Genomic DNA, 142,379 nt, shown 5'->3' on the forward strand with positions numbered 1-142,379 from the left:
ACAACTATATGCCAAATTGTCGAAATGTGAATTTTGGCTGAAGGAGATATCCTTTTTGGGGCACATAGTATTATCAGAGGGTATTAAGGTAGATCCTAGCAAGACTGAAGCTGTCCTTAATTGGAAGCCACCCAGGAATGTCACAGAGATTCGCAGTTTTCTGGGGTTAGCTGGATACTACCGTCGATTTGTGAAGGGATTCTCCATGTTGGCATCTCCATTGACCAAGCTACTTAGAAAGGATGTGAAATTTCAGTGGACGGACAAATGCCAACAAAGTTTTGATGAATTGAAAAGATGTTTGACAGAGGCTCCAGTCCTGACTTTACCCACACCGGGTAAAGAATATACAGTTTACAGCGATGCTTCTCACAACGGGTTAGGTTGTGTGTTGATGCAAGATCGAAATGTCATTGCCTATGCATCACGCTAGCTAAAACCGCATGAGAGGAATTATCCGACACATGATTTGGAGCTTGCAGCTATCGTGTTTGCTCTTAAGATCTGAAGACATTATTTGTATGGGGAGAAGTGTTACATCTACACAGATCATAAGAGTTTGAAGTATTTGGGCACCCAAAAAGAGTTGAATTTGAGACAGAGGAGATGGTTAGAGTTGATAAAAGACTATGATTGTCTGATAGACTATCAGCCAGGGAAAGCTAATGTTGTGGCTGACGCCCTAAGTCGCAAGACTATGGCAAGTCTCTGAGTTACTCCTTTGTCTTTAGTACATGAGTTGAGATCATTACATGCCGATCTAGAGATTAATGATGAGGAGCGATACCGCTGTTGCATGGCATGTACAGCCGGTGTTAATTGATCGGATCGTAATGGTGCTCGTAATGATGAAAAGTATCGGTAAGTTGGAAGAAGTCCGGCAGGGCAAGAAACCAGAGTTATCAATCAGAGATGATGGTTTACTGCTACACCAAGGCAGAATGTGTGTTCCTAATGATGTTGATTTGAGGCAGATCATTTTGAAGGAAGCACATGAGTCTCCTTTTACCATGCACCCTGGTGGTACAAAAATGTATAGGGGGCTAAAGGAGCATTACTGGTGGATGGGTATGAAAAGAGATGTGGCAGAGTTTGTATCCAAATGCCTAACTTGTCAGCAAGTAAAGGCAGAGCATCAAGTACCCACTGGGTTGTTACATCCACTACCGGTCTTAATGGAAATGGGAAAGAATAACAATGGATTTTGTAATGGGACTTCCGCGGACACAGAAGAGTCATGATGCAGTATGGGTCATTGTCGACAGACTGACTAAGTCTGCTCATTTTCTGCCAGTCCGGATGGACTACAGTTTGGACAGATTGGCCAAGTTGTACATTGATGAGATTGTGAGACTGCATGGAGTACCAGTATCCATTGTATCAGACAGAGATCCTAGGTTCACTTCTAGATTCTGGGGTAGTCTTCAGAGAGCCCTAGGATCTAGATTGAACTTCAAGATGCGACATCCCACCCACGCATGACGGATGGCGATCGAGAGGTAATTCAGATCTTGGAGGACATGCTACGGGCTTGTGTGATTGAGTTTGAGGGTAGTTGGGATACACACTTGCCTTTGATTGAGTTTGCTTACAATAACAGCTACCAATCAAGCATTGGGATGCCTCCATATGAAGCTTTGTACGGCAGGAAATGTAGAACCCCGTTGTGTTGGGATGACGTGGGTGAAAGAAAAATGATTGGACCCGAAATAGTTCAACAGACTGAAGAGAAAATCAGGGTGATCAGGGGTCGACTTAAAACTGCATCAGACCGTCAAAAGTCCTATGTTGATTTGAAAAGAAGGGATATTGAGTATGCAGTGGGTGAGAAAGTTTTCCTCAAGGTTTCTCCTTGGAAGAGGATTATGAGATTCGGCAGAAAGGGGAAACTAAGTCCTCGTTTTATCGGGCCATATGAGGTATTGGAAAGAGTGGGTCCTTTGGCATATCGGTTGGCACTACCTCCAGAGTTAGAGAAGATACATAATGTCTTCCATGTATCCATGTTGAGGAGGTATTGATCAGACCCATCTCATGTACTACCAGTAGAAGAAATAGAAGTGAATCCAGACCTCACATATGAAGAAGAACCCATAAAGATTCTGGCTTATGAGGTGAAGCAGCTACGGAATAAGCAGATACCGTTGGTAAAAGTGCTGTGGAACCATCATTCAGGCCAAGAGGCTACTTGGGAACGAGAAGAGGACATGAGGATACAACACCCACAGCTGTTCAGAGATTAATACCAGGTAAAAATTTCGAGACGAAATTTATTTAAGGGGGGGAGAATTGTAACACCCCCGCTGCATAGCCTGGTATATTTCACTATTCCGGTGACCGATGTCGGTCCGGACAATTAAGGGGATTAGGACCACACTTAAGACAACTAGAGAAGCCATAAACACAAATAATTAGTAATGTTTAATTAGTTAACTATAAATAAGAAAAACAGAACATAAGAGGTTAAGCAGTAGAGTCACAGTGATGAGTGACCTCCTCGGGAACGACTGCGAAGTCGTTTTAAACTCAAATTTCGAACCATAAAAAGTGACGCTGCGGTCCTTAGGACCCTTATGAACACAGTGGAAAAGAGAAAATCATGAAAAATAACTGTTAAATCAGTCAAATAATTAGGTCAGGGAGCCGGAAGAAATATGGAATTAATTGCAAATCGGGATGAACCGGCGAGGGGCAATTTGGTCAATTGACCCCGAGAGCTGACTCCTAACCTAACTGTCAAATAAAATTGGAGAAAAGAAAATTTTAGAATCGAGAATTAAATTAAAGAACTAATAGAAAAAAATAAATAGAAAAAAAAAAAGAAAAAAAGAAAGAAGATGGAAAAGTCAAAGTGATGACATCATGTATGATGTCATAAAGGCTTAATTGATTTATTTTATTAATTTGAGGATTTTTGGTCTTCAAAAAGGGGATAAGATTAAAGAAAAGAAAAGAAAAGAAAAATAATACACAAATCTTCTTCTTCTAAAACGTCACTCTCTCTCCCTCACCCTCTCCCTCTCCACAAACTCCATTAAAGCTCAATTTTGAGCTTGAAAATCATAAGATTTCACCATAGAAAAATTAGCCACCATAGTTAAAGCTTGTCTAGGCAACTTGAGAAGAGGATTGAGCAAGAAAGAAAGAAGGAAAATTTGAAGGAAAGGAGAAAGAAAATTTCTACACAAAGGTTAGTATGCTAAACTCTTTATTTATCCATTTAAATGCATATGTGATGGTTGAAAGTGAGCTTAGAACTTGATTAAATGAAACAAACATGTGAGAATGACCATTGCTGAAATTTGGCCTGGTTGAAGGGAGTATGAATTGCATGAATTTAATGGGTTTGAATGAGTTTAGAAACCTTCCTTAGTTGAATGATTAGCATTAAAACCATTAAGTGTGATTAATTGCACAATTTGAGTGAATTAGGGTTTGAATGTTAGGGTTTGTGAACCAAATTTTGGAGAAATACATAAATGGCATGTTTGACCTATTGTGAAGTGAAATAATGGTCAATTATGACCAAATAAGTTGTGTGGGAATGATAGGAAATTAAGTTAAATTCGGAGGTAAATGGTCATGACCAAACCCATTTTGAAGGACCAAAACTCAAATTTTACAAGACTAATTGATATGCCACCAATTTGAGATGAAAATAGACATAAAAAATAGCACAATTTTCATTAAGGAACCATGGCCAAAAACTGACTAAAACTTGGTGAAACAATTGACCAAAGTGAAATGAGAGCAGGCTGCCATCAAGATTAAATCGACCAAATGAACAGTGTTCATTTGGTCATAACTCGAGCTAGACAGGTCAAATTGACCTGAAATTTTACCAGCAATTAGATGATATATAGACCTAAAACTTTAATGAAGAACACCACCCCAAATTATGCCATTAGCCCATTCAAATTATTGAGCAAAGTTAAGTTACCAAACCTACAACTCTGCAGATTTTCAATTGAGCAGTAATGTTTGAAGGGTTATAACTCTCTCTAAAAAACTCGGATTTAAGCGATTCTTGAACCGATGGAAACATAAGACATAGTAGAACATTTCATATGAAGAAAGTTAGACCAAATTATGAACTTAACTTGATCAAATTACTGACCAAAGTTGGATCAAAATTTGCCAGAACCCAAAATACCGGTATGAACAGTGCACGTGAACAGTAAACTTATTTTAGTCATAACTTGAGCTACAAAACTCCGATTGAGGTGATCCAAAAATGAGAACACACTTAAGACAATAAGGAACATTTTCTATGAAGGAAGTTTTGTCAAATTCCAACAGTAGATCGACCAACGGAACAGTGCAACTTTAAAGCACTAAAACCGAAAATTGGCAATTTTGCCAAAATGACCTAAGCTTTGAAAAAGTGACCAAAACCAACAAGTTTAATGACCAAAATGTGGTATGTGGGTGAGGTTGGAGTTCCCATACGTATTAAGCCTTAGAAAGTCAATTATTTGACTTAAATAGTGCAGTAAATAGTAACCCGAAACACAAAACTTTGAGAACGTCGAATTTAACACGTTAGAACTAGGTAAATGCGAGGTTAAAATTTATTTTGGGATTTATGTTAAGTTCTAGTACTGAAACATTGTAAAATTTTGTATTTCAGTTGAAAAGAATATCGGGAAGGAACCCGAGGAAACGAGTCGAGGCTAAAGGACGACTCGTTTGAGGTTTGTGCACAATAAACCCTATTTAAGCATTTTATTCTTGAAAAATTGATTTAGTACGCAATATGAATTTAAGAACTTTGTGTTGACATCTTGTGATTAAATTGTAACTTTGGAAATTGATTTGATCTTTGTATGCAAAATTTGAATAAAGTGTTTGAAATGGATTTTTGATTCACACTTAGCATGACAGTTACTTATTAATCCTCCTCCATTTATGGGGTTGAGATCGATTATTTTCCTCCCTCTGCGATTGAGGTTGTAGGTCAGATGAGTACTCATTAGCTAGCTAGCCACCTCCCTCATTGATTTCGATTAATGGGGTTGAGATTGCTTTGCCGTGGTGTACAACGCGGCATTGATCGGAAATTTTGTGTCATGGCTTAAGTTGTGTATGATTTTGGCAACACTGTGTTTATGAAATTGTTTGACTAAACTGTGTTTAATATATTATTTGACAAAATGTGATTGTGAAGTATTCAAATTATATTTTATCAATAAATGATTTATGTATCGCATTTTAAATTTTTATTGTGCACCACTGAGTATGTTTATACTCAGCGATAGTTTAATTTACTATCGCAGATAAGAGCAAGGAGAAAGCAGCAGAGTGAGCTGCGGGATTGACAAGAACTTCTTGATCCCTTTTGTACGGGTATTGTTTTATACCCTTATGGTTATTTTGATGTAAATACTGTAATGTAATAAGTATCAATGTAAATTGAGCAGTTGTAAATAAATTGTAATAATATTATTTTGGGTTGCTTCTGTAAATTTAATATTTGTAAATATGAATTTTCTGCTTTATGCCTTGTTAATGAAGTATTAAAAATTTTGTGATGACCAAATTTGATTAAATTGTGGAAATTGCTTTAAAGTGATTTGAATTGGGTTGATTTGAGTTTTATTGGAGATTGGGAGTTGTGGAAAACTTTTGGAAGTGCTTTTTACAGGTCTTTGAAGAACTGGTTTCTCAAAATACAGAGGGAACTCTGTCAAAATTTTTATAAAATTTGCTGCAAAATTTAAAATGGACAAAATTTTTTACTAGTATTTAAACTTGAATAAATGGTTTTTAATTCCCACTAAAATGCTCACCACTTTCAAAATGTAAGAAAATTGTTTTAAAATCCCTTGTAGAGTACTTAACGAGTTATCGGTAGGTGAAGTTCAGTAGTTCATTAAGTATTCTACGGGATCATGTTATGCCTTACGGAGGGGTAAGGTGTGACACTATCCTTTTTGTCCTTCAAAGAAGCAAGATACTCTGGGCAGTTTCTTTTCCAGTGCCTATCCTTCTGGTAGTGGAAACACTTTCCTTTGCCTCTATCAGCTTTAGTCTTCCCTTTCTGTTTAGCTATTTTCTTGGAAGGACCAGAAATATGAGGTTTCTTTTTCTTATTTCCCTTCTTCTTATTGGACTTTCCAGCAGAAGAAGATGCAATCAAAGCTATATTTTTTCCTTTATTGCCCGGCATATTCTTTTGGGCAATAACCAGCATGTTGAGTAAACTAGCCAAGGTGCATTCCTGTTTAGTCATATGGAAATTTGTCACAAATTTCCCAAAAGACTGAGGAAGGGATTGAAGGATCAAATCTGTCTGCAGTTGGAAATCTATGTTAAAGTTAAGATGTTCCAGCTGCTCAATCAGCCGAATCATCTTGTGGACATGATCCCCAATATTCTATCCCTCAGACATCCTCATGCGGAATTGTTGTCTAGATATCTCATACCTAGTATTCCTGCTGTGCTCACCATACAACTCTTGTAGGTGAAGGAGGATCTCACTCGTACTCTGCAAGTTCTCATGCTGCTTCTGTAACTCATTACTCATGGAAGCAAGCATGTAACATTTCGCTCTCATATCATGCTCTTTCCACTTGTCCAAAGTTTCATGTTCCTCTTGAGTGGCATCTGGAGGTAAGGGACCAGGAACATTTAAGTCTAGAACATATCCTATATGTTCAAGGTTCAGGACAAGTTTCAAATTTCTTAGCCAATTAGATAAATTAGGTCCTGTCAACCTATTATGATCAAGTATGCTTGTAAGGATATTGGATGGCGGTGGTTGTTTTGTGCTCATTATTATCAGAAAATTAACTGCAGAAAATAACCAGATTAATTAGTAAATGTATCATGTATTTAAACAAAATGATTATGGTCTTTTAATCAAATTGGTCCTCCTACTAACTTAGCAAATCCTACACTTCCAAAGTAGAAAACAGAAATCCTAGTTAGATGGATTTCTAGTGAGTGATTGAATTCTTATAATTCTATTGATCATCCTCAGGTACATCCATTATTGGAATTACAATAAACTATAAGTGAGCAACTCCTTGTCTATCACATCTCATGTGAGGTTCAATCCTTTACCTAGCCCCTAATGCTCAAAATCTCAAGTACATCCATTATTGACTTATCTTGCATTAGTTAAGTTAATCCCATTGAGCCAGTAATTATGTAAATAACTTTAATGTCCTCAGGTACATCTAATATTGGACACCAAACCATTTACATATTTACAACATCTCATGCTTAATAATTATTTTTAAGAAAATCTCTTAAATTAATTGCATCTTATGTAAGTATTTAAAATTTCTTAAAATAATTGCCTTAATGGAGGGCCCATATTATAATTACTTTAATTATAGCATTTCCAACTTAATCATTTGTTTGGAAGATTTTATGGTCATCCTAATTATTATTAAGGTCTCACTTTGCACATTATCCAATTAGCATGCATATATCATATACTTGCATACATTCCTATACATGTCATGCATTCATGGATAAACAGTAAATATGGTATGATCATGGGCTTTCTAAGGGATTCAATTCTGAGCCACCAAGAATTGAATCAGGACATTCCTAGGTGCATTTCATTCATTCATATTACAAGAGTTGCTGAAGGAGTACATAATCAACACTTGATATTGAATTCCTCTCACTGGTCCCACCAATGCTCTTAACCTCCTTGATCTTCTTACAATCCAATATTACTTAGTAATCCTTGGCATACCAAGGTGAATTTACAAGAACTAAATAAATGAAATTATAACCCAAAATTATTACAACCTTAATAATACATGCCCAAAATAAAATAAAATAAAATAATAAAATTACAACCCAAAGAAACATAAAAGAAATAAATCCAATCACATTAGTCTTTTATAGTCCATGATCATCCAGTATGCATATCACTATTTAACAATTAAATAAAACATACATACTTAAATTAAACTGAACATCTCATATTCAACTTAAAAATCCAGATTTGAATATCATTCAAACAAATTTAAAAACTCATATTTGAATCACATTCAAACAACTTTAAAAATTCAGATTTGAATCACATTCAAACAACTTTTAAAATTGAATCACATTCAAACAACTTTTAAAATTCAGATTTGAATCACATTCAAACAACTTTTAAAATTCTGATTTGAATCAAAATTTAATTGTGTGATTAAAACTCTAATTAAATAATTTAATTAGACATAAAATGGACATAATTATGAGCATTAGATCATACAACAATTGCACAAGCATTGCCCAAAACCATGTGCACTATTAGGAATGGACAAACCTTGCGCACACATGGACTCCAATCCAAGCCGCCACCTTTTCTCATTGCAACCAACAATGATCAATCATCTCATGATCAAATCACACAATAAAATCATATAATCAACAATCTAAATGGCAAATATAGTGGCTCTGATACCAATTGAAGGAGCAGAAGCATAAAAAACACAAGTTTATATCATTGAATTCAAAATTTTTACCTAGGGTCACATGCATCATACAAGATTCATTTTTATCTATTTGATTTCAATGATAAACAACATATTAAAACTCTTTTAATATATTTTTGGATCTACATTTGCCATTTAAGATTTTAGAATTAATCAGATTAATTATTAGAACCCTAGATTAGATCAAGAATAAGTACACTAATCTCTTGATGAACTGTAGTGTATTTGACATCTTTGGGATGCGTCTAGGACACCAAATGTTGCCCCTCTAGCTTGTCCACACCAAGATCACTTATGGAAGCCCTTGAACAGCTTCTAAAGCTTTTTCTATGAATTAGAAAATCAAGTTTTGCCTTTTGAGAGATTACAGACGTAAACAGGACACTAGAAACAATTTTTAGTATTTTTAATTCAAGAGATTGTTTGCTAATCTCTTTGATTTATGAGAGATGAAGAAGAAGAGAAGAAGAGTGTTCTTTAGGTGGCGGCACAAAGAGTGAGTGGCTGCTTATTATTTTGTTCTTTCATCCTTACACTTATATAGCTAGGTTACCACTTAAAACCCTTGCCACATGTCACCCTCTGATTAGTTCTAGGTTTAATTGACCCAATCAGAGGGTGATATGTGTCAAACCTATATTTAATCTTAACTTTGATCATCTTACATGATTAAAAGACATTTGGCAAGCTTATGTGTAGTGTCATGTGTCACCATCTTATGATGCCATATGTCACCCTGTGAAATGACCAAAATACCCTTGTTTCTTAATTTTGAGTTCTCACCCCAAAATAATTATTTCTCTTCTTCTAATCAATTTATATCAAATATAAATTAATTAATTAATCTTTATTAATTAATTTCTCGTTAATTAAATTCATATTTAAACACTTTAAATATAAATTTAACTTATACAATACATCCAATAACCTAGATTTGGTTTCAAGCCATGCTAGGGACTTTGCAATCTAAATTGCAAACCAAACCTATATAATTAATTAATTAAACTCTTTAATTAATTAATTAAATCATATTTAATTTGCTGATTATGTCACGACCCAACCTATGGGCCGGACCGGCACTAGGACCTGGGCCAGCTTAAAGCCCCCGAGGCCCGTAGTAAGCCTTAACTATTCATTAACCCAACTCTAAGGCCCATTTGGGCCCAATATCAAGAAAACAAACGGACAGAGTCCGGCCATAAAATGGACTTTCCAACGGGGAGTTTTCGACTCACCCGACCTGTAAACACAATAAACAATCCATTGGGGAGCTAAGCTCACCCTCCACATACTCATCAACATAATAATAAATGGGAGCTCAGCTCCCTCATCCAATCCATCAAAACATACTTAAAATATTAAGTTTACAGGTCCAACATGAATATAATATTACAGACCAAATTCAAATAATTACTGCTAACACATGCGGAAATTCTAGGAGTAAATAAAATTACACAATTATTGATAAACACCTGCGAAGGAGAAAAGCAGGTTAACCCAGAACAAAATATCCTCCTGTGGCCTGTAAAAATTTTTGAACAGGAGTGAGCGTTCGACTCAGAGAGTAAAATATCAATTTTAACCATAATCTCTATAACTATCTGTAACTAATGCACCCTGTGGAGTGAAATGCAACATACACAACATTTTCACATCATAACATCAAAAAGGTAATTTGGAGCACTCACGCACCCTGTAACATCAATCATAATATATGGGAGCTGATCCCCTATACAGCTCTCTTAAATCCAACCTGGTGCCAGCGAAGAACTCAGCTCGGACTTCCACTTAATAACCAAATCGAGGGTCCCAGCGAAGAACTCAAGCCGTGACTACCCCTCGAAGGATCGGGTCCCAGCGAAGAACTCAAGCCGTGACTACCCGTCCTATCCATAGTCCACACCACATCACACGCACGCCAACGCACGCACACTGCTCCAAATTACTGCAACAACATTCATGGCACTTTATGATTATCAATTCAACATAAATCGTTCCTAGATTTTATCTACATAATTATATGCATATAAGTGATGCATGTGCATTATTAACATATAATAATATCTAAATTACAATTAAATTTAATATTTTACTCACTGACTTGACTACAATCATCGTGGCGGGAGGAGGAAGAAGGCATCGGCTCACGACAATTATATTACAATTATTTAATACAAATGACCCAATACAAATCAAGAAAAGACCCAATACGTCCTAAGTCGTGCCGAAAATCCGGCAGAGTCTCCCCTATACCTAAGACTTACCCAATCTGCAAAAGGGCTCAAAACACACTTCTATATCCACAATCCATATATCCACAACTCAATCACATCACACAGCCCCTCCTGGGCCCATCAAATCAATCATTCATCACAATATGTAAAATTTCAATTTAGTCCTCATAATTGATCATTTTTGCAAAAACTGCTCAAATAAGCTCTAAAAATTATAAAACTCTGCCCCGTGGTCCTTAGAAATATTACTAAGCTATTGCAAAAAGAAATCGTAATTTTCTAAGCTACCACGAATATTTTATGAATTTTTAATCCTATTTAAGCACTAGAAAATTATAAAAAAGCAAGGTTCGGGTTTACCTTTGCCGATTCCGACTTCGGGAACGCGCTCGGGATGCCTGACAATGGTGGGGTAGCCAAAACCTCGATCCAATTCGGAGACTTTTCCGGTAGCTGGTCTGTCTGGCCGGAAATTCACAGATCCGGACAACTGTCGAATTTCCGCGAATTGAGGATACCTACACAAAGCCCAATAATAATATATAAAAATCAGGGGTGTTACATTCTTCCCCCCTTACAGAAAATTCGTCCTCGAATTTTACACAAGGCAGAATACAGTACATGATTACACATTGAACAGATAAGGGTACTTGCTACGCATGTCCCGTTCTGACTCCCAGGTGCACTCTTTCACTGACTGGCTCCTCCACAAAACCTTAACCACAGGGATCTGTTTTGATCTTAGCTGTCTCACTTGGTAGTCCACTATGGCTACAGGTTGCTCCTCAAATGTCAAGTTCTCTTTTAGCTCTATTACATCTGGTTGTAGTACATGAGAAGGATCTGGAATGTATTTCCTGAGCATGGAGATGTGAAACACGGGATGAACGTGAGAAAGGTTGGGTGGTAGCTCCAACCGGTAGGCAACTGCTCCAACTCTATCAGTAACCTCAAAAGGTCCGATATACCGAGGTGCCAACTTGCCCTTCTTTCCAAATCTCATGACTCCCTTCATTGGAGAAACCTTCAGGAATACATAGTCGCCCACTGCAAACTCCACATCCCTCCGTTTAGGGTCTGCATAACTCTTCTGCCTACTGAAAGCTGTTTTCAGTCGTTCCCTGATTAAAGGAACTACCTCTGAAGTGTACTGCACTAGGTCTACATCATGCACCTTCGCTTCCCCCATTTCTGTCCAACACAGAGGAGACCTACACTTTCTTCCATATAGTGCCTCATAGGGTGCCATCTCTATGCTGGAGTGATAACTGTTGTTGTAGGCAAACTCCACCAAAGCTAGCTGCTCATCCCATTGACCTCCAAAATCCAAGACACTCATGCGAAGCATGTCTTCCAGTGTTTGGATTGTCCTTTCGGACTGTCCGTCTGTCTGAGGGTGGAAAGCCGTACTGAAGTTCAACTGTGTGCCAAGTGCCTCCTGCAACTTTCTCCAAAACCGAGAAGTGAACTGGGGCCCTCTGTCAGATATTATGGAAGCCGGAACTCCATGCAATCTGACTATTTCTCGAATGTAGAGCCGGGCATACTGCTACGCAGTATGTAGTCTTTCTGGTAAGAAGTGAGCTGATTTGGTCAAGCGGTCTACAATTACCCATATCGAATCATATCCTCGCGTGGTACGAGGCAACCTACCACAAAATCCATAGTGATCATTTCCCACTTCCATTCTGGGATAGGGAGCTCTTGCAGCTTCCCTGACGGTCTCTGGTGTTCAAACTTCACCTTCTGACAAGTCAAGCACTTGGACACAAAGTCTGCTATGTCTCTCTTCATGCCATTCCACCAATAGCTATCTTTCACATCATGGTACATCTTGATGGAACCTGGGTGGACATTGTACAGTGTAAGTGTGCCTCTCGCATGATTTCATCTCTGAGATTGTCCACATCGGGCACACATATCCTAGAACCTTGCACTAGGGCGCCATCATTGGCAAATCCGAACTCACCACCTTCACCTTGTCAGACTCTTTCTATAATCTTCATCAATTGTTGGTCTCTGTCCGGGAAACTCTAACTCTGTCCCTCAAGTCCGGCCTCACCAAAAGTGAGCCAACAATACCCCTTATCTGAAAGATCTAGGATTAAACCTTGATCCATCAACTCATGTACCTCCCGAATCAACGCCTCTTCTCTCACAAATGTGCGCCAAACCGCGGAAGATTTTCTGCTTAAAGCATCTGCTACTACATTGGCCTTCCCAGGGTGGTACTGGATGGGGCAATCATAGTCTTCCAGAAGCTCCATCCATCTCCTCTGTCTCAAGTTTAAATCCCTCTGTTGAAAGATGTACTTCAAACTCTTATGGTCGGTGTATATCTCGCACACTTCACCATACAGGTAGTGTCTCCGCATTTTTAGTGCAAAGACTACAGCCGCCATTTCCAAATCATGGGTGGGATAGTTCTGCTCATGTCTCTTCAGCTGCCTTGAAGCATAAGCCACTACTTTTCCATTCCGCATCAAAACACACCCTAGGCCAACTCTGGAGGCGTCACAGTACACGGTGTATCTTTCACCGCTCATAGGTAGTGTTAACACAGGGGCAGTGGTTAGACACTCCTTATCCTCATCATTATAACTGACTCTATCGAGCTCTCTTCCTGTCCTTTGGATCTCATCCACTTCCCTTTTCCTATTTTTGGTATTGTTGGTATCTTTTCAACCTGCTGTACTTATTTCTTAATTTTAGTTCTATCTCATCCTTACACCTTTTCCTTCAAAGATGTCTATCCCATCATCAACTTTAACTTTCTTTTTATTTCTTAGTCTTATCTTGATTACTAGTTTCATTACTTCGAGAATTCTAACCCTATGATTTACTCCTATCAGCACACTCTTCACCTTATGTAACACTTATAATTACCCATAGAGAAAATTTTTTTTGTACCCCCTTTTTTCCAACTTAACTATCAGAACATTATCATTCCCTACCAGCCTTAGTAGGAAATTGCTTATCCTGGATGAATATGAGCCCCATAAACTATAAGTTCCATCTGAACTAACACTACCAGAGGAAATATGTGTCATGCCTTAATTCCAAACAAGATAATTCACGTGTTCATTCTCCTTAATATAATCATATATACTGCCCATAGCTTTCTAAACTTCAACCTCAAATTACCCATCAGCAACAATTTCATCTATTGAAACTCATCCATAAATAGTACTTCATCTAGCTCATAGTTTAAAACAGTCGCAAGCCTTAGTAGCTAACTCAATTTAACTCCTGTCATTACTCTGATCGTCCTTTCATACTTAACACTAGGTATGCACTTACTGTCATTCTCATATCAGGAAATTGTATATGAATTGGTGCCTATCAAAATCTCAAATAACTAGGTCTCCTTGCCTCAGTCTCTGCTCCTTATATAACGCTCTGGAATCAAAAATACGAGCTAAACTTGAAAAGAAAGAAAAATATCCTCTATATTCAACTACGCCCGATTGTCCATATAATAATGTTTAACCTATGTTTTTTAGTTTTTCTCTTCAAATTTCATCATCTCCTGGCACAATTGTGCTCTACCTATAAGGTATCATCTGCATGAACCCTTTACTATACCATCGCCCTTCCTGACATAATATTTTATAATTTATTAACTTTACTTATACTCGACCTATGATTCATATCTATCATCGTTTATATTGTGCCCTTAACCCTTGTTGAATCCTGAAAGATTTCTCTCGCTAATAGATTCTTCCAACACTAATTCCACCCTTATCTAGGGTCATTAATTTGATCCTTGAACTTTCTAGTGATTTATAACAATCCAGACTTGTCACTTTTCGTTCTACCCCTACTATTGTCCTGTCGTTATTGCTTCACTACAAAGTGATTCTGTTGATCACACTAAAAATGTTTGCCTGACATTCATAACGAACCTCTAACTACCTTCTCACTATCTCAAAAGTCTAACCTAAAACTTATGTGTCATTATCTATAATTCTTTCCACTCATCATACCTATTTGATCCCTTAGACTGACTTTTATTCAACTTACTGCTTACTAACTTCTCTTTCTCTACCTATTTAGGTAGTCCGCAATACCATCGCACACCTTCTAACATTTACTCATTATTATTGTATTCCATACCTCCATCACTTTTCTCACTAATGTGGTCCCATTTTGGGTTTTCCATCCTTGTCATTCTCCTTGCCAAGAATAACACTTAGCCTATCCTATATCTTAACTTTGTTTCTTTTATTATGCGCTCTTTAGGTTGTCCTTTCATTTATTTCCTTTGTCTTACCCAAAATAGAACTTGACTATTCTATCCTGGTTCCATTCTTTTCCTAACATAATAGCTTGTACTTGCTAACTATATCTTTCGAGTCTCTATCGCGTTATCATATGTCCTGTGCTACTCAGATTTGGTCCTTTGACCACTCTAGCTAGTACTTCCACTAGCATTTAGATTATATTGCATCTGCAATCAATTGTCCAAACTTTCATTCGCACTTTCTTTATCCATTAGCCTTCATGATTTATCTTCGCTAATTTATTACTCTTAACACTATTATAATTAGATTATACTATTGTTTTGAATAATTTGAAATTAGAAAGGAACTCAAGAAATTACATCATACTTTTATTGTATGATCTCTATTCTTATCCTTTAGCTTACATAATACCCTTACTACCTCGAGAACCGATTCTCATAGTAATTTTATTTATTATTATTTTTATTATTATTATTATTATTATTATTTTCCATGTTTACTCAATTCCAAAACTTAAGATTTCGGGCACCCAAACCCGTCATCCAATTCAAAGGATTTACATCCATCGTGATCTGATTATATATGATTCCTATAATGGAACTTGTATCCTCTCCGTGATACCCGAGCCAACTACTCTCTACCACACTCTACATCCCATCCGACACTATTCCATAAGTCATCATTATCAGTAATAACCTTCGATCCATTCTGAAAAGATAGGACTATATCCTAACTTGCTGCAACAAAGGTACTACATCTACCACCTTGCCAGAACCATGTCAAGTTAATGACTCTTTTATCATATCATAGCTCTATAAATCATCAATTCATAGTTTCGACCTTCTCTAGGTAGTAGAGTTGTACTTTATTCCATACTGATACACACAAGGTATACTATTCTCACTCTATAAGTGTCACTTTTACTTTGCAACTAGTCCGAAACCTCTGGTCTGATGGCAACTCTTGATGTAACTCTAGCTCATGTCAGTAATCGAGTCACCGACTCTAGTTATCACCCAACCGTGACCTTTCAATATTCTAACTCTAGACTCTTAGCCAGAGTTCCCAACTCCTCTGCAAATATAGAACTCTGCTCGCATAACTGCACAAAACGAAGCCATCACAAACACCCTCATTATGGAGCACCACGGGGATGCACGCAGCTCTACACAATAATCTCATGTCTGCATCAGTAATGCAGCTTACAGAGCGGACATCGAGAACATTGTATAGTTACCACGATACGCCCCGATGCACTAGGTCTCCTAATTTCTTATCTCTCCTGAATCTTCTATTATCACAAACTTATTCTGACTGGGTCATCTATTGATGACTGCCAGTAGTGGTATCCTCATCCTTATCTAGGGCAACTGTACTTTTAAGACTCACTTTTATGTACTCGTGCCTTACACGAAATGGGCACACCATTTAAACCCATACTGACAAAAATATAACATTTCTTGGAGTACGTATCCTCATGATAGACCTCACATGTCTACTAACTCTATTTTACATTTCTATGTACTCCACGAAAATCAAGACACTAACTGAGGTAATCTTATATTTCCCGAGGTATAACGTAGAATCTAGAAACAAAGAATTACAGGAAAAGACGAAACAGAATCCTATACTCCGCATGTGACTCCTAGTAGACTCTTCCCAACACTTTAGACAACATTCCCTAAGAATCTGGAGCCTAAGCTCTGATACCACATTGTAACGACCCAGCCCAGCCCAGTCAGTATTGTCCGCTTTGGCCCGTGGGCCTCACGGATTTGTCCCTTGGGAGGTTTCGCTCCCAAAAGCGCTGACGATTTAGGTGACCCACATATATGGCCCAGATTCCCTTCTCCCATTTCCGATGTGGGACGGGCGGCACTGCAGCGTTACGTGACGCCGTCCCCACACGTTACAACCCACCACTCACTGGGGCGTCCTCGCACCCACTGCATCGAGGAGTCCGGCTCTGATACCACATTTGTCACGACCCAACCTATGGGCCGGACCGGCACTAGGACCTGGGCCAGCTTAAAGCCCCCGAGGCCCGTAGTAAGCCTTAACTATTCATTAACCCAACTCTAAGGCCCATTTGGGCCCAATATCAAGAAAACAAACGGACAGAGTCCGGCCATAAAATGGACTTTCCAACGGGGAGTTTTCGACTCACCCGACCTGTAAACACAATAAACAATCCATTGGGGAGCTAAGCTCACCCTCCACATACTCATCAACATAATAATAAATGGGAGCTCAGCTCCCTCATCCAATCCATCAAAACATACTTAAAATATTAAGTTTACAGGTCCAACATGAATATAATATTACAGACCAAATTCATATAATTTCTGCTAACACAGGCGTAAATTCTAGGAGTAAATAAAATTACACAATTATTGATAAACACCTGCGAAGGAGAAAAGCAGGTTAACCCAGAACAAAATATCCTCCTGTGGCCTGTAAAAATTTTTGAACAGGAGTGAGCGTTCGACTCAGAGAGTAAAATATCAATTTTAACCATAATCTCTATAACTATCTGTAACTAATGCACCCTGTGGAGTGAAATGCAACATACACAACATTTTCACATCATAACATCAAAAAGGTAATTTGGAGCACTCACGCACCCTGTAACATCAATCATAATATATGGGAGCTGATCCCCTATACAGCTCTCTTAAATCCAACTCGTGCCGTGAAGAACTCAAATCGGACTTCCACTTAATAACCAAATCGAGGGTCCCAGAAGAACTCAAGCCGTGACTACCCCTCGAAGGATCGGGTCCCAGAAGAACTCAAGCCGTGACTACCCGCCCTATCCATAGTCCACACCACATCACACGCACGCCAACGCACGACACCGCTGCTCCAAATTACCGCAACAACATTCATGGCACTTTAACAGTTATCAATGCAACATAAATCGTGCCTAGAGTTTAACTACATAATTATATGCATATAAGTGATGCATGGGCATGCTGAACATATAATAATATCGAAATTACAATTAAAATTAATATTTTACTCACAGACTTGACGACAATCACTGTGGCGGGCGGAGGAAGAAGGTCGTCCTCACACGACAATTATATTACAATTATTTAATACAAATGACCCAATACAAATCAAGAAAAGACCCAATACGTCCTAAGTCGTGCCGAAAATCCGGCAGAGTCTCCCCTATACCTAAGACTTACCCAATCTGCAAAAGGGCTCAAAACACACTTCTATATCCACAATCCATATATCCACAACTCAATCACATCACACAGCCCCTCCCGCCCATCAAATCAATCATTCATCACAATATGTAAAATTTCAATTTAGTCCTCATAATTGATCATTTTTGCAAAAACTGCTCAAATAAGCTCTAAAAATTATAAAACTCTGCCCCGTGGTCCTTAGAAATATTACTAAGCTATTGCAAAAAGAAATCGTAATTTTCTAAGCTACCACGAATATTTTATGAATTTTTAATCCTATTTAAGCACTAGAAAATTATAAAAAAGCAAGGTTCGGGTTTACCTTTGCCGATTCCGACTTCGGGAACGCGCTCGGGATGCCTGACAATGGTGGGGTAGCCAAAACCTCGATCCAATTCGGAGACTTTTCCTAGTGGGTCTGTTCGCCGGAATTCACGCATCCCACAACTGTCGAATTTCCGCGAATTGAGGATACCTACACAAAGCCCAATAATAATATATAAAAATCAGGGGTGTTACAGATTACTTGTGTATGTGTGTGACTTACTAGGCTCATCACTAATTGGTAATGAGACATGATATCAACTCTTAATATCATCAGAACTCTTTCTTACCATAAATGATTTCTCTAAATTATTTTATGCACCTCATAGACCATGGTTAACAACTAGCATAGCATGCCATGGCCACCCAATTAGTAATAAGGTTTACCTTAAATGAACCTATAATCATATATTACCATGCACTAGAATCTCTCTGTTACAAAATCCCAATTCGAGCTGGAGCCATGGTTTATGTCAAACCCCATTTGCTATGAATATTATGTTCTCTTTTAATTCCAGTTCTTAATTAAAAATATTTTCTTATCAGAAACTCTTTTCTGAATAAATCTATCTGTCCGGGCCAAGAACTTGAAATATCAAGAACAATTAAATGAACGTAGGATTTTATCCCTATTTACTTAGGGCAACAGATTCCATCTTGATCAACACCTACCTCCATATATAACTAGTAGGAGCCAACACATGTCCATATACCCATACACTGTAATACCCTTATGTTCGGTAATACATTCTACTGTTCCGATGATCAGTGTTGTCCGGACAGCTAGAATGCCTAGAACTATACTTAAATATTGGTGAAGAGACATAAAATAATAAAATACAAGAAAAAAAAAATACAAGAAAAACAAAGGAAAAATAATAGCAATGAAATATAACCAAGTTAAACGAGCTGAGAACCCTAGCGATGGGTGACTGCACTGGGAAGTTGCGGCGTGGACCGTTGACTAGCCCTGGACCGAGGGGAACCCTAGAAAATATTTTAGGACTTAAATAAATATCTATTGAAGTATAAATTTCATTAGAAATATGAAAGAAAAATTAAATAATTACTACAAAGAAAAACGAAAAATCAAGAAACAGACAAAAATCGGTGTTACCGAAACATCGGGAATATAACCCGAAGTGAGGCATTTTGATCATTTGACACCTAGGGTTGTCTTTTGACCTAAATATCCATTAAAAATAAATGATATTATTCTTAGAAATGTCATGAAAAAAACTAAATGGTGATACATTATGTAAATAGTGAAAGAAATGAGCTAAATGTGCAAATTAGGGAAACTTTATATCATTAAACATTAAATTATTGGTTAGTGCTCCACTATCCTTAAGAAAAATGAGATATATCAAAGTGGAAATGGGCAGAAACATCTTCTTCTTTAACCTCACTCTCACTAACCGAATTGAATCCACCATGGAAACACCATGGCCAAAGCTTCCTAACCTCCATGCAAGCATGAAGTGAGCCCCTTTTCCACTTGATTTCTTCACTAAAGTTGTTCTACACAACTTGGGCAGTAGATAGGCAGCAAGAAAGTTAAGTTTTGGTGAGGTTTTGAAGAATTTCAAAAGTGGTAAGTATGTATTTTTAATTCTTGTTTCATTAAACTTTGAATAGGTATTGTGGGTAGTTGATTTGTGGAAGGATTTTTGATGTTTGATGAGTTAATGGTGGTGCACCATTTTGGCAGCCATGGAACCTCAATAGGAATAGCTTATTCTTGCATGTAAATAGTAGTTTGAATGATGATTTAAATGTTTGATTGTATTGTAGTTGAATTCCATGTGTAAGTTTTGATTGGAAGCTTAAAAAATTGTTTAAATGGAAATTGATGGGTATGTGTAAACTTGTGGTAGCCTCATGAAGAAGATTGAAGTGTTTGAGTTCATGAAACATTGTTGAATTATGTTGTCATGGATGGCAGCATGTGTATGTGTTTAATTGTTAGAATTTGGACATGGAAATGAGGTATGTTCATGTGGTTGAATTGTGGTAAATGGGACTTTAATTGTTGTAATTGGACTTAGAAAAATTCTTAGTTATAAGGTGCATGTTGAGAGTGGTTACAAGCTGCCAAAATGACCAAAAATTTGTTACTAAATGTGTTAATATTATGGTACAAACCAGAATTAGCATGGAAGAGTGAACTTGGTAAACATAAGATGTGTAATTGGTAAAGGATGAACAATGTGCAACAGGGCAGTGTATGTTTTGGCTTAGAACCTTAAGTGTGTGGCTCCAATTGGTATAAGACCAATTGGAGGTGAAACTAGGCACAAAATGTGCCAACTTTCATGAAGGAAGCTTACCAAAATTCTGCCTAGAAAGTGACTTGAAAAATGACAGAATCCGGATTAGTGCTTTGCAAACTTGAAAATTGACCATTTGGGCAGCAGTTAGTGTTTTGGCCATAACTCACTCAAAACAGGTCCAATTGACCTGAAATTTTTACCATGAATAGTTGAGACATATATCTACAATTCTTATGAAGACACCAAAGCCCAGAAATGGCCAGAACCAATCCAAATAGCTTACACAAGTTCAGGTTCAAAAACTGGCCGAATCAAAAGTGACCTAAAAATGACTTAAAGTTACCATTTTGGTACATTCTATCAAGCATTGGTAGATTGACCATAACTTGGTCTACACAACTTAGAATGACCTGAAATTTTTCCCCGCATGCAATAAGACATAGACCTACAAGTTTGTAGTTTGGACCGAAACCCGAAAATCGAGGGAACTAGGTCTCCGGCTAGGTCAAATTAGCATACCGAAATCCGACAAATTGCAATAAAATACAATATACTTGAAAATGAATTGGGTAACATGTACCAACACTAAAAGGCTATAAAATGTGACATATTAGTAACATTAAACCTAATTCACCTAGAGTGCATCGAGGGTCAACATTTTAGGTTGACTAAGGAAATAATAGAATTCAATAAATTAATTATTGAACCTTATTGTTAGAGATAGTTTAAATGAGCACTAAAACACTTCAAATTGTGTGTTTCAGTTAGCAAAGACTCAGAGAAGGGGAAGAAAACACTAAGTCAGAGCCAAGAGACATTTATCAGAGGTTTGTGCACAACAGTTACTTTTTTTGAATTTTTAATTGAAATGAATTATGACAAATTGTCTATTATTGTTTAAATTGTGAAAAATTGTCTTAATGATATTTGATGGATACTTATTGCTTGAAAAATATTGTAAATGGTTTGAAACCACAGCTATCATGTATATTGATTGAATTCCTCGCTAGCTTGTCTAGTGGGATGAATTGACTTTAAATTCCCTCTCTGGCTGAAGTGTTGAGGTGTGTGCCTGTTGAGAACGAATAGAATGAGTATTCATATTATTTCTAGCTAGCTATGTTATTCCTCATTAGCCATCGATTCTTGGGATGAATTGGACTTTGGAACATGATTAAGCTGTGTGTGATTTTATTGATATCTATTGTGATATTGTGAAATGAAGTTTAAATTCTTTATGACACTCACTGTCTTTGAATTTAACTATGGTTTTAAGTATCCACTAGTTATATGACTTATGATTTATGATTTAAAGTTGCATTGTGTTAATGTTGTGCACCACTGAGACATTGGCTCAGCGATAGCTTTTCATTGCTGTCGTAGGTAGACAGACTGATAGGGCAGCAGACTAGGCTGCTAGTACTACACTGAGAGATCATTGGATATATTGAGTATACCATATTTTATATTTTGTATTGTAATATATGTTCACTGTATGTATATATTGTTCTTGGTTTTGAGCAGTTGTGAATTAAAATTGTACATTAAAGTTGTAAACTACATTGGTAAATTATTTTGGTTTGTAAATATTATGATATATTCTTTTGTCTCAGCTTTTAAAAACACTGGAAAATTATTATGGATTTGAGTTGACAATTGTTGAGAAACTTATTGTGTTGATTAAATATTGGAGTTTGGGGATTGAACAAAATAATTGAAGTGCTTTTTTATAGGTTTTTGAAGAACTGTTTTATCCAAAATACAGATGGCACTCTGCCAAAATTTTTACAGAAATGATTAATTCTTCAAATGTATTATCTGGTTTCACTTCAGTTAAAATTTTTTTAACACCTGTAAATAGTGCTAACCACTGTAAAAAGAAGTAAGAAAATGTTTAAAATCCCTTGTAGTGTATTTAATGGGTTATTAGTAGACAAAGTTTCATTAGGTATACTACGGGATCATGTTATGCCTTACGGAGGGGTAGGGTGTGACATACACAGTACAAGTATGAAAGCAGTATCAAACTCAAACCACCTATATACAAGATAACTGTGCTATCTCATGTCTAAAGATTATATGCACTGGTATGATTTATGACAATGCATTGACAAGAGTAAACTCCATGTGCTTGTCATAAGTGTCACTGGTTCGGCCTACTTATCATGTATAAGTGTCTATCTTATTTGTTATATGGCATGAGACTCACCATTCCATCTTATTTATATCTCATATAAATAACTTGGGAACAAACATGAATACAATTTTTCTGGATAAGTCATTTCCTTATTGTGAAGTATCCTCGATTGTGAACCTATTTATGATACTTTGTGCTAGAAATGCTGTCACTCATATTCTTAACAACTTAAGAATAGAATTTTTAACAAAATATCAATGGACCTTTTCTATTACACATAAATATATTATGTAAATGAATAAGTGAAAATGTCTTTTATTAATAAAATATATACAAGATACATACTAAATGATATACTCTAGGGCATACTACTAACACTTAACCCAGTAATTATCTGAAACTAAAATTAGGAGAGCCAGGCTTAACCCTGTTACATCATTAACAAACTATTTAAAACTCATAAAAAATTTTCATTTGTTAATACAAAAACTTAAATGCATGCAGTCTCTGACAGGATTAATGCTACTACTAGTACACGCGGAGTTCTAAATTTCAAATTTAGAGAATAATAATACAATTAAATAATTATTGATAACCTGCGAGAAAAGAAGTAAGTTATTCTGAAAAATATCTCCTCCTGTAGCCTAGAAAAATAGGGTGAACAGGAGTGAGCGTTCGACTCAGAGAGTAAAATATCAATTTCAATCATAATCTCTATAGCTATCTAAAGCTAATGCACCCTTTAGAGTGATATGCAACATCCTCATAAATTTTTCATACAATTCATATCACAATCAGCAAAAAGGCAATTTGGAGCACTCACACACCCAACACTGTCAAACAATACACATATGGGAGCTGATCCTCTATACAGCCCTCTTAATCTAACCTTTGCCAGTGAGTGTCTCTCAAGCCGGACTTTCGCTTAATAAACCAAATGCGGAGTCCCAGCGAGTGTCTCTCAAGCTGTGTCTACCCTGAAGGACCCGGTCCCAGTGAGTGTCTCTTAAGCCGTGTCTACCCATCCTGTCCATATCCCACACCACAAACATGCTAAAGCACACACACTGCTTCAAATTACCACAAACAATATCCATGGCACTTTAACAATTATGAATGTAATATAAAACGTGCATAGTATTTAATTACATAGATACATATTTATAAGTGATGCATGGACATGCTTGAATATATAATAATATCGAAATTACAATTAAAATTAATATTTTACTCACAGTACACCGATGACTATTGTGGCTGCTGGATTGAGGAAAATAGTTGACCTCGATCACCTAAATAATTATATTATAAATTTATTAGTACTAAGTCAAAATAAAACTCTAAAAAGACAACAGACAACCTAATTCATGTAGAAAATCCGGCAAAATTTCCCTTATACCTAGGACCTACCCAATCTATACAAAGATTCAAATAACACTTCTAAATTCTCAATTTCCATTATCACATCTCATCAACATCATATGGCCCCTCCTGGGCCCTCTGAATCAGACAATAGTAACAAACTTGAAAAATTACCTTTTAGTCCCTATAATTGACATTTCTTAAAAATTCACTCCGACAAGCTCTAAAAATTCTAAAATTTTTCCCCGCGGTCCTTAGCAATATTACTAAGCTAATGCAAAAGGAAATATAATTTTCTGATCTTCCATGAATATTTTATGAATTTTATTCTAAATCGATATTAGCTGAAAATGAGCAACTTGGAGTTCGGGTTTACCTATGCCAATTCTGATATCTGGAATGCATCCAAAAAGTCTAAAAATGTTAGGACTAACTATAATATCGACCACGTTCTGAGACGGGCTGCCGAATCTGGATGAAAATGCGGTCCCGACACCGGTGAGCTATCTTCGATTCGATTGCACCTAAATTATGCCTAAAAATTGTTAATAACTATCATAAAATTATTTTTAATTTTTAAGAATCGAAAAAGTTTGAAAATCTCAACAAGCGATCTGGACCATCCGATTATCGTCTTTTTCCAATAGTATCCGATCGGAGCGGGGCTGGTCTTATCTCAAAGATCTCATCGTCCTGTGTCTATCCATGGCCTCATATTTCCGATCCAACGGTCGGATCGCCAGAAAAGTGGCCGGAAAGCCACTGCTCAAATTTTTCTCTCTCCTCTTTCTCTCTTTGAAACTCACCGAAAACCTCCATGGAACGGAGCACCGCCGGTTGGGATGGGAAGCCTGTGGTCCCAGGAGTTGAGCGCCACCCCTCCCATGTCGATAGGCAGCCAGAAACTGTCGAAAATGGCCTTGGAAGTCCTCATTGTCGCTCTCTCTCTCTCTTTAATTCTCGTCACCGCTGCCTTCTTCCGTCACCGTTTCCTGTCCACTGGTGGTCTCCCGATCACGCTGAAGCAGCTAGGGTGGTCACTAGCAGCGGATCTCTTACCGGCAAGAAGAAAAACGAGAGGGAGGAGGGGAGAGAGTCAGGGAGAAAGGAGAGTGAGGGAGGGGGGAGGGGGGGGGGGGGCACGGTTGTGCACTGCGTTTTGGGTTTCTTTTTTTTTTTTTAACTTCTAATTACACTATTAGTCCCTCAACTTCTTAGAGGTTTACGATTAGGTCCAAAATTATTTTATTATGTTAAAGTTTAATAAAACTCTAATAATGATAAAAATAAATATAATCTAGGAAATTTTAATTATTTTATTCTCATTTACTAAATTAACTTTAATTAATTTATTTATTATTAATTTATTTATTATTATTATCTTCCTTTATTTTAAAATCAATTCAAATAAATCTTATGATATTAATAACATAATATTTCCTTTTCATTTTATTTATAATTTAAAAATTTTGAGTTGTTACATGAGATATATGGGCTAGCATACTTGGTCAAAATTGTCATGATTTTAACTAATGGTATGTTCTGTCCCTATCTCATGTGCGTATTAATCAGTTCCTATAAAAAAAAAAGGTGTGATTATTATAAGTATGATTTTATAAAAAAATGAGTTCAATATATTTTAAATTAATTATTTACACTTAAATTTATATATTTATTGTTTTAATTATACATTACATGAATTTTAATATAAATATTCAATATATAAATCACTAAATTTACGATTGTGCTTGGTAAAATTTATTGAATATATTTACTTATTATTAATTTTATATTAAAAATTATCAATATATATAAAAATATATAATAGTACACAATATCATATATAAAATATAATTTTATATGCTATTAATGTAAAATTAGTAATAAATAAAATATTTAATAAATATTAATAAGTGTAATATTACATTCATTTAAAAATTGCTTAATTTATTATTATATAAAATCAAAATTATATTATTATATATTATTAAAATGGATTTTCTAATTCATTAAATATATTTATTTATTATTAATTTATATAAATAATATAAAAATTATATTTTTATATTATATTATGTCACAAGGGTTTTGCGATCGTTGGACGATTCTTACCTAAGTGGAGAATGAGGAGTCGAAAATTAAAGAAAATCATTTTTATTTTTGAAAAAGGTTTGACTACTTTTAAGACAGAGATTCTAGGTTTGAGGTCCGTATACGTGTGGGGAAGGTGTTAAGCACTCCATATCGTCCCTAAACAAGGGCAAGTAGATTTAATGATGTGCTCTTTATAACTTAAAGTCGATAACTTTTGGGATTAAAATTACGATGTTAGTTCTCAATGATTATCATAAAAACACTTGATATTTCACCATTTTGGGTATCCCAAGAACATGAATAAATGGGACAACCTAAAGTAAGTTGATATTGTGTTTGTTTAATTTGTTATATATAAATGTATTTTATTAAATTCCTCCATCCTAATAATTAGGACTCTAATTTCGAAAAGGTATTATTTAGTCCCTAGAAATTCACAATGAGTGAGGAGGATTCTTAGCTCACTCATCATTCACCTAGTTATTGGCATCCAAATAATTGAGGGTGCGGTGTGTGTGTAGTGAATTTTTTATATATGAACCAATATGGGTATAGATTTTCATTCCTTTTAATTAAGCCTTAATTCAAAAGGGACGTATTAATTAAAACATGGAAAGTTCTCTTTCTCAATGAGGACTCTCAGTTAATGAAGAAAAGTCCCATCATCAGCATAATTAACCGTAAATCTTTACCCGTATTGTTTCATCTTAAGCTATTCAATAATTTTATGTCTTCGGTATTTTATTTAATAACGGGCCAAGCTAAAGGAAGAACTCTCCCTTAATAATATATTTGGGGCACTCCAAGGAAGGACTCTCCTTTGTATTATGAGGGTGAGGACTCCAAGAAGGACTCTCTAATGGGTGTCGAATCCACCATAAATTAAATTAACTGAAATCACCAAGTATGAAATATTTTCTGCAGTAACTGGTGAATCTAGGTCGAACCCTAGAGACTGAATTATTAAATTACATACGCTTGTGTAATGGAAAAGAAACAAAGGTTTGGGGGGGAGGGGGGGGGTTAATTCACAATCCAAAGAAGAAATAAAAAAAATCAGAAATTAAGAACTAAAATTAAATATGAAACTCTCGAATTAAATAAACTTCAATCCAAGATAATTCTCATTCCAATGCATTGATTTAATCATAGATAAAAGAAATACAATTATATCTTATTGAATACTTAACGTAGATTTACCAAACAGCGAGGTAAACCCCTGACTTCCCTATACTCATCAATTCGAGCTCAGCACTCTTATTGACTCTAATTATTAATTGAGTTGGTATTTAGCAATCCTCATCAAATTAATAATTGCTTTAAGAAAAGGAAGTAGTTAAGCTGAACAACAATTTATGAAGCATAAATTATTTAATCCACCCTATTATTTTCTTAGGTTATTATCGAAAACTTGGATCATAATCAATAAAATCTAATTGCTACTCATGTTCAATCTTACACAACAATTATGGTTTATGAAGATGAACTAGTAATTGATCAAATCAAACAATTAACTAATAAGCCTTTTTAGTAAATCATTCAACAGATAAAAAATAATTAAATCAGAAAACAATAGATATTCAAAAAGACATAAATTAAATTAAGAACCTGGTTTCACAAATCATACATAAGAACTTGAATCCCTTGAACTGAATTAAAAAATTAGCCACTCATGTTCATGGCTTACAGAAAATTAAAGAAGAAATCTAGAATGTAAATGGAGAATGAAAGTCTAAATTGGGATGCTCTTAACTACTGCCCAAAGATGTATTTATACTAAAAAAGCCTAATCCCAAAAATAGGAACCAAACCAAACTAGGAAAGTTTTTGAAATTCAAGATGCAAATTTTCATCCTGTATTCACGTTTTTGGAATCAAGGCAGATTTTCAGCAACTTTCTTTCCGAATCTGCCTCTGTCCTCTTCAAGAAAGTTATAGCCCTATTTCTTAGCTTTCTAACGGGTACTCATGGACCCAAATCCGAGGTCTACAGCCCAAGTTATGGCCCAAAAATCAGGACTGATTCAGTCAGACGGTCTAGCCTATTGTGACGACTTCATTGCCGTTTTTGACAATTAAAATGGCCTCATCTCATGTCCAGCCCTTCATAGAAGTTGTAGAGGTGTCTTAAGGTTCAATTGGGCTTGGCCTTGCTTCATTTGAAAGTCTGAAACTCCAAAAACAAAATAAATACTAAAAGTGGTCATGACGCATTGAGTCTGGGCTTTTGCAATAGATCCATAGCTCATTTTGTCAACCTTGGAGACTGATTTGGGCTTTGGTCCCTCTTTATCATTTGAAGTGCTCTATCTTAGCTTTTCAATGTATTAAACAGCAATCAATTTAGAGACCTACAACTTTAGAAACACCTGAAAAATACAGCAAAGTTCAAATGTTAAAAATTTCTCCATTTAACACAATTATTCCACAACTATGTAAAAATATGCCTAAATGATAAATATATTTTAACCAACTGAATTAAACATAAAAACACACTAAAAACACTAATTGTGATTAGAGTAAAATTAATAAATTATACACTTATCAAATTCCCCCACACTTATTCCATGCTTGTCCTCAAGCATGACTTAAACTCTCAATCAACTCCACTTAGAAGTTCCTTAACTTCATCCTATCACAACATTTTTTAACAAAAGATTAAAAGTTTGAAAGAAGAAGCAAGTAAGGTAATAACCATCATAATAAATTCCATCAACACCATAACAATATATCAACAATTTTCCAACAAAAGGCTTGAAATCAATTAAGCTCACACAATTAAAGTTTCATAAAATTTTAAGTCAATACACACCAAAACACAATGCTAATTTATCAAGGCACAACAATTATAACTCTTTGCAAATCTTAGGGGAGATAGAAATGCCCTTTTTTTTATATTTGAAATTGGTATTTCTCTCTTGTCACAGTTACTTATTTATTTATTTATTTATTTCAACCGTCATCTTCAGAAAAGTACATTGCTCATATCCTTGCTAGCTTTTAGCCTGAGGATCGACATGGGGTTCATGAAAACCCCTGGTTAGTTTGCTTAACTAAAATAGCGGAGTAATTTTCAAGTTCAACCTTTTATTTCTCTCAATTTATGCATTTACTTATTATAAAGTGCTATGATAGATTAAACAAAGTTCTGAAATATGCATGACTCTAGTTTAAAGCACACATAACTAATTATTTCACCATTAAATCAAGCCTAAATGATTTATGCAGAAAAAAATTACTCTATGGTATAGAGAAGAGGAAAAATCCATCATTAAAGCTACTATTACCTTGCCTAAAATCTCAAAAATTTAATCTAAAATAGAAAAGTCATTTCAAGGACAAAGCACTTCTCTTTGAGAGTTAATATAGAATCATAAATCAAGCTTATGAGAACAATATTTATTTTTTTTTTTTATTTTTTTTTTTATTATTTTTTTATTAATTAAAAAAAAATTACAGCAATAAATTTCTCCTCCCTCACACTTAAAACTTATATTGTCCCCAATGTAAAGCCCAAATGCAAAAAAATAAAAAATAAAAAATAAAAATAAAAATAAAAATAAAAATAAAATAAGGGAAAGAAAACAAATCTAATTGTGGCTAACAAGCCACCCATGGGTTGCCTCCCAAGAAGCGCTTTTGTTTATCGTCGTTAGCTCGACATGGCAAAGCTCCTTAGTCCACATAAATTGGGTTACTCAATTTGAGCTCCTCCACTGTATGCTCCTGAAACCCTTCATAAAATGACTTGAGTCTATGACCGTTGATCTTGAACACCTTATTAGTTCCTAAACTTTGAATTTCAACTGCACCATAAGGAAACACATTAGTAACAACAAAGGTCCACTCCAACGAGAACGCAACTTACTAGGCATCAGCTGCAATATGGAATTATACAATAAAACTTTTTGTCCAACCACAAACTACTTCCTTAGAATTAGTTTTTCATGGAATGCTTTGGTATTTTCTTTATAGATCTTAGAGTTCTCATAAGCCTCAAGTCAAATTTCCTCTAATTCCTGCAATTGTAATTTTTTTCCCACACCAGCAGTATCCAAATCTAAATTACATTGTCTAACAGCCCAATAGGCCTTATGTTCTAACTCAACAGGAAGGTGACACAACTTACCAAATACCAATCTGTAGGGGAACAAACTTATGGGTGTCTTATAAGCAGTCTTGTAAGCCCACAAAGCATCATCAAGTTTAAGGCTCCAATCTTTTCTATTTGGCTTCACTGTTTTTTTTTTTCAAAATAGACTTGATCTCTCTGTTAGACACCTCTGCTTGTCCACTTGTTTGAGGGTGATAAACTGTAGATATCCTATGGAAAATACCATATCTCCTCAATAATGCCTCAACAGTTCTATTACAAAAATGTATGTCTCGGTCACTGATTAGAGCTCTAGGAACTCCAAACCTGCTAAAAATGTGTAACTTGATAAAATCTACAACAGCTTTAGAATCATCAGTCCTGGTGGCTTTGGCTTCCACCCATTTCGAGACATAATCAACAGCAAGTAATATATAAACAAAGCCAAAAGAAAAAGGAAATGGACCCATAAAATCAATACCCCACACATCAAAAATCTCACAAACAAGTATTGGATTCAGAATCATCTCATTCCTATGGGTTAAACTTCCTGTTCTTTGACATTGTTCACAATTTTTGTGAATCAAATATGAATCACGAAATATAGTGGGCCAGTAAAAACCACAATCTAATATTTTTTGACCTGTTCTCTTGGGTCCAAAATGACCTCCACATGCATAGGCATGACAAAAAGTAAGAATATATTGAATCTCATTATCAGGAACACATCTCCTAATAATTTGATCTGAATAAATTTTCCACAAATATGGGTCATCCCACACATAATACTTAACCTCAGTTTTCAATTTCTCTTTCATAGCTCTACTCAAATCAAAAGGTACAACCATAGTAACCAAATAATTCACCAAATCAGCATACCAAGGGATCATACCTTGTAATTTAAATAACTACTCATCAGGAAAAAGTTCCTGCAAAGGAAGTGGATCTTCTTGTGTTACTAACTTGCTCAAATGATCTACTTCTAGGTTCTCAACTCCTTTCTTATCTTGATTTGAAGATCAAATTCTTGCAGCAGAAGAATCCATCTAATCAACCTTGGTTTTACTTCCTTCTTTGCCAAGAGATACTTCAACGCTGCATGATCAGAGAAGATAATTATTTTAGAACCAAGCAAATATGACCGAAATTTATCTAAAGTAAAAAACTATAGCCAAAAACTCTTTTTCGATCATAGAATAATTGCGCTGAGCTGAATTGAGTGTTCTGGATGCATAATAAATCACATGAAAGAGCTTCCCAACACGCTGCCCTAAAACTGCTCCCACTGCATAATTACTCGCGTCACACATAATTTCAAATGGTATTGTCCAATCAGGAGCCTGGATAATAAGGGGAGATGTCAATGCAGATTTTAATTTGTCAAATGCTTCCTTGCACTCTTCACTGAACTCAAAAGAAACATATTTTTGCAAGAGTCTAGACAAAGGCAATGCTATCTTAGAGAAATCCTTAATGAACCTGCGATAGAAACCTGCATAATCAAGAAAAGAGCGTACTTTCCTCACAGTTGTGGGGCAAGGTAAGTTCACAATTAAATCAATTTTAGACTTATCCACCTCAATACCCCTATTAGAGACAACATGACCCAAAACAATCCCCTGTTCCACCATAAAATGACTTTTCTCAAAATTTAAAACAAGATTTTTCTCAATGCATCTCTCAAGAACAGAATTTAAATGATGTAAACATACATCAAATGAATCACCATACACAGTAAAATCATCCATGAATGCAACACCCCTATTTGCATAGCCTGGTATATCTTATTGTTCCGGTGACCGGTGTCGGTCCGGACAACTGAGGGAATTAGAATCACACTTAAGACAACTAGATAAGCCCTAAACACAAATAATTAGTAATTGCCAATTAGTTAAATATAAATAAGAAAAACAAAACATAAGAAGTTAAACGAGCCGAGAGTCACAACGATGGGTGACCTTCTTGGGAAGGACTGCGAAGTCTATTTAAACTCAAATTTTGAACCGTAAAATGTGACGCCACGGTCCTTAGGACTATTGTGAACATAGTGGAAAAGAGAAAATCACGAAAAAGAATTATTACGCTGGTCAAATAATTAGGTCAGGGATCCGAAAGAAATATTGAATTATTTGCAAATCGGGTCGAACCATCGAGGGGCAATTTGGTCAATTGACCCCTAGAGCTGACTCTTGACCTGATTGTCAAATAAAATTTGAGAAAAGAAAATTTTTGGGATTAAGAATTTAATTAAAGAACTAATAGAAAAATAAAAGAAAAGAAAAGAAAAGAAAATGGACTTATGACATCATGTGTGTGACATCATGCATGACATCAATTGATTTTTAATTTATTTAATTTTTTTTTTCTTTTTTGACCAAGTCAATTATGTGGAATAAAAACAAAAATTAAAAAGATTTTTTTTTTACTTCTTCTTCTTCTCCTTACCGTGGCACTCCTTCCCTCTCCCTTTCTCTCACAAACCTCCATGGAAGCTTAATTTTAAGCTTCTTAAACCCCAAAATTTCCCATAAATTCCCTAAGATTCTTAATTAATACTTGCTATTACCACTTGACAAGAAGATTGAAGAAGAAAGAAGAGGAGAAAATTTAGAAAAGTAAGAGGTTGGGAAGCTTCATTCAAGGTTAGTAGCTAAACTTGGAATTTATAGTTTAATTATTGTATTTATAGCTTAATGAACTTAGAAATATGCTTAAAATGAAATGAAAATAAGTATTGGAGGCCTAGGTAGGGATTTTGGCCAGCTAGAGTTTGCCATGGTGATGCATGAATTTGATTGAATTAAAAGTGTATAGAAGCTTAATTGAGTTGAGGAATGATGTTGGTAGGCTTTGATTTAGTGAAATGTAACAACTAGGTAGTTACCATTTTGGCACCTAGGGTTTGGAAGCCAAAAAATTTGAGAAATGGTCAAATGGTATGTTTGACCTTGTTTGAGATGGAAAATGGTCATTTGTGACCAATTGATGCATGTTGGAAGTGTTAGAATTAGGTTTAGATTCAGATTGGATGTGAGCAGTATGCAGGCAGCATGACCAAGATTCCTTTCAAGGACCAAAACTGAAAATTTACAAGCCCAATTAGTGTGAAGCCAATGGGGAATAAAATTAGACACAAAATGACACATTTTTCATTTAGGAATCATGACCAAAAAGTGACTAAAACCTAGTGAACAAATTGACCAAATCCGGATTAGGCAATCTGACCTGTACAAAAATGACCAAATGAACAGTGTGCCATAACTTGGGCTAGGCAGGTCTAAATGACCTGAAATTTTACCAATGAAAAGCTGAGATATAGACATAAAACTTTTATGAATAACACAAACTCAAATTATGCCCTTAACTAAGTCATTTGGCCACCCAAAATTGGTGACCTAAAACTGCTCGAACCAGTTTGGTGTCTAGAAATATGGGTTAAGTCCAATCCAGCAGCCATGATTCAAATAGCTATAACTTGAGCTAAAAAACTCCAAATGGAGTGATTCAAAAAGGAGAATAAAGTTAAGACAATAAGGAACAATTTCTATGAACAAAACTTAGTCAAATTCTAACAGCAACATCACCAATAGAACAGTGCAACCTAAGAAACTAAAACTAAAAATTTACAATTTTACTTAAAAGACTTAAGTTTTGAGAAAACAACCAAAACCAACAAAATTGGTGACCAAAATGTGGTATGTGAGTATAGTTGGAGTTCCCATACCTTTTAAGCATAAGAAAGTCAATATTTTAACTTGAATAGTATCATGAATAGTAACCTCAACATGAAAATTTTCAAGAATATAAGTTTAAGCATATTGGGGCTAGAATTGAACATATTAGAATTAGCTATGGGAATTATTATAAAGTAAAGATACTGAGGCACTATAAATTTTGTGTTTCAGCTGAAAAAGACTCGGAAGGTCTGAGAGACTGAGTTAAGGCCTAAAGGCGACTCATGTCAGGTTTATGCACAATAAACCTTATTTGAGCCTTTTATCATTGAAAAATTGATTTAGTATGATTTATGAAAATTTGATGTTAATCATGAATTGTGTTGCCACTTTGTGAATGAAATTATGACTTTGGAAATTTATCGAATTTCTCATGAATTATTTGAATAAAATGTTTGAAATAGATTTTTGATTCACACTTAGCATGACAGTGCCTTATTATTCCTCCTCCATTTATGGGGTGAGATCGATTATTTTTCCTCCATCTCTGGTTTACCCGTTGAGGTTGTAGATCGGATGAGTACTCATTAGCTAGCTAGCCACCTCCCTCATTGATTTCGATTGGTGGGGTTGTAGATTGCTTTGTCATGGTGTAGAACACGACATTGATCGGAAATTTTGTGTCATGGCTTAAGTTGTGTATGAATTGGCAACACTATGTTTATTAAATTGTTTGACCAAAATTGTGCTATAATGAGTTTTGATGATTTGTGTAATATTTAAATGGTGATTTATCAATGAATGTTTTATGTATTGTGTTTCAAATTTTTATTGTGCACCATTGAGTATTTTTATACTCAGCGATAGCTTATTTTACTGTCGCAGATAGGAGCAAGAAAAAGCAGCAGAGTGAGCTGCTGAACTAGAAAAGCTTTCGCTGATTTTATACGGGTATTATTTTATACCCAATGTAATTTAGTTTGATGTAAATAAATATTGTTCATATGTATTAATATAAAGTTGAGCAGTTGTATTTATAAATTATAATAATATTATTTTTGGATTTTATATTTGTAAATTAAACTTGTGAATGTAAATTAGCCTTATTGAATGGAATGTTGATGGAATTATTTTGAAGTAGTTTGATTTGAGAATTTTGAGTTGATTTGGGTTGGGAGTTGTGGAAAATTTTATTGGAAGTATTTTTTCAGGTATTTGAAGAACTGTTTTCTCAAAATACAGACGGCACTCTGCCGAAATTTTTATAAAATTTGCTGAAAAATAAAATGGGACAAAAATTTTAAGTAGTTTTAAAACTTCGAATAAATGATTTTAATTCCTACCAAAATGTTTACCACTTACAAAATGTATACCACTTACAAAATGTAAGAAAATGGTTTTAAAATCTCCTGTAGGATACTTAATGAGGTATCGGTAGGTGAAGTTCGGTAGTTCATTAGGTATTCTATGGGATCATGTCATGCCTTACAGAGGAGTGAGGTGTGACAATGAATACCTCAATGCAAGTATCAATGTAATATGAAAATATGCTCATCATGCATCTCTGAAATGTGCCAGGTGCATTACAAAGCCCGAAGGGCATCCCTCTAAAAGTAAAAGTTCCAAAAGGGCAAGTGAAGGTAGTCTTCTCTTGATCCTCCGGTGCAATCACAATTTGATTATATCCAGAAAAGCCATTAAGAAAGCAAAAATAAGACTTACCTGCTAACCGCTCAAGCATCTGATCAATGAATGGCAATGGGAAGTGCTCCTTCCTTGTTGTTGAATTCAGCTTACGGTAGTCTATGCACATTCGCCATCCACTCTGAATCCTTGTTGGAACAAGTTCATTATCTTGATTTGCTACCATAGTGACTCCTGATTTTTTTGGCACTACTTGGACTAGACTTACCCATTTGCTGTCTGAAATTGGGTAAATAACTCCTGCATCCAATAGCTTTAAAATCTCCTTCTTCACTGAAGGAACGGAAGAGTGAAAAACACAAGATTATACCATTGAATTCAAAAATTTCACCTAGGGTCACATGCACCATGCAAGATTTATTTTTTATCTATTTGATTTCAATGATAAACAACATATTAAAATTCTTTTAATATGTTTTTGGATCTGTATTTTCCATTTAAGATTTTAAAATTAATCAGATTAATTTTAGAACCCTAGATTAAATCAAGAACGATTACACTAACCTCTTGATGCACTGCAGCGTGTCTGCGCCTTTGAGATTCATCTTCAGGACACCAAATATTGTCCCTCTAGCTTGTCCACACCAAGAACACCTATGGCAGCCCTTGAACAGCCTCTAAAGCTCTTTCTATTAATTAGAAATTCAAGTTCTGCCTTTTAAGAGATTAGAGATGTAAACAGGACACTAGAAACAATTTCTAGTGTTCTTAATTCAAGAGATTGATGGCTAATCTCTTTGAATTGATGAGAGATGAAGAGAAATAGCTGGAAAGGCTCAAAGTGGCGTGACAATTGAGAGGAGAGGCTACTGGTTATTTTTTCTTTTCATAACCACACTTAAATAGCTAGGTTAACACATTAAACCCTAGCCACATGTCACCTTTTGATTAGCTCTAGGTTTAAGTGACCCAATCACATTGTGCCAAGTGTCAAACCTATATGTAATCTTGATTTTAATCATCTTACATGATTAAAAAAAACATTTGACAAGCTTATGTGTTGTGCCATGTGCCACCATCTCATGGTGCCACGTGTCACACTGCAAAATGACCAAAATGCCCCTGTGTCTTAATTTTGAGTTCTTAACCCAAAATAATTATTTTCTTCTTCTAATTAATTTATATCAAATATAAATTAATTAATTAATCTCTATTAATTAATTTCTTATCAATTAAATTCATATTTAAACACTTTAAATATAAATTTAATTTATACTACACATCCAATAATCTAGATTTGGTTTCAAGTCATGCTAGGGACTTTGCAATTTAATTGCAAACCAAACCTATTTAATTAATCAATTAAACTCTTTAATTAATTAATTAAATCATATTTAAATAGGTGATAACTTGTGTATGTGTGTGACTTACTAGGCTTATCACTAATTGGCAATGAGACATGATATCAACTCTTAATATCATCAGAACTCTTTCTTACCATAAATGATTTCTCTAAATCATTTTATGAACCTCATAGACCATGGTTAACACCTAGCATAGCATGCCATGGCCACCCAATTAGTAATAAGGTTTACCTTAAATGAACCTATAATCATATGTTACCATGCACTAGAATCTCTCTGTACAAAATCCCAACTCAAGCTGTAGTCATGGTTAATGTCAAACACCATTTGCCATAAATATTATGTTCTCTTTTAATACCAGTTCTTGATTAAAAAGAGTTTTCTCATCAGAAACGATTTTCTGAATAAATCTCTCTATCCGGGCCAGGAACTTGAAACATCAAGAACAATTAAATGAACATAGGATTTTATCTCTATTTACTTAGAGGAACAGATTCCATCTTGATCAACACCTACCTCCATATATAACTAGTAGGAGCCAACACATGCCCATATACCCATACATAGTACAAGTATGAAAGCAGTATCAAACTCAAACTACCTATATACAAGATAACTGTGCTATCTCAGGTCTAAAGATTATATGCACTGATATGATTTATGACAAAACATTGACAAGAGTAAACTCCATGTGCTTGTCATAAGTGTCACTGGTTCGGCCTACTTATCATTTATAAGTGCCTATCATGTTTGTTATATGGCATGAGACTCACCATTCCATCTTATTTATATCTCATATAAATAACTTGGGAACAAACATGAATACAATCTTTCTGGATAAGTCATGTCCTTATTATGAAGTATCCTCGATTGTGAACCTATTTATGATACTTTGTGCTAGAAATATTGTCACTCATATTCTTAACAACTTAAGAATAATATTTCTAACAAAATATCAATGGACCTTTTCTATTACACATAAATATATTATGTAAACGGAAAAGTGAAAATGCCTTTTATTAATAAAATTATGTACAAGATACATACTAAATGATATGCTCTAGGGCATACTACTAACATTCACAACCTCCATCATCTGTGGGTTCAATCTCCTTTGAGCTTTTCTACTTGGTTTAGCCTCATCCTCCAGTAAAATCCTGTGCATGCACACTGATGGACTTATACCTTTGATGTCAGCTATTGTCCATCCAATTGCTTCCTTGTGTAGTCTCAGAACCCTAGTCAATCTGTCTTCTTCAATTTTTGTTAAATTACTTGAGATGATAACTGGAAGTGTCTCATTGTCTCCCAAGTAAACATACTTCAAATGCTCAGGTAAAGGCTTGAGTTCAAGGACTAGTGCCCGCACAATAGAACGTAATAATTTTTTGTGAGATACAGGTAAGTTGATCTTTGGTACTCCATACCTTTTTTGAACAGGAGGTAATGACTGCATTGCCGTTACTGCCTCTTGAACCTCTATACTTAATGGTGGATTGGTACTGATTTCTTGAATTCCTTGACTAATCACCACTTCTAACTCATCCTCCATGCTTAAATCAAAGACATTCTGCACAATTGTATCAACAACATCAATAGAAAAGACAAAATGATAATCAGCAGGATACTTCATGGCATCAAAGATATTAAATTTGACAGTCTCTTCATCAAACTCCATAGTTAAGGTACTATCATCCACATTAATTTTTGTCTTGGCAGTTTTGAGGAAAGGTCTTCCAAACAAAATCAAATTAAAGATGACTTTGATGTGGGAATACTATCCTCCATATCCAGAATGTAAAAATCTGCAGGAAAAATCAATTCTCCAACCTGCACCAACACATCCTCAACTACTCCCAATGGGTAAGCATTAGAATGATCAGCTAACTGAATAATAACACTAGTTTCTTTCAAAGGACCCAAATTTAAAGTTTGAAAAACTGAATTTGACATAACATTAATAGATGCTCCTAAATCTGTCATTGCACGTTCAAATTTAGAATCACTTATTCTGCAGGGAATAGAAAACGAACCTGGATCCTTACCCTTAGGGGGTAATTTTTGTTGAATTAATGTCGACACATTTTTCCCCACACTTATCTTCTCATTATTCCTCAACTTGCGCTTTGTAGTGCATAGTTCCTTAAGGAATTTAGCATACTTGGGAACTTGTTTGATTGCATCAAGTAAAGGTATATTCACCTCTACCTTCCTTAAAGTCTCCAAATTTTCTTTCTCTTGTTCTTCTTTCTTATTTTTAGCCAACCTGCATGGGAATGGAGGAAGAACAGAATTATTAACCTTATTTAGTTTAGGTTCAGTATTTACATCAATTTTAGACTCTTTTTCTCCTTGCTTCTTCTTTTTTGTTGACTCATGTGGAGTCTGATTATCAACTTCTTTCCCACTCCGTAACAGTATCGCACTCACATTTTCTCTAGGGTTCATGACTGTTTGTGATGGAAGCTTTCCAGAACCTTGAGCTTCAAGCTTGCTTACAGAGGAAGCTAACTGACCAATCTGCCTCTCTATGTTTTGAATGCTATTTCTGGTCTCCTGTTGAAACTGTTGGGTATTGTTAGCCAAAGCCTTAACAATTTCATCAAGTGACATACCTTGATTTGAGGGAGGCGGAGGTGGAGGTGGAGGTGGTTGATTCACTTGTGGTATCTGCTGATGGTATCAGTTTTGTACCGATTGATTCCCATAACTCAGATTAGGATGATCTCGCCATCCTGGATTATAAGTATTCGAATAGGGATCATACCTGCGTTGTGGCTGTCCATAATGTCCTACTGCATTAGCATATTGCATTGATTCATCCTCTTATAACGCAGGACACATATTAGTAGCATGACCCAAACCCAAACAAATTCCACATGCCTTAACAGTTTGCATGTTCCCCACAGCCAACTGCCTCACCAAAGAAGTTAAATCAAAAATTTGTTTCTAAAGGTTAGATTTACTTACCTCATTAACCTTCATAGGTGTGTGATCCATTCTCATTCCAAACTGTTGAGAATTTGCTGCCATGTTAGCAATCAGCCTCTTTGCCTCTTCTGGTGTCTTGTCAACCAAAGCTCCTCCACTAGCAGCATCTATCATACTACGGTCCATTGGTAGAAGTCCCTTATAGAAATACTGAATCAAAAGCTGCTCACTTATTTGATAATGGGGACAGCTTGCACACAGCTTCTTAAATCTCTCCCAATACTCATACAAGCTCTCTCCATTATACTGCCGGATGTCACAAATTTCTTTTCTTATGTTAGCAGCATGGGAAGCAGGAAAATACTTCTCCAGAAATATCTGCTTCATCTCATTCCATGAGTTGACAGATCCAGAAGGAAGGTAATACAACCAATCCTTAGCTGTGCCCTCCAGTGAGAAAGGGAAAGCTCGAAGCTTGATTTGATCCTCTGAAACTCCTTGAGGTTTCATGCTGGAACACGCAACATGAAATTCCTTTAGATGCTTATGTGGATCCTCACCTGCAAGACCATGAAATTTAGGCAACAAATGGATTAGTCTAGATTTTAACTCAAAAGCAACATTTAAAGCAGGGTATTGGATACACAATGGCTGTTAGTTTAGATCAGGAGCAGCCAACTCTTTCAAAGTTCTAGCAGTAGCCATGGTCTCATTTTCGAAACTTAACTCTGAATTCGAATCCGAACTTAGCTCCTTTGGAGATTGGACTCCTTCAGATGTACTTGGAATCTGCCTAGCTTGCTTAGCTAATTTTCTCAACCGTTTAGCTATTTTTCTACTTCTAGATCAAACATCAACTCACCAGATTGAGAAAATTTTTGTCATAAACAAAGAGAAATCAAAGTAAAAATAAAAAAATGCCTCAAAACCCTAGAAAACAATGGAATTTGGCCTCAAGAGGGTAGGGCCAAGGATGGATTTATTGGTCTTGATCAGAGTGTCGTTTCCTTCAAAATAGGTATGGGTCGCCCTTCAAATTCAACAAAAATCCTTAATGAGCAGTAACACCATAATTATTATTATTATTATTATTATTATTATTATTATTATTATTATTATTATTATTATTATTATTATTATTATTATTTTCTTTTCCAAAAACCTGAAAATAGCAACAACTCATAAACAAAATTAATAACAGAATATCTAACACCAAAAACAAGAAATCAAATAAACTTCAGTCCCCGACAACGATGCCAAAATTCTTGATGGGTGTCGAATCCACAAGAAATTAAATTAATTGAAATCACCAAGTATGAAATATTTTCTGCAATAAGTGGTGAATCTAGGTCGAACCCTAGAGACTGAATTATTAAATTTTGTGTGCTTGTGTAATGGAAAAGAAACAAAGGTTAAGGGGGGTTAATTCACAATCCAAAGAAGAAATAAAAAAATCAGAAATTAAGAACTAAAATTAAATATGAAACTCTCAAATTAAACAAACTTCAGTCCAAGGTAATTCTCATTCCAATGCATTGATTTGATCATACACAAAAGAAATACAATTATATCTTATTGAATACTTAACGTAGATTTACCAAACAGCGAGGTAAACCCCTGACTTCCCTATACTCATCAATTCGAGCCTAGCACTCTTCTTGACTCTAATTATTAACTAAGTTGGTATTTAGCAATCCTCATCAAATTAATAACTGCTTTAAGAAAAGGAAGTAGTTAAGCTGAACAATAATTTATGAAGCATAAATCATTTAATCCACCCTATTGTTTCCTTAGGTTATTATCGAAAACTTGGATCATAATCAATAAAACCTAGTTGCTACTCATGTTCAATCTTACACAACAACTACAGATTATGAAGATGAACTAGCAATTGATCAAATCAAACAATTAACTAATAGGCCTTTTTAGCAAATCATTCAACAGATCAAAAATAATTAAATCAGAAAACAATAGTTATTTAAAAAGACATAAATTAAATTAAGAACCTGGTCTCACAAATCATACATAAGAACTTGAATTCCTTGAACTGAATTAAAAACTTGGCCACTAATGTTCATGGCTTACAGAAAATTAAAGAAGAAATAAAGAAGAAATCTAGAATGTAAATGGAGAACAAAAGTCTGAATTGGGATGCTCTTAGCTGCTACCCAAAGACGTATTTATACTAAAAAACCTAATCCCAAAGATAGGAACCAAACCAAACTAGGAAAGGTTTTGAAATTCAAGATGCAGATTTTCAGCAATTTTCTTTCTGAATCTGCCTCTACCCTCTTCAGGAAAGTTTTATCCCTATTTCTCCGCTTTCCAACGGGTACTCATGGACCCAAATCCGAGGTTTACAGTCCAAGTTATGGCCCAAAAATCAAGACTGATTCAGTCAGACGGTCTAGCCCATTGTGACAACTTCATTGCCATTTTTAACAATTAAAATGGCCTTATCTCATGTCCAGCCCTTCATAGAAGTTATAGAGGTGGCTCTTAAGGTTCAATTGGGCTTGGCCTTGCTTCATTTGGATGTTTGATACTCCATATACAAAATAAATACTAAAACTGGTAGTGACCCATTGAGTCTGGGCTTTTGCAATAGATCCATAGCTCATTTTATCAACCTTGGAGACTGATTTGGGCTTTGGTCCCTCTTTATCATTTGAAGTGCTCTATCTTAGCTTTTCAATGGATTAAACAGCAATCAATTTGGAGACCCACAATTTTAGAAACACCTGAAAAATACAACAAAAGTCAAATGCTGAAAATTTCTCCATTTAACACAATTATTCCACAACTATCTAAAAATATGCCTAAATAATAAATATATTTGACCAACTAAATTAAACATAAAAACACACTAAAAACTTTAAATGTGATGGGAGTAAAATTAATAAATTATGCACTTATCACTCTCCATTGGGTCCCAATGTAAAAATTTAGGGTTCTTGAAAGGACTCTCCCACAAACTGAATATTAAAATGTATTTGGTAAATTTTGTAAAGATAAAAATTTTATAAAAATATTTTGTAAAAATGAATAAACACCAGGGAATTCAAGGAAATGACTCTCTCCCGATCTCCTATATTTACGAAGAAAATTTTAGTTGATAAAAATTTGCCGACCTTCAAAATAACATTTTGATAAAACAAGAAAAGTTCAAAATAAAATGGCACTTAGAGCAACATTTTTCAAACTCATATTATTCATTGAGCTACGCAAACCAAAAGAATACACTATTCCCTAACTCCCCGCTATATAAAATGCAAATGTGCTGTATTTCTTATCTCTAGCGATATCCGATCTCATTCTGACCTTTATTTCACTATTGCCAATCTCTTATTATTATTGCCAAACTCTCTACTTTTATTATTATACCCGCATTCTAAGTGCAACTCATTATTATCCGAACTTCTAATATTATTCCTATACTACTTTGAAAATGATAAAAAAATGTGTGTTCAACATAAAAATGATAAAATGAAATTACAAGTAATATCTACGGGAAAAGCATATAATGACATTGAACCTACATCCTAAAAAGTTTGGTCTGACCTAATATTTAGGGAGTTTGGATTCTAGTTTGTGATATCTAAATGCAATCTATCTTGCCACCTTGAAAGAAACATGCAAATGGAGGTTTTACCTGTGGGTGAGCTTTAGCAATGATGAGAGTAATGAATGATGTATGAGGATGTAGTTAAGGTACTTCAAGAAAATGATGGGTGAGAGAAGCTTTGGGAGGGTAAGCTAATCAGATTAAAGATTTTTTCGAAAACTAACGCTTCTAAAGTCTCTTTTAACTATTCTATCAGCTCTTTTAGAGAAAAGAATTATTGACTCCTTCAATAGTGAAGATTTCAAGTATTTATAGGGACCGAGGGTTTTGAAATGGAGGGTCAGAATTCAAGAGGGAAAGGATGAAGGATCTGGATTTAAAAGAACAAAATCCAAGGGTCAATAATTAAAGAGACTAAGAATTGAGGGCTGAGATTTAGGTCAGGACTCTTTTGTCATTTTCTATCTAATCCAATGGCTGGGAATTCTACCTTACTGAACAAATTCAAGGGTTGGGAATGAAAGGTGCCGAATCTATTTATTACTCTAATCTAATAGCTCAAGATCTGTCCTTGCCAATGAGATCAATGGTGCATATTAGGGCGTACCAAAATGCTTTAACTGCCTTAGATCCGATGGTTCAGATTTATTCTTACAAAATGGGGTGGATGGTGGAGATTAAATCGTACCCCAAATGATTTAACAAACTTAGATTCGATGGTGGGAGAGTTGATCTTGTAAATCAAGGGTCATGATTCAAAGTAACTTCTGAAGTTCTAATTTTTCCAACCTTCCTATCTTTAGTAGCCCTCTTCTCGATCTACCCAATCTCTTAATCTTGTTCCCCTTTAATTGATTTCTCAATAGTTGCTTATCTGAAAACTTACCCTCCCGATCTCTGTTCCTTCCCCCTTCACCTTTGATCTCTTATTGTCTTTCCAATCTTTTTTCTATCCATTCTCTTCGTCTAGTCTATGTTAGTGTGCAGCGAATATTGAGAAAGCATTAAATTTTCTGTCAATCGATGTGCCGCTTCAAGTTCCACGAGCATTAAATGCTCAGGCCTATATATATACCAGGGAGGAAAGGCTATCATTTTCACATTTCCACTTTCTCTCTCTGGTCAGTCTTCGACGTATTCTTCCTCCATGCCTTATCTTTCCGACGTCGATTTTCATCATGACAACTGCTTTAATCTTTTTCCAATAACTTCCTTTGTCTTTCACTTGAAAATGGATTACACTGACGGTCAAAGAGTTACGAGAACATCATCCGATGAAAGCGAGGAAACTAGACCACACAACCGATCTGGCACTAAAATAACCACCATTTCAATCTCTAGTTAGCCTGCTAGTCCGAGCCAAAAACCGATCTCGAGTAAGGAGACTGCTAATTTCAATCTTGATATCGGTGACCACCTCTTGAAGTTCATTTGGCTTCTAACTATCTCAGGGGCCCTGACTAGAGCTCAGTTCTGGTCGGTGACATCGACAATGATAACGAGCTTTTCATAGTCGTCACTAGAGTTTACGAGAGCTACCCTTCCGATCTTCACATATCTCTTAAACGACATCTTGAGATTAGGAAGTGTCTGAACTGTGGAGGTGTTCGAACTGTGGAAGCAAGAGGGGTAGAATGTAGATAGAGTAGAATGTAGATATATCTGTAATTGATGATCAAGCTGGGAAGTACCTGCCTAATGATGTATTCTACTCTTTTAAAAATGAAATGGACTTCTTTTCAAGCTCAATTCTATTTTATTTATTTTTATTTATTATTTATTTATTACTTTTTATTTTATTTTTACACCGCTTTTATTGTTCTTCTGTTCCCTCTTCTATCCGATCTCTAGTCATACCCTTACAACCAATCTCTTTCGTTCGGTGCCTCTCCATCCAGTTTCTTTTGGTGCACATCGAAAATTGAGATAACATTAAATTTTTCGCTTACGAATGGGCCACCTAAGGTCTTGTGAGCATTTAATGCTCGAGCCTGTATAAATAGGGTAGGGGCTCAATCATTTTTCACTTTTGCTCTCTTCATTCCCCTTAAGCCTCTCAACGATTTCTCTCAACTTTTTTAGCTTTTCCATAGCCGATTTAGACCGAGGTGACAACTTTGATCTTTTTCCTATCACTTCCTATCCTTATTGCCTGAAAATGAGGGGCATCGACAATCAGAGAGTTGCAAGCTCACTTTCCGTTCACGTTTCTTAGACCTCCGAAGAAGGTGAGGAAGCCAGACCAAGTGGTCGATCTGAAGTTGTTGCAGCTATAGTTTTGACCTCTAGCCAGTCTGTCGGGTCGAGCCAACTGCAGGCTCCGATCATGAAGAAGGAGAATCTACTCGTGGATGAACTCCCCTTAGCCCTTGGGATATCCGATCTCTAACAAATAAGCCAAGAGTTCAACCTCCCAACCAATGCATTTGAACTCATTCGATGTCAAGGGGATCTCCGAGTTGATCATTTCTTTGAGGAGGGAGATCTAATCATGGTATAAGTAGAACAGTTGAAGGCCGAGCTTCGGTTTTCTGTCGAGCAATTTTATAAGGATGTCCTGAGGTACTACCGAGTATGCATTGCCCAAGTATATTCGAACTCCTGGCGAACACTGGTAGCTTTCAGAGGGTTATGTCAAGCTAAAGGACTTGAGCCCATGGTGAAGGTCTTTGTTGAACTACATAGGCTCACTCGATAAAAAGATGACAAATTTTGGTTCTTCCAAGCGAAGTCGAATTATGGGCTCTTCACCATCTCCCCTCCTTGCTGAAGAAGTGGAAAGATAGGTTCTTCATCCTCCAAAGTAAAGATCCCCGTGGCTTAAAGGGGGTTCCATGAAATTGGAATTACTTGGGCGCAAGGCCTGAAAAGAAGATCTCCCTAAACAATGTCGAGGACGCCATGGTGATGGAACTGAAAAGCCAGGCAATCACTCGCAGATACTCGTGTTCAAACGTGATCATGGCCGAACTGAAATAATAGTTGATGAATGTGATCCCCCATGAGAACACCCTGCTATAACTCTCTGACCTCAACCCCGAGATGAGTAAAATTTAAATCTTTGGTCTCTTAGTTCCAGCGAACTCACTAACTTATTTTTCTGTGCAAATATGGCGAGAGGCGGCGCTGAGAAGGAAGCTCGAAAGCAAAAGAAGGAGCTCGCTAAGAAGGTATTGGAAATGAAAGAGGTTGCTGCTGCTGCTGAGGCCTAGAAACGAGCTCGGGTGGAAGTGACGAGCTCCCCAACCTGAGCTCAAGAGCAACTAGTTCCAGAATCGTCAATCCCAGCTGCAAAGCCTGCCACTCAACCTGCTGACCCTCCTTCTCAAACTTTGGTCTACTCCACTTCGGAGGGCAGATCCTCAAGGTAGGTGGTCCCATTAGGGCGACCACTCTCCCAAGGTGCCCAAATATTGCTTCAATCACTGGAGAGGAAGAGGTTGGTGCGGGATAACATCGACTTGGAGAAAGTTTTGGGTGCTATGATCTGCTTTGCTGAAGACGTAACTCAAATGGGCCCAGAGAGCATCGAGGATCTCCTCAACCACTCGATGAGCTTGAGCTTGGAAGCTGTGGCAACCCAGCACATGATCAAAGAAAAGGTCCACTTCTTGAGGGAAATGTCAAGGACAGTCCACGAGGCGATGTCCACTAAGAACCAGCTCTCCGCTGCTAATGCCTGAATTTTAGAGTTGGAGCAACAAGTGAGGTCTCATGAATATAGAACGATTCGGCTAGAAAAGGAACTTAAAGATGCTCAAGCCTGTCGAGCTTCCGACCTAGCTAAGTTCTCTAAAGAGATCAAGGTGAAAGAGGATGAAGCATTAGCGAAGGAAGCTAGCGCTTATGTGCACGCCCATAACGATCACCTGGCCGAGCTTTGTCACGCACTATCCTGAAGAGGACTTCACCTGGCTCCAAAAGCTTGAAGCTGAGAGTGAAGACGAACCGAAGGGAGAGGAGGGAGTAAATAATGAGAATGTAACTGGAGATCGGGCTGAGGAAGACCCGCTCGCTAAATGACTTTGTAAAAAGTTAGAAATGAATAATATAATTCCTTTTATATGACCACTTTTGTACTTCCTGAGATCGAATAATCACGTGACGGGCATCAAATCCAAGCATATGCACAAAACCTAAGAGATCGAATTAAAACATTAAACCTTAACCTTTATTAAAACAAGTGCTTGCATCAAAACTAATTAAGATCGGATAACTAAACACAAGACTAAACAGAGTCGTAATTGAAACTTCGAGATATTTGAACACAAAATCAAGTCATTGAGATCAGAAACAATTGAATATAATCGCACGTAAGATCGAATAACCCTAAGATTGGATATCGATCAAAAACTTTTGGACACACGAGATCATGCATTAAAGAGATCGAAAAGTAATTGAACATAAATGAGCATAAGATCGGATAATTCAGAGATCGAATATTGATCAAAACTTGAAAAGTTTGAAAAACAATTTGGAACATTGCTTTGTTCAGAGGGTGATGAGTAAAGCCACTTATTAAGATTAATATTTAGATGGCAACTCTTTTCGAGAAAATGATATTTTCATGAAATTAAAACTACATTATAATTTATAAAGAGAAAATAATTATATATTGATTATATAAATTGTGAATTTAATGGCCGACCAAAATATGATATCTACATATTATATTATTTTTTTATATTAATAATTTTTAATTAAAACAATGGTATATAATTCGTGTCTATATTAAATACCCTCATAATAATTGTGAGGAAAATGATTACTAGCCTCTTGGCACGTGGATGATGAGGATTGGAGGCCTCCGTCCTAAAACCAAAGATGACAATATCCCATCTAGATAGAGGAGCTCCACCTGGATCCGTGAAAGATCCACCTAAGAGGCAGGTATATGGGCCCACCTACCGACCCACTCACCAACCATAGAAAGGTTGGTTGTTGAAGAGACTTGTATAGGCCACAGGCATTACCAAAGTACTCACATTATCTTAACCGTCGAAGCATATCACAGACCACCTGGTCCCACAGATTGAAGGGTCCATATGAAGGCCGAGCTTGAGCAAAACTTCACTAGATTGGAATCCTAGTTGCTGATAAATAGAGAAGCGAAAAGGGCGGGGAAGCAAGCGAGTGAGAGGGAGCGAGTCAAAGGACACCGCGTCTTTCTGCAACTATATATTACTCTCACTTGTCTCTGCTTTCTCTTCTTCTCTTCCATTTCCTCTGTAGAGCTCTCTTTTTTCTCACCGGTGTGCATTTCTTATCTCTTTTTACATTACAGATCTGTTAGACTTGTAGCTCTAATTTTCATATGAATTCCCTGTTAGATTTTGCTTATGACAGATCATGTTCATTCATCATCTGGGGTTGGTTTGATCGGTACCTTTTTGGGCATGATTGGTTTGTTTTGGAAAGAAAATGAATAAAAATTGCATCTTTACATTCCAATTTTAAGATTTCCATTTATAATCTCAAAAATTATACTTCAAAATGGATGGATGTTAGATTTCTTGTATGTTAAATAAGAAGATGAATTCTTATTCTAAAATTTATGTTTTCATTTCTATTTTCGGAATGAACCAAATCTGGTTTTAGAGAATTTCCAAAAGGAATCATTATTTCTATGTTCTTAGATTGTTTGTTATGTTTAACTTAATAGGTTGACCAGTTTTAATTGTTTCTTGGTAAATGATCTGGTGCAGTTGAGATATGGAGACCTTTCTTTTCACTTCTGAGTCTGTTAATGAGGGACACCCTGACAAGCTCTGTGACCAAGTCTCAGATGCCATTCTTGATGCCTGCCTAGAACAAGACCCAGAGAGCAAGGTTGCCTGTGAGACCTGTACAAAGACTAACATGGTCATGGTCTTTGGTGAGATAACAACCAAGGCTAAAGTAAACTATGAGAAAATCGTTAGAGATACTTGCAGAGGCATTGGGTTTACATCTGCTGATGTTGGCCTTGATGCTGATAAGTGTAAGGTCCTTGTTAACATTGAGCAACAAAGCCTCGATATTGCCCAAGGAGTTCATGGCCATCTCACCAAGAAACCTGAGGAAATCGGAGCTGGTGATCAAGGCCACATGTTTGGCTATGCCACTGATGAAACTCCTGAGCTTATGCCACTAACTCATGTACTTGCCACCAAGCTTGGTGCCAAGCTCACTGAGGTGAGAAAGAACGAGACATGTCCATGGTTGAGGCCTGATGGCAAGACCCAGGTTACTGTTGAGTATAGAAATGAAAGTGGCGCCATGGTGCCCGTTAGGGTTCACACTGTTCTGATTTCAACACAACATGATGAGACTGTCACCAATGATCAGATTGCAGCAGACTTGAAAGAGCATGTAATTAAGCCTGTTATCCCAGCTCAATATCTTGATGACAAGACTATCTTCCACCTTAACCCTTCAGGCCGGTTTGTCATTGGAGGGCCCCATGGAGATGCAGGACTCACTGGTCGAAAGATTATTATCGACACGTATGGTGGATGGGGAGCTCATGGTGGAGGTGCCTTCTCAGGGAAGGATCCAACTAAAGTGGACAGAAGTGGTGCATATATTGTTAGGCAGGCAGCAAAGAGTGTGGTAGCCTCAGGGCTTGCCAGGCGGTGTATTGTGCAGGTTTCGTATGCAATTGGCGTCCCAGAACCATTGTCAGTCTTTGTGGACACTTACACGACAGGGAAGATTCCAGACAAAGATATTTTGGCATTGATTAAGGAGAATTTTGACTTCAGGCCTGGAATGATTGCTATCAATCTTGACTTGAAGAAAGGAGGCAACTTCAGGTACCAGAAGACTGCTGCTTATGGTCATTTTGGTCGTGATGAACCAGATTTCAGTTGGGAGACTGTCAAGCTCCTCAAACCCAAGGCCTGAGTCTTCTGGGTTTGGCTTTATATATTTTAGAGATGATACTATCCTAGCCAACATTCTGCTTGGTGGGGGAGAATAAAGAAAGCTTCAGCACATGCATCTGACTGATATTGCAGTGAACATTTCAAGGCCCAAGCGTGGTGTTGTTCAGGATGTATGCTTCAAGTTGAGCTTGTAGTTTGGTTAGGAATGGTTAGTAACCACATATTCATTTGTCTTTACATTTTTCTTTTACATTTTTTTCAATCTTAACAAAAAGAAATTAAAATTCTATCTTGCCATTTGTTTGATCCGATCAATTTTGAAACTATAGTTTGTTTGTGTAGAAGGGTTGATACTTGATACCTTAACCCCCTGAAAATTTTATTTTACTATCACATGCGAGTACATGTATAACTGTGATTCTCCTATATAGTCCCTGCATCGACACGCTAATAAAAATGAAATCCTAGAATAAGATTTGAGGGGTGCAACCACGATCATGCAGTCACTCCAGCGCCAAACATTTCTTCTACCCTTTCGCCATCTCCAACAAAATGAAATGTGGGTGTATGACGAATATGCTGACTTGCATCTGGGCATTCATCTGCTTCTTTAGGAACTTTAGTAGTGGAGTGTTTCAAGGGCTACAGAGTTGAAGTAGACTAGCTTTATTAGCAGGGAAACAAGAGGAAATAGCCTAGAATGCCATCCAATCAAAGCCTTCGTAAGAGCTGGGTGGTGGGGGAAGATAAGAGGAAGAGAGAAGTGCAATCCTTGAACCTCCCCTCTCGCGTCTCGCTCTCAGCCAAATTGTTATTTGCTAGTCCACTCAAAGCTGAGATTTCACAAGGGAAAATTCTAAGGATGCATACTAACATCCTTAGTTATCGAACGCCTTGCATGAGAATAAATGACACCCAGATTACAGATTCAAAAACCAAGTGAAAAGCATATATGAGAGCAAGAGTTTGGTAAAGAAGAACAATACCAAGAGGCGCCATAGTTGATGATAAGTGCCTCCAAGAATCAAACAACGAATTAAGCTCAGGTAAAGATGAAAAAGAAAGGACAAAAGGAGCTCCTAAAGAAAGAAGAAAGAGTAGGTTTTGATCACCGGAAGCACTCTTGAGGTTGCCATGGCGATTCACTGGCAGCTCCAGAGCCGTCCCATCTTAACGCCTTCTTCGCATTGTCCATTATTCTCGCTACACCACGGCTGTTGGTGGCATTTGCTCAAGGAAGCCTTTGATCCTCTCTTCCACCTAGCCCATACGCCCCCTATTCTCATGGGCCATGGCTGGAAAGACTGCTGCTTGCTAGAGAACAGGGAAAACGTTCAAGTAAACCTCTTATCATCTTCTCCACTTCCATGGTTTCTGATCTTTGTTACATGCGTATGCGTTTTGCCAATTTATTTTGAAAAGTAAACCATCTCACGTTTATACAAATAAAAATGATTAATAATAAAAAAAATTGTCAAATATTTAATTAAATTGACAATTAAGGTCAATTCTTGTAATTTCATTAGTTATATATACATGCATAGGAGTCGCCTTGGGTAGAAGTTTGGGGGCCTTAGCCCTCCAAAGTTTTTAAAATTAAAAATTTACCCATAAATTTTAATATTAAAAAGAACTACAGTTTGCCCATTCTCAAATTTTTTAAATTAATATTTTACCTACAAATTTTAATTATATTTTTAAAAGTTATTATTTGACCCTCTAATATTTTTATTTTTGTTTTGATCCCTATACTTTTATGTAAATTTTATTCATATTTTTTATATTATTTAATTTTAATCTCTTAATATTTTATATTTTTATTTTAATCCTATATTTTTATCAAAATTTCATTTAATTTTTTTAGTATTCAATTTTCTCTGGTGCATGATGTTTGCGGATGATATTGTTCTGATAGATGAGACACGAGAAGGAGTGAATAGGAAGCTAGAACTTTGGAGAAGTACTCTAGAGTCAAAGGGTTTTAAGTTAAGTAGAACGAAGACAGAATACATGCATTGCAAGTTCAGTGAAGGCCAAACTGGTGATAGGGAAGGAGTTAGTTTGAATGGAGTGGCACTGTCCCAAAGTAATCGCTTTAAATATCTAGGCTCAGTCCTTCAAGTAGATGGGGGATGTGAGGAGGATGTTAGTCATAGGATTAAAGCCGAATGGTTGAAGTAGAGACGTGCTACGGGAGTTTTATGTGATCGTAAGATTCCCAATAAATTAAAAGGAAAATTTTACCGTACAGCCATACGACCGGCTATGCTATATGGTAGTGAGTGTTGGGCACTGAAAGAGTCGTATGCATCTAAGATAAGAGTTGCAGAGATGAGAATGTTAAGGTGGATGAGTGGTCATACTAGACTAGATAAAGTCCGTAATGAAAGTATTAGAGAAAAGGTAGGAGTGGTGCCAATTGAAGATAAGTTGAGAGAAGGGAGATTGAGGTGGTTTGGTCATGTGAAGCGTAGACATACGGAGTCTCCAGTTAGACAAGTAGAGCACATTAGACTAGATGATAGAAAGAAAAAAAGTGGTAGACCTAAATTGACTTGGAGGAGAGTAGTACAGCATGACTTAGAAGCATTACACATTTCTGAGGATTTAACCCAAAATCGTTCAGAGTGGAAAAAGCGAATCCATATAGCCGACCCCAAATTTTTGGGATAAAGGCTTAGTTGAGTTGAGTTGAGTTGAGTATTCAATTTTGACCCCAAATATAAACTTTTAGTTCCAACCCTGTATATACAACAATTTGTATCAGTTTCTACTATAATTAGATTTTTTAATTTCATATTGTTAATTAATAATTTAGAGTGCTAAACTTACATATAACATATAAACTTTTAGTATAATTTTTTTAAAAAAATCATATTTATAAATCGCAATCGCAATCGCTTATTTATAACTTGTCATTCTCAACTTGCTTACAATTGACCCAAATGTTAAAAAAATGTAATTAAAATAAGTTATAAAGACCACAATTGTAAATTTGACCAAAGTATATATATATATATATATATATATATTAAAAAAAGGGTATTCACAGAACAAAGAAGGGTTTTGGAATCTGAAGATAGGGCCCTGTAGTCGGTACATCAAACAACAATAATGATGATTTGTTTTTACTTCATTTATGTGATTGAGATAAAAACCATGCAGGGAATATTTTCCATAGTGAAAGTGACAAGTGGAGCAGTGATCTGAAAAAATTGCAAGATATTTTAGCTAAATCACCAAACATAATATGGACATATCCTAGATATTTCACCTGATATGACACAGATTTTCTTCATCAAGATGCAGACTAGGAACCAAGATTAGGGGACACTTACATAATAGTACTATAAAGACACCGCGTCGAGAATGGGAGATGGTCTACACAAACAAACAGAAATGACCTTGGACCAACCACTACAGAACCATGCTTCCTTCCCACCAGAAGCCTTCATTGTTGATGTTGAAATATCCTGAACAAGTATCATTTCCATGGTTGACCTTTGAGCAACTTCAACACAAAAAGTATTTAGTAGTAGCATATCGGGGTATATATCGATGCATCTCTTATAGATCATTTTCATCTGGCCAGGGTAGAAAAGAGAGTCATATAGGTATGCAGAAGCACTCGCACAATCGATCGTGTGTGTGGATCCTCGACACCTGAATCTATGAAAATGAAAGTACATTGCCAGAACACCTCCTAAAGGTGGAAATGCACATCAATGATTAGTTTTAGTGAAACAGAAAATGTATAAGAAGCAAAACACACAAGTATATGCAATGAAATTGTTATGTTACTGGTTTAATATGCGATGTACTGTACAGCTCGCTCTGTTGACATAACTGGTAAATTTGAACGACAAAACCTCTTGTCACTTCACATTGCATGCTCTACATGCTGATTTTATTTACAAGAATAGAAAAAGGTATTAATGGATTACATAATAGGAAATCAACTGAGCCATCATATACAGGCATCCATTACTAGAAAGACTTCATGTACGCCAAACGTGTAAGATAAGGCTTCATGTATGCCTTCACCCTTTTTATATCCTGTTACCAACTTCTCATCTTTATGGTACTAGTCAGCCTCACAGGAGTCGTAAACATAGATGTGGAAGTGGAACAGTTCTGCCTCTGAAGGAAATATGATCCATAATTTACATCACATACAAATTTTGATAGGGAGAAGTAATCTGTACAGGAGACCATGGCCATCTAAAAAGAATGATGCTAAAATCATTTATCAGTCCCAACCCATTAGCATATTCCAAACTGCTTCCTCTATTTTGCTTCTTGGGATGCGCAAACTTTCCCCTTCATCAAGCAAGACTCTGTACACTTCAAATTCACGATCTCCAATCATGCGCCTCCTAATCTCAGCCTGGAAAAACATACAGCAGGCATTATAATTGATAATTGTTGTTGGAAAGAAGAAGAAGAATTAATGAACTGCCTGGGGAAAAAAAAAAAAGAATGTCGTAGAAGTGAATAATAATTTCACATGTTCACAAAATCTCAACCTGTAATGCATTGCCAATCTCATAATTGCAGCAACACACTCTTGTCGTGATAAAAACAATAATGCCATTTGATGCAAGGGAAAAGCAAAAATAGCAAGCATACCGAAAACCTATCTAAGCTTATTCAGTAAGTACATAAGTACCGAAAAAATGCAAGTCTTAAGCATCTTGAGAGCAAGTGTGATATCATGAAACACAAGAGGTCTGCCCTTGCCAGATAACTCAACAGGATTTGCCACTAGTAGCTCTGTGTCAGGACCGCGGCTAACAACAGCTACTCTGAGAGGGCGTAGTAATTCCATCTCCAGACGAGAAGACAATGCTTTCTGTTTGTTAGGGTCAACGACTTTCTTCCCATCAGCTTGAACAAACAAGTCAATCTCACAGTTCCTACTTTCTTTTATAGTGAAGCGTCCATAAGAAATCTGGTCACACAAGCCATAAATAGTTCAATATTGCTTCACTATGTATTGCAGAAAGCAGGTTCTTAACCCTAGTCAAAACGTGAGAATAAACGTTCTTCAGAAAAATCCATGCAATTTAGAGTATTAATGTATATACCTGTATATTGTAATCCTTCAAAGTTCTCATTATGTCATAAAGAAGACCTTTGTGATCTTGGCATGCAATTTGAACAAGTGTATGAGCAGGACTCAGTAAATTGTCCATTGTCACAGAAACACTGGCGGAAGTTAGTGAACTTGGGAGTTCATCAGGAATTTCTAAGTGAAGCATGTCGTCTGTGATTGTAGTTGGAAGAAATGAAGATCCCTGCGAACATGCAGTAATTTCAGGGCCAACCATTTCTATGTCACAGCTTATCATGGCATCTCCCATAACAGCTTTTAAGTGATCATATGTATCCTCCTTTCTCCTATTTGTATGTAGAAGCTCCCTGACAAAGACAAGGCATTAAAGGAACCTTACTTTTGAAAGAAGTCAAGAAGATAATCACAAACACAATTTTTCTAAATGCAAAATGATCCTACAAAAAATCACTTAAAATCCTTTATATCCATCTGTCAATTGACAAAATCACAAGAACTTATAAAATGGTCAGAAAATGTGGTTTTCAAGAGAAGATCAATTGTATCCATAAAATCAAGAAATGCCATTATTACAGAAGGCAACTACTACAATTGGACAATCTGAATTGGAAATAGCCACCATATAGCACTTTATATTTACAAGAAAAGGTCACCAAACTCCTCTTCTTGCATTATGAAAATGAACTTAAATGTTGTTTGAATTTAGAATGTTAACGATCATTCAAAGTAATCATGTCAACGGCACTAAATGAGCATAATCAGTATCACTAAAATAGCAATAACCTCAGAGAAACAAGTTGTAATATGTCTGAGAATAGATATGGTGAATACAAACCTGGTGTCTGTAACGAAGAATAGGTCCATCACCCTCCCATCTGGTGTTGTGGATACCTTCACTTTTTTTATAATGAGTTCAAGCTCACACAGCACCTCAGTCACATCTGCCAAAAGAAACCCTCCAAAACTGAATCACAGAAAGACAGAAAGTTCACGAAATATTCTAGTGCTAATTTCTCCACGAAAAAATCCACATCAAAAGGGGAGACAAGAGAATCAGTCAGCTTTATAAATTTCCTTCATACTCCATATGATTATCGAATTCACACAAAAAAATTAAAGAAAACTTGGAATATCAGAAAAAGCTGGGGCGTGTGTGTGGCTGTGGTGAGATTAGGCTCCAATTTTTTCTGTTCTTACTACATGATTCTCAACTGTCATGCAAAGCAGAATTAAGGATAAAAAGCAAAAAAGATGCAAACAACAAATCAGAACCCACCCTTAAGATCATCCAGCAATACATAAACAAATAAACAGAAACCAGAAAAATCATGAAAACATATCCAGAAAGACAAAACAATAAACCAGGCAGATTCAATAGACAATGATTCAATAAAAAGCCAAAGATTCCAGAAAGAATTATTACTGTGTAAAAGCCCTCTTCGGTCATGACAGCATAACTTCAATAGAAAAACATCAGGAGGCCTTGGAGGCTGCTGCAATTCTGAACGATAATACGAAATCCCAGAAGCTGAAGAGCAAGAAGGGCAAACCCCTAATAATCTCTTCTTCAAAAGGCCCCATCTAGTTGATGAATTGCCAGCAACCCAAAACACTATGTAACACCATTTACCATCCGTAGATAAATCTTCACCATATAAAAAAATCGCCAAACACAAAAAACAAAATAAGACTACAATCCCACAGCTTTATACACAAATTTTAATTAATAAACGAAAATACATATAGCCATCATTTGTTTCACCAAACCCACCAATTCTTAACAAATTGGAAAGTAAAAGCGTGAATTAAGGCAGAAAGCCTAACTTTTTACCATTTGGCAGCTGAGAAAATTGGGGGGAAAATATGAAGCAGAAGAGGGGAAAAAAGAAAGAGAAACAACAAGTTGATAAGCTCTCAAATTTCTTTCAATTTTCCTGTATTGTTCGAGAGACCAAAAAAATGGCAATAAGAAGAAAAATCCAGGATCATGTTTAACTTACCTCCTTTAACGATATTAAGGCCAAAGAAGAGTATGATGCGACACAAATCACTACCAAGACCAGTCTTATCAGGGCAATTAACGGTAATGACGCTGAGGTCTCTTTCTTTCTCTGATTGACTGATGATCACCACGTCGTCGTGTAAAATACCCATGTCTCTGTTCCTCTTCTTAAACGTTCTTTACAGATGAAAGGTTGTAACTATTCTTGTTTGCTCAGCCAGTTGTTTTTGCTGCTTCAGCGGTTGTTGGTGCAGAGCTAAAAAAAAGAAGAAGCAGAGGCAGAGAAGGGTAGAGAAAGAGAGTAGGTCCTGTTTCTTCGCTTCTGATTCACTTGTAGTTGTTGTTACTGTTTCTTTGTCCATTTGCAGATTTTCTTTTTTCTTTCTATATATATATATATATATATATATATTTGTTTTCTTTTTCTGTTTGGTGACCGTGAGTCTGTGGGGGGGAGAGAAGACTGATGGGTCGAAATTAATTGAAATCTCGGAGACGATATAATGATTGTGAAGCTCGAGAAATCATTAACTACTTCCTCTCTTTTTTCCTCCTCTCTTCCGTTATATTTATTATTATTATTATTCCTACTATTATTATTATTATTATTATGGAGCTATAGATTTTAAATTCTTCTATTTAATTAAAAAAAATTTATCATATAACTTATTAATTATTAAAATTAAATTTTTATATTTAATTAATGTATTAAATTAATTCAATTATTAAAAAAATTATTAATGTAACCATTTCTAATAATATTTGTAAAATAAAATTTAACTTATAATTTTTATTAATAATTTATTGACGATTAAATTAATTTTAAATACTAATTAAATATAAAAATTTAATAGTCCATTATTTGAATTTTAAAATTTAATTATAAAAATTGATAAATTTAAATTTTTTTTAATAATTAACTCTTAATTATTTTATGTAACTTAATTTAATTTATTGGCTAAATATGTATTATATATCTTTGCTGATTACAGTACATTTATTTTTTTTGGCATAATTTTTTTTTTATATTTAAGTATATTAGCTCTGCCATTATTTATATGAAAATATTTTGTAAAATTTTATGAAAATATTTTGTAAAATTTTTAAACAGATTTATTCATTATACTTTGTTTCTAAATGTTAAATTTTATACTTAACACTTATATTATTTAGAGACCAGTAGCAAATTTATGTATACAGTGAAGAAAAAATAATTTTTAAAATTAGTTATAAAATATTAAAATTAATTTAAAATTAAATATAATATATTTTAATTATAAAATTAGAATAATTTAATAATATTTAAAATAATATATATTTTAAAACGTTTGTGAAAGGATTATGACAAATTGGAATCAATCTTCCCGCCACCTTACGTGAATGCCGAGGAAAAACTGTGCAGTCTGACGTGGCACTGACTTGATCCAACATTATTGGACTTTGTTAAGTCGAAAAATGTCGGTTCATACTTGAAAAGTCCAATCTTTGAAGTTTGAACTCGTTTACGGAGAAGTTGGAACTTAAAACAGTTTTAAAAAACCCAGTATAATATATCGTAAGCAAAACTGGCGATAAATTGGCGATATATGGCCACTCGTGACTCGTGACAGCCGCCATCACGTGTCTTATAAATGGTCCCTCTCACGTGCTTATCTTGACGGAGACTTCAAGAAAAAGTCCCAATTGTCACTTGTCCTTCTAGTTAGCCGTTTCACACTACGCTACTAAATTTTTAATTTCGCATCATTTCATGTGTTTGTTGTCTAGGCCGATCGACCGGTTCGAGCCGATTTTGAGTTGAAATTGACTATTTATACCTGGTTAGGAAATAAATCAAAACTGAATTACGTCATCATGTTTTCAGTCCGATCTGATTTTTAACCGGTTTTGATATGGTTATGATTAGTTTTAATTTCAATTTTAAATTTTAAAGATTTTAATTCCAGTTCGAAAATGGTTTAGTGCACTTACACTTTTTAACCGAATATAAATTAATAATTTAAATAGTTAATTTTGATTCAATTTTGACTTATAATTTAAGAAGATACCAAAATTGGCCCAACAATCAATTAGGTCCAATTCTAGGTTTAACCCAAATTAATCTCAATCAGATTCAGATATAAATCTATGTATATCCTCCCCGGTTCCACCTAATTCCCACCCTATTTATAATCATAAACCCATGCCACATCCTACATTTAATTTCTATATTCCCTAGTTTTCTTTTTTTTTTTTTTTATTTACACATACGAATTAGTAATAAAAATAAATTATTATTAAAATTATGATAATTTTAATAAAATTTTTTTATCATAAAGCAAAATGAAGTCATTGAATCAGTAATTTATTAACTAAATACACATTTTATAAAGTAAAAAGTTCATTTATTCAGAAAAAAAAGTAAAAATTTCATTCCTTTTAAAACATTTTAAAATGAAAAAAAAAAAAAAAAAAGCCTAAGCCTAACCATTGTCTATCTATAATCCATAGTTAGAAGGAAACCAAAAAATATAAAAAAGACTTTAAAATTATTTAAAATTTTTGAATATATTAAATTAATATAGTGAAATACATTTTAAAATTGCTTGAAAAAATATTTAATTGTAATATATATAAATTAGCCTTTATATATATATATATATATATATATATATATATTAGTTTGAACAACTTGATCATAAATAAAGAAAATTTATTATTAAAAGAAATTAAAAATAAATTAATAGTTTTTTATTTGAATAATGCTGAAAAGTATTTTCAAATTTATTAAATTTTAAATTAAAATATTAATCAATACTTAATAAATTATTTTAAAAACACTAAATAATCGAGTTTATAGATTATATATAACCGGATTTGAAATTGATTCATATATGGAAAATAGGTTCATATCAATATAAATTTTAATCGAGTTTAGAATAAATTTGAGTATTGAAAATATTATATAGATTTGACTATTGTGATTTTTATATTACTTTACACATTATCATCCCTAGTCATAGGTATCAAAATATCTCTAGGTGGGTGCTAACTAATAATTCAATAATTTAGTGGAAAATTGAATGGGTGAGAAGGACTTTTTGAATCTTAACAAAAGAATGTGCATTAGAGAGAAGGTATTTGCATCCACAAGAATCTTGAAAACTAAAGGTAGTGCCTCCTTAATAAAAGAGAGCATGTTAGATCTACCATGTGCTCTCACCATTTTCCATTTGGAAATTTGCAAGCATCCATGAGTAACAACAACTACTTTTTTTCTTTTTCCCTAGCATACATCTTAAAATTTGAATAATTCTTAAAAAAAATTTGAATTATACCCATTAAAAATGGCAAAAAAAAATCAATTATATTAAAATTAAAAAAATTAATAAACTAAAAGAAATCACATCACTATAGAAAAGTAATATCAGAGAAAAGAGGGAAGAAAAGATCCACATTCAATGGTGCTTGTGAGACAAGGGCAAGAGTCATGAGTGAGAGTGACATACACATGAGGAGCAAAGTTGAAGTTCTGGGCTTACTTGCTGTCTCTTACCCCTACAATTACATCAACGCTAACGGCTGCCATCAGTCCACGTAACGTATCTCCCTCTCCTCCTTCACTTGTGATTTTTATGCCTTCATTTATTACTTTATAAAATTGTCATGCTCCTACACTCATCAAACATTTTTATTTTAATTTATGGCTACCCATTATATTTATTGAAATGTTTAATTTAATTATTTTTTAAATTTTTATTTAAATTAATTAAATTTTTCCAATTTAAATTTATTTTGGTTAAAATTTAAAATTTTAAAATTAAATTTTATTGATTTAGACTAAAAATTAAGAAGTTTAATTACTTAATTTTTGAATTAAATTTATTAATTTTTTTAATCTAATTATGAAATCAATAAGATAAATTTTTTAATTTAATTTAAATTATACTTAAATTAAAATTTTGAATTAATTTAGATATTGATATAAAAATAAAAAGGGTTAGTGACAGAAATATAACACTGATTAAATAATGATAATTTTAACAGATTTTTTTTTATATAATTTATACATAGACACTTTCGATGTGGGATTCAAAAGACCAATTCACTAGGGTTAGTGACAGAAATGTAACACTGTTTAAATAATGACAATTTTAACATAATTTTTTTTATATATATAATTCGTACACAGACACTTTCGATGTGGGATTCAAAAGACCAGTTCACTGGGTATATCTTAAGGGTGAGACCTCAACTAAAGGCACGTGCACATTAGCAATCAAATAAGCTTTTTTCTTTTTACTAAAGATAAAGAAATATATACACGTTTTAGTGACAAAAATAAAATATTATTAAATCATGATAATTTAATAGAATTTTTTTTATATAACTTATACATGTATACTTTCTGCATTCAATGTAGGATTTTGAATGACTGAATTAAAAAAATTAAATTAAATTGAAGATCTCTGTAAAAATAAGGTAGAAATTTAGAATTAATCCTTTAACTTGTATTCTAAAAAACTGAATTCATTTATGACTTGTATATCTTATTCATCAATTTTTTTACCTTTTTTATATATCCCAAAAAAATCTTAATAATTTTTGTATAAATTTAATATATGAAAAATTAAAATTATATTTAAAATAGTAGTATTTAGAACTAGATTCTTGCATTAGTGATTAGGTTTTATGTCCACTTAGAGGGTGGAAGATATTGACAAGGCAAGCAAGTGGGTGATATTGAAAGAAAATTTATTAGGAAAGGGTTACTTTGTAATTACGTGCCAGGGAAATGTGACGTGAAGCAATGACGCCATTCCGTGGCTCAGCAAAGCAAAGCAAAGTAAGAAAATAGAGCAATTGCCAACTTGAGGTGGACTGGATCCAATGGTGTAAGACCGTACGTCTATTATTGGATCTTGAGTGCTTCCTTGAGCTCGCGGTGATAGACTTAAATTGCATGCGTCGTGAATGACAACAATTAGATTTTTTATTATAAAAATAAATAATATTAAAATAAATAAATAATAAAACTCAAATCTAATATTTTTTATTTTTTATATACTTAAAATTAAATAAGATTAAAATCTTAATTATTATAATAGTTATTAATTATTTTAGTAATTATTAATTATTTTATTAACTATTAATTGATAGATATTAATCGTTAATAGTTAATTATTTATATAATAATTTAAAGTATAAGCGTCCGATAAAAATAATTATTAAATTAGTTATTAAATATAATAATAGTAGATCTTGTTGACTTTGATAAAAATGTTCTTTTGATCTCTAAAGTCTAATTCGATAATATTAATTATTTTAGTAATTATTAGTTATTTTACTAGTAATTAATTATTAAATATTAGCCGTTAATGATTAATTATTTATGTAATAATTTAAAGCATAAGTATTCAAAAAAATAGTTATTAGATTAGCTATTAAATATAAAAATAATAGTATCATCTTGTTAACCTTTATCAAAATAATTTCTCCACCTTTAAGAGTTAGAACAAGTAACTTTTAATGAATTACACTCTTAACTTCTAAATATTATATTATCGAACAGTGTAAATAAAATAGATAATATCTTGACTGTGATTTAAACATTAAATGCTACCTTAAAAGCTGTTACCAAATAAAGCCTAACTAAATTACTTCTAATTAGCATGAATTCTTTTCATATTTAAAGTTCATGTTAATTTAAGTTTTAGCTTAATAATATTAAAATTATCTTTAAAACTGTAAAATATCGAATTTGAGAAAGTAAATGAAAACTAATTAAGTTACTTTTGATTAGCATGAATATATATATATATATATATATTAATTTAAATTTTAATTTAATAATATTATAAGCATTTCTAAAATTACAAAAATAATTAGCAATTAATATTTAAATATATAAATGTAATAATTGAAAATTATAATTTTTAACAACATAATCTTAATTTTAAAATTAATGGTTTATTTTAATGAAATAGTGATTTTTTATATGAAAAAAAAAAGAATTCAATCAAAATATATTATTGAATTTATTTATTTTAAAATATAAAGATTGAGTAATTAATATTAGTCAATCGTAGGACTTTATAGCAATTTAACTATAGTTAAATTGTGTTGAACGCCCAACACAGCCACAGGGATTACCTCACTATTATGTTGGAATATGATAGGGATGATAATCTCCCAACCATAATTAATATAATAATAATTAATAAATTACTAGTTGGATCCTGACTATCTAACAAATAATAAATTTTATAAAATAAACATGGTCGGTCCAACGTACAATAAAATATTGACATATATTAAAATTATATTTATTTAATATTCATTGCAAGTGCTTGTAGATTCTAAATCGACTTTAATGAATAAAAACTAGTGCTTTTGTGATGGTAAAGTTGAGTAGTTCATGGGCGTGGAACTACTAAAGGGAGGTTGGTGTAGTAGGTGGACAATTTCTCTTATCTATAGTTTTTCAAATTTAGAAGTTCTCTTAAATATAAATATTAGGATAAATTTCAGAAATTCTCACCGAATTTTAAAAGTTATAATAAAAAAAATATAATAAAATTTATCCATAAATATTGGGCATAACGCAGTGTCAAAATTTGTCTTCTTGTGGATAAACGAGTGTCAGAGTTTGAGTCAAAAAATGTGGGTGTAATCAATTGACAAGCAAATCTTTGAAAATCAAATTCTATATTTTCAATTAATAAAAAAAAATTGTTCTTTTATACTTTCAGCTTCATTTTTATGTAGTCTACAAAAATAATGGATAAATGTATACTTGGTAGTATACAGTAGGCAAGGTAAGTCATCCAAAGGCTATGGTCTTCAAGATCAAACACCCAATAGTATCTCTCAAATAGCTTCGCAAAGTAAATGGAGTTCCGTTTAACTCCCAATTCCGTTGCGTTGCAAGCCATGCCGCCCATGCCACCGCCAAATGACGGAAGAAAGATGGCCGATTCTCTAATATTTTCCATTTTTATTTGCCTTTGAATTGAAAAATGGAACCCAATCACTAAACCATAAACCATAGATTATTTAGTTATGAGACTTTCCTTCACAAGTGGATATGCGAATCCGGTGTCGTTTTAATAAACATATTGAGGGTATATATTTAGTTCGGTCCTCCCAACTTTCCCTCCCTAATGAAAGCTTCAAAACGAAGCAAAGGTCACTCTTTTGCGTTCTCTGCTTCCTTCTTGCTTTCCTAATTGCATGCTTTAATGGCCCACCCATACGATTCTGACGAAGAGAATGACGACGCATTCGTCTACCCTGGCTTTGAAGTAGAAGAAGAGACGGAAAGTCACTTGGAAAGCGAAGAGGAGGAGGAGGACGGAGACGACGACGACGAGGAGTACATTCCGGTTGCAAACTCGCCTAGGGTTTTAGGTAACGGCTTTTTGAATGCTGGTCGAGTAAGTGTTGAAGAAGAGAGAAGCAAGCGGAGAAGAGTAAATCCAGAAGGAGAAGAGATGCGTTCGTTAATTGCAGATGAGAATGCCGAGTGTTCTCAGGGGAGAGAGTGGAATCGAACTCAAATTGATGGACTTTTTTGCCCTATTTGCATGGATGCTTGGACCAGTGAGGGTGACCATCATATCTGGTGCTTTTTGTTCTCTATACTCTTCCCAATTTCTCTAATTTGTGTTGCCTGTTCGAATCTTTCATCAGTTCTAGGGATTTACTCGAAATTTGCACTTGAATGTGATTCTCTGACCTGTTAATCGTTTAATTGTTTTATGCGACGAGTGTAGCTGTCTTCCTTGTGGCCATATATTCGGGCTTTCTTGTATCAGCAAATGGTTGAAACAAAATCGAAATTCTGCAAAGGTATTGGTTAATGGGTCATAGTTTTCATTAATGATCAAGACTTGATGTTGTTTATCTCTGCTTAACTTTTATTTCCTCATTTTAGTGCCCTCAATGCAACAGGAATTGCACGTTAAAGGATGTGAGGAAGCTCTTTGCTCCAAGGTTTGCTGTGGTCGACGAAGAATCACAAAAGGTACTGCTCATACTCTTGGACTTGTTATTTTAAAATCAATTCGCGAAAAAAAGTATTTTTAATGGGTTTTTTTTTTTTTTTTTTTCCTGGTTTGCAGACAATTAGATCTCTAGAGATGAAATGTGCTTCTCTTGAGAAGAAGGTAGGATTGTTTTCTAAATCAAACAGAAACAGATAGTTGTTTTGTTCAATATGTTTTAGGGTTTGCAGCTTGGTTTTCTCTAAAAACTCGAGGCACTAGTACTTTGTTTATCTGTCAGGAGCAAATGTATGATTTTCTGACTGCACCTGCAGAGTGCTGATTGGTGTAGAAAAGAATCTGAATGGCAAAAGAGAGAAGCTGAGTTGCAACTTAAGGTCAACCAGCTTACGGAGGTAATGCTTAAGTGTTAATTACTTTGACCTTTCAATTATATCCATTTTCTTGTTTCAAAGCAATAAAACTCACATGATCTTTAGTATTATCAATATCACTGGTCAATAAAAGCTTTTTAGTGTTTCTATATTGGCTGTTATCCATTGTGTTTAAGTAGTAGCAGTTTATGGTTAGGCTTCCAGTTCCAGAGCACATTGTACTTTTAATCTCTTGGGCCTATTGTTGTCTGTTTATGGATTTTCCTCAATTCTATCAAGCCTTACCAATTTGTGGTGCAAATCTGTATCTTTGGAAAACATATGCATCTCATTCTCAATTTTGCAATCAAAATGAATTTTGGGAATGAAATTATATGTGAAAATTTGAACTCATTGGAATTTGTGGGTGGAAAATTTGCGTTAGATCTCTTTTTAGTTGTGCCTTTCTTTGTTACTTTCAGTTTCAAACTTTTGACTTTGTAGAGAACGACTTATTTGGAGCATTTAGTAGGAGATATGGAAAGCAGTTCAACTGTGCCGTTCTCTGCTGGTAGGAGCAGTCAAGGACATACTGTAACTGTTAATTATCTTTTCAGATGAATGATATCCATGTTATCTTTTTATTCCTTTTCTTATTTTAATTGATTGTTATTGTTAGTATCTGCCATTTGATAATATTCTGAACAATGGATTTGTGGTGTTGATTGCCACTGCCTTCTGTTTCTTTCTCTATTGTGTTGTCTTTATACTTTTTTTTTTTGTGTATATATATATATATATATATATATATATATATATATAGAGAGAGAGAGAGAGAGAGAGAGAGAGAGAGCGCTAAATCCGTGTTGCTCTGTCACTAACATAAACTTTTCTTTTTAATATCTTTCTTTTTTTAGGAAATATCAACTCAAAGTTATGCCAAGGAGGATCTTCCAGTATTTTTGTGTTGGAGGTCTGGATGTTTCTCTTTCATCTTTATTTCTCTTTTCTTCGCCTGTACATTTAGATATGGCTAAACTTTTGTAAAACAGATTACGGGTCAAGTTCCTAGACCTTTATATTCTTATTCTTCTCTCTTCTTCTATTTTTTTGGTACCATAAATAAATATTCTATTATTTATTTTATTTTATTAAACAAGAGTTGTGTGCTTCTTGATAGCATAAGATCTCAAACCATTTTGTGGCATTCTCAGTTTCCGAGGCTTAAGGTAAATCATAAAACACGTTCTTCAGAGTAGAAATTCACTGCTCAAATAAAGTTATGATGAAGTGTAAGTTGAATTAGAAGCCTAGGGCTGAAAAGAATTGTACCTCAGAAGTTAAGTGAATAGATATGCTAATACAAGAAAAATGTCTTTACTAACCAAATATTTTCTAACCACTTCTGAGGTGGGAATCTAATTGGAAACTTGTGAGCAGTTTTAAGTAAGATATAACCTTTGCTGGGTTAAACGTAAGATTTTGACTTAAGCCTAACCAGTATTTTTGATACAATTCTTGTTGATTTAATAAAGCTTAAAATTTGGATTCTGCCAAAACACTGATGAAGTGCAATTGTTAATGAAATGTTTGAATTTTCTCCTTCTTTTCCTTTCCCTTTTTTTTGGGTTTCTTTGAACTATGATCAATTTGGATCATAAATTTGATACCTACTGTTATTAAGTTCCATGTACTTATTGAAACCAACATTGTTAATAGGGTGTGCACAAGGCTTCCTTTATTTTCTGAACTGTTTAAGATATTATATTTCATTCATTCATTGTTATCATTAGTTCTGAAATGTTCATTATTTTGAAACAAAAGGTCTCCATCTCTTTGCCCTAAGGTGACCTCTGGAACATTTATGCTACTTGAACTATGATCAGTGGTCCCAGGAATTTAGAATTTAATCCCTGATGCTGTTAAAGTATTAACTAGATATTTACTTTTTGCTGACAATCTCTAGATTAGGCCAACTTTAGTCAAAGCATGTTTTCAGTCTTATGCAGTTTTCTGGCTTTATATGACATTGAAATACCTTTATTTAATGTCACTAGACAACCTACTGACTAATCATTACAATTTTGCTTGTCTTTAGAGAAACAATCTTCTTCTTCCCCACCTCTTCTTTTGCTGAGTTCTTATTTTTGTTTTTGACTAGAAGTATTATCACGTCGGTTGTACTTGCAATTTAGCTGTAGTGACTTGAGTTTAAATAATTGCAGAGAGAGTTGCAAGTGGATGGTGCACGCTTATTTGATATAGATGCATTTGGTCAAATTTTGTTACTTGCTCGGAGGCTACCTAAGATTGATGGGTCACATGTACTTACCAAAGTAAAGTTTCTATCCTCTAACTCAAGTTTATATATATATATATATATATATATATATATATATATATATATATATATATATATATATATAAGTGCTCCAACAATTCTTTATTTTAAATATTGTTTTGCAGATGAACTTGCTACCTCCTCATGAAAGTGAAGATATTTTGCTCCCTTCTAGCATGAAAATCATAAAGGATTTGCATATTTCTCCTTTTAATGGAAGTCATGCACTTTGTGCTTCCTTAGGCAAGAAACTATCTGTTCTTAGGTAATGTTACAATCAAAACTCAAGTTCTTTTGTGACATTTCTATTTTTACATTCTTCCAAACCCACCCATGGTTGTTTTGTTTACAGTATGGAAAGCAACAGTGTCATCCTTTCCTATGATTTACCGGTAAGTGTTAGATCCATTATCCATGATGCTGTTTATTGTGATCTTATGATATAGTGTTAAGATTTCCCTTGCTTCTTATTGGATGGGATTACAATTTGTGCTAAAATGTTAACTAATTACTTGAAAATAATGGGTGCAGGTAATGTGACAATGGGTGCATGTGTATTGAATATTTCTAACAAAAATAGAAAGGAATTACTAAATGTATCTAATAGAAATTGAAAATACTTATTAACCATTATAGTTAATAGGTAGCATTTCCATTCTGGCCTCTATTGACCCTGGTGATAATTCTAATCGAATTACCTAATGAAGAGTTTGCTGTGATAATTTTATAAAAATTCATCACCAATTTGAACTTTGCTTTTCATAAACTCTAGGGAATATATCTTGGTGATTCTTTATTGGGATTGCTTTCTCTCTGTCCTGCTCAGAGAAAGTCTCATACTTCTAGACTGAGTGATAACATTTGCATCGTTTTCTTAGTGATGCTCTTATCGCTAAAATATCTAGTTATTAGTATTTTACAAGAGTCTTCATTGTGTTGACATCATAATTTACAGTCTCCTGCTTGGTCATGTTGCTGGGATCTTCAGAGTTCATATTACATGTATGCGGGACTACAGGTATGACCCTTGAATGAATATTGTTTGATGTTTACCATGATAGTCTAGATAGCTTGAACCAAACTTTTAATTTTTGTTTTGTACCTTTCAGAATAGCTTGCTTTTAGCATTTGATATGCGTCAAACCAGGGGACCAGTAGAATCGAGTCCAGGGTTGACAAACAATCCAATCCATACATTATACTCTGTTCAAAATAACTTTTCTTCTGGTGTTAGAACGCTTCTATCTGCTTCCTCCATTGGCATATGCCAGTGGAACTTTGGCGGTGCTGAAGAAAGGTGGGATGTTATTAGTTTGTGTATGAGCTTGGCATCTGTTTTTCTTATTCATTTGGATCTGAAAAAGATATGGTTTGCTTTTCAAGTTCATCTTGATGTAGTTTTTTGGCCCATAATGATGCCCAAAACTCTCTTTCATGTGCATTTTAGTATTTATTAGAGGCAACAGAGCATAATGTTTATTTCCTTGTATTTTTAGCTTGTTATGTCATTTAAGAAGTGTATATTTCTAATTAAGATCATTTTCCATTTAACTCTGGCTCTTCTGTCTGTTGAACTTCAAACACTGCAGTTCGAAGTGTTTATTTTTATTTTCTTTTACTATTTATAAAACTCATTGCAGGATTGAATTTTTTCCATGCAATAATTTTGAAAAGTTTTATTTTTAATGAGTAATGACTATTGAGACAGTCTGTTCTAACATGATTTCAATTGAATTTTATGAAGGCCATCATTGGTTCCCCAAACAGCAAATCAAGGAGTTTGTATATCCCTTGCTCATTGTCCCAGCAGTGATGACATAGTTGCTACCTTTCGTCCCAAAGTTGAGATGACCAATGAGATGTCTGTTTCTCAGCTATCACCTACTCCTTGCTCAATTATTGGACAAAGAGTACTTGGTTCCCATCTTCATTTGAAGAGGGTGGGTGATAAGTATCAAGAGTTGGGCATTGCATGTGCCACTGTAAGTAATATTCGATTGCCTAGATCTGTTATCATAGACAGAGAGAATGAGAAACCACTATTTGCAGTTGGAGATGAAGAAACATTGGGATTGATCTTGCAAGAGTTGCCAACTTTTACATTTACTCAAAATCTTAAATCTCACAAGCATCATATTTGTGACATTAAGTGTACAAGCACCCTAAGCCAAGGTTTACTTGGCTGTTTGAGTGAGGACAGATTGCAACTTTTCAGTAGCAAGATCTGATGTGGTAAGCTTTTCTTTTGCAGATGCTATGCCATTGTTTTTTGTGTATTATCCTATTTGCTCTTTCTTAGTCATAAATCTCTAATCTTGAAATATATACACTTGGTAGTCTTCACCAGTATCACCAGAAATCACTAAAGCCATAGCGTCCTGCTATCAGGATCACACAATTGGGTTCTTAGATTATTAACTTTTCTTTCTGTTTGTAAAATATTATTAGGAGTAGGCATCTAGGCGTGCCTTAATTAAAAGGAGTATGTGTGCAAATTGTCTAATCTAGGCATGTCTTAGGTGTCAAACTTTTGAGTGGCCCCTTTTTAGAATTGCCTCCATTGTCTTGACCAAGCCCCTTTGTATTTGTCAAGAAACAATTAATGAAGATGTGAGACTTCAGGTTGTTTTTTGGATGATTGTTGATTGCAAGTCTATTATTGCTATAACTTTTCTGTTGATGATTTCAAAAAAAAAAAAAAAAAAAAATTGCGTTGATGAATTACTTCAAATATTGTTGCAGGGAGACTGCATTTTTTGGGTGTATCAACGCAAGAGAAAATTCTGATTTTGCCTGGAATTTCTGTTTCATTTTATTAATCTAAGTGAGAGTAGTTGATTATGTTCCATGACCCTAAGTTGTATACAGCATCTCTTTTCGATCATCAATGATGTAAATTTGAAAGCATCTAATTTATTATAAATTTGAAGGGTTTCATAACCCTTTTTATGACTACTATTTCTCAGAAATATTTAAAAAAAAAAAGTTGATAAAATTATCATACGTTGATAAAACAGAGGTCAAAAGTGTTGCTACTTTCCTTTTTACCAGAAATTTCGTATCTGTAAATGGCAAGCAGACTTGGATTTTTGTTCTTTGGTATGTGCTATAGGAGAGAGAACCATTCTTTTATATCTGTTTTTTGGTAAAAAAAATTACAAAAAAAAACAAAAATCTTGGCCTTCACCTGTTGATGGGAAAGCCATGTTGGAAAAGAAATGTTTTCTTTTCTTATAAATATATATTACGTTTATTATCCCGTGAAATAAGTATTTAACGAAGCAAAGCATTTATATATTTTTTTTCTTTTTTTTTTTTTACAATTTAAAAAAAAAAACTCTAATAATTAATCAATTTTATAAAATTATTTTTTTAACAATATTAATTTTTTTTTAAAAGTAATCTTTTAGCCTCTAAACCATAACAATTGAAATTTTAATATATAAATGTAATAAATTTTACTTATTTCTTTTTTAATGTCTATTTTATTAATACTGTTTCTCGTATTAATTACACTAATTATAATTAATTAATACCATATTTATTATTAAAAATATATATTAAATATGAACATATTAAAAAAATAATAAATTTACTTTTTAAAAAGAAACGGAATTATAATTTAAGACCAATAAAAAAAATCTACCTTTATAAAACAAGAGAAATGAAAGTATCTATCAATTGTTTTATTTCTATTATTAATTAATTAAACATTATAAAATAAAATAATAAGTAATTTCACTTGTGTATACCATTATAAAAACATTAATACCAAGAAGAATATATTTGGCCTATACTTGGTAAGATTATAAACAAATTGTGCCTCAACATGAAATAAACTTTTCTTTAAAAATATTATTACAAGAATAATGACTGAAGCCCTTCTATTTAGGGAATGTTATAATCAATATAGTCCATCTTTTGCCCTTCCTTTTTTACCCCTTTAATCGAGAAGCTTGTGGGAATGACATGGTGGCATTACAAGGTTGGCAGCTCTATGTCTGTCCCTCAAGAAACTCCCCCAAACAGTTCTCATAGAAAACAACTAGCTATTAGTCTTGCCATCTCATGCAATGACTAGATAATCAATATATCCAAGTATCTGTTCTGCCTTGTTTTCCCTTGCCTCCTCGCCAGCAGAGTTGCATACGCAGCTTTTTCAGCATTCTTGTTTTCTCCTTTGCTATTACCATTACTCTTGGAGATATGCAACACCAATCGGCTAAAACTAACAATTTACATGGTGAAATGATTGTTTATTTGCTAGCAAACTTAGTCATCTTCAGCACCGTTGAACCCATCATCCATGTCATCCATGTCATGCTCATCTGCTTGCCCTTGGTCGGCATCGTCAATGATACCATGCATTATAACATCATCATCGAGATCTTGATCAGGCACTCCTAGCAAGTTATCAGGAACCTTCATAGATTCAAGATTTGAATCACTGAAAAATGAAGCGTAAGGCTTGGAGACCTGCGAGAGTAACTACGTTAGTTGGAAATGGAAGCAGAAACAATTTGGTTGTTGAAATATCTTAAAAGTTAAGGAACTAAACGCTTGGAAAATTAAAAGTAACGTGGGCATAAACAAGATCAATAGCTGGGAGGGATGGATGAGAAAAAGGGGGAATTTGTGAGGAAATAAAAAAAAAGAACACCTTGAATATAAGATCTCTCTTCTCAGCACTTTCCACCAGGTTGTTCCAATGCTCATCACTCCTCAGAGTTGATGCAGACCCCACCACCTAAAGGATCAACAACGGGTCAGTTTCCATAAAAGAAGTATGAGATTTATTGACACATGCCATATGAAAGCTTTTCTAATTTATATAATAATTCATACCAGCACAGTAGACTTTGCTCGGGTAATACCGACGTTCATTCTTCGGGCATCCGAGACAAACCCAATACCCCTGTCCTTATTGGCCCTAACACATGAGAATATGGCAACATCTTTTTCTCGACCCTGGCAAGTGAAAGTATTTCAATGTAGAAGTTGGTAATTACTTTTTAAATTTAGAAACCCTACATCTTCCATATTTATAACACAGGGTCTAACCCAATCAATTACTGGTGCAAGCAACTATGGATCCATGACAAGGCAATTTATTGGTCATATAATCTCTCTTTTTGCAGAGATGTAGATAATATAACATATCCAAATGAAAATTCTGTGTGCAAAGGACAACATTTTTAGCTAGCAAATGACCGGTCTTGAGAATGATATATGAGCCCTAAACTAGAACAAGATAAACCAAATTAATCAATAATTTAAGGGGAAAAAGTTACCTGGAAACCATCAACAGTTTGTATATCAACAAACTTTTGAGATTCCTGCCCAAAAGTATCCCGAAATCGGTCTTGGAAAAGCTTGACTTGGTATCTATAGGGAGAGATAATTGCAAGTTGTGAACTTGACCTAAGCTCCGGATACATAGTCACCAATTTATGATACAAGAGGAGCACAAACTCAACCTCATCGGTGTTCACCCAGGACCCACTTCCAGAGGGCTGCGATTCTTTTCCTTCATGTATATCAAAGAAGCAAAAAGGACTGAAGCAGCGATATTTGTGCCATTCACGTTCTGTCTTACTCAAAATATCTTCTGCATCCAGCAGTGCCTCAGAATAGAACTCCCTTGAAGGAAAGTTTCTAATCTGTTTCACAACTAAAAATAACAAAAATTAGACATCTATACTAAATTATAAAAACACAATTCACTATTCTATATCAAAAAAACATGTCTGGGTTGTGTTTCCCTTTATGATGGCCCAGAATCTCTAACTTGGTTTGAGAACTGGGAATAACGTGCTAAGTGCAAATAACATGGAGTTTAAAATCATCTAACCAAATATCACATGCCCACATAAGTTCAAAATATTTTGAAGCTTAGAGAAACCAAGAGAATTGCAAAATTATGAAGCGAGATGGATGCAATAATAGTAGGTTGTACAATTTATTCATAAGACTTAACATCAATTGTGAACAAGGTCAAAATCCAAGGAAGTGTGAGTACTTAAAGCTAATGTTCACAATCCTCATACATTAAACCCGGAACTATTTATACAGGTCCTTCCATTAACCTAGAATTTAGGCACAAGATACCAATCAACATTTAGTTTTCAGTAATTCTTTCATAATCAATGATGGTAATCGCCATTTAATATGTTCCAACTGTTACATTACACAAAACTTCAAAGAGAAATTATTGAAGTTTCTCATCTGACCTCAGGATGCATTCGGTATTGCAATTTCAGCATATTGACTGGATAACCAGCTCTCTGAAGCCTCTCAAACAAACTTGTGCCATAACTTCAATGAGAGAGAGAGAGAGAGAATGAGCCCTAATCAATAAAATGATACAATAAAGACTAAAAAAATTAATAAAATAGAAACAGAATCCATTACCCAAACTTCGTAGCAACAGGAGAAATTACAGTGGCAGGTAGTTGAACTGGATCACCAACCTAAAATAATATTAAAATGAATAAGCTGCAGAATCAATCATTAACATATACAAACATTTCCCAAGAACATACAGTGGTGAACATGTGGATAAAAGCACAGATTTGACAGCTTGCATTAAGCACTCATGTTATTTTGTTTACAAGGATTGTGAGATTCATTCCTACTCATAAAGCTCTTAATTGCTACCTGTTAGGAACAATTGTTAGTAATTAGTGCATAATAAAACTACATTGTTTTTGGCTAGTAGTCTAGTTAGTTACAGACCAGCTGGAATGGTCTTTCTCTCGTTCTTGTTCTTCTCTCTATCAAATTCTCTCTTTCCCAACAGCCAAACACTCATAGTTAGGCCTCAATAACTCAGGGCCTAACATTGCCAGCATAAAAGAAACACCAGGAAAAAAACAATTGAGAGAGATGCATTACTGATATTAATAGCAGAAACCTACAGTGTTTTATAAGTTATCATCAATGACCAGGAAGAAATTTGGAGTACGGTCACAAAAGTAACAACATCAGAGACATACCAGAAAGACTTGTTTACATCCATTGGCCAAAGGAACAAGAGTTGCTGGTTCGACCTGTTTAACATGGATTTATTTATATATTTTGCACAGATAAAATTGCCAAATACAAGATGGTGATAAAAACTGAAAAATCTACAGCCATTTGAATGGTGTCAGTAAACATCTTACAAATGTGCAGTGCAAAAAAAGATAGAAAATGTGAGTCACTTCCAAGTTCCAACTAATAGTCCATACAAAAACAACTACTGCTGTCATGCCTAATTATTTGTGCTTAAATGCTTTTTAATAACTTCATTTCTGTTAAGGTCAAACATGACAACAATTCCCATATAACAGTGTTTTTATTCTCAACCACTAAACATCCAATCTCATACTAGTTGCTCACATGAATGTTATTTTCATCTTTTTGAAAAAGCCACATCAGGAGAAAAACTTTTAATACAAATTACCAACTTTTACAACCAAAACAAATTGAGTCTTAAATCAGCCCATCATCATATCTAAAAATGTGAACACAGAGTTTAATGAAAGTTTTTCGCTCTAAAAATAAAACTTAAAAAAATTAGGCAACCATTTTATTGTTGTTTATTTTATTTTATTTTATTTTATTAAATAGAAGAGCTATGATTAACAATTCTCATTTAGCAGTGTTTTCATCCTCAACCACTAACTTAAGATCTGATGTACTAGTTGCTCGCATGAATTTTGTATTTATCACATCATGACAAAAACTTTTGAGAGAAATGACCAACTTTTACGACTAACACAAATTGAATCTTAAATCAGCCCTTCTTCATAGCTAAACACATGGATGCACAGATTTAAATGAAAGTTTATCACTCTATAATAATAAAAATTGAGGCAGCCATCTTACCGTTGTTTAAAGAAAAAAACTTAAAAAAATTAAAAATAAAAAAAAGCTATGGTTAAGATATGTTTTTTTTTTAATCCCCCTGTTTTGATTTCACTTCTAAATCTCCAATCTCTATAAACAGTGTAAGCTTTTGCATATTTAACTTCCTGAGGCTTATGTTATAATAGAGATTAAAACATCAATTGCAAGTGGATTAACCAGAATGCAAGAGGTTGTGGACGCTTACAGCTTGGGCAGCTTCATCTATTATAACCACATCAAAACCATGATTCAGTTTACTAAAAAGTGCTGAACCACTGAAGCTGAGTGTGGAGAACACCTGCCAACATGAAAATTACAGTGAAATCATAGAATATTAGACTTCACTTTCAACGCAAGGTTAAATTTACGTACAATTACTGCTTCTTCCAAAATAGCATTTCGAATACTATCAATATCGCCTCCTGCAGCTCCATGCTTCTTATCAGCAGCAAACTCATCTTGTTTTTGTTTCACCTGCAAAGGAAATTATGTGATTAACATGTACCGGATGATAAGCTGTTCTGCAGAATAGAAAGGTTAACGGTCAACCAAAAGCAACTAGAAAAATGTCCCAGTAATTTACATACAACAACTGTTAACAATATTGGGCCTAAACTATCGCTACTTGCTGTACCATGTGTTTGTTCTTTTACTTCTTCTAAATATGTTCGGCTTTAAAGTTTTGGGGTTTTGCTTTTGTGATACAGGTCAGCGTATTGATAATTGTCCAGACCAAAGCAACTCTTTATGATTTTCCCCCTTTTTCCAGGAGAAGCATTAAGGAGCTGCTAGAAATTTTAAAGCTTGGGTTCAACAGAAAACCCTAGTATCCTATTTCAAAGCAAATGCAAAGTTCTTTCGCAATCAGATTAACAAAGGCAAAGGGATGATTATAAGATTTTGCATCAATTAATCATAGCAGCAAGAAGAATGGCCAGAGAAAAATTCAGTGTTTTTCTATTATTGTTGCCAGAAACATACGAGGTAATCCATGCAGACTGACTGGACAGAATGATGAGCTTTGAGACCAATCCGCACAATTTTAGGATTATATGTACGAACATTTTCATCACGAATACCTGCAAAGAAACAAAATATTGTTGTTCAAAATTATGACCCGGTGATAGTCATCTTATGGGAAACATCCACTAGGAAAACAATTCGAAGAATTAGGTAAGAATTGATCAAAGCTTCTTGTATACTGGATAAGTTTTTAGACTCCTTTTATTCAAGAACAAGAATATGATTTGCTAATATAATCGACTTTTTAAGATTTCCCCAATGCAACACCAACAAGTCAAGTTTTTAGCCTTTGAATTTAACTTGAGTGATAAAAGGTAGAACCAAAATGTGTCTGAGTGAGTGATGGGTTCTGACTTTCGAGTGAACTATCATTACATCAGCTACTGATGAAATGCAACTGTAAAAGATGCTAAATAAGTTAGAAACCTAAATAAATCTTTTCACTTGATGCTAATGTTATCATTCAATGTTGAAACTTGAAAGTACTCAGGATGATTTATAAATAGTTCTTCCTTTAGCACTTCTTCTTGAAGTAGCGCTCTCAAGACATGAATAACATATTTGTGCATGCTAGTCGTACCCTAATCTCCTACTGAATTGTTCCATCTCTGTGTTGTCATGTGTTCTTGAGGACCAATGGATTTGTCCAATGGTTAAGGAGAACTTCTGCTAATAAAATTTGAGAGATTTGAAAGAGGCAAAAATGTCATCACTTATTTGCATTGATATAATGTATTTGGTTGAAAAATGCAAGCATTTTTAAGAATCAAATCCTGCCTTTGCACTTCTCATAAAATAAAATTGCAGCCCTGATATTGGGTTTCTGCTTTTGGAAATTTCAATGTCATCTCTTGCTGATTTCTGTGTTCAGTGTGATTGATCACCATATAATTGTTTACCTGTATCTATTGCTTCCTTTAAAGGACTCCTTAATCCCTAATTCTAATAATTCTCTGCTTGTGCCTATTTAATAAACTTAGCCTTTTATTATTCACCACAACATAATAAACAACCAAAATTTAAATCCAATACAACATGCATTGTGCACCCACCCCCGTGTTTTTGTTTAGGACACAAATCATCTAATCTTATGATTCTTCAATGAAATGAAGAGAGAGAGAGAGAGAGAGAGAGAGAGAGAGAGAGAGAGAGAGAGATTTCCAAAAAATATCACATAAAATAGAAATTGCAGTTTTATTTATTTATTTTTTTTTTGGGGGGCACTATTCTTGTGCCAAAAGGTTAAACCAATTGAAAGTGCCAGAAAATTAAATCATTTTAGGAAAAAAAAAAAAAAGAAGAAGCACATGGCATGCACGGTTCCAAGAACAGTCTCAACTTTCCGCTTTAGCATGTATAATTTTCAGTAATTAAGAAATTTAAGCACCATAATTAAATTGAGAATATTTCTATAATGATGTGATGTCTAAGAGAAACAGGTGTTCCCAAGGAGATGAAACTGATAAAGGAGAAAAGTTGATGGAAGTTCACAACACCCTATTTTTATACCAAGGCACATAGGGAACCAACGAAGGTACTCCCGGACCAGCAAGAAATAGGTTAGCTTCTTTTTTCTTTTATTGAGAGGGAGAGAAAGGAAATTACAGTGCAACCTTCCATAAGATGGGATGGAAGAAAATTATCAAGAAACAACAAACTTGATTTCAAGACAAAACCTACCCTGGGTTGAGTTGATGAAATTCGTTGAATTCCAACACTGATTTACCGTGCAAGATTATGAAAGAAATAAGTGTTATATTAATTGATTTCTTCACTTCTAATGCAATAATATGAACTTGAAGACAAGACATAATTCAAGATCCTAGATAGTCAGACTCAGATCTTGTGAATTAGTGTATCTAAGACTTCATTTGTTTCGCGGAAAATAACTTGTATATAAAAAATGTTTTCCATGAAAATATTTTCTATTGTTTGGTTGCAATATTAAACTAATGGTATGTATTTATATCATGCATATATAAATATTTTCACATTTTAATAAGATTGTCAAAATTAAGAAAATGACTTCCTCTTTTGAGAAGAGGAAGTCATTTTCCTTAAAAATTATTTAGCTTTCTCTTTAACCAAAAAATATTTCCCGTTGACCCATTTTTTGAGTGCCCCCAAATGCTAGAAAATGCGAAAAATGTTTTCCAAGAAAATATTTTCCTCAAAACAAACAAAGCCTAAGTGGAGACTTCCCCTACACTTAAACTCCCTATTATAAATATAACAATGATACCTACTTCCAGCAATGCAATGACCTATCTAAAAAGATCAACCTAATTCAAAAAAAAAAGCCTATATAATCAAAAGAGAATGCATACAAAAACTGAATACCATCATGCATTATATTATATAACATGATAAATTGAGCAAAAATAATGAGTACGCAAGGATTGGTACACGCAATAAACTTGTACCAGTCCTAAGAAGGCGCAGCACAATCTCATCAAGTGCAGAGTTTGATGGCGCACATACCAATACGCGTACACGATATTTACGACTAGAAGCAACAACTTCTGGTTTCTGAACAAATTAAATTTGCAGTTAGGAGATATGATGCCACAAGAATTTAGTTAGATTAGTGAATTCGAACTTACCAACTCATTTCCAGTAGTAGGAAAATAACCATCATCACCATCTTTGGGCATGTTTATATCTCTAGGATTATTACCACTCAACCATGGAGATGCACGTGCCCAATGATTGTACCTGCCAGTTATTAATTTTGACACTTAGTAGAGAATCTAAAGGTCCCTGTGTCTGTTGTGCCATCATGGATTCCAACGCTCAATATTTATCCAAAAGGAAAATGGGTTTCATATAGAAGCAGATTTAGTAACGCAGTTTTCTATAATATGCTTAAAGGTACAGAGCAGAAACACTCCTCAGGACAACACTTCAGCCAAACTGACAATTAAAGTTTATCTAAAACTTGTTATCAATTATTACCACATCTTGATCTGCTCAACAGGCATCACTAATACCAATAGTTGAAGGTAGATCCCTGTAACTAATGGCTAAAGCAACAGTTTCCAGACATATGACCAGATGGAAATCCACCCAGTGCCAGCATGATACTCGTCATGCAACTATAACTAAAGGGCCAGAGAAATGGAAACTCACATCAACACAAATTGCAGCAACAATACCTTAAGCTGAGGCACTCATGCATACACAATTACAAAAGTAAAAGCACATAACAGCCATTCAAGAAAGAACTGAGTCCAGCAACCAGCACTTACTTCTCTTGAATTGGTATTTCTGGCCCACATTTAAACTCATGCAATGAACCCCTGCATAGAATAAAACAAGATAGCTGAAATGTAAATGTAAAGTAGATCCAATTGTTCAAAACAAGATCAAGCACTTGAAACCTTTGAATGACAATAAGTAATTAAGAATAAGAAAACAGCGATAAAGGATCAAAAGAAAAATAGAAATATGCAAAATCATTACTTGGATTGTACTCTTGCTGGAGCAGCATGCAAAATTGCACTAAGAAGTGCAAGGATGGTTTGCGTCTTTCCCGTTCCAGGGGGACCCTGTGAAAAATTCAAATGATCAATTTTCATGGTTCAGCATGCACTAATACAAAATGACTCCTACATTATGAACAGTTCTTTAGTGTCAATTGGAAACACAATTTTTCAACAAAGGCATTCAATCTAAGGAAGCTCTCAATAGATGACCTCGTTCTTAATAGCTTCAACCATATAACAAAAAATGGAAAAACAAAAAAATACTCCCTTCGTCCACAAATAATAGCCACATTTGGAGTTTTCATGGTGATTAAGGAAATGATTGGATAACCTCATTTTCATAAAAAAAAATACTAGTAATTTACTTGATTACCCTTTCTTGAAAATCTAAAGAAGCGAATATCAACGTGACAAACAGCTATTTTAATTAAGAAGAAGGTGATAATATTAGTTTTAGAAAACTGTATAAATATTTATTGTATTTTATAGGGATAAAGGGTAAACTTGGAAAAAAATAGTTAATTCTCCTTGGTTTTCTAAATGTGGCAGATAATTTTAGATAAAATAAAAAGCCAAATATGGCTATTATTTGTGGATGGAGGGAGTACCAATTACTACCCCACATTCCTTGTGTTTTATTGGTCAATTATATTATCAATTCACACTTTTCAAGACACAAAATGCAATAGCTGTTTCTCCCATCATATTTATACTAGTCCTGCAATTTAGCAATTGGGCCTCTCTCTTTTTTTTTTTGTCCCGCCGGGGAGGGGTAGGGAGTGATAGGAAAGAATTTCTAATCTTGCCAATAAGAAAAGGGCTCATTGAGAAACCACCTATAATCCATTTGAATAAAAGCATTAGGTGAAATCTGATTTTAGAAGGTCCTCTTAAGGAAATAGGACAATTAGATATTGTTGTTCTTACATCTAACAGCTAAAGGAATTTGGAACTCCCTAGTCTAGAAACATGAAATAATTTCAAAATCATGCCAACAATTTATTCTACCCTGTCTATATTTACAACATCCCAATAAATTTCTCCGATGGCCTCTATTTACATTTTAGAACTGAATCACCAATTATTCTTAACTTTATATGCCTCATAGGCATCTGTCAATGTGTATGCAAAATCAGGTGTTCATGATCATGTGCATACATTTGATGGTGAAAACTCTTCAAAAGGGAATTCACGTACTTGTATCATAAAAAACAAGCCACCCAGCATTTGGTCAAAATTAATTAAAGAAGTTTGGGATTTCATTTCCCAATTCTTTTGAACAAAGACCCTTGGTTCTTTCTTTTTTCCCTTTTAAGAAAAATAAGGGCATCAGCTAAAGCTCATTTTATTGTCCTCACTTCTCTTGCAAGTTTGCTAAATCTGACACTACTCCTTTCTCATTTTTCATTTTGTTGGATTTTTATATTTTATGCTAGAGGGTGAGCCTTGGCATGATGGTGAAGTTGCTGCTTTGTAACCAAAAGGTCATTGATTCAAGTTGTGAAAACAAACTCCAGAGAAAAAGCAAGCAGAAGGCTATATATGATAAACAACCCACCCATGACTCTGGAAAAGCAAGGAGCCTTGTACATTGTGGATGCCTCTTTGTACATTGTATGCTAGCAAATGGAGGAATGAGATCAATATCATTTCCCCAATTAGACTAGACTTGAGATTTAGTTGAATTAAGTTCAGCAGATAGCTGCCCTTTTTCTTGTTCTTAGGATGTCCCTTTGAATTTGCACCCATTTGCACTTTTGAACACACTTGATGCCCAAATCAGAGGGATAAGGGATCACAACTAATTCCCTTGCATAATTTGACGCAAGCAACAGATTCTATCACTATATGCACAAGCACAAGTATTTTGGCTTGTTTTGGCAAGTGTACCACCAAATGACTGTCAGTAAGCACAAAACTCCTCTTCAATTAGGTTAAGCCATAATTGCAACATATATATGTGTGTCTATGGGAGTGTATAGTGGAGATTTTACACACACACACACACACACACACACACAAGAGACTGATGAATCTGTAACCCTGGAAGAGTTGTGGTAACTATTTCATTCCACATGGGATCAATTAGTCAATCTGAGATTATATTACATTAACATGGGATACACAATCAGACATACTTACTGTCTGCAGGTCAGATTTGTCTACACAAATGTAAACCCTTTCACCAAAGATTGTACCATATGGAAACTTCACTTGAACAAATGCACAAAACAAACATATACTCAACTCAACTAAACCTTTATCCCAAGAATTTGGGGCCGTCTATATGGATTCTCTTTCTCCATTCTAAACGATTTTGGGTTAAATCCTCCAAAATGTGTAATGCTTCTAGGTTATGTTGTACTACTCTCCTCCAAGTCAGTTTAGGTCTACCCCTTCTTTTCTTTCTATCCTCTAAACTAATGTGCTCTACTTGTCTAACTGGAGCCTCCGTATGTCTACGCTTTATATGACTAAACCACCTCAATCTCCTTTCTTTCAACTTATTCTCAATTGGCACCACTACAAAACAAACATATACTCTTTAAAAAAATGCCAAGGATATTATCACCTTTTTGTCACAGTATGTGATAACCAACACCCTGAGTTCTTTTTTTTTAATTTTTATTTTATTTTCCTTTTAGAATTACCAACACGCAAGTTTCAAATGGATACCTTATATCCATACTCATGACCTATTGCATTGTATCTACTAGTGATACTTCATGCATATTAAAGTGCCCATGTAATTTGGAGAAAGGCAAATAATCTACCTTTGAAACCAACAAAAAAATGGTCCATATGTGTTGATGAATATGAATGACAGTGTTCTTGGAGGAGATCATTAAATGGAAGGAAATCAGGACACATGTACAAGAGAAATAAATAAAACCTGTATCAAGACAAAGGCTTTACGTGATAGGCCAGCCTGCAAACAAAAAATGTTCCATCAGATTCATACAACTCAAAGCAAAATTAAGACAAAAAAGGGCCCCTAACAAAATCTAAAAAAACGTAAGTGTCCTTAAATAGTAGTGTACCACTTTTTCCACAATACTCACTATTCATATATTGTGGAGAGGATGGAATATATACCAATGAAAAAAAATAAAATTTGAGGTGAAAAGTAATAATTGTCATTTTACCACAATTTTTTCCATTACTTGAACCATGCTGTTTTACTTTAAAAACGGAAAAAAAAAAAAAATCCTCTTACTTAATGACGTCGCATTAACATTTTGGATCTTTCCTCTATTATCTTTTCAATTATAAAGCTGATATTAAATCCATCTACTATTCTGATTTCATGAATCAAAAGAAATATTTTTACAATATAATTTTAAGCACTACAAAGTGAAAAGAGGATGACATCAGTATTGTTCAAGGCTACAAGTAGCAACATTGAATAATTATCTTTAGAAACAATTATATATTTTTAAAACTATCAACTGGTGTAAAGTTTGATAAGGGCATGGATTTTAGGGTTTTGTTGAAAATAGTTTCATGGTGACAAAATAATGCAAATGGCAAAGCTTAAAAAGAAATCAGAAAACAAGAAGCAGAAAAAATAATTGCAGCAAGTGATACAAGAAAAGAGCAATGCAAGTGAATGAATTAACCGCTCAAGCTATCTCTAATATGCCTCCTAAAGGACTATATTTAAGTTACCTTATGAACTTCCTCCTTTACACACCATTCAACATGCAGTCGACCTTATATCAAGGTCTCACTCTCAATCACCAAACCTTCAAAGGTTCCATGTTAAACCCAGTAAGCATGCCAAGCTTAAAAGACAAGTAAATGATTTAATCTCTAAAAGGTTCATCAGCAAAAGTTTTGTGTAAATGTGCCATCCTTCCTTTGCTTACACTACATCAAAGAAAAATTTGACACCGGAGTATTGACAGTTGGGCTATCAATAGGACTACCGTTAAAGTATAGACAACCCATTTCTCATATTGATGTTATTTTGAAATGTGATTGCTGATCCTACTATATTTCAAAGGTAGACATGAAGAGTTGATGACATCAAATATACATTAAGCCTTGAGATGAATGAAGGACTGCTTTAAAGAATCAGAATAGCTTTTCTAAGCTGCTAGTCATGCCATTCAGACTTTAGAGTTTCAAATAGACCTAACACCGCAAAGCAATTTATGGATGTTAGCTCCATAGCTCCAATGAGCTTAATTTTCATGATACCAAAATCTAAGGATGACTAATCTTTTTAAGTCCATAGTTTGTTGAGTTGCCTTGAAGGTTGATTATTGAATATTCACAATGGGAGAGGCACACAAAAATGTGTTGAAATTCTTAAAGAACTCATCAATTCAAGACAACACAAGAAGATTCAAAATCAAGAAGAGAAGCTAGGTAGATTACTAGTTTTTGCTTTATAGGTCTTATGTAAAAGATTAGAGAGTATATTTGCCAATCTTTGAGCCATAGAAATTTAATTTTTGAAATGCATAAGATTGGGCATGTTTTCAGGAGCATTTTCATGGCTCTTGAAGGTTTAAATAATTTTTACAAAGTGGTTTTTGAAATTCACAAGTTTTGGGATGGTAGCTAAATCTAGGTAGCTAGTTTATAATATTAACTAGTTTTTGGTATGTTTTAGACAAAACCAAAATTTGGTATCTAGTTCCCAAAACTAGCTAGCTAATTTTATTCTGGTTTTACAAAGAAGCAAAATTAAGTACCTACTTTTCAACAGGAGCTATCTAATTTCGTGACTTGACAGTTTTGCAAAATAACAAAAATAACGAGTATTTTTTTTTGAAAAATAGATCTGTGGGCTACCTTTTTGACCTCCAACAGTCACTCTAACTATATAAGGATCATTTATTTCATTTTTAACAAATGAAAGCACATTAATTCTTGAGTTATTTAAGTTATTCCAAGCTTTCATTCTTGAGCTTTCTGAAATTACATTGTTCTTACACTGGTAAACCATCTCTTTCTTCTTAATAGCAATTTATTGTTGTATTCTTGAGTGATCGAGAGTGATTTTACATCAAATCAAAATCAATATTAGGTTGTTCAATCACCCTTTATTGGTCACTCCCTTGTTTATTTTGACAACACCCTTATACATATGGCGCAAAAATAATGATCATAGTTGACAAGTTCAGGAAAACTCACATCTACAGCTTCTAGTTGTGACTTGTTAAGGATTCCTCCAAAATATTCACGCAGAGTTCCAGAAACTTTCCACGCCTGGTCTCCAGACCCAGAATTTTTATCAGTAGCCTTTAGTATTAAATCCTTGAAAGGAAGAGAGCAAATTGACCGCAGAGCAAAATATTCACGAGAAATAGTTGATAAACTGCAAATCTACACAATATATGACATTAGTTAGAGGCCTGTCTAATCAGTTACGATACCAAATAAACAATGCAAATTCATAATTTCATGCTCTTTGTTTGACAAATGACCACTGATGTTATATCTAAAATTGTTTTCACAAATGTTGTTCATCAGTTGTTAAACATCTTAATAGCCATAATCAAGTGACATCCAACACTTAGTGTGACCTGAACCATGTCACCCATTGTTTGAACAGTAATAAGATGTAAACCTCCACATTTACCCTTTATAATTCCTGAACCAACAACCTCAAAGCAATTATAATAAAAGAAAACTCCAATGTATTTTCTGAATCTAAAGCAATAAATTCAACTTGATGATGTAGGAAAATGGCTCCCTGTTGTAAGCCATATTACACCATGCAGAAAAAGGTCTCAGTCCACTTCTTAAGAAATCTTTCATTTGAGGAAAAAAAATTAATAAAAGAATAGGCAACGGTAAGGGATAACCTTGCTCTTCAAAGACATTTACGCTGACCAACAATAGACTGGGAAGAGCTCAATCAAATTTGAAGTACCACATCATATGGAGTGATTGTAGGAGAGGTTAAGCAATCTGCTCACTAGTGTTTTTATGGTGGGTAAGTTATAAAGTAATTAATGCTTTTTAGGTTTTGGATTTAAGAAAAAAAGGGAATTCTATGGTTTTGTAAATTAAAATCATAGGGAATCTTAATGATTGTGATGTAGGCTAGGTTGAGCAATCTGTCTACTAGCGTTTCTATTAGGGTTGTTCAGCTCTGGTTCCGTTTCTGATTCCGGTACGATTCTAGTTAAGAACCAGAATCGGAACCAAACTTTCAGTTCTTAGGAACTAAACTTTGGTTCTGATTCCAGTTCATTTCTAAAAAAATTTTGGTACGGTTCCGGTTCTAGTTTTAGTTCTATTTTGGTTTCAAATTTGGTTATAATTTCATTTCAAATCTTGATTTTTACACCTAAAACTGCAACATTCTTGTGTTCATTTTAAAATAGAAAATACAATATTAAATTTCTGATATGAAAACAATAAAAAAATAATAATAATAATAATAATATTAATATTAATAATATTAAAATAATAATATTAATATCAAAAATATATTCTTTAATAAGAATATTATATTATCTTTTACATATTTCTCAATTATGTAGTCTTTAATTAAAAGATACATATATAATTAAGAATTAAAAAGTACATTATATAACTAACATGTGATTTAGTCATATAATTAAGGATTATAAGATGATTTAATGTATTTAGTACTAAAATTATTTAAAAAGGTTAGAAAAATAAAAGATAATATTAACTTATATACACTTATAATTAAAAATAAATAAGTTATACACACACACACACATTACAATCTTAATTACATATAAATATACATAATGCTATTCAAATTATAAAATATATCTAAAAACATAAAAAAACATATGTATAAAATTAGTTCTTCGGTTCGATTCTGGTTCAGTTCTTAATGAAGAACAAGAATCAAACCACAACAATAAATATAAGTTCAATTCGATTCTTATAATAATGGTTCTTTTTCGATCCGGTGCAATTCGGTACGATTCTTCAATTTAGTTTGGAACCCCCAGGAAACTTACACAGCCCTAGTTTATATAGTGGGTAAATCTTAAAGTAATTGAAGATTTTTAGGGATTGGAATTAAAATTAAAAAGGAAATTCTAGATTTTGAAAATTAAATTCTGATTGAATATCATTAAGAGAAAATTAATGGTAGTTTGGTAGCTGGAATGACAGGGTTTGCTGGAGTTTCCAGGCAGCACTTAAAACTGAGTTTAGATTTTGTTTGAGAAGTTTAATTAATGGAGAATGAGTTGGACAAAATATATGGAAATTAAACAATGCAAAAGATGGTCACAATCTCATGGATGAATTTAGGAGGAAAAAAGAATTTGTTAAATCTTCAACATTTAGAAGCACTAATTGTCTAACACAGCATGGTCATCCTTGCAGCAAGTGTGTCTCTTGTAATTTCCAATCCACTGATTATCAATTCAACAAAAACTCCAACGTATAACAAATTCATCTTCCATTCACATTTTCTTCTATATTCTTCTCAGTTCTTTTTCATCTTCCTTTTCCCTTCCTACCATGATATATATCAAAACTACAATCTAGAAATGTGTGTAGCTAGACTTTGGAAAAGTATTGAGAATAAGGCTAAAACAAACACTTCTCTTCCTTTTTTTTTTAATCAGATTTGATTCCAATTTTTGATGGAGTAATTTTCAATTGAAGAGAAGGTCAGGCATTTTTTTTGCTTTTTAGGTATATATTTCTAATATAAGCAATAGAAAACTACTTACAATAAATATATGCAAATTGAACTCCATAAAGAAAATCATCTATCTACTTCAGTTCAGCCAAACAATTCTCTGTCTTTGATAAGCTAGATCTCAATAAACAAAAAAAATCCAATCCACATAACTAAAATGACAATAAATGGAAGAGAAAAATATTTTACATATGGAATGACAGAGCCAGCCAGCATATATGGGTTTAACAAGCAGTTACCTTTAGACTAAACAAAAGCTTTTCCTGTAGCTTCAGAGGAGAAGTCATGAAACGCCGCATTCTTAAAAGCCTTGGACGAGATTCAAGGTTGTCTATATTTAAACAAGTAACCTCTCCATCTAAGAACATTCTAAGTCTAAGAAGATTATGCTGGCGGTGTTCCACCAAAGCAAATGCATGTGTCTCAGGGAGTTTTTGAACATCTTTAATCTGCAGTAAGCAACAACCTCATTGTAGCAATAAAGTGAAACTAAAAAGCCACAACATAAATGAAAGAAAGAAAAAAGTAATTCAAAAATAAGAAAATGGGGGCTGCAAGGATGAAGAAGGCATTTGAAAGAATCTATTTTTAGCTATACACGTTAAAAATGACAAGCAAGCTTGAATTCCTTAAGACATGTGTTTTCCTTATCAGTTAAAGCTATTTTCTCAGGAAACAAAAAAAAAAAAAAAAAAAAAAAAAAGCAAAATATGCATCAAATGAATCGCACTTTACATGTCTGTAACTAAGAGTATCCTGAAAAGAAAGAACATTTAAAAAAAGAAAAGAAAAGAAAGACAGAGCGCCACTTTGAAATAATATGAGGAGTCATAAATAATATGAGGAATACATAGAGAGAACTAAATGATCAACAATCGTATAATAAGTTTTAGGGCGTCAACCACTTGTGAGAAAAATTTTAAAAACAACCGACAGACAAAAATGTTTTGGAGCATTGTTGATTGATGCCAATGAAATTACCTGCTCTCTGGAAAGGAGCAAAAGATCATTTTGTGATATTTTCTCACCCTCATCATCTCCATAAGTAACTGCAGGTAACAGAAACCCCTCTGCCTCATTCCATTCCACGACCAACCTCATTACCCATTCATTCACTGCAAGCGTATATACAAAGACACATGTAAAAAATGAGTATTTAAGATTCCTAAATATTTATGTAAATGAATTATCTTTTCAATTTTAGTAATAATAAAAGGAAGAAGAACCTTCTTCATCATCTTTTTTCTGAATAATTAGAGCCTTCACTTCCTCAAATAAAAGGGGCTCAAAAGTTGCAAGGTAATCATCAACGTCTTTGTAGGTTTTCTTCACCTCTCTTAAACCTGAAGTAGCAGGTTCATTATCATCTTTTCTTCTCTCTCTCTGCTTCTCTTTCTGATTTCATTTAAAAAGAAAGAAAGAAAGAAAGAAAGAGGGAAAATATCAAAAATTTTATATCAATTGTATAAACATGAATATCAACAAGAAAAAGGGAGAGATGGGTTACATCAGCTTCTCTGAGGAGCGCAAAATAGTCCCAACCCAGCACGATTTTGCAGAAACGAATAAATGAAGCTTCTTCAAGAAGCTTGTCTTTGTCCACTGCCATCTCAGCCTCCTTCTATATATACATAGAGAGCATAATTGTCAGAAGGGCAAGGTACATTGTAACACAATGCACAGGAATGCAGCTGAAGAACTTGAGGCACACATTTTTTCAAAAACTATTATAGAGAAATTATATAATATTCTGAATCCATAAACACTGATAAGTAAATGCAAATAGCAATGAAAAATGTGACACAGCATCAATATGCACCAAAAGAAAAGAGAACTCAACACAAATGCAATAAGATCACCATAATAAACTCTAAATGAACAATTCAATTCGTAAAACAGAAAATAGATATCAAAAGAAGAAATAGATAGATATAAATAGAAAACAAGGTTACAAGGTATACAAAATAGAGAAGAAACAGGCATACAAAATCAAAGGAAATCAAGTAACCAAGGACGGAGGAGGAGAGAAAGAAAGGACTGACCTGGTTAGCTGAGAGCGCCGGAGATGGAGCTCCAATTCACTTGTTTTGCAGTGGGGACTTTGCTATCAGGGCTTAGCCGTCTAGGAAGCAAGGTACCATATTGTATTCGTATGGATACGGATCGAGCAAACCCGATTCATTAATTTAGAGGCTTAATTACATTCTCGTCCTTGAACTTTTGCATCTAATTACAAGGAGGACGTCATTAACCAAAATGACGTTTTTATCCAACTGCCAGTAAAACGCATTTTGCCAACCCGCCACATACTGGCTCCGACTCAGTTCTAATTATAATTTATATTAATTTTAAAAGTTAATTTTGAAATTATATTTATCAAATATCTTAAGCCAATAATTAAAATTTAAAAATTAAAATCTCACTTCTATAGTCAATGGTTAAAATTTCAATCCTGATCAACAGCATTTTAATTTTGAAAAAATTTAATTATTTAATTATTTTGGATAAAAAAATATATTTCTTTCATTAATAAATATTAAATTTATTTTTTGAAAAATTAAATTTAGTTATATCTTAATTTATTGAATTTAAAAAATAAATAATAAAAGAAAATCCGACCTGCCGGATTCGAACCAGCGACCTAAGGATTTTCTGCTTTAAACAACTACAGTCCTCCGCTCTACCAACTGAGCTAAGGTCGGATACAATGAGCATGCTCTAATTCCATAATTATAAAGTTTACACAAATGGTTCGTGTGCTCCCCAAAATGGACCCAAAGGAGAAGCGGTTGTCACCACCATGACATTTATTTTTCGCAAGATTTCCCATCAGCAAGCCATATGTCATTTCCTATATTCTAATATGCATAATGATATTATTTAATTGATAGATTGAGTATTTATTTTAATAAAATTTTATAATCTCTATAATAAATAAATAAGAAGTTTCTCAAATTTAAATTAGAATGCTATATATAATATAGAAGAAATTATTTTATACGATCGATATATGCATCGACATAAATATAAAATAAAATGAGTCTCATGTGAAAATCATTTATTATATGTCTATACTTTATATAAATATATGCAGAGAAAATATTAAAAAAAGTTAAATTTTTAAAATTTTACTTTAAATTAAAAAATTACCAATAAAATTATATACTTTTTTTTTATCAAATTACATTTTACTATCAATAAAGCTGTTAAGGAGCTAACGAAAATGCCACATCAGATGCCTTTCATCCCTAATTAATCTACTTAAGACATAATTCAATCTAACTAATTAAAATAAAAGGAAGATCAATCCAAAGGAGAAGGTGGAAGGGCAAGAAGAGGTGCAGTAGGTGAAGAGCTTGCCAACATATGCAGCCAAAGATTAGTTCTCACCCTGAATGCAGCTCAAAATGATGCCAAATGATGTGAAATGCAAATTTTATTTTCTTTTTTATGTAAATTGAGAAATTATACATATAATTAGACTTAATTAGGACTAAAATTGGGTTAATTAGTGTCACGACCCAACCTATGGGCCGGACCGGCACTAGGACCTGGGCCAGCCTAAAGCCCCCGAGGCCCGTAGTAAGCCTAACTGTTCATTTACCCAATTCTAAGGCCCATTTGGGCCCAATTTCAAGAAAACAAACGGACAGAGTCCGGCCATAAAATGGACTTACCAACGGGGAGTTTTCGACTCACCCGACCTGTAAACACAATATATAGTCAATTGGGGAGCTCAGCTCACCCTCCACATACTCATCAACATAATAATAAATGGGAGCTCAGCTCCCTCATCCAATCCATCAAACATGCATAGCATATTAAGTTTACAGGTCCAAAATAATAATTTAGGTTACAGACCCAAATCAAATAAACATTTCTAACACATGCGGAAATTCTAAGATTTAACAAGTTTATACAAACAGTAATAATTGACCTGCGAGGGAGAAAGCAGGTTAACCTCAAAAAATATCCTCCTGTGGCCTGTAAAAATTTTTGAACAGGAGTGAGCGTTCGACTCAGAGAGTAAAATATCAATTTTAACCATAATCTCTATAACTATCTAAAACTAATGCACCCTGTAGAGTGAAATGCAACATCAACAACATTTTCACATCATAGCATCAAAAAGGTAATTTGGAGCACTCACACACCCTGTAGTATCAATCATAACATATGGGAGCTGATCCCCTATACAGCTCTCTTAAATCCAACCTGGTGCCAGCGAATTACTCAAGCTCGGACTTCCACTTAATAACCAAATCGAGGGTCCCAGCGAATTACTCAAGCCGTGACTACCCTCGAAGGATCGGGTCCCAGCGAATTACTCAAGCCGTGACTACCCCGTCCTATCCATAGTCCACACCACATCACACGCACGCCAACGCACGCACACTGCTCCAAATTACCACAACAACATCCATGGCACATCAACAGTTATGAATGCAACATAAATCGTGCCTAGAGTTTAACTACATAAATATATGCATATAAGTGATGCATGGGCATGCTTGTACATATAATAATATCGAAATTACAATTAAAATTAATATTCTACTCACAGACTTGACGACAATCACTGTGGCGGCTGGGCGGAGGAAGAAGGCTGTCCCGGCTCACCTGACAATTATATTACAATTATTTAATACAATCTGACTCAATACAAACAAAGAAAAAGATCAATTACGTCCTAAGTCGTGCCGAAAATCCGGCAGAGTCTCCCCTATACCTAGGACCTACCCAACCTGCAAAAGGGCTCAAAACACACTTCTATATTCACAATCCATATGCCCACAACTCAATCACATCACACAGCCCCTCCTGGGCCCATCAAATCAATCATCCATCACAATATGTAAAATTTCATTTTAGTCCTTATAATTAATCATTTTTGCAAAAACTGCCCAAATAAGCTCTAAAAATTCTAAAACTTTGCCCCGCGGTCCTTAGCAATATTACTAAGCTATTGCAAAAAGAATCATAATTTTCTAAGCTACCACGAATATTTTTTCGGATTTTTAATCCTATTTAAGCACTAGAAAATTACGAAAAAGCAAGGTTCGGGTTTACCTTTGCCAATTCCGACTTCGGAAACGCGCTCGGGACGTCTGACAATGGGGGGCTAGCCAAAATCTCGGTCCAATTCGGAGACTTTTCCGGTAACGGGTCTGTCTGGCCCGAAATTTGCAAACCCGGTCAACTGTCGAATTTCCGCGAATCGAGGATACCTACACGAAGCCCATAACACGGGGGTTAGTACATAAATTTTTCAGAATTTTCTAAGCTCATTAAATGCTCGGAAAAATACTGCGAAGTTCCGTGGGACTCACCGAAAAACGGTATCGAAAAAATTCGAAATTTATGTCGTTGCGAAGCTCTCGAAGAGTGGAGCGTGCTGGTAGCCTCGGTTTTTTCGTGGGATTCACGGTTTTCGAGAAATATAGCCCAAAAGTCAAAATGGGCTAAAATCTTCCCGAGCAAAAATCGGACAAACCGCTTGATGGATTTCGGCGTTCTTGGTGTCTATGGAAAGCTCTCGCCGAGTAGATGATTTTGAACACAAGACCCGGTCCAATTGGTGGCCGGATCGGCCGGATTTGGCCGGGGAAGCTGAATCGATGCTCGCAGGGGGCATTTCACGCGTTTTCATTGCTTGGTCGGCGGGAGGGTCGGGCGCGCCCTGGCCGGGGTCAAGGCGGGTCGGTGGTGGCCGGGGTGGGGAGGAGAGAGAAAACGCGAGGAAGAGGGAAGGAGGAGGGAACGCGCGCGGGAGGAAGAAAAAGAGAAGAAGACCGGTCTGATTCGATCGGTCCGATCCGGTCCGGTTTGATTCGGCCGGTTCGATTCGAAATACAAAATTTTTGAATTTTTACTCTGCCTCGGGACCGAAAACGAGGTCCAAAAATTCCGAAAAAATTTCAGAAAACTCAGAAAAATACGTAGACTCCAAATATATTTTTAGTTTTACCACGTGGTCTTTAAATTAATTTTTAAAATTCATCAAAGTTTATATTTTCGGAAAATCGAACCCGATTTTTAAAATCCGAAAAATCTCAAAAAAATTCCTAAAATTTAAATAAAATTAAAATACCAAAAATACTCATAAAATTTAAAATTTTGGGGTGTTACAATTAGTAATGAAGGACGTCTGATTTAGTGTTTCTATTAGCTTATTAATAGATTTATTAATGGTAGGGTCTAATTAGGTAAAAATAAAAGATACAAAATCTAATTAGAATTATAAAAAAATTTTAAATTTAATTTTTTTTAATAATTTTCCCTTAAATAAAAAACTCATAATATAATCACCATATAATTTTGTATAATCATAGTAATCTTGGGATCATGATAAAAGAGAAAATGGCCACTAAAATGTCAAATTTACCTGTTGATCAATTGAGAGGGCAGTGGAATGTGTTATCCACTAGTCCTTAAATTGATGGGATGGGGGGGATCCTTTGAGGTTTATCATTGAAAAATGCCAGCACATGAACATTATACACTTCTCACTTCATTTAAAGTTCCAAAGATGGCCACCTACTACCCCATTTGTTTCATTTGGGCATCATGGCCTCTATATGCCTTTTGCATTATTTCTGCTTAAGCCTACCACATTTTTTAATAAAATTAACTGTAAATTTAAATAATATGCCAATTACTGATTAAATGAATATATAAGTATAACAATATTTTTTTTACAATGTGTTTAAATGAAAGTGTATAGAAATTTCTAAGTAATAAAAAAATTATTTTTTAATAAAACAATAAAAAATGATGTCAAATGAATTAGAAATTTAAAAAAATATATAAATTCAAATTTAATATAGTAAAATTTTTATTTTTATTCAATAATATATATTTTTTAAAATATATAAACCAACTAATTAATTTCACTAAAATAGAGAGATAGATAATAGTACTTTTTAAAATATAAAGATTAATTAATTAGTTACTTTAAAATTGAAGGATTGAATAATAATTTGAATAGTATAAACAACGAAAAATTAAATAGAGAGATTAAATAATTTAACAAAAGTAAAATATAAAAATTAAATAATATATTTTTAAAATTTAAAAATTAAATAATTATTTTTTTAAATACAAAAATTAAATAATAATTTTCTTTTATATTATAAGTTTAAATTTTCCACTATTTTTTTTTTTACACATTCAAGGGAGTCTCAACCCACTGCTAAAATCTCCATCATGTAACTCATTAAAAAAAGATAAATAGTTTAATAAGACTATCAAGAAAGTTTTACTCGTAAAAATATATTGATAAATTTTAATTCAATGATATCATAAGTGGTTTAGAAAGAAAGCACAAACATAATTGACCTGCAATTTAAACAGAACCCTAACTGTTCGTTCACAAGTGTTCATTAACTCTTCTTAGACAAGGGGAAACTATGTCTGGAGGATGCATTCTCGTGATTGGATGTGCTGCCAGGCTGCAAGTGATTGCACCAAACATATTAATCATAATAATTTCATAAATGCACAGTATAATTTGAGTTTTTATTATTTAAGAGATAAAATTTTCATTTTTATCAAAATATTATCCTTAATTTTTACATGTAAGTGTTGTACAATCCTTTGAGCAAGTCGTTAATAGTTTTAATCCCCATGTAAAAAAAAAAAATGTCCAGAGTATTATACTTTGATGAAAAATGAAAATTTTACCGTATTAAGTGACAAAATGTTAAATCACACGATATATTTATAAAATTTTAGCCTATTAAAATTACATACAAAAAATTATTATATAAATTATTCGATTAATAATTCAATAATCAAGTAAGGTATCTTTTGTATTTTTTGAGAGTGAGAGCTCAGTCTCTTTATTTAGTGAGAAAAATTTTTTTCTCTTCATTGTAGTTGATTATTGAGGTTTGGTTTCTATTTGTGACCATCCCCTACTCCGAGTAGGGAAAAGTTTCCTACTCAACCCGGTGTGTGGGTCTCTCTCCCCACAACCAAGTTGGGCTATAAATAGGTTACATGTGTGTTGTTTTGTTGGCAGATCCTATGCTTTATGGTGAGAGTTTTAGTGTCGATTTACTCTGGTAAAGTTTTTAATTAAAGTGTGATTCTAAGGGTTTCCCCTGTCGGTTGATATTTCAAGGGACGTAAAGTATCGATCATTCTATTGGTCACCAGTTTCCTCTGAGTTATATGACAATGAGATGTCTGAGCGCTGCTATACATTGCCTTTTCCGGTACTTCCATGGTTCTAACTCTTTTATCCGTTAGCAACATGATTTCTAGGTTGCCATGTCCTAGGGTGGACGAAGTCGTTTGTGGAGCTCTATTTCGCTTGAGGCTGGCTTTTGAACCTATGTTTGTCCTCTAGGTTGCTAAGTTTTTCTTATTTGTGCTTTCCTAAGTTTTATGTAGTATCCCTTGTGTGGCAGTCGTTGCTTCTGGTGCTAGAGGCGGTGGCATTGCTTCACTTAGAACACATCCCCATAAACAACAAAAGAACTTTTGCTTCATTTAGAAATGAAATGATAATCATAGACGCACACTGAATAATGAGAAATCGCCATATGGTCCCATATCCTTCTGGCCTCATCACTCCAATTTCCTCTCTCATTTATTATTTCTTTGCCTCTGCACACTCGAATTTTATGTTTCTCCACCTGATAAGGTACACTAAGAGAACCTTGTCAAAAATGAACATGAAAAATCTCACATAATTTTCCAATTTTCATCATTTTTGGAAGACGTTCAACTACCTTCTGCAGAATAATTCTTGCATGTAGCAAGGACCTTTCTCATGACACCTTTATAAATAAAAGAACACAAAGACAAAAAATAAAGGAAAAGAAAAGAATCACAAGACAAGTAAAACTTCTTTTTTTTTTTTTAAGTGATTTTCTATGCATGGGACAAGTTAGCGTTCCAAGTTTTCACTTTTAATGCCAACACTCAGGTGTTAGGGAATGATCTCTCTTGGGGTCCATACAATAGTTATACACCATATGGTGACTTTGAACCCATCTCATGGCTCTATATTGCCGCCTTGTAAGTCTGCCGGAACGGAAAGGAGAGGCGGAGACTGGGCGGCACCGGGCAGGTGAATAGGCTGAGCAACCAGCTGCTTTGAAATTGGTGTACCTTGCAACAAATGGTTGATACCTATAATCTGCTTTGTATTTTCCATCTTCAGTAGCCCAAGAAGAGGCATCCCATATTGAACCATAAACCCACATTGGCCTCATTGGAAAAATTGCATCACTTTTCCTAGGGTAACTCCTTATGGGCACATCATCAACAAGGAATCTGAAATAATACAAATGAAAATTACATCAAGACCCAATAAGATATTTCAACTGCCAGGCTATAGCATAAACCGTTATAGATTTTCTTTCTTGAAATTGGAATTGCTATCTTCATTTTCTATTCGCTCATAGGCCCTAATATTTTCTTCTTTTCTTTCTTTCCCAAATGGTGAAAAGGTTGATTTTTTTTTTTTCATCAGATGAGAATTCCAAGCATAATAATTTTATTTATCCATAACCCCTCTGTTTCTTGCAGAATATTAGAAAGTAGAGAGCCCAGTTAAGGGAATGTGACAAGTATTTGATCATTGGACTATTTGTCTAGGACATGTCCTCTGGAATTTAGAATTAGGCATTTGCATATAGCCGCTTTAAGTGCTGAATTAAGCAGTAAATGCTATTGAAGATGATAAAGAACTTACATTATCTCCTTGGGAGTCCAAAGAATGGCATAATGGTGAAAATTTTGGGTTGGATCAAACCATAAATGAAACTTCATTTCTCTTCCAATGATTCTTCCATCCCCACTTCCTCTTATGTAAACATTGGTCTGCAATGTATAAGGCTTCCCAAATGTTGTCCCAAGAAATTCTATGTCCACTTCATCATGGAATCCTGGGTGTTGACCCCGTGTAGCTCAAAATGAGCATTGATTTTGATGATAACAAAACTCAAAGAGAATCTAACCTAACCTTTAAGTGATGTGTAGATTCTTTGTCTTATGCATAAAGAACCTTTGAAGTTGCATCTAAGAAGAAAAGATACTCAAAGGCATTCCAAGACAAATCCAAAATGAGAAAAAGACTATGGAAGCCAAGACTCAAAGAAAAGGTATGAAGAGTATAGTGTTAGAGTCTTAGGCCTTTTTGTGAAAAAGAATAGATGAGAATTTAGTCATATGGAGCTCAAAAATGAAAATTTATTTTCTGATTACTTTTTCTCATCATGACCTTGAACACAATTATTGAAACATTTTTTAAAGGTCTAAATCATTTTGCATTGCAAGTTGAGACATGCAGCTGTTGACTTAGTTTGCTAACTGGTTTGCTAAATTTTTTAGTTTGCTAATGAGTTTGCTAAAAATGTTAGTTTACTAACCGCCATCGATCGCTCCTAAAATTTTATTAGTTTGCTAATTTATCGTAGTTGCTCAACTGCACAAAAGGACAAAATAACGGCTATTTTGTCTTGGCGGTGTGTAACGTTCAAAAGGGTTTCAAACGGTCTAAAATAATTTGGGACTATAAATACATATTCTCTACTTCATTTACACTTAATGAAAGCCTACATTTGAACTCCAACATTGATTTTTCATTTATTGCTTTCATTCAAGAGCATTTAAGATTTTGAGCTTCCATTGGCAAATCAACTCATCTCTTCTTTATAGTTTGATTTGTATTGAGTAAGAGTGAGTGTTGAAATATTGAATTGCATTCAAGAGAGGTTGTACAAGCACCTATTGAAGCTTGGGAGTGTAAGTGCTTGTGATAGCACTTGTGAAGGTTTCAAGCTACCTTGGTGTAAAAGCTTGGTGTTGAGAAATTGTAAAGGGCTTTTGGTCTCTTGCCTTCAAAAGAGCAAATAGTGGAGAGAAGACTCAAAGAGGGTTCTTTGAGAGAGTGGATGTAGGCTAGTTAAGCCGAACCACTATAAAATCCTTGTGTTTGATCTCTCTAACCTTTACCTCTTTACTTTTGAGCAATTTAAATTTCTTTTCTCATATACATAATATTGAATGTTGATTAAATAGATTGAGTTGATAAATTTGTGGACATATTGAGTGACTTGAGAAAATTGGTTGATGAATGATTTGTTAGATATTGCCATATACATTGATTGAGAATTGAATTGCAACTTAGGAACACATTGTTAAAGCACATATTACTTTCTTTTTACATAGAAGAATCACATAGTTGAACAAAGCCACGATTTTTCATTAGGCTATAAGCAAGGGCCGAAAAATTGTTAAAGTCCAATTCACCCCCCTCTTGGACTATTTTGGGACAACACTGGGTGAGCTTCATTGTTTGAAAGCTGCCATTAACCCATTATCAATTAGCCTATTAAGAAGAAATGCATGTTAATAAACTTATAATCAACCAATGAGCTTTATATCACCGTGCCCAATGGGAGCTAAATGAATAAAGAAAACTTGTAATCAAGAAAGAGTATGTAGCTTAGTCCAATCCTCACATAGAAAGCTGTTATAACTCCTGCAGTGTAACCTGGTTGGACCTTAATGGAAGCACCAAAGTACCCAGATCGAAATGGTTTAACAGATTTGAATCCACTTCCTGCAATAAAGTTTCAGAGGAATGACAGAAAGAAACAATCAGTAAATTGCCCAAAAAAATAAATAAATAAAAGCTTACTTACAACATCAATTAAAGAAGTGCTCAATGCATGACCTGAGGTACTATCTAACCAGATTGTTAATGCATTTTGGTCTACGAATTGATGTGTGTAACCCCAGAGATTTCTATACCCTTGATAAAAGCTCATTGATCTGAACCTAGAACTTGGCCAGTAGCCAGGAGAAGGTGGCCATTGAGCAAAGCTTGATGAAGGAATCATAAGAGTGAGAAGTAGTAAGAGGAAGAGGGCCATGTAGGAGGAAGTAGCAAGATGTAGAGAAAAGAATGATTATGCATATAAATGCATGAAGAGAAAGAGAGAGAGAAGCAAGAGAAAGCAATGTTTCATGGAGGAAAGTATGGCATAGTACAGTTGATATAATCAAAATAATTGGTGGGTCCTTGAAAAGAACTTCAAACCAAATGAAAGTTCATAATCAAAATAGATAAAATGAGGTTTTACAGGTTCAAAGAAACAGTACCATAACACTGGCTAAGTGAATTAGACTAAGTAATAAATAATATATATAAATTTCTCAATCACAACTACTTCTCTCAACAGTTATAAGAAGACCCTGTTGGGCTACAACTGCATGGTTGGAAAGCCATGAAAAGAAAAGGGGGGGGGGGGGGGGGGGTACAGTTATCTCTTAAATGTCACCATAGAAACCTGGACTTGGGTTAAATTCAGGGAATCCATTCCATAAGATTAAAAGAAATCATGATCAACCCAAAATTAAAGTTTTTTCACCATTGATTTCCCCCCCTGTCATGAAAGTTGCTAGACAATAGAGGATGAAATAGTGGGTCAGATTCTGATATAGTCAACTTTGTTGAATGAAGTAAGGAGTTATTGTGTATTTGAACCTCTGATCTTCATTAATGGAGTGGGTCATAAGGCATCAAAAATGGGTCCCATGTTTGATTTGATTATCTATAAGTGTGCATGGACATATGATTTGAGTGACCAAAGTTGCTAGTCCATGTATGTTAAAACCTGGGATCCATTTCTTTCACACAAGAACATGATTGGAATGATTAAGTTCTTACACTAATTAAGATTATCAGCAGGAGTCATGAGTTATATTAAAATTAATACGTATTTTTAAAGTAACAAGAATTTTTTATATTTATAATAATGAATTTAGATCGAATAATTTAATTAATTTAGATGGTATGACTGTCGATCCAAGTAAGAATCTATATTATACTTAATGCAGTAGGGTTTTTGCGCCTGAAATTATTCTAATTATTGAGAAGAGGCTGAATTGTAGACGAAAATGTGGACTAAATCCACAAGAGACTGCAGATTTTGTATGGGTCACACTAACACTATTGTGTCGGCTATGGAAAGAAAGAGAGCAACTGTTTGAGGTTGGAAGTTTAAAACTATTTTTTAAGAAAATGGTGTAATCTTAAATGCCGTTAATAAAAATCTTCATTAACAGTAATTAATAATCCAATGACTATTTATCTTTTAGGCTTTGATAATTATTTAGGATGTGATTGTATCTTAAATTTATGATTGGCTCGATTTAAGTAAGAATTTCTCAATTATTAAATATGAAAATATTTATACACGAATATTTAAATATTAAAATATTTCTTAATTATAAATACATATTATTAATTTAATATTATAATTAAATAATAAAAAATATTTTCATATACAAGTTATTTTATAAATAGAGTATAAATGTGACATTTATTATTAAAAGATAAATAATAAGGAAAATATGTGTCATAATAAAACAATATGGCTGAAAAGTAGCTCTCCTATACACTAGCATGATAAATTAAGAATCTCTCCAAAAATAATTGTGATTTTTACAAAGATCAATTTAGAAATTGGAAAGCAAAAGAGATTATGAAAAAATATATATAAAAATAGTTTAATGGGTAGGTTTTGTTCATTGTACTATAACTTATAATTAATAGATAAATGGTGGGTAATATTTGATTAGAAGCTAGAACTCGCATTAATTGAATGTTTAGTACAAACAATCAAATCAAATGACTATTAATTAAGACATGAATGGACCATGCATTTGCTAAAAAGCATTTTAACTACTGAATAAATAAATAAGCATTAAATCAATGGTGATTTAGTATGAGTAGTTTAATATTTTTATTTTTTAAATAAATATGAGTGTTTAATTCTCAAGAATAGAAATGTTATCTATTTGAGCACTTTATTCTCTTTACTCTTTACGGTAGAACGTACAAATGGATACCAAATTAGGAGACATATATGAACAATAAAATATATGCCACCTTACTTTGAGTGCTAGCAGAATCGCTGGCTGTCCTGTTTGCAATTTGCAATTCATATTATGAAAGATACTGTACTCCTTTTATGTTCTGGTGAAAGATGATTGTCAAAAGCATATGATATGGAAGCTTTGTGCCATCATAATGCTCAAGACATGATGTTGCCTGTAATTTTTGGGTTGGTAAATGACTCATCTATAACTTGAAATAAAAAGAAATGTGAGGTCTGTGGCTTGAGCGAGACCATTCCAATATAGTCAGTAAATGCCTGAAGAGAAAAAGGTAAATTGAAAGAAAATTAGAAGAATGAAATTGTGTACTTTGACAGGTGTCATGAGTCTTATTTATAGGGCAAATGATAATGCATTTCTCCCACATTCAGGATTTTGCCAATAAATATCTAGCTATTTTATTCCATGTATTACATAAACGCAATACATTATTAAGTGACATTCTTGGTGGAGATACAATGCATCTCAATAGTCTGTGTCTGATTTCTAATATAATTCTCTCTGATTTCCCTTTTAGTCTTATCAAATCATTCTGTGTTCTGTTCGAACACTCTGTATCTAATTGCTTAGAATTATGAATTCAGGTTTAACTTAGACCCATAGGATCCGATCCCTTTATGAATTAGTTTGGACTTTGAGGCGTATTATATGAAGTCATATACTTTGAGTTGATTACTAACGAGATTTAGGGTCTGTTTGATATTATCGTTGAAAAAATTACTTTTTTATATATACTAGTTAGAGAGTATTAAAAAATAATTTAAAATTAAATTTGATAAATTTTAATCATAACAATACTAAAATAATAAAATTACTTTTTTGAAAATATATTTTTTAATAGCATCTAAAATGATACTTTTATTCAGAAAAATAGTTTTAGACTTTTAAAAGCAATACCAAACAAACACTTAGTGTAACTGAAGAAATTTATTTGTAATCTGTTAGTAAATGAAATTACTAAAAGATTTTTTATAAGATTATGAAAGAAAAAAATTCATTGATAAAAATTCTTATACTGTAATATGTAGCACTCAGAATCCAACTAATCTAAATAATATTTAGAAAAAACTTTGAGCGTAAATCAATTTATTTTTAATAATTAGGTTTATGATTTATAAATCCTTTTATTTTTTTTATTCTTAATGCAAATATTTCAATCTCAGCCTCTTAAATTTTATGAGTCCTCATGGCAACACATGTTGATGCTGTACTAACGTTACTGTGCTATATGCAAGTGCTAAGCCAAATTTAATATTAGATATATACTTACGGATAGCCCTTATCACTTTTTAATATTAATTATAATGCCCAGGCCAGACCCAATTAGTTCAAAAAATTTTGGCCCAAATCAATAAACTCAAAGACAATTAAACTAAATCATTTCTAGTAGTTGGGCTAGCCTACAAAGGGCCGCGAGTCCCAGGAGGTAATGGGCTGGTAGCCTCACATCATGCACATATAAAGACCCAGAAGGCCTAATCCTGAGAAGTCTGAAGCCTTTTCCATTTCCAGGCTTTTTCTAAATTTGATTATGAAAAATTGTAGTTTTTTTTTTTATATTGCGTTTAGGATCTCAGTTTAGATATGGTCATGGTCTAATTCGAGTTCAGAATTAATAAAATAAAATAAATTAAAATTGAAATTAAAATTAAAATTTAGAAAAATATAAGTTCATTATTTTTATTTTTTTAATTCTAGATGCATTTAATAAAATTTTTCTTTATCAAGGGCCTTGTGTGGAGCCAGTTATCCTAATCAATCGACTGATATATAGCCACGTGTAGCGAACTGGTTTCGCCACATAGATTGGACCTTCAGAGCACATAAGATCCAAAATCCTTCCCCCAGTGGAGAATCTATTACTTTTTGCCTCCTTTTAATTTTCGCATTTCCATTCTGGCTAAATTCTCGAATCTTCTTATTACACTTGAGACGGCTAAAGACTGAGCGAACGGCCAAAGTAAGTGCTCTCTTCGGGCGAAAACCTCACTTTCAAAACCCTCCTTGCCACTGTTCCAGACGGTTCCTAGTCGAAAAGAAGGTACCTTTCTTCTCTCGTCTCTCTCTGGTAAAAAAAATTCGACATGGGTTATTGTTGTTTAGGTGGTTTTTTTTTTTTTTAATTGATCTTTAAAATTCAATGCCAATCATGTGAATTATACTGGTTTTCCCTCGTTTTTATCCATCGATTGGGTATACGTGTATTTTCATGTTAATGGTTGGTCTTGTGCAAGTGAATTGAAGAAGTTTGAAGAGTGAGTTTTGAGCTGCTTATTGTGACTTTATTGGTTGATTTGATAATTTGGTTTCTCTGTTTTGGTTAATTTAATTGATGGTTTGCTCTAGCTCAAACACTGTTTGATCGAAAAATCAATGCTTTGTTTGGACCTTGTGGTGAGGTTATGGGTCGAAAGTTTTTAGTCTCTGGTTTTATGGAATTGGCTTCAATCTCTTAACTTTGTATATTAATAGATTATTGTATAGTTTGCCCAGTAGAGTCATCGATGCTGAGATCCTTGGATGGAGGATAATTACGTATAGCTTGTGGGGACTTGCAATGACAAAACTCTTTTTTTTTCCTCCTCCCTCTTCAGAAACTTGTCCCTGAGTTTAAAAGCGAAGTGTGCGTTTGTTTGGTTACTACAAATGCCTGAGATGATTTTAGGGACTAAATTTTGAACTTTGAACCTTTTTTTTTTTTTTTGAAGTTGTATTATATTTTTAATTATGTTCATCAATTTGTTTTATAGTGATTGATTTTGTTTCAATTATATCTGATGGGTTTAGATCATGAGTCCATGTTGATGTGTGGATTTTACAAGTGAATAAAAAAATTGTCGAGGTAGATGATGTGGGCTCCTTCTGAATTCCAAAATGATATGAACCTGCTTAACTACACCTCAAAAGCTAGCTCAAAGGGGAGGTTTGCAAACCCATATATATAATACTCAAGACCTCCCTGCAGAGCCAATGTGGGACGCATCACAAAAGCTGCCAAACTAAGGCGTTTTGCAAAAGCTTCCGACTCCAAATTTTTGGGATAAATGTTTAGTTGAGTTGAGTTAAGCACATAACATATAATTTATGGTCTTCAAGGAAAAATTTTTGTCAATTTCCAATCTTTAACTTTTGTTTAAAATTACTTTTTCTTCTAATGGAATTAAATTCTTGTATTTCCATCTTTTCACTTAATCATACATTCATGTTTAGCCTGTGATGTTTTTGATTTGTATCTTATGTGGTGGTGCTTTATTTTATGATTTGTGCAGAATAGTGGTTAAAAAGGCGATGGTTGTCTGCAATGTCCAGAGTGGAAACGATGGAGATCAATGAAAGCAATTCACGTTCCCATGAGAATGGGCATTTGAGAGGTTCAAATAACTCCAGCAAAGAGAATTCTTCCGAGAAAGATGTGTTTGTTAACCATGGTATGTCTCTTCATGTAGATGTACATTGTCTAAGGAAGTTTGTTTGTGTTGTGAAATCCAAAAAGTTGCTGTCCACGCCATTGTTACTTGTCCAGCATCACAACTAATCATGTGTTAATAATATTTTTAAGGATTGTAAACCATTCTGTAAAGTAAGTTTTCAAAGAATTTTGGTCAAACTTTCACCAAGTTGAGCATCTAACTCCTAGAAATGTTGGAGTGGGTATGACTAATGGCTGATGTTTGATTCCACTTAAATTTAAGCAAAACTTAGGTTTTGATAATAGTGGCATGATAGTATAATTGGTGGCTGATTACATACAGTTAAATTGTTATTTTTAGGTTTAAAGTCCAAATTAGGGCCCCCATCTGTATCATTAAAGTTAACTATGAAGGAACGGAAGCGTGAAAAACACAAAATTATACCATTGAATTCAAAAATTTTCACCTAGGGTCACATGCACCATGCAAGATTTATTTTTATCTATTTGATTTCAATAATAAACAACATATTAAAACTCTTTTAATATGTTTTTGGATCTGTATTTGCCATTTAAGATTTTAAAATTAATCAGATTAATTTTAGAACCCTAGATTAAATCAAGAACGATTACACTAACCTCTTGATGTGCTGCAGCGTGTCTGCGCCTTTGAAATTCATCTTCAGGACACCAGATGTTGTCCCTCTAGCTTGTCCACACCAAGAACACCTATGGCAGCCCTTGAATAGCTTCTAAAAGCTTTTTCTATTAATTAGAAAATCAAGTTCTGCCTTTTAAGAGATTAAAGATGTAAACAGGATACTAGAAACAATTTATAGTGTTCTTAATTCAAGAGATTGATGGCTAATCTCTTTGAATTGATGAGAGATGAAGAAGAATGGCTGGAGAGGCTCAAAGTGGCGTGACAATTGAGAGGAGAGGCTGCTGGTTATGTTTTCCATTTATAACCACACTTAAATAGCTAGGTTAACACATTAAACCCTAGCCACATGTCACCTTTTGATTAGCTCTAGGTTTAAGTGACCCAATCACATTGTGCCAAGTGTCAAACCTATATTTAATCTTGATTTTAATCATCTTACATGATTAAAAAATATTTGGCAAGCTTATGTGTTAAGCCATGTGTCACCATCTCATGGTGCCACGTGTCACACTGTGAAATGACCAAAATGCCCCTGTGTCTTAATTTTGAGTTCTTAACCCAAAATAATTATTTTCTTCTTCTAATTAATTTATATCAAATATAAATTAATTAATTAATCTCTATTAATTAATTTCTCATCAATTAAATTCATATTTAAACACTTTAAATATAAATTTAATTTATACTACACATCCAATAATCTAGATTTGGTTTCAAGTCATGCTAGGACTTTGCAATTTTATTGCAAACCAAATCTATTTACTTAATCAATTAATCTCTTTAATTAATTAATTAAATAATATTTAAATAGGTGATAACTTGTGTATGTGTGTGACTTACTAGGCTCTTCACTAATTGGCATTGAGAATTGATATCAACTCTTAATATCATCAGATCTCTTTCTTACCATAAATGATTTCTCTAAATCATTTTATGAATCTCATAGACCATGGTTAACACCTAGCATAGCATGCCATGGCCACCCAATTAGTAATAAGATTTACCTTAAATGAACCTATAATCATATGTTACCATGCACTAAAATCTCTCTGTTACAAAATCCCAACTCAAATTTGGAGTCATGGTTTATGTCAAACTCCATTTGCTATGAATATTATGTTCTCTTTTAATTCAGTTCTTGATTAAAAGATTTTTCTCATCGTAAACTCTTTTACGAATAAATCTATCTGTCTGCCAGAACTTGAAACATCAAGAACAATTAAATGAACATAGGATTTTATCTCTATTTACTTAGAGGAACAGATTCCATCTTGATCAACACCTACCTCCATATATAACTAGCAGGAGCCAACACATGCCCATATACCCATACATAGTACAAGTATGAAAGCAGTATCAAACTCAAACTACCTATATACAAGATAACTGTGCTATCTCGTGTCTAAAGATTATATGCATCGATATGATTTATGACAAAACATTGACAAGAGTAAACTCCATGTGCTTGTCATAAGTGTCACCGGTTCGCCTACTTATCATTTATAAGTGCCTATCATGTTTGTTATATGGCATGAGACTCACCATTCCATCTTATTTATATCTCATATAAATAACTTGGGAACAAACATGAATACAATCTTTCCGGATAAGTCATGTCCTTATTATGAAGTATCCTCGATTGTGAACCTATTTATGATACTTTGTGCTAGAAATATTGTCACTCATATTCTTAACAACTTAAGAATAATATTTCTAACAAAATATCAATGGACCTTTTCTATTACACATAAATATATTATGTAAACGGAAAAGTGGAAATGCCTTTTATTATTAAAAATATGTACAAGATACATACTAAATGATATGCTCTAGGGCATACTACTAACAATCTCCCACTAGCACTAGAGCCATTCATTACAATATCTTAGACCTATCTTCTCAAGATGTCGGTCTAACTGAGTCGTGACATAGGCTTAGTGAATGGATCACTGGATTTTCACCGATGCTATTTTCTGCATGGCTACATCGCCGCCCAACTATTTCTCCGATAATGTGGTAGCGCCTTTCTATGTGTTTGGATTTACGTGAGACCTTGGTTCCTTAGCTGTATGATCGCTCCATTGTTGTCACGGTGTAATGGAACCGTTGACTCAATGGAAGGAACTCATGTAAGTTACATCACGAACTTCTTTATCCAAACAGACTTCCTTTGCGACATCGATGCGAGAATATACTCGACCTCGAGTGGAATCTGCAATGCGTGCTCTGTTTGGAACTCTTCCAACCGATCGCACCTCCATTACAAATGAACACATATCCAGAGGTAGACTTTCTATCATCGATATCCGATTGGAAATCGAATCGATATAACCATCCAATTGCAAGTCTCCACCTCCATAAATCAAGAATAAATCCTTAGTTCTTCTCAAGTACTTAAGGATATTCTTGTGACTATCGATGTTCCAAACTGGATTGGATTGATACCGCTAGTCAAACTAACGAGATATGCGATATCCGGCCTAGTACACAACATTGCATACATTAAACTTCCAATAGCCGAAGCATATGGAATCCTGGCTATCTTATCTCTTTCTTCAGGTGTCTTTGGAGACATCTCTTTAGAAAGGTGGATACCATGTCTCACTGGTAACAATCCTCTCTTGGAATTAAGCATGTTAAACCTTTTTAACACCTTTTCCAAGTATAGACTTTGGGATAAACCAATTATTCTTTTCGCTCTATCTCTATAGATGCGAATCCCAAGAATATAGGTTGCCTCCCCTAAGTCTTTCATGGAGAATGTATTTGACAACCATACCTTTATAGTCGTCAACATACCTGTATCATTACCCATCAATAGTATGTCATCACATATAAGACAAGGAAAGTGATAGCACTGTCACTAACCTTCTTATATACACATGGCTCATCCTCATTTTTGATAAAACCAAAAGATTTAATGGCTTCATCAAAACGGATGTTCCAACTCCTCGAAGCTTGTTTCAACCCATAAATGGATCGCTTTAGCTTGCATACTTTGGAACCATCTTGGGATTCAAATCCCCTAGGTTGTTCCATGAAAATGTTTTCTTCAATGTATCCATTGAGAAAAGTCGCTTTGACATCCATCCGCCAAATCTCATAATCATAGTATGCACTATTGCTAATAAAATCCTAATTGATTTAAGCATGACAACAAAGTAGAAAGTCTCCTCATAGTCTATTCCTTGCCTTTGGCGAAACCCTTCGCTACTAGCCTTGCCTTATAGGTCTCTACCTTTCCATCGTAACCAATTTTCTTCTTGAAAACCCATTTGTTCCCTATAGGTACAATACCTTCAGTGGGTCAACAAGATCCCAAACTTGATTCTTATACATGGAATCAATCTCGATTTCATAGCATCAATCCATTTTGAAGAGTCTATATCTGATATAGCTTCTTCATAGGTAAGTGGATCATCTCCATGATCTACTTCTTCATGAGTAGACAACTCTTGTTCTTCTTCATGAGTAGACAACTCTTGTTCTTCTTCATGAAGAAAACCATATCTCACTGGAGGGTGAGATACCCACAGTTGTTCTACGAGGAACAGTGTAGATGTTTCATCAATGGGTATAGGTTGACTAGATGGATCTATATCCATCGATGCATTGGTTGGTCAGAATTCCCCAATTCTAACTCTATTTGCCTTCCTTTGCCTCCTTCTTGAACAAACTGTTGTTCAAGAAATGTGGCATCTCTACTTATCACAACCTTTTGTGAAGTAGGCAAATAAAAATAATATCCAAAACTATCTTTTGGATATCCAACAAATCGACCTTTTTCTGATCTGGTCTCTAATTTATCAGTGTTCAGCTTTTTGATATAAGCTGGACAACCCCAAATCTTAACATGCTTAAGACTTGGTTTTCTTCCATGCCATATCTCATAAGGTGTGGAAGAAACTGATTTTGATGGAATCCTATTCAGAATATATAAAGCTGATTCTAATGCAAATCCCCAAAAGGAGATTGACATATTAGTATAGCTCATCATACTACGTACCATATCCAATAGGGTACGATTTCTCCTTTCAGATACACCATTCAGCTGTGGTGTTCCTGGAGGAGTCAGCTGAGAAACAATGCCATGCTCTCTCAAGTATTCATAAAATTCAGTACTCAAATATTCACCTCCACGATCTGATCGAAGAGCTTTAATATTTTTTCCTGTTTGATTTTCTACTTCAGATTTAAATTCTTTGAACTTTTCAAAGGATTCATGTTTGTATTTCATCAAATACAAATACCCAAACCTTGATTTATCATCAGTAAAGGTAATAAAATAATGAAAGCCCCCTCTAGCCATTTCTTTAAACGGACCACATACATCACTATGTATTAGTTCCAAAATATTTTCAGCTCTTAGCCCTTGTCCAACAAAGGGTGATCTAGTCATTTTGCCTTGAAGGCAAGATTCACAAGTTGGAGTAGGCTCAGAGCCCAATGAGGATAGAATCCCCATTTTCTCCAATTTTGCAATCCTATCTTCTGCAACATGACATAACCTTAAGTGCCAAATATATTTTGAACTTGAGTTGGTTTTCACCATGGCATTGTATTCTTTTAGATCACTTGCATTCAATTTGTGTTTGTCATTATTATCTAAATAATAAAGACCATCATTCATATAACCCGAACCAACATATTTATTTCCAAAATAAATATTACAAACATCATCTGTGAACTGAAATTCATAGCCATTTCTAGTCAAACTAGATATTGAAATGATGTTCTTAAAAGCATCAGGTACATATAAAATATTATCCAAACACAAAACATGTCCAAACATGTAAAAAGATTTAGATCCTATGGCTAAAGCTTCAACAGTTGAGCCATTGCCAATCCGGACTCTAATATCTTGAGAACGCAAGTACTCTTGTTTGCTAGTTCCCGCATATCATTAGAAATGTGAGAACTGCACCGATATCTAAAACCCAAGTCGTAGATGAACTATGAGTATCATCGAATCTAAATAACAAGATATGGACATACCTTCCGAAGGTGTATCCTTCTTGTCCTTCAGAGAAGCAAGATACTGCAGGCGGTTCCTTTTCCAATGCCCATCCTTTTGGCGGTGGAAACACTTTCCTTTGCCTTCATCGACTTTAGTCTTCCTTTTCTGCTTAGCTATTTTCTTGGAAGGACCAGAATCGAGGTTTCTTTTTCTTATTGCCCTTCTTCTTGTTGGACTTTCCAGTGAAGAAGATGCAACAAAGCTACCTCTTTTCCTTTATTGCTGGCATATTCTTTTGGGCAATAACCAGCATGTTGAGTAATTCAGCTAAGGTGCATTCTGTTTAGTCATATGGAAATTTGTCACAAAATTCCCAAAAGACTCGAGGAAGGATCAAGGATCAAATCCGTTTGTAGTTGGAAATCCATGTTGAAGTCAAGATGTTCCAACCGCTCAATCAGCCGAATCATCTTGTGGACATGATCCCCAACATTACATCCCTCGGACATCCCGATGCGGAATAGCTGTCTAGATATCTCATACCTAGCATTCCTGCTGTGCTCACCATACAACTCTTGTAGGTGAAGGAGGATCTCACTAGCACTCTGCATGTTCTCATGTTGCTTCTGTAACTCATTACTCATGGAAGCAAGCATGTAACACTTAGCTCTCATATCATGCTCCTTCCACTTGTCCAAAGTATCATGTTCCTCTTGTGTGGCCTCTGGAGGTAAGGGACCAGAACATTTGAATCTAGAACATATCCTAAATGTTCAAGGTTGAGACAAGTTTCAAATTTCTTAGCCAATCAGATGATTAGGTCTGTCAACCTGTTGTGATCAAGTATGCTTGCAAGGATATTGGATGGTGGTGGTTGTTTTGTGCTCATTTTTATCAGAAAATTAACTGCAGAAAATAACCAGATTAATTAGTAAATGTATCATGTAATTAACCAAAATGATTATGGTCTTTTAATCAAATTGGTCCTCCCACTAACTTAGCGAATCCTACACTTCCAAAGTAGAAAACGGAAATCCTAGTTGGATGGATTTCTAGTGGGTGATTGAATTCTTATAATTCTATTGATCATCCTCAGGTACATCCATTATTGGAATTACAATAAACTATAAGTGAGCAACTCCTTGCCCATCACATCTCATGTGAGGTTCAATCCATTTGCTAGCCCCTAATGCTCAAAATCTCAGGTACATCCAATATTGACTTATCTTGCATTAGTTAAGTTGATCCCATTGAGCCAGTAATTATGCAAATAATTTTAATGTCCTCAGGTACATCCAATATTGGCCACCAAACCATTTACATATTTACAGCATCTCATGATATTCTTAAGAAAATCTCTTAAATTAATTGCATCTCATGCAACTATTTAAAATTTCTTAAAATAATTGCCCAAATGGAGGGCTTATGTTATAATTACTTTAATTATAGCATTTCCAACTTAATCATTTGTTTGGAAGATTTTATAGCCATCCTAATTACTATTAAGGTCTCACTTTGCACATTATCCATTTAGCATGCATATATCATATAATTGCATACATTCCCATACATCTCATGCATTCATGGATAAGCAGTAAATATGGTATGATCATGGACTTTCTAAGGGATTCAATTCTGAGCCACCAAGAATTGAATCAGGGCATTCCTAGGTGCATTTCATTCATTCATTTTACAAGAGTTGCTGAAGGAGTACATAATCAACACTTGATATTGAATTCCTCCCACTGGTCCCACCAATGCTCTTGACCTCCTTGAACTTCTTGCAATCCAATATTACATAGTAATCCTTGGCATACCAAGGCGAATTTACAAGAACTTAAATAAATGAAATTACAACCCAAAAAATATTACAAACTTAATAATACATGCCCAAAATAAATTAAAATAAATTAATTAATTTACAATCCCAAAGAAACATAAAAGAAATAAATCCAATCACATTGGTATTTTATAGTCCATGATCATCCATCATGCATATCACTATTTAACAATTAAATAAAACATATATTCTTAAATTAAATTGAATATCTCATATTCAACTTAAAAATTCAGATTTGAATATGATTCAAATAAATTTAAAAATTCAGATTTGAATCTCATTCAAACAAATTTAAAAATTCAGATTTGAATCACATTCAAACAACTTCAAAAATTCAGATTTGAATCACATTCAAACATTTTTTAAAAAATCAGATTTGAATCACATTCAAATATTTTTTAAAAAATCAGATCTGAATTTTATTGAATCAATTTTAAAAAATTAGATTTAAATATGATTCAAACAACTTTAAAAATTCAGATTTGAATCTCATTCAAACAACTTTTAAAATTCAGATTTGAATCACATTCAAACATTTTTTAAAATTCTGATTTGAATCATAATTTAATTGTGTGATTAAAACAACTAATTAAACACTTTAATTAGTCAAAGAATAGGCCTTAGATCATACAACAATTGCAGAATTAAAAGCCAAACCTTGAATCACCCATGGAACCATTGTTGCCGCCACCAATGGTGGCTTCTCCATGTGTGACGCCACATCTCATGATCCAACCAGCAATGAATCTCTTGATCTCATGATCAAACACACAATTAAATTATATAATCAACAATCTAAATGGCAAATATAGTGGCTCTGATACCAATTGAAGGAACGGAAGCGTGAAAAACACAAAATTATACCATTGAATTCAAAAATTTTCACCTAGGGTCACATGCACCATGCAAGATTTATTTTTATCTATTTGATTTCAATAATAAACAACATATTAAAACTCTTTTAATATGTTTTTGGATCTGTATTTGCCATTTAAGATTTTAAAATTAATCAGATTAATTTTAGAACCCTAGATTAAATCAAGAACGATTACACTAACCTCTTGATGTGCTGCAGCGTGTCTGCGCCTTTGAAATTCATCTTCAGGACACCAGATGTTGTCCCTCTAGCTTGTCCACACCAAGAACACCTATGGCAGCCCTTGAATAGCTTCTAAAAGCTTTTTCTATTAATTAGAAAATCAAGTTCTGCCTTTTAAGAGATTAAAGATGTAAACAGGACACTAGAAACAATTTATAGTGTTCTTAATTCAAGAGATTGATGGCTAATCTCTTTGAATTGATGAGAGATGAAGAAGAATGGCTGGAGAGGCTCAAAGTGGCGTGACAATTGAGAGGAGAGGCTGCTGGTTATGTTTTCCATTTATAACCACACTTAAATAGCTAGGTTAACACATTAAACCCTAGCCACATGTCACCTTTTGATTAGCTCTAGGTTTAAGTGACCCAATCACATTGTGCCAAGTGTCAAACCTATATTTAATCTTGATTTTAATCATCTTACATGATTAAAAATATTTGGCAAGCTTATGTGTTAAGCCATGTGTCACCATCTCATGGTGCCACGTGTCACACTGTGAAATGACCAAAATGCCCCTGTGTCTTAATTTTGAGTTCTTAACCCAAAATAATTATTTTCTTCTTCTAATTAATTTATATCAAATATAAATTAATTAATTAATCTCTATTAATTAATTTCTCATCAATTAAATTCATATTTAAACACTTTAAATATAAATTTAATTTATACTACACATCCAATAATCTAGATTTGGTTTCAAGTCATGCTAGGGACTTTGCAATTTTATTGCAAACCAAATCTATTTAATTAATCAATTAAACTCTTTAATTAATTAATTAAATCATATTTAAATAGGTGATAACTTGTGTATGTGTGTGACTTACTAGGCTCATCACTAATTGGCAATGAGACATGATATCAACTCTTAATATCATCGAACTCTTTCTTACCATAAATGATTTCTCTTAATCATTTTATGAATCTCATAGACCATGGTTAACACCTAGCATAGCATGCCATGGCCACCCAATTAGTAATAAGATTTACCTTAAATGAACCTATAATCATATGTTACCATGCACTAAAATCTCTCATTACAAAATCCCAACTCAAGCCGAGTCATGGTTTATGTCAAACTCCATTTGCTATGAATATTATGTTCTCTTTTAATTCAGTTCTTGATTAAAAGATTTTCTCATCGAAACTCTTTTACGAATAAATCTATCTGTCTGCCAGAACTTGAAACATCAAGAACAATTAAATGAACATAGGATTTTATCTCTATTTACTTAGAGGAACAGATTCCATCTTGATCAACACCTACCTCCATATATAACTAGTGAGCCAACACATGCCCATATACCCATACATAGTACAAGTATGAAAGCGAGATCAAACTCAAACTACCTATATACAAGATAACTGTGCTATCTCAGGTCTAAAGATTATATGCACTGATATGATTTATGACAAAACATTGACAAGAGTAAACTCCATGTGCTTGTCATAAGTGTCACTGGTTCGGCCTACTTATCATTTATAAGTGCCTATCATGTTTGTTATATGGCATGAGACTCACCATTCCATCTTATTTATATCTCATATAAATAACTTGGGAACAAACATGAATACAATCTTTCTGGATAAGTCATGTCCTTATTATGAAGTATCCTCGATTGTGAACCTATTTATGATACTTTGTGCTAGAAATATTGTCACTCATATTCTTAACAACTTAAGAATAATATTTCTAACAAAATATCAATGGACCTTTTCTATTACACATAAATATATTATGTAAACGGAAAAGTGGAAATGCCTTTTATTATTAAAAATATGTACAAGATACATATTAAATGATATGCTCTAGGGCATACTACTAACAAACTAGACCCTCAAATAGGCCCTTACAAAGTTTGAAATTGAGCAATTGAGCATTTTCTTCAAATTAGAGTAGGATTGGCACATGAAACACAGATGTTAGCCTAATATAATATTCGTTGTCTGAAACAAGCATTAAAGGTACAAAAAAGATAAAAATTCCCAATTTACGGTTCATATTTAGAATTTATAGAGTTTTATTTTCGAACCTTTAATTCATGTTTTAGACAATGGATGCTATATTAATATTTTGGTGTTTCACATGCCACCACGTTCTCTAATATAAGGGAAATAATCGGGCTTTATGCTTAATTTCAAACTTTATAAGGGTCTTATTGAACCAAATTGAAATATGAGGTCCTAATCGACTTTGGAGGTAAAGTTGGAGGGTTAATTGGTTTTGGTCTTATTTTTAACATAATTAGCATCTAAAGTTTGAGTCATCACAGGCAGTCAAAGATGAATTGGGGGTCTAAATATTTTCAGGCAAGAAAGTTAAAGCTTTCTTTCTGATACTTTTAACTGTTTATTGAAGGTGTGATTTTCCTCTGGCAATGGCATGTAATTTCTTGATGCTAGAGTTGTATGACATTATATGTCTTTTATCTGTTATCACTGTGTGGTCATGGGTGAGGTCTGAATAAATCATGTATGAGATTTGAACCTTCTAGCATAGCATAAAAGATCAATTTATGTTTAATTGATTTACTATGGAGTGTTTTCTCCTTGCAGTGTCAAATTATTGCCTCCCAAAGACAAGCTTGCCAAAAAAGACTGCATTGTTTTTCATTTGGATACTAACTGTTGTCTAAAATTCTATGCACAAATGCTTTTTGAGATAATGAGGATGACCTTATGATGCAGCTGAGGTAGCTTGGCATGAGAGACGAAAACAGTGGGTGGGTGATCCATCTCAAAAGTCACAGAGAATGTTTCGAGAACCGATTATGAGGTTTCTATTACTTGTTAAATTGTGCATTGGCCCATACATGATTTATTGTTGTCTGCAGTTTCTCTGGCTGAGATTTTCTTTTTCTTTATTGTTGGAATCAGCCTGTTTAATTTCCTTTCAGTTTTCTTTTCTCACTATCGTATAAGCAAATAGCTGATTAACTGATGGGAAGCTTGAAGCATGCCTTCTGTTTTCTAGTCAATCATCATAAATTAGTGTTTAGTGGTGCTTGAAGCATGCTTACAGTATTCACTTTTATGCATTTGTATTATGAGTACCCTGATAATGAAATTGTTAGGCAATCTTTCTTCTAAGAGGGGAGGGGAAGGAAATGAGTACATTAGTTAAAGGAATTTTGATCTGATATTTTGGGAAGTTTAGTCAGAGGTTTATGGCTGTCTTTTGCCTCTCCTATAAAGGTTTTCTTTGGCTAATATGTATATTGTTGATATTTGTAGCAGTAACATGATCTTTTTGGTTTAAAATGACCTTATTTATACATAACCTTTTCTTTCCATTGAAGGGAAAGAAAATGCTGATGTTCAGAAGTTGTGGGAGGCTTGTGGCTCATGTCATGCGTCAACTGTATACGATTTTATCATTTTTGTTCCAACAGGAAATAAACATGGAGTCTTGTTTTGCAGCTTGACCACAACATATGAGGATCTGCTGTGCTCTACGGAGCCTTTTCAACAGCCAATACCATTAGCTGTAAGTTCCCTTGAACTGTTGAGCAGCTTTCTTATATGTTATCACTTGTGTGATAACATTGATGTGCCCTTTCATTTGGCTGAATGTGCAGGAGATGGTGGACTTTTTAGTTGACATATGGCATGAAGAAGGCCTTTATGACTAGATTATTGGGAAATTAGTCATGTTGGCTGCGCAGTTTTGTTTGTGCTGATTAATGAAGATTAAACAAACCCATAGGTTGCATTGACGTTTACCCTGGACATTGATTGAATGGTACATAATTGATTCTCTTGTTCTTGATTTCCTAAACAACATTTGAAATGTAGAGTTTATTGAAATCTAGAATCTTGCTAGCCGTTTTACAGTTGGTATTTAATGATAGTCCATATGTTAAACTAAACTTCAGAAGTCAAACTGTCTTTCTATTGATCTTCATCTTCCTGTTATTCTGGCAAAGCATGGTAGCTTTTGAGAACAGAGGACACAATAGCAAAAGTTTGAGTATTGATGATTAATATGGACTTATTATGTGAAGAATTGTATGACGATTAGGCTGTTTTTTGTTGTCACTGCCTTCTTTTTCTCTGCACTTCCTGCTATGTGCGGAAGTGCCATTCATTAATTTTTGTCGCATTACATTGTATGTTTCTCACTCGTTTTCTTTCACTGTTTTTCATTTCAAGAATAGTCAGTTAAATCTTTGGATTATGGCTACAATAACGTTTCCTCTTACCTTTAGCCTTATGGCTGCTTTAGAGTTGCTTGCTGGCATATGATATGTGATAGGAATAGCAGAACTTGCCAACAACATAAATTACATAATTAGAATTACAGGTCACATCAACATGAACAGGACACGGGTCATTTTCTTACACTGGCCTGCACCTAAGTAGCCATAGTTATGAATATAGATTTTATTATTGGTACATCAAAAGTACTTACAAGAGAATTTAGCGTCTAAGTCTTACATGGGAGATTAAAAAGAATAGTGAGAATTTAGCGTCTATAGATTTTATGAATATAGATGCTGCAACCGTTGACATCCTTAAAAAAGATTAAAAAGAAGAACGAGGAAAGAGCTGGGGAAGAGGAGCTTGGGGATTCTTACATGGGTCGGCTTTTCTACCGAGTGGTCCAAGTCTATGGATTTTTGTTGTTGTTATCATATGCTTATAAGAATCCTGTTAGCTTCATTGAACCTTTGCTTCCAATCAGGTGGAGAGAACAACTTGTATTTTATACAATAAGGAGGAAGTTGATGGAATTAAGTAACAATTTAAGACGACATTTATACTCATTATTAAGAAATAAAAGGTGGAAGTTAATAGAATTAAGTAAAAGTTTTGACAATATCTGTACTCGTTACAATTGATTGGGGTTTTATTCGGCAATAATATAAAGCAATAATTTTTTGAAGTTGAAGTATTGTTTTGTATGTTGATTTTAATTAAAATATTATTTCTCTTATTTATATTATTTAATAGTATAATATTTATATTAGTATTTAGAGGTTGAGGGAGTAATTTATAAAACATTGCATTTTCTAACTTTTGAAGGTTAAAAAAATGTTTTGATCATAATTAAAAAAATATATCACTATTTTTATATTTAATAAAAATTTAATAATTATTTTTATTAAATATTTTTATTTTAAATTATTATAAAAATAATTAATATATATATATATATATATATATATATATATATATATATATATATATATATATATATATATTCCCTAGCTCATCCCCCTTTCGATCTATGGGTCTCCTTGGTATCAGAGCCTGGGGGGGGAAAAGGTTCTATTTAAGGTTCGGATTCACATTTAAACATTTTGAGAGGTTGGTAAGATGATCTTAAGGTGATAAGACAACTTCTTTAGAGGTGTAAATAGGCCTGGGTTGTAAGTCCCGTGTTTAGCCGAGAGGGCGTTTTAGGGCAGTGATTCCTGGTGCGGTTACCTCACTTAACTCAAAAGATCAACCTGGTAAAATTCTTTAAGTATGAATCCAATTTTCTGTAGGACAGTTTCTTCTTCAAACTCTTCTACCTCGTCCTCCGAGTCGAGAAAGATAGTTAATAGTGAAGAAATAGTAATCGAAAATTTTGAAAAATGTATAGATAATTGGGAAATTCCAAAAGTACAAAAGGATCAAATCTATCAGACTACAAAACTCAATTTTTTCAAAACTGATTTCACAATCAAAACTGAAGAGAGAGATCTTCAGATTACAAAACCTTTTGAGACGATTTCTCTTCTGTCTCAAAAATCCTTACAAAAACACCGTGAAAAGCAATACAAATACATTCACATAGGTTTAGTCCAAGTCGAAATTAAACCACTTACAAAAGAAGGGTTGAACATCTCAATTCTAGCAGTTCTTAGATACTAGGTTCATAAACTTCCAGGACTCCTTGCTTAGTTCAGTCGAGTCTAGCCTGTGCAATGGACCAATATCTTTTGATTGCTATCCAAATTTTACTGTTTCCTTAAGTGACAGTAACATTACAAAATCTCTTGTTTTACAAATCAAAACTCACAATTACAAAATGCTTGAAGGATCTATTCCTCTTGCACTGATTTACAAAATTCATTACAAAGCTATGATTTCTGCTTTTGCAACAAAACATAAGTTTCAAAGCAAAAGAGGATAAACTTTGCTTTTACAAACTGATCTTACAAAATCCAATACTGTAATCCCTAGATCTATCCAATGGAAGGACATAACCCTACCAGAAGAATGGATTTTAGAAGGTGCAGTGGAACCAGAATCTTCAAAATTAGTTGAGCCAAACGTTCAACTTAGGCAAGTAACCCAGTATGACGATGGAAGAGTCAGCCTTAGCTTTAACAGAAGCCTTAGGTTTTCAGATGATTCCTCAACATCCAGTACTGTTGATATAGGAAGAGTGTCTCGTATACCTTCTGTCATTAGTTTGCCTATTACAAAACCAATTGAAATACAAAATATACAGCCTAGGTATTCTACCTCAGATTTACCTAGCTCTTCTAGGTTCTCTACTTCAGAAATACCTAGATCCACTTTACAAAACGTGAATTACTCTACAAATGTTCCACACCGGTTTATACAAATTTACAAACGCAGTGCATTCGGGATGAAACCCAAGCAGTCGAACCTACTTCTCCTACCTTTTCACCATTACTGAAAATGTAAACCATGAACTAAATGTGCTTGAAAAAGAATTTGAAGTAGCAGACAATATTTGCATGATGATTTTTATTCTCCTAAAAATCATAAAAAGCAAATATGGTTTTTCAAAAATTTCACTGGTCGAAGGGAAGAAATTCAAAAGAAATATTATGACTTTGTACACCAACACAGAGTTCATATTCTTTTCTTTGATTGGTTTGAGATGTATGCTGAAGAGCACAACATTTCATATCCGTTTTCAAAAACTCCAAAAACTTTCAAAAAATCAGTTCCAGTTTCAAAACCTTCTCCAATTACAAAACCAAAACAACAGGAGCCAGAAGATAATCGATCAGAGTTCATTGCAGCTCTAAAAGATCTTCTAAAGAAAGCAGAAGAAAAAATATGCGCTAAGCAAGCGAAAGAAAAGCGATCATTAATCACATTCTGTTAGAAACAAAGTTCCTGAATGGGAAATTTCAGATGGTAGAAAAATACAGTCTGAACATCCTCCTCTTAGGATAGTAAAAATTCCCCACTTGGAACAAACAGTAGAAGCAGCCCCTTACAAAATTCCAAATGAAAGTGATTCTGTGAATATAAAAAACATTGTTTTACAGAATAACTTTACAAATGCCCATTTGCATACCATTGGTAAGCAATTACAAAAAATGGAACAAAACCAACAGGCTACAGTTTCCCAAGTTGAAACAAAGCCGGATACAAAATTGAAAAACCCAATTTTCAAACCATTCCAAGTTTCAAAAAATAGTCAAAAAGATTTACAAAATAACAACAATTCTGAGTTCATTCAGGCTTTGAGAGACATGAAAACTAGGCTAGAAGCTTCGACTTCTACTCCAGTAGCACCTGAAACACCTCAAACTTCCCAAAGGAGTGTCAATATAATTGAGGAAGATTCAGATTCAGATATCCAAAGCCAGGAAAACCAGCCCATCCAAACTGAAGAAATTCAGTCTTCAAAACCCTTACAAATCAACAGACTTTATTGGCCGCGGGTAACAACACCCCTTCCAATAACAGCTCCAGACTTAGGCATAGAAAATATATCTGAAATCCTAACCCAGTCTAAATTCAATGCCTCTACTGTCTATGAATGGAACATAGATGGTATGTGCGAATACAACATCTTGAATTTGCTTGACAAATGACCATGGCGACAAATGCTTACAAAACCCAAAGCTGGAACCCAGAAGAGCTATTCTTTGAACTCCTCATTGCGGGATTCTCGGGGCGGCTCAAAGGATGGTGGGATTATCATCTCACGAACCTACAAAAATCGAGATTCTAGAATCCATACAAACTCAAGAAGATGGCGTGCCAATTCTTGATGAGTTAAACCAACCAATCCGGATCAGTAGCCACCTTGATAGTGACAATCTCCTTACACTTTGTAGGTGACCCATCTCATCTTAAGGATAAAAATGCCGAACTCCTTTCAAACCTTAGATGCAAAAAACTGAGTGATTTTCAGTATTACAAAACCACTTTCCTTACTAGGGTAATGCTTAGAGAAGATTCTAGTCAACCCTTTTGGAAAGAAAAATTCCTTCTTTGGACTTAGATCCTTTTAGGAGAAAAGGTTATGAATAAAATTAATGAAGCCTTTGGAAATCAAATCCCGTATGATAAATTAACCTATGGTGAACTAGTCAGTCTCACTCAAAAAGAAGGTTTAAAAATCTGTCAGGATTTGAAATTACAAAAACATTTGAAATGGGAAATGAGAAAAACTCGTCAAGAGTTAGGATCTTTCTGCAAACAATTTGAAATAGGAACCAAAACCCTACTCCATTTGTGGAGGAAGTTGTGAGAAAACCTTACAAAAAATCATCCCAAAAATACAAGAACTCTTCAAAACCAGAAAAAGATTCCTATTACAAAAAACCTTCAAAAAAGACTAGCAAACCTAGTCTTCAATCCAAAACAAAGTTCAAAAATTGGACTTGTTACAAATGTGGTAACAAAGGCCACACTGCAAATTTTTGCAAATTAAACAAAAAACTTCATGAGTTGCAATTAGAAGAAGAAGTTATTAATAAGATAACTGCTCTTTTGATTGAAAGCGAAGGTGAAGTCGATGATGCGAACCCACAGAAGAATGATTACAAATTGATGAATTAATCACAAGTTCAGATTCTGAAACAGAAAATGAACTGTTTACAAAATCAAAATTGAAAATCAATGTTCTTTCAAAAGACCAGAAGTTACTCTTAGAAATCCTTACACAGGTTGAAGATTCTCAACTACAACAAGAATTTTTAGGAAAACTTTTAAAAACCTTTGAAGAACAACCAATACAAAAACCTTCTATTCTGCCTTCTGTTTCAAAAAACACATATGACCTTACGGCCATATTGGGTAGAAAGAAGACTTCAAAACAATCAATGTTTTATCAAAGCCTCCGGGAAGAAATAGCAATTGTTAAGATTGAACTTAACGAGCTTAAGGAAAAAGCAGCAGGACTCGAAACACTTCAAATATTACTTTCAAAACAAATCAATGAAGAAGTCGAAAAAGAAGATGAAGAAAATACTTTAGAAATTCAAAGTCTTGAAAAACCTATAAAGGATTTTCTCTTCATTCTTAATGAGATTTCTTTCAGAAAATATTTGATTAGAATTTGATAGTTTTTCAAAAGATTTGGATCGATACAATTGCCTTATTTGATACAGTGCGGATATAAATTGTATTAAAGGCGGCATTGTTCGGAAAAATTCCAAGAAAAAACTACGAAAATCTTTCAGTACAAACAATTCCAAAATCAAAATTAATTACAAAGCAGAGGCTTCAATAGCGGTTCAAATCTTCTTCTACAAACTTCATTTGTTTTAATAAAGATATCATCATAGTGTTATTTTAGGGACTCCTTTCATTAATTTGATTACTCCTACAAAGTCAACTATGATAGTATTTCTTTTAAAACAAAAATCAAAATCTTGTTTTTCCTTTTGTTGAAAAACCCAAAGCAGAAAATCTGAATATCATAAAGGCTTATTCCATTTTTGATAATCAAATAAATGTTTTGGAACAGGAAACAAGACCGCATTTACAAAAAACACGATTCTTTTTAAACAAGCTTGTTTTCAAAAATCAATTTGATTACTGCTTATTACAAACTAACCCTCATGAGTTTTTGCAGATGACAATCACTCAACAATGGAGATTTAGTCCATTTTGGACCAAAAATCCTCTCAAAACTCACCTTTCGAAATTGAAATTAATGTAGCGGAAGCGCATATGTTCCCTCGAGAGGCACCAATGTTTATTAGATAATCTTTGGACTCTAATACAAAACAAGCGATTGGGAGTTTCTCTCAATGCACTTTGTGTTGAGTTTGAAGAAGCTAATAATTATGTGGCTGACCTCCTTAGCAGAATTAAATATCATGAGGATCATATCATGGTAGCTCAATCATTCATTGAGTTTTTACAAAACCAAATTTTATACAAATCCATTACATCCAGAATTAGTCCATCAGATCCATCCACTTCTAACCAAAATCATCACCTTGAATTACAAAAACAGGAATTTGAAGGCCTAGGATCCCCACTGGATTCTAGTGTAAAAATTCAAAGACGAAGGACTGAAGGCCTAGAATCCCCACTGGATTCTAGTGTAAAATTACCATTGGCCCCACTGGTCAATGTGAAAAATTATCACCACAGTGAAGTCCTCTTTGCTTCACTTGGTGCCAATAGGTCCTTAGCACATTTCCAAACTCGTTGTCTTTCGAAGAAATTCAGGCAACAAGTTCTCAACGGTCTTCCTCAAGAGATCCGCGGCGGATCCTACAAAATATCATCAGTCAGAATCAAAGAACAATTTGGATGTTTTCCAAAATAGTCTCAACTTTACAAAAAGCAATCGGCAAGGTCAAAATGGATGGTCATGGGAATGGGAGTACTACTCAAAACCCGTTTTCACTTTCGGGACCGTCACAACTGCGACCTGTGCTATCAAATTGTGAACACGGCTTAGATTTGACATTCCCGCTTCAAAACCACTCGGATGTCGGTACGGTATCTAGGCGCCGAGAACTATTCAAATGGGGTATGTTAGTGGAGTTCGAGTTACAAAATTTGATTGTGAAATGATAAGGTTTTTGGGAAATAGAGTCCTTCAAGAAGTCGAAGACTATTATTACTCCGAAACTGTCAACTTACAAATAATTTCAACACCTCCGAGTATTAGCAAATGGAGAGCTCCAACAAGCAATCCATTACTTCTATCTGGATACAAAACTTCCTCCTCTCTATCATCTTCCAGATTGGCCATGCAATCATGAAGATTATTTCGTCCAACTCAACAAATGGCGAGCAAAGACAGTCGTTGACAACTGGCGAAAATATAGATATCCAGAGTATATACTAGTCCATACAGGTACATATTCTCGGATATTCGTTCATTACGAACATTTGCCGAATCCAAAACCCTTTCACATTGAAACCCAGTATGAAAATTACATGGTTCAATATGAAAGCTACTACGACTTATCTTATCTGCGTCAGATAATGAAAAAATTGATGATGAGGAAACATGGCACAACCTACAAAATATGTTGGAAGGCTAGCACGAGTGGTCCAAGCTCCACTCCGATAAAAAAAAAAGAAAAAAAAAAAGAAAAAGAAAAAGAAAAAGAAAAAGAAAAGATTTAAGGCCAAGAAAAAGAAATTTATGGCGGCAAAATTATCTATCTTGCTCTTTATTCTCTTTTCTACTTTTAATTTTACCTTTCTCTTTATTTTCTTTTTATAATCATTTTACTTTGTTTTCTTTACTTTATTTCAAAACCAGACAGGACCTTTGTTCTGTCATATCTTATCTTGTTCACTTTTCTTGTTCGCATGTGAAGGAGACAAGAATCACTTTGTTCACACGTGAAGGCATCAAGTGGCGACAACTGTTCAAACTTTCCAAAATTACAAAGCTGCCCCTGGACCCTTCTATTTAAGGAGGCATTCATCCAAGGCAAACAAAGAGCTTTCTTTGGAACTTCAGAGCTTTTACAAAGGAGCCAAAGCCTCTCCAAGCTTCTCCATCCCCAAGCTTCTCAAGTCCTAGAAGGTTTCTCGCCGAGGTTCAGAAGGAGCAAGAAGGTCGATTCACTTCCCATCTAGCCCTACCTCTACCTCACCTACAAACCTACAAACCCTGTAACTTACTTGTAGTAGATCTTAGGAAGCTCATGTGCTGAGCAACCTTTGTAAGTCCTACCCGGAATTACATCTCCAAAACCTTTGTACAAATCTTACAAATTTATAAGATTTTGAAGTAAGTTTTCTTCAATTTCTTTTACAAAATCTCTTTAGCATGCATATGGTCGGTTCAACCGCCTGATCTGCATAAATATACGTATATATATTCATAACAGATGGCTCTGCGCCTATTGAGTATATACATGTATATTCATATTTAAATTTCAAAGTTTAATTTTTATTTTGTTAAGTATATATATTCTTAACGGACTGGCTCTACCTCCTATAGAATATATATATTTCTTTTTTATCTTTAATTTTCATTTCTGAAGATTTCCTTTCTTTGTGCATTTTGTTTATTTCTTTAATTATTTATATATTGCTCAAGATCTAGATTGTTACTTCTTCCCTGTTAGCTCATCCCCCTTTCGATCATTGGGTCTCCTTGGTATCAGAGCCTGGGGGGGAAAAGGTTCTATTTAAGATTTGGATTCACATTTAAACATTTTGAGAGGTTGGTAAGATGATCTTAAGGTGATAAGACAGCTTCTTTAGAGGTGTAAATAGGCCTGGGTTGTAAGTCCCGTGTTTAGCCGAGAGGGCGTTTTAGGGCAGTGATTCCTGGTGCGGTTACCTCACTTAACTCAAAAGATCAACCTGGTAAAATTCTTTAAGTATGAATCCAATTTTCTGTAGGACAATTTCTTCTTCAAACTCTTCTACCTCGTCCTCCGAGTCGAGAAAGATAGTTAATAGTGAAGAAATAGTAATCGAAAATTTTGAAAAATGTATAGATAATTGGGAAATTCCAAAAGTACAAAAGGATCAAATCTATCAGACTACAAAACTCAATTTTTTCAAAGCGATTTCACAATCAAAGCGAAGAGAGAGATCTTGATTACAAAACCTTTTGAGACGATTTCTCTTACATCTCAAAAATCCTTACAAAAACAGTGAAAAGCAATACAAATACATCCACATAGGTTTAGTCCAAGTCGAATTAAACCACTTACAAAAGAAGGGTTGAACACCTCAATTCTAGCGGTTCTTAGAGATACTAGGTTCATAAACTTCGGGACTCCTTGCTTAGTTCGATCGAGTCTAGCACATGCAATGGACCAATATCTTTTGATTGCTATCCAAATTTTCTTGTTTCCTTAAGTAGCGGTAACATTACAAAATCTCTTGTTTTACAAATCAAAACTCACAATTACAAAATGCTTGAAGGATCTATTCCTCTTGCAGATTTACAAAATTCATTACAAAGCTATGATTTACGCTTTTGCAACAAAACATAAGTTTCAAAGCAAAAGAGGAGAAACTTTGCTTTTACAAAGCGATCTTACAAAATCCAATCTGTAATCCTAGATCTATCAATGGAAGGACATAACCCTACCGGAAGAATGGATTTTAGAAGGTGCGATGGAACGAGAATCTTCAAAATTAGTTGAGCCAAGCGTTCAACTTAGGCAAGTAACCCAGTATGGCGATGGAAGAGTCGACCTTAGCTTTAATGAAGCCTTAGGTTTTGGATGATTCCTCAACATCGATCTTGTTGATATAGGAAGAGTGTCTCGTATACCTTACATCATTAGTTTGCCTATTACAAAACCAATTGAAATACAAAATATCTGACCTAGGTATTCTACCTCAGTTTACCTAGCTCTTCTAGGTTCTCTACTTGAAATACCTAGATCCACTTTACAAAGCGTGAATTACTCTACAAATGTTCCACACCGGTTTATACAAATTTACAAAGCAGTGCATTGGGATGAAACCCAAGCAGTCGAACCTACTTCTCCTACCTTTTGACCATTACGAGAAAATGTAAACCATGAACTTAATGTGCTTGAAAAAGAATTTGAAATGAGCAGACAATATTTGCATGATGATTTTTATTCTCCTAAAAATCATAAAAAGCAAATATGGTTTTTCAAAAATTTCCTTTAGTCGAAGGAAGAAATTCAAAAGAAATATTATGACTTTGTACACCAACACGAGTTCATATTCTTTTCTTTGATTGGTTTGAGATGTATCTTTGAAGAGCACAACATTTCATATCCGTTTTCAAAAACTCCAAAACTTTCAAAAATCGTTCAGTTTCAAAACCTTCTCCAATTACAAAACCAAAACAACGAGGCAGAAGATAATCGATCGAGTTCATTGCGGCTCTAAAAGATCTTCTAAAGAAAGCGGAAGAAAAATTATCGCTAAGCAAGCGAGAAGAAAAGCATTGTTAATCCTATTCTTTATTAGAAACAAAGTTCTGAATGGGAAATTTGGATGGTAGAAAAATACGTTTGAACATCCTCCTCTTAGGATAGTAAAATTCCCCACTTGGAACAAGCGATGAAGCGACCCCTTACAAAATTCCAAATGAAAGTGATTACGTGAATATAAAAACATTGTTTCTGAATAACTTTACAAATGCCCATTGCATACCATTGGTAAGCAATTACAAAAAATGGAACAAAACCAGCACTCTGATTTCCCAAGTTGAAACAAAGCGGATACAAAATTGAAAACCCAATTTTCAAACCATTCCAAGTTTCAAAAAATAGTCAAAAGATTTACAAAATAACAACAATTACGAGTTCATTCGGGCTTTGAGAGACATGAAAACTAGGCTAGAAGCTTGACTTCTACTCGATGCACAGAAACACCTCAAACTTCCCAAAGGAGTGTCAATATAATTGAGGAAGATTGATTGGATATCCAAAGCCGGAAAACCAGCCCATCAAGCGAAGAAATTGATCTTCAAAACCCTTACAAATCAACGGACTTTATTGGCGCGGGTAACAACACCCTTCAATAATGACTCGGACTTAGGCATAGAAAATAGATCGAAATCCTAACTTGATCTAAATTCAATGCCTCTCATCTATGAATGGAACATAGATGGTATGTCTGAATACAACATCTTGAATTTGCTCGACCAAATGACCATGGCGACAAATGCTTACAAAACCCAAGCTGGAACCCCAGGAGAGCTATTCTTTGAACTCCTCATTGCGGGATTCTCGGGGCGACTCAAAGGATGGTGGGATTATCATCTCACGAACCTACAAAAATCGAGATTCTAGAATCCATACAAACTCAAGAAGATGGCGTGCCAATTCTTGATGAGTTAAACCAACCAATCCCGGATCATTAGCCACCTTGATAGTGACAATCTCCTTACACTTTGTAGGTGACCCATCTCATCTTAAGGATAAAAATGCGAACTCCTTTCAAACCTTAGATGCAAAAAGCGAGTGATTTTCGATTACAAAACCACTTTCCTTACTACGGTAATGCTTAGAGAAGATTCTAGTCAACCCTTTTGGAAAGAAAAATTCCTTCTTTGGACTTAGATCCTTTTAGGAGAAAAGGTTAGGAATAAAATTAAGGAAGCCTTTGGAAATCAAATCCGTATGATAAATTAACCTATGGTGAACTAGTCAGTCTCACTCAAAAAGAAGGTTTAAAAATCTGTCAGGATTTGAAATTACAAAAACATTTGAAATGGGAAATGAGAAAAACTCGTCAAGAGTTAGGATCTTTCTGCAAACAATTTGAAATAGGAACCAAAAACCCTACTCCAGACTGTGGAGGAAGTTGTAGCAGAAAACCTTACAAAAAATCATCCCAAAAATACAAGAACTCTTCAAAACCAGAAAAAGATTCCTATTACAAAAAACCTTCAAAAAAGACTAGCAAACCTAGTCCTCAATCCAAAACAAAGTTCAAAAATTGGACTTGTTACAAATGTGGTAACAAAGGCCACACTGCAAATTTTTGCAAATTAAACAAAAAACTTCATGAGTTGCAATTAGAAGAAGAAGTTATTAATAAGATAACTGCTCTTTTGATTGAAACTGAAGGTGAGTCCAGTAATTCTGAACCCACAGAAGAAGGATTACAAATTGATGAATTAATCACAAGTTCAGATTCTGAAACAGAAAATGAACTATTTACAAAATCAAAATTGAAAATCAATGTTCTTTCAAAAGACCAGAAGTTACTCTTAGAAATCCTTACACAGGTTGAAGATTCTCAACTACAAAAGAATTTTTAGGAAAACTTTTAAAACCTTTGAAGAACAACCAATACAAAAACCTTCTATTCTGCATTCTGTTTAAAAAAACACATAAGACCTAGCGGACATATTGGGTAGAAAGAAGACTTCAAAACAACCAACTGTTTCAGTCCAAAGCCTCCAGGAAGAAATAACAGCTGTTAAGATTGAACTTAACGAGCTTAAGGAAAAACAGGCACAGGACTCAGAAACACTTCAAATATTACTTTCAAAACAAATCAATGAAGAAGTCGAAAAAGAAGATGAAGAAAATACTTTAGAAATTCAAAGTCTTGAAAAACCTACAAAGGATTTTCTCTTCATTCTTAATGAGATTTCTTTCAGAAAATATTTGATTAGAATTTCAATAGTTTTTCAAAAGATTTGGGATCGATACAATTGCCTTATTTGATCAGTGCGGATATAAATTGTATTAAAGACGGCATTGTTCCAGAAAAATTCCAAGAAAAAACTACTGAAAATCTTTCAGCTGCAAACAATTCCAAAATCAAAATTAATTACAAAACAGAGGCTTCAATAGCCAGTTCAAATCTTCTTCTACAAACTTCATTTGTTTTAATAAAAGATATCAGTCATAGTGTCATTTTAGGGACTCCTTTCATTAATTTGATTACTCCCTACAAAGTCAACTATGATAGTATTTCTTTTAAAACAAAAAATCAAAATCTTGTTTTTCCTTTTGTTGAAAAACCCAAAACAGAAAATCTGAATATCATAAAGGCTTATTCCATTTTTGATAATCAAATAAATGTTTTGGAGCAGAAACAAGACCGCATTTACAAAAAACACGATTCTTTTTAAACAAGCTTGTTTTCAAAAATCAATTTGATTACTGCTTATTACAAACTAACCCTCATGAGTTTTTGCAGATGACAGAATCACCCAACAATGGAGATTTAGTCCATTTTGGACCAATAATCCTCTCCAAAACTCCTGCTCAGAAATTCGAAATTAATGTAGCGAGCGCATATGTTCCTCGAGAGAGGCACCAATGTTTATTAGATAATCTTTGGACTCTAATACAAAACAAGCGATTGGGAGTTTGACTCTCAATGCACTTTGTGTTGAGTTTGAAGAAACTAATAATCATGTGGCTGACCTCCTTAGTAGAATTAAATATCATGAGGATCATATCATGGTAGCTCAATCATTCATTGAGTTTTTACAAAACCAAATTTTATACAAATCCATTACATCTAGAATTAGTCCATCAGATCCATCCACTTCTAACCAAAATCATCACCTTGAATTACAAAAACAGGAATTTGAAGGCCTAGGATCCCCACTGGATTCTAGTGTAAAAATTCAAAGGCAAAGGACTGAAGGCCTAGGATCCCCACTTGGATTCTAGTGTAAAATTACCATTGGCCCCACTGGTCAATGTGAAAAATTATCACCACAGTGAAGTCCTCTTTGCTTCACTTGGTGCCAATAGGTCCTTAGCACATTTCCAAACCCGTTGTCTTTCGAAGAAATTCAGGCAACAAGTTCTCAACGGTCTTCCTCAAGAGATCATGGCGAGATCCTACAAAATATCATCGATCAGAATCAAAGAACAGCTGGATGTTTTCCAAAATGGTCTCAACTTTACAAAAAGCAATCAGCAAGGTCAAAATGGATGGTCATGGGAATGGGAGTACTACTCAAAACCCCGTTTTCACTGCACTCAGGACCGTCACAACCTGCGACCTCTGTGCTATCAAATTGTGAACACAACTTAGATTTGACATTCCAGCTTCAAAACCACTCGGATATACGGTACGGTATCTAGGCGCGAGATCTATTCAAATGGGGTATGTTAGCTGGAGTTCGAGTGACAAAATTTGATTGTGAAATGATAAGGTTTTTGGGAAATAGAGTCCTTCAAGAAGTTAGAAGACTATTATTACTCCAGAAACCTGTCAACTTACAAATAATTTCAACACCTCGAAGTATTAGCAAATGGAAGCTCAACAAGCAATCCATTACTTCTACGGATACAAAACTTCCTCCTCTCTATCATCTTCCGATTGGCCATGCAATCATGAAGATTATTTAATCCAACTCAACAAATGGCGAGCAAAGGCGATCGTTGACAATGGCGAAAATATAGATATCCAGTATATACTAGTCCATACGGTACATATTCTCGGATATTCGTTCATTCTGAACATTTGCGAATCAAAACCCTTTCACATTGAAACCAGTATGAAAATTACATGGTTCAATATGAAAGCTACTACGACTTATCTTACATGCGTCAGGTAATGAAACAAGTGATGATGAGGAAACATGGCACAACCTACAAAATATGTTGGAAGGCTAGCACGAGTGGTCCAAGCTCCACTCAGATAAAAAAAAAAAAAAAAGAAAAGAAAAAGAAAAGAAAAAGAAAAGATTTAAGGCCGTGAAAAGAAATTTATGGCGGCAAAATTATCTATCTTGCTCTTTATTCTCTTTTCTACTTTTAATTTTACCTTTCTCTTTATTTTCTTTTATAATCATTTTTACTTTGTTTTCTTTACATTATATCAAAACCAGACAGGACAATGTTCACTGTCATATCTTATCTTTGTTCACTTTTCTTGTTCGCATGTGAAGGAGACAAGAATCACTGTTCACACGTGAAGGCATCAAGTGGCAGACACTGTTCAAACTTTCCAAAATTACAAAACTGCCCCTGGACCCTTCTATTTAAGGAGGCATTCATCCAAGGCAAAAAAAGGAGCTTTCTTTGGAACTTCAGAGCTTTTACAAAGGAGCCAAAGCCTCTCCAAGCTTCTCCATCCCCAAGCTTCTCAAGTCCTAGAGAGTTCTCACCGAGGTTCAGAAGGAGCAAGAAGGTCGATTCACTTCCCATCTAGCCCTACCTCTACCTCACCTACAAACTTACAAACCCTTGTACTTCCTTGTAGTAGATCTTAGGAAGCTCATGTGCTGAGCAACCTTTGTAAGTCCTACCCGGAATTACATCTCCAAAACCTTTGTACAAATCTTACAAATTTATAAGATTTTGAAGTAAGTTTTCTTCAATTTCTTTTACAAAATTTCTTTAGCATGCATATGGTCGGTTCAACCGCCTGATCTGCATAAATATACGTATATATATTCATAACGGACTGGCTCTGCCGCCTATTGAGTATATACATGTATATTCATATTTAAATTTCAAAGTTTAATTTTTATTTTGTTAAGTATATATATTCTTAACGGACTGGCTCTGCCGCCTATAGAATATATATATTTCTTTTTTAATTTTCATTTTCATTTCTGAAGATTTCCTTTCTTTGTGCATTTTGTTTATTTCTTTAATTATTTATATATTGCTCAAGATCTAGATTGTTACTTCTTCCCTGTTAGCTCATCCCCCTTTCGATCTTTGGGTCTCCTTGGTATCAGAGCCTGGGGGGGAAAAGGTTCTATTTAAGGTTCGGATTCACATTTAAACATTTTGAGAGGTTGGTAAGATGATCTTAAGGTGATAAGGCGACTTCTTTAGAGGTGTAAATAGGCACAGGTTGTAAGTCCGTGTTTAGCCAGAGAGGCGTTTTAGAGCGATGATTCTGATGCGGTTACCTCACTTAACTCAAAAGATCAACTGGTAAAATTCTTTAAGTATGAATCCAATTTTACGTAGAGGAGTTTCTTCTTCAAACTCTTCTACCTCGTCCTCAAAGTCGAGAAAGATAGTTAATAGTGAAAAAATAGTAATCGAAAATTTTGAAAAATGTATAGATAATTGGGAAATTCCAAAAGTACAAAAGGATCAAATCTATCGGACTACAAAACTCAATTTTTCAAAGCGATTTCACAATCAAAGCGAAGAGAGATCTTGATTACAAAACCTTTTGAGACAATTTCTCTTACATCTCAAAAATCCTTACAAAAACAAGTGAAAAACAATACAAATACATCCACATAGGTTTAGTCAAGTGGAATTAAACCACTTACAAAAGAAGGGTTGAACACCTCAATTCTAGCGGTTCTTAGAGATACTAGGTTCATAAACTTCCGGGACTCCTTGCTTAGTTCGATCGAGTCTAGCACATGCAATGGACCAATATCTTTTGATTGCTATCCAAATTTCTTTGTTTCCTTAAGTAGCGGTAACATTACAAAATCTCTTGTTTTACAAATCAAAACTCACAATTACAAAATGCTTGAAGGATCTATTCCTCTTGCCTTTGATTTACAAAATTCATTACAAAGCTATGATTTACGCTTTTGCAACAAAACATAAGTTTCAAAGCAAAAGAGGAGAAACTTTGCTTTTACAAAGCGATCTTACAAAATCCAATCTGTAATCCCTAGATCTATCAATGGAAGGACATAACCCTACGGAAGAATGGATTTTAGAAGGTGCGATGGAACGAGAATCTTCAAAATTAGTTGAGCCAAGCGTTCAACTTAGGCAAGTAACCCGATATGGCGATGGAAGAGTCGGCCTTAGCTTTATGAAGCCTTAGGTTTTGGATGATTCCTCAACATCGATCTGTTGATATAGGAAGAGTGTCTCGTATACCTTCATCATTAGTTTGCCTATTACAAAACCAATTGAAATACAAAATATCTGACCTAGGTATTCTACCTCAGATTTACCTAGCTCTTCTAGGTTCTCTACTTGAAATACCTAGATCCACTTTACAAAGCGTGAATTACTCTACAAATGTTCCACACCGGTTTATACAAATTTACAAAGCAGTGCATTGAGGATGAAACCCAAGCAGTCGAACCTACTTCTCCTACCTTTTAGCCATTACGGAAAATGTAAACCATGAACTAAATGTGCTTGAAAAAGAATTTGAAGTAGCAGACAATATTTGCATGATGATTTTTATTCTCCTAAAAATCATAAAAGCAAATATGGTTTTTCAAAAATTTCAGTCGAAGGAAGAAATTCAAAAGAAATATTATGACTTTGTACACCAACACGAGTTCATATTCTTTTCTTTGATTGGTTTGAGATGTATCTTTGAAGAGCACAACATTTCATATCCGTTTTCAAAAACTCCAAAAACTTTCAAAAATCGGTTCGATTTCAAAACCTTCTCCAATTACAAAACCAAAACAACGAGGCAGGAAGATAATCGATCGAGTTCATTGCGGCTCGTAAAGATCTTCTAAAGAAAGCGAGAAGAAAAATTATGCGCTAAGCAAGCGAAAGAAAAGCCATTATTAATCACATTCTTATTAGAAACAAAGTTCTGAATGGGAAATTTGGATGGTAGAAAAATCTGATCTGAACATCCTCCTCTTAGGATAGTAAAAATTCCCACTTGGAACAAGCGGTAGAAGCGACCCCTTACAAAATTCCAAATGAAAGTGATTACGTGAATATAAAAACATTGTTTCTGAGAATAACTTTACAAATGCCCATTGCATACCATTGGTAAGCAATTACAAAAAATGGAACAAAACCAAGACTCTGATTTCCCAAGTTGAAACAAAGCGGATACAAAATTGAAAAACCCAATTTTCAAACCATTCCAAGTTTCAAAAAATAGTCAAAAGATTTACAAAATAACAACAATTAGAGTTCATTGGGCTTTGAGAGACATGAAAACTAGGCTAGAAGCTTGACTTCTACTCGAGCACAGAAACACCTCAAACTTCCCAAAGGAGTGTCAATATAATTGAGGAAGATTGATTCGGATATCCAAAGCCGGAAAACCACCCATCAAGCGAAGAAATTCGATCTTCAAAACCCTTACAAATCAACGGACTTTATTGGCGCGGGTAACAACACCCTTCAATATGACTCGGACTTAGGCATAGAAAATAGATCGAAATCCTAACTTGATCTAAATTCAATGCCTCTCATCTATGAATGGAACATAGATGGTATGCGAATACAACATCTTGAATTTGCTCCGACAAATGACCATGGCGACAAATGCTTACAAAACCCAACCTGGAACCCCAGACAGAGCTATTGCTAAACTCCTCATTGTAGGATTCTCAGGGCAACTCAAAGGATGGTGGGATTATCATCTCACGAACCTACAAAAATCTGAGATTCTAGAATCCATACAAACTCAAGAAGATGGCGTGCCAATTCTTGATGAGTTAAACCAACCAATCCCGGATCATAGCCACCTTGATAGTGACAATCTCCTTACACTTTGTAGGTGACCCATCTCATCTTAAGGATAAAAATGCGAACTCCTTTCAAACCTTAGATGCAAAAAGCGAGTGATTTTCGGTATTACAAAACCACTTTTCTTACTAGGGTAATGCTTAGAAGATTCTAGTCAACCCTTTTGGAAAGAAAAATTCCTTCTTTGGACTTAGATCCTTTTAGGAGAAAAGGTTAGGAATAAAATTAAGGAAGCCTTTGGAAATCAAATCAGTATGATAAATTAACCTATGGTGAACTAGTCAGTCTCACTCAAAAGAAGGTTTAAAAATCTGTCAGGATTTGAAATTACAAAAACATTTGAAATGGGAAATGAGAAAAACTCGTCAAGAGTTAGGATCTTTCTGCAAACAATTTGAAATAGGAACCAAAACCCTACTCCAGGTGTGGAGGAAGTTGTGAGAAAACCTTACAAAAAATCATCCCAAAAATACAAAACTCTTCAAAACCGAAAAAGATTCCTATTACAAAAACCTTCAAAAAGACTAGCAAACCTAGTCCTCAATCCAACACACAGTTCAAAAATTGGACTTGTTACAAATGTGGTAACAAAGGCCACACTGCAAATTTTTGCAAATTAAACAAAAAACTTCATGAGTTGCAATTAGAAGAAGAAGTTATTAATAAGATAAGCGCTCTTTTGATTGGCGAAGGTGAATCGATGATGCGAACCCACAGAAGAAGGATTACAAATTGATGAATTAATCACAAGTTCATCTTCCAGTTCAGATTCTGAAAATGAACTATTTACAAAACCAAACTTGAAAATCAATGTTCTTTCAAAAGACCAAGTTACTCTTAGAAATCCTTACACAGTTGAAGATTCTCAACTACAAAAGGAATTTTTAGGAAAACTTTTAAAACCTTTGAAGAACAACCAATACAAAACCTTCTATTACGCATACATTTCAAAAACACATATGACCTTATGGCCATGTTGGGTAGAAAGAAGACTTCAAAACAACCACTGTTTATCCAAAGCCTCGGGAAGAAATAACGGTGTTAAGATTGAACTTAACGAGCTTAAGGAAAAACTGGCACAGGACTCAGAAACACTTCAAATATTACTTTCAAAACAAATCAATGAAGAAGTCGAAAAAGAAGATGAAGAAAATACTTTAGAAATTCAAAGTCTTGAAAAACCTACAAAGGATTTTCTCTTCATTCTTAATGAGATTTCTTTCAGAAAATATTTGATAAAATTTGATAGTTTTTCAAAAGATTTGAGATCGATACAATTGCCTTATTTGATACAGTGGATATAAATTGTATTAAAGGCGGCATTGTTCGGAAAAATTCCAAGAAAAACTCACGAAAATCTTTCATTTGCAAACAATTCCAAAATCAAAATTAATTACAAAGCAGAGGCTTCAATAGCCAATTCAAATCTTATTTTACAAACTTCATTTGTTTTAATAAAAGATATTAGTCATAGTGTCATTTTAGGGACTCCTTTCATCAATTTGATTACTCCCTACAAAGTCAACTATGATAGTATTTCTTTTAAAACAAAAAATCAAAATCTTGTTTTTCCTTTTGTTGAAAAACCCAAAACAGAGAATTTGAATATCATAAAGGCTTATTCCATTTTTGATAATCAAATAAATGTTTTGGACAGAAAAACAGCAAAAACTATGATAGTATTTCTTTTAAAACAAAAATCAAAATCTTGTTTTTCCTTTTGTTGAAAAACCCAAAAGCAGAAATTGAATATCATAAAGGCTTATTCCATTTTGATAATCAAATAAATGTTTTGGAGCAGAAACAAGACCGCATTTACAAAAAACAAAATTCTTTTTAAAAAAGCTTGTTTTCAAAAATCAATTTGATTACTGCTTATTACAAACTAACCCTCATGAGTTTTTGCAGATGACAGAATCACCCAACAATGGAGATTTAGTCCATTTTGGACCAATAGTCCTCTCCAAAACTCCTGCTAAAAATTCGAAATTAATGTAGCGAGCGCATATGTTCCCTTAGAGAGGCACCAATGTTTATTAGATAATCTTTGGACTCTAATACAAAGCAGACGATTGGGAGTTTGACTCTCAATGCACTTTGTGTTGAGTTTGAAGAAGCTAATAATTATGTGGTGACCTCCTTAGTAAATTAAATATCATGAGGATCATATCATGGTAGCTCAATCATTCATTGAGTTTTACAAAACCAAATTTTATACAAATCCATTACATCTAGAATTAGTCCATCGATCCATCCACTTCTAACCAAAATCATCACCTTGAATTACAAAAGCAGAATTTGAAGGCCTAGGATCCCCTTTGGATTCTAGTGTAAAAATTCAAAGGCGAAGGATGAAGGCCTAGGATCCCCACTTTGGATTCTAGTGTAAAATTACCATTGGCCCCATGGTCAATGTGAAAAATTATCACCACAATGAAGTCCTCTTTGCTTCACTTGGTGCCAATAGGTCCTTAGCACATTTCCAAACCCGTTGTCTTTGAAGAAATTGGGCAACAAGTTCTCAACGGTCTTCCTCAAGAATCATGGCGGATCCTACAAAATATCATCGATCCAGAATCAAAGAACGGTGGATGTTTTCCAAAAAGGTCTCAACTTTACAAAAGCAATCGTGAAGGTCAAAATGGATGGTCATGGGAATGGGAGTACTACTCAAAATCCCGTTTTCAGCATTCGGGGCCGTCACAACTGCGACCTCTGTGCTATCAAATTGTGAACACGGCTTAGATTTGACATTCCCGCTTCAAAACCACTCGGATATGCGGTACCGGTATCTAGGCGAGAACTATTCAAATGGGGTATGTTAGTGGAGTTCGAGTTACAAAATCGATTGTGAAATGATAAGGTTTTTGGGAAATAGAGTCCTTCAAGAAGTCGAAGACTATTATTACTCCGAAGCAGTCAACTTACAAATAATTTCAACACCTCCGTATTAGCAAATGGAGGCTCAACAAGCAATCCATTACTTCTACTGGATACAAAACTTCCTCCTCTCTATCATCTTCCAGTTGGCCATGCAATCATGAAGATTATTTAATCCAACTCAACAAATGGCGAGCAAAGGCGATCGTTGACAATGGCGAAAATATAGATATCGAGTATATACTAGTCCATACGGTACATATTCTCGGATATTCGTTCATTCTGAACATTTGCGAATCAAAACCCTTTCACATTGAAACCCGGTATGAAAATTGCATGGTTCAATATGAAAGCTACTCGACTTATCTTACATCTCGTCAGATGGCGAAACAAGTGATGATGAGGAAACATGGCACAACCTACAAAATATGTTGGAAGGCTATGCAGTGGTCAAGCTCCACTCAGATAAAAAAAAAAAAAAAAGAAAAAGAAAATGAAAAAGAAAAGATTTAAGACAGGCAAAAGAAATTTATGGCGGCAAAATTATCTATCTTGCTCTTTATTCTCTTTTCTACTTTTAATTTTACCTTTCTCTTTATTTTCTTTTTATAATCATTTTTACTTTGTTTTATTTACTTTATTTCAAAACCAGACAGGACCTTTGTTCACTGTCATATCTTATCTTGTTCACTTTTTCTGTTCGCATGTGAAGGAGACAAGAATCACTATTCACACGTGAAGGCATCAAGTGGCGGACAACATTCAAACTTTCCAAAATTACAAAGCTGCTCTGGACCCTTCTATTTAAGGAGGCATTCATCCAAGGCAAAAAGGGCTTTCTTTGGAACTTGAGCTTTTACAAAGGAGCCAAAGCCTCTCCAAGCTTCTCCATCCCCAACCTTCTCAAGTCCTAGAGTTCTCAGAGGTTCGGAAGGAGCAAGAAGGTCGATTCACTTCCCATCTAGCCCTACCTCTACCTCACCTACAAACCTACAAACCCTTGTACTTCCTTGTAGTAGATCTTAGGAAGCTCATGTCTTTGAGCAACCTTTGTAAGTCCTACAAATTACATCTCCAAAACCTTTGTACAAATCTTACAAATTTATAAGATTTTGAAATAAGTTTTCTTCAATTTCTTTTACAAAATTTCTTTAGCATGCATATGGTGGTTCAACTTTGATGCGCATAAATATCGTATATATATTCATAGCTTGAGCTCTGCACGCCTATTGAGTATATACATGTATATTCATATTTAAATTTCAAAGTTTAATTTTTATTTTGTTAAGTATATATATTCTTATGAATTGGCTCTGCTTTATAGAATATATATATTTCTTTTTAATTTTCATTTTCATTTAGAAGATTTCCTTTTTTTGTGCATATTGTTTATTTCTTTAATTATTTATATATTGCTCAAGATCTAGATTGTTACTTCTTCCCTGTTAGCTCATCCCCCTTTCGATCTTTGGGTCTCCTTGGTATCAGAGCGTGGGGGGGAAAAGGTTCTATTTAAGACTTGGATTCACATTTAAACATTTTGAGAGGTTGGTAAGATGATCTTAAGGTGATAAAACGACTTCTTTAGAGGTGTAAATAGGCACAGGTTGTAAGTCCGTGTTTAGCCGAGAGGCGTTTTAGGCGATGATTCTGATGCGGTTACCTCACTTAACTCAAAGATCAACTGGTAAAATTCTTTAAGTATGAATCCAATTTTCTGTAGGACAATTTCTTCTTCAAACTCTTCTACCTCGTCCTCCGAGTCGAGAAAGATAGTTAATAGTGAAGAAATAGTAATCGAAAATTTTGAAAAATGTATAGATAATTGGGAAATTCCAAAACTACAAAAGGATCAAATCTATCGACTACAAAACTCAATTTTTTCAAAGCGGATTTCACAATCAAAGCGAGAGATCTTGATTACAAAACCTTTTGAGACGATTTCTCTTACATCTCAAAATCCTTACAAAACACCGTGAAAAGCAATACAAATACATCCACATAGGTTTAGTCCAAGTCGGAATTAAACCACTTACAAAGAAGGGTTGAACACCTCAATTCTAGCGGTTCTTAGAGATACTAGGTTCATAAACTTCGGGACTCCTTGCTTAGTTCGATCGAGTCTAGCACATGCAATGGACCAATATCTTTTGATTGCTATCCAAATTTCTTGTTTCCTTAAGTGAGTAACATTACAAAATCTCTTGTTTTACAAATCAAAACTCACAATTACAAAATGCTTGAAGGATCTATTCCTCTTGCTTGATTTACAAAATTCATTACGAAGCTATGATTTACTGCTTTGCAACAAAACATAAGTTTCAAAGCAAAAGAGGAGAAACTTTGCTTTACAAAGTGATCTTACAAAATCCAATCTTTGTAATCCTAGATCTATCAATGGAAGGACATAACCCTACCGGAAGAATGGATTTTAGAAGGTGCGATGGAACGAGAATCTTCAAAATTAGTTGAGCCAAGCGTTCAACTTAGGCAAGTAACCCGAGTATGGCGATGGAAGAGTCGGCCTTAGCTTTAATGAAGCCTTAGGTTTTGGATGATTCCTCAACATCCGATCTTGTTGATATAGGAAGAGTGTCTCGTATACCTTACGTCATTAGTTTGCCTATTACAAAACCAATTGAAATACAAAATATCCCTAGGTATTCTACCTCGATTTACCTAGCTCTTCTAGGTTTTCTACTTGAAATACCTAGATCCACTTTACAAAACGTAAATTACTCTACAAATGTTCCACATCCAGTTTATACAAATTTACAAACGAAGTGCATTGAGGATGAAACCCAAGCAGTCGAACCTACTTCTTCTACCTTTTCACCATTACGAGAAAATGTAAACCATGAACTTAATGTGCTTGAAAAGAATTTGAAGTAGCAGACAATATTTGCATGATGATTTTTATTCTCCTAAAAATCATAAAAGCAAATATGGTTTTTCAAAAATTTCACTGGTGAAGGAAGAAATTCAAAAGAAATATTATGACTTTGTACACCAACACGAGTTCATATTCTTTTCTTTGATTGGTTTGAGATGTATCTTTGAAGAGCACAACATTTCATATCCGTTTTCAAAAACTCCAAAACTTTCAAAAATCAGTTCGGTTCAAACCTTCTCCAATTACAAAACCAAAACAACGAGAGCGAAGATAATCGACGGGAGTTCATTGCGGCTCTAAAAGATCTTCTAAAGAAAGAAGAAAATTATACGCTAAGCAAAGCAGAAAAGAAAGCGATTATTAATCCTATTCAATTAGAAACAAAGTTCTGAATGGGAAATTTCGGATGGTAGAAAAATACAGTTTGAACATCCTCCTCTTAGGATAGTAAAAATTCCCCACTTGG

General features: G+C 34.3%; 5 protein-coding genes, 2 long non-coding RNA genes, 2 other non-coding genes and 1 pseudogene across 13 annotated transcripts; 4 read left to right on the forward strand and 6 right to left on the reverse strand.

The window, feature by feature from the left end:
- Nucleotides 1-9,748: 9,748 nt before the first annotated feature.
- LOC131178482 (uncharacterized) lies at nucleotides 9,749-10,384 on the reverse strand. Its single transcript, XR_009147420.1, has 2 exons — nucleotides 10,140-10,384; nucleotides 9,749-9,969 (listed from the first exon to the last, which is right to left on the reverse strand). It is a non-coding gene; the product is annotated as an uncharacterized LOC131178482 (long non-coding RNA).
- Nucleotides 10,385-16,983: 6,599 nt separating this feature from the next.
- Nucleotides 16,984-93,588, reverse strand: LOC131178587 (uncharacterized). Its single transcript, XR_009147509.1, has 3 exons — nucleotides 93,330-93,588; nucleotides 92,822-92,879; nucleotides 16,984-17,379 (listed from the first exon to the last, which is right to left on the reverse strand). It is a non-coding gene; the product is annotated as an uncharacterized LOC131178587 (long non-coding RNA).
- LOC131178946 (small nucleolar RNA R71) lies at nucleotides 40,254-40,360 on the forward strand. The gene has a single exon (XR_009147953.1). It is a non-coding gene; the product is annotated as a small nucleolar RNA R71 (small nucleolar RNA).
- On the forward strand, nucleotides 48,684-50,751 carry LOC110666244 (S-adenosylmethionine synthase 2). The gene is made up of 2 exons (XM_021826659.2): nucleotides 48,684-48,838; nucleotides 49,292-50,751. The coding sequence occupies exon 2, from the start codon at nucleotides 49,299-49,301 to the stop codon at nucleotides 50,469-50,471; it is 1,173 nt and encodes a 390-aa protein (XP_021682351.2). The 5' UTR covers nucleotides 48,684-48,838; nucleotides 49,292-49,298; the 3' UTR covers nucleotides 50,472-50,751.
- LOC110666243 (ACT domain-containing protein ACR10) lies at nucleotides 54,232-57,902 on the reverse strand. The gene is made up of 6 exons (XM_021826658.2): nucleotides 57,527-57,902; nucleotides 56,950-57,171; nucleotides 56,362-56,467; nucleotides 55,540-55,873; nucleotides 55,122-55,403; nucleotides 54,232-54,839 (listed from the first exon to the last, which is right to left on the reverse strand). The coding sequence occupies exons 1-6, from the start codon at nucleotides 57,678-57,680 to the stop codon at nucleotides 54,702-54,704; spliced, it is 1,236 nt and encodes a 411-aa protein (XP_021682350.2). The 5' UTR covers nucleotides 57,681-57,902; the 3' UTR covers nucleotides 54,232-54,701.
- On the forward strand, nucleotides 64,627-71,162 carry LOC110666242 (uncharacterized). Of its 5 annotated transcripts, none has more exons than XM_058143584.1 (14): nucleotides 64,633-65,131; nucleotides 65,283-65,358; nucleotides 65,444-65,533; nucleotides 65,631-65,675; nucleotides 65,828-65,908; nucleotides 66,371-66,437; nucleotides 66,784-66,839; nucleotides 68,092-68,202; nucleotides 68,333-68,472; nucleotides 68,560-68,599; nucleotides 69,163-69,225; nucleotides 69,317-69,504; nucleotides 69,952-70,189; nucleotides 70,257-70,443. In XM_058143584.1, the coding sequence occupies exons 1-14, from the start codon at nucleotides 64,749-64,751 to the stop codon at nucleotides 70,281-70,283; spliced, it is 1,605 nt and encodes a 534-aa protein (XP_057999567.1). In that variant the 5' UTR covers nucleotides 64,633-64,748; the 3' UTR covers nucleotides 70,284-70,443. The 5 variants fall into 5 exon arrangements, with proteins under 5 accessions (XP_057999568.1, XP_057999567.1, XP_021682349.2 ...); XM_021826656.2 differs by adding an exon at nucleotides 70,950-71,162 and having other exon boundaries at nucleotides 64,640-65,131; nucleotides 69,952-70,439; XM_021826657.2 differs by lacking the exon at nucleotides 65,631-65,675 and adding an exon at nucleotides 70,950-71,162 and having other exon boundaries at nucleotides 64,637-65,131; nucleotides 69,952-70,439.
- On the reverse strand, nucleotides 71,929-90,411 carry LOC110666241 (probable helicase MAGATAMA 3). Its single transcript, XM_021826655.2, has 21 exons — nucleotides 90,302-90,411; nucleotides 89,767-89,880; nucleotides 89,486-89,654; nucleotides 89,241-89,374; nucleotides 88,499-88,708; nucleotides 85,751-85,942; nucleotides 83,499-83,534; nucleotides 80,583-80,668; nucleotides 80,369-80,419; nucleotides 79,724-79,835; nucleotides 79,544-79,649; nucleotides 77,079-77,176; nucleotides 76,470-76,571; nucleotides 76,303-76,395; nucleotides 75,203-75,256; nucleotides 74,619-74,677; nucleotides 74,438-74,522; nucleotides 73,499-73,867; nucleotides 73,053-73,175; nucleotides 72,868-72,954; nucleotides 71,929-72,683 (listed from the first exon to the last, which is right to left on the reverse strand). The coding sequence occupies exons 2-21, from the start codon at nucleotides 89,866-89,868 to the stop codon at nucleotides 72,480-72,482; spliced, it is 2,472 nt and encodes an 823-aa protein (XP_021682347.2). The 5' UTR covers nucleotides 89,869-89,880; nucleotides 90,302-90,411; the 3' UTR covers nucleotides 71,929-72,479.
- On the reverse strand, nucleotides 90,873-90,961 carry TRNAY-GUA (transfer RNA tyrosine (anticodon GUA)). The gene is given in 2 exon segments: nucleotides 90,873-90,908; nucleotides 90,925-90,961. It is a non-coding gene; the product is annotated as a tRNA-Tyr (tRNA).
- A 3,337-nt stretch (nucleotides 93,589-96,925) lies between the features above and the next one.
- On the reverse strand, nucleotides 96,926-100,246 carry LOC110666258 (probable xyloglucan endotransglucosylase/hydrolase protein 32; annotated as a pseudogene).
- A 3,783-nt stretch (nucleotides 100,247-104,029) lies between these two features.
- Nucleotides 104,030-118,183, forward strand: LOC110666238 (uncharacterized). Its single transcript, XM_058143586.1, has 5 exons — nucleotides 104,030-104,220; nucleotides 105,449-105,607; nucleotides 116,834-116,921; nucleotides 117,566-117,632; nucleotides 117,724-118,183. Exons 2-5 carry the CDS (start codon nucleotides 105,481-105,483, stop codon nucleotides 117,775-117,777), a joined length of 336 nt encoding a protein of 111 aa, XP_057999569.1. The 5' UTR covers nucleotides 104,030-104,220; nucleotides 105,449-105,480; the 3' UTR covers nucleotides 117,778-118,183.
- The last annotated feature ends 24,196 nt before the right edge of the window (nucleotides 118,184-142,379 follow it).

The sequence above is a fragment of the Hevea brasiliensis genome, chromosome 3 (genome assembly GCF_030052815.1).
Source record: "Hevea brasiliensis isolate MT/VB/25A 57/8 chromosome 3, ASM3005281v1, whole genome shotgun sequence".
Lineage (NCBI taxonomy): Eukaryota > Viridiplantae > Streptophyta > Magnoliopsida > Malpighiales > Euphorbiaceae > Hevea > Hevea brasiliensis.

Coding starts and splice junctions, on each gene's coding strand:
- LOC110666238 (XM_058143586.1), top strand. CDS start 105,481: ATGTCCAGAGTGGAAACGATGGAGATCAATGAAAGCAATTCACGTTCC. Junction 116,922..117,565: donor TTTCGAGAACCGATTATGAG/GTTTCTATTACT, acceptor CTTGTTTTGCAG/CTTGACCACAACATATGAGG. Junction 117,633..117,723: donor AACAGCCAATACCATTAGCT/GTAAGTTCCCTT, acceptor CTGAATGTGCAG/GAGATGGTGGACTTTTTAGT.
- LOC110666243 (XM_021826658.2), bottom strand. CDS start 57,680: ATGGGTATTTTACACGACGACGTGGTGATCATCAGTCAATCAGAGAAA. Junction 56,468..56,949: donor CCGAAGAGGGCTTTTACACA/GTAATAATTCTT, acceptor TTCTTTTGGCAG/ATGTGACTGAGGTGCTGTGT. Junction 54,840..55,121: donor TTAAGACTTGCATTTTTTCG/GTACTTATGTAC, acceptor ATGTTTTTCCAG/GCTGAGATTAGGAGGCGCAT.
- LOC110666244 (XM_021826659.2), top strand. CDS start 49,299: ATGGAGACCTTTCTTTTCACTTCTGAGTCTGTTAATGAGGGACACCCT.
- LOC110666241 (XM_021826655.2), bottom strand. CDS start 89,868: ATGGCAGTGGACAAAGACAAGCTTCTTGAAGAAGCTTCATTTATTCGT. Junction 89,375..89,485: donor GAAAAAAGATGATGAAGAAG/GTTCTTCTTCCT, acceptor ATACGCTTGCAG/TGAATGAATGGGTAATGAGG. Junction 74,678..75,202: donor GATGTAAACAAGTCTTTCTG/GTATGTCTCTGA, acceptor ATATTATTTTAG/GTTGGTGATCCAGTTCAACT.
- LOC110666242 (XM_058143583.1), top strand. CDS start 64,749: ATGGCCCACCCATACGATTCTGACGAAGAGAATGACGACGCATTCGTC. Junction 65,132..65,282: donor GAGGGTGACCATCATATCTG/GTGCTTTTTGTT, acceptor CGACGAGTGTAG/CTGTCTTCCTTGTGGCCATA. Junction 66,840..68,091: donor CCAGTATTTTTGTGTTGGAG/GTCTGGATGTTT, acceptor AAATAATTGCAG/AGAGAGTTGCAAGTGGATGG.